General features: G+C 42.9%; 1 protein-coding gene across 1 annotated transcript; it reads right to left on the reverse strand.

Moving 5' to 3' along the window:
- Nucleotides 1–28,252: 28,252 nt before the first annotated feature.
- On the reverse strand, nt 28,253–114,951 carry LRRC8D (leucine rich repeat containing 8 VRAC subunit D). The gene is made up of 2 exons (XM_077277714.1): nt 114,641–114,951; nt 28,253–31,152 (listed from the first exon to the last, which is right to left on the reverse strand). Exon 2 carries the CDS (start codon nt 31,148–31,150, stop codon nt 28,583–28,585), a length of 2,568 nt encoding a protein of 855 aa, XP_077133829.1. The 5' UTR covers nt 31,151–31,152; nt 114,641–114,951; the 3' UTR covers nt 28,253–28,582.
- Nucleotides 114,952–144,179: the final 29,228 nt, after the last annotated feature.

The following is a 144,179-nucleotide window of genomic DNA, read 5'->3' on the forward strand; positions in this document are numbered from 1 at the left end:
AACAGAATTCATCATCTTTCCCCCATCTCACGCGACCCCCCCAATGAACCTAAACATTACAGTAAATGGCTGCCCACTCTCCCCAGTCCCACAAGCTCGCTGCCTCGGGGTAATCCTTGACGCTGATCTCTCCTTCAAACCACATATCCAAGCCCTTTCCACTTCCTGCCGACTTCAACTCAAAAATATTTCACAAATCCGTTCATTCCTCAACCAAGAATCTGCAAAAACCCTAGTCCATGCCCTCATCATCTCTCGCCTTGACTACTGCAACCTCCTGCTCTGTGGCCTCCCCTCTAACACTCTCGCACCCCTCCAATCTATTCTAAACTCTGCTGCCCGACTAATCCACCTGTCCCCCCCGCTATTCCCCTGCCTCTCCCCTCTGTCAATCCCTTCACTGGCTCCCCACTGCCCAGAGACTCCAGTACAAAACCCTAACCATGACATACAAAGCCATCCACAACCTGTCTCCTCCATTCATCTGTGACCTAGTCTCCCGGTACTTACCTACACGCAACCTCCGATCCTCACAAGATCTCCTTCTCTACTCCCCTCTTATTTCCTCTTCCCACAATCGCATACAAGATTTCTCTCGCGTATCACCCCTACTCTGGAACCCTCTACCACATCACATCAGACTCTCGCCTACCATCGAAATCTTCAAAAAGAACCTGAAGACCCACCTCTTCCGACAAGCCTACAACCTGCAGTAACCACCGATCAACCAAACCGCTGCATGACCAGCTCTATCCTCACCTACTGTATTCTCACCCATCCCTTGTAGATTGTGAGCCTTCGCGGCAGGGTCCTCACTGCTCCTGTACCAGTTATGACTTGTATTGTTTAAGATTATTGTACTTGTTTTTATTATGTATACCCCTCCTCACATGTAAAGCGCCATGGAATAAATGGCGCTATAACAATAAATAATAATAATAATAATAATACTGGGACAAGGGCAGACTGTATAAAGAGACTCTAACACCTAAAAGCGTAGTGCCTCACATACCATCACACAGTGATCCCTTCACTGCAAACATGAAACCAATGGAGGACTATGAAGGTACAGTATGTAAAAAGACGAAAATGTATTGAAATAACAAACAATTAACATATACTAAAAATATCAATATATAGAAGCTTATACAAAAATACGGCACCGCTAGCCATAGATGCTGTCGCCGGCACCTTCTCATTCATTCATCAGTGGTTTACAGCTGGGACGGTCGCATTAGCACCGCTCCTGGTTGTAAACTGTATATCCCCTAGATATGGATTACGGCGTGGGACTGAACGCCGGTCAGGTATGATATATTGATGTTTTTGTTTTTATTACAGGAGATTGATGGCATTTTATGGATTAGCTGAATAATAAAGATGGCAAACTGTATTTAGTGTTTTATTTCATTAAAAGACTTTATTCAGGCTGTGTCTTTATTTAACCCTTTCACAACTATAGGTTTAGTAATGGATAGGTGTCTTATTAACATCTCTCCATTACTAAGCCGGCTTGATGTCACCTTACAATACAAAGGTGACATCAACACCCCAACTATTACCCCATATGCCACTGCTACAGTGCAGTGGGAAGAGAGAGGCTAAGTGCCAGAATTAGTGCATCTTAGAGATGCGCCATTTCTGGGGCGGCTGTGAGCTTGTGTTTGCAGCTGAGGGGGAACCAATAACCATGGTCCCTTCCTAAGCTATTAATATCAGCCCGCAGCTGTCTGCATAGCCTTTTCTGGCTATTATAGGGGGACCCACATCATTTTTTTTGGGTGGCCCCCCTATTTTAATAGCTAGTAAATGCTAAATACACAGGTGCGGGCTGAGATTCATAGCCTGGGAAGATCCATGGGTATTAACCCCTTCTTAAGCTATAAACATCGGCCCCCAGTTGCTGGCTTTCCCTCTCTGGTGCAAAATTGCCCATGCCATTTTGTTCCCGAAAAGATTCTTGTATTAAATACATACAAGTTCCATAATTTGCACACACACTATACTAATTCTATTGGTCACTGACATCTATATATCAAACTATTCTGCAAGTATTTACTGTGTGTAAACCATGTCTCCTACCTGTCGGCTCCTGCAGTGATTTTACAGAAGCCAGCAAATGAATTAACGGCTATTCTTCTATTTATCTATGTGTGTCACTGACATATTACACCTATTCTATGTGTGTATTCTATCTATTCTATTCTAACCTGTCACTGTGATTTTACTGTACACCGCACATGCCGGCTTTTCAAAGAACACCGGTGTGTATTTCTCGCAAGTCACACTGATTGTCCGCGCGGTGTGCGATTTTTTATTTTTTTTTTCCTTCTAGTAACCATAGACTTGCATTGGTGATTTCACTCGCACGTATAATACAGTCGAGAAAAAAAAAACGGTGATGGGAGCTGCCCCATAGATTAACAGTGGTCCGACTGCTATGCTATTTTTTTTTTCTCGCATAGCACTTGTCCGTATTCATCTCTAGTGTGACTCCAGCCTAAGAAAGGCTGTATGACGCTTTATAAAAGTTTCCTGCCTAATTTGAAAATTAGGCTACTTTCACACTTCTGTCTTTTTGTGTCCGTTGTATTGCAGCAAAATGATGGATCGACGGACGTCATGAAAATAGTGAAAAATGTGTGCGAAACAAATTCCGGGAAAATAAATGAGACAGAGAGAGATTTTTTCCCAGACTTGAAAATCCTTCCGGTCATCCTCAGAGGGGAAAAACTGGATCCGTCGCTGGATTCCAGGGTGTGACGGTCAGCGACGGATCCTGCGTCCATAGGCTTCCAGTATGACGCAGGATCCGTCGCTACACGTTTTCCCGACGCAGACAAAAAACGTTACATTGAACTTTTTTCCAGATGATGATCCGCCAAAACAAGACGGATCCGACGCACGACGGATGCGACGTGTGGCCATCCGTCATGATCCGTTGCTAATACAAGTCTATGGGAAAATGCAGGATCCTGCAAATTTTTTTGCAGGATCCTGCATTCTCAAAAATCGACGTATTGTGACGGGAGATGAAAGAGGGAAGTGTGAAAGTAGCCTAACAGAGTGAAACCGACAGTCATCACAAAACAGTGAAACTGACGGAGTTATCATAAAAGAGTGAAACCGACAGTCATAAAAGAGCACAACTGACAGAGTCATAAGAGTGCAGCCGACAGTCATCATAAAAGAGTGAAACCGATGGAGTTATCATAAAAGAGAGCAACTGACAGTCATCAGAAAAGAGCGCGTGGAAACGCTGTGTCGAGCACGAAACGGCCGTCGTCAGTACCTGCACACTTCTTTGTCTTGCACAGCCTCGAGCCGTGTAAGGCTTTTTTATTATGATTGAATAAAGGAACCACACTACTTCAAGGATCGGTGAGTGCTGTGTTGTGAATTCCGTTCTCGGGCTCCCTCCTGTGGTCGTGAATGGTACTTTGGTGAGTTCTGTCCTTGGACACCCTCTGGTGGCTTTGAGTGGAACTGCTGATCTTTGAGGTTGGCTTTCTCAGCTGCCCTCGCTTATTGCTTCTGCTGGCTTCCCTATTTAACTCTGCTCAGGTCGTTAGTTCATGCCAGCTGTCAATGTCTCAGTACTGGTTCAGATCTCTCTTGGATTTCTCAGATGACCTGTCTACTCCAGCAGAAGCTAAGTCCCTGCTAGTTCATTTGCTGTTCATTGGTTTTTGAATATATTTCTCAGTACATGCTATGTTTCTAGTCCAGCTTGCTATTATGATATTTCCTTGCTAGCTGGAAGCTCTGGGGGTGCAGAGCTGCACCTCCACACCGTGAGTCGGTGTGGAGGTCTTTTTGCACACTCTGCGTGGTTTTTGTAGTTTTTAATACTGACCGCACAGTTCCCTTTCCTATCCTCTGTCTATCTAGAGAAGATTCGGCCTCCTTTGCTAAAATCTGTTTCATTCCTGTGTTTGTCACTTCCCTCTTAACTCACAGTCAATATTTGTGGAGGGCTACCTTTACTTTGGGGAATTTCTCTGAGGCAAGGTAGGCTGCTATTTCTATCTTTAGGAGTAGTTAGCTCTTAGGCTGTGAAGAGGCGTCTAGGGAGAGTTAGGCACGCTCCACGGCTATTTCTAGTGTGTGTGATAGGATTAGGGATTGCGGTCAGTTGAGTTACCACCTCCTCAGAGCTTGTCCCAGGTTTTCTGTTTTATCCATCAGGTCATTTCGGGTGCTCCTAACCACCAGGTCCATAACAGTACAGCTGGCCTACAAAGTGTGAATGCATCTCAAAAGAGGGATAAGAGAAGTTCTGAGTCAATTTTTTTTTCTTTGCAGCTTGTTTTGTCTTTCTTTTCCCCTTAACCTCTGGGTGGTTCAGGACTCAGGTGTAGATATGGATATTTAAGGTTTGTCCTCTTGTGTGGATCAACTCACTGCAAGGGTACAAAGTATTCAAGATTATGTAGTTCAGAATCTGATGTTAGAGCCTAGAATTCAAATTCCTGATTTGTTTTCTGGGGATAGATCTAAATTTTTGAATTTCAAAAATAATTGCAGACTGTTTCTTGCTCTGAAACCCCGCTCCTCTGGTGACCCCATTCAGCAAGTAAAGATTATTATTTCTTTGTTGCGTGGCGACCCGCAAGACTGGGCATTCTCCCTTGAGCCAGGAAATCCTGCATTGCTTAATGTAGATGCATTTTTTCTAGCACTTGGGTTGCTTTATGACGAACCAAATTCTGTGGATCAGGCAGAAAAGATCTTGCTGACTCTATGTCAGGGTCAGGATGAAGCAGAAGTATATTGCCAGAAGTTTAGAAAGTGGTCTGTGCTTACACAATGGAATGAGTGTGCCCTGGCAGCAATTTTGAGAAAGGGTCTTTCTGAAGCCCTTAAAGATGTTATGGTGGGGTTCCCCACGCCTGCTGTTCTGAATGAATCAATGTCTTTGGCCATTCAGATTGATCGGCGTTTGCGAGAGCGCAAAGTTGTGCACCATTTGGCGGTGTCCTCTGAGCGGAGGCCTGAGCCTATGCAATGTGATAGGACTTTGACCAGAGCTGAACGGCAAGAACACAGACGTCAGAATGGGCTGTGTTTTTACTGTGGTGACTCCTCTCATGCTATCTCTGATTGTCCTAAGCGCACTAAGAGGTTCGCTAGGTCTGTCACCATTAGTACTGTGCAGCCTAAATTTCTCTTAACTGTTACTCTGATTTGCTCATTGTCGTCCTACTCTGTTATGGCATTTGTGGATTCGGGCGCTGCCCTGAACTTGATGGACTTGGAGTTTGCCAGGCGCTCCAAGGTTTTTCCTTGGAGCCTTTGCAGAGTCCTATTCCCTTAAGGGGGATTGATGCTACGCCATTGGCCAAGAATAAACCTCAGTACTGGACTCAGCTGACCATGTACATGGCTCCCGCACATCAGGAAAATATTCGCTTTTTGGTGTTGCATAATTTGCATGATGTTGTCGTGTTGGGTTTGCCATGGTTACAGATTCATAATCCAGTACTGGATTGGAAATCAATGTCTGTGTCTAGTTGGGGTTGTCAAGGGATACATAGTGATGTTCCTTTGATGTCAATTTCTTCCACTCCTTCTGAAGTCCCTGAGTTTTTGTCGGATTACCAGGATGTATTTGATGAGCCCAAGTCCAGTGCCCTACCTCCTCATAGGGACTGTGATTGCACTATTAATTTGATTCCTGGTAGTAAGTTCCCTAAGGGCCGACTGTTCAATATTTCTGTGCCAGAACATGCCGCTATGCGGAGTTATGTAAAGGAGTCCTTGGAGAAAGGGTATATTCACCCGTCTTCGTCACCGTTGGGAGCAGGGTTCTTTTTTGTGGCCAAGAAGGATGGCTCTCTGAGACCCTGTATAGATTACCGCCTTCTCAATAAAATCACGGTCAAATTTCAGTACCCTTTGCCTCTGTTGTCTGATTTGTTTGCTCGGATTAAGGGGGCTAGTTGGTTTATCAAGATTGACCTTCGAGGGGCGTATAATCTTGTGCGTATTAAACAGGGCGATGAATGGAAAACAGCATTTAATACGCCCGAGGGCCATTTTGAGTACCTGGTGATGCCATTCGGGCTTTCTAATGCTCCATCTGTGTTTCAGTCCTTTATGCACGACATCTTCCGGAAGTATCTGGATAGGTTCATGATTGTATATTTGGATGATATTTTGGTCTTTTCGGATGATTGGGAGTCTCATGTGAGGCAGGTCAGGATGGTGTTCCAGGTCCTTCGTGCTAATGCGTTGTTTGTGAAGGGGTCTAAATGCCTCTTTGGAGTTCAGAAGGTTTCCTTTTTGGGCTTCATTTTTTCCCCTTCTACTATCGAGATGGACCCTGTTAAAGTTCAGGCCATTTATGATTGGACTCAACCTACATCTGTGAAGAGTCTTCAGAAGTTCCTGGGCTTTGCTAATTTTTACCGTCGCTTCATCGCTAATTTTTCTAGTGTGGTTAAGCCTTTGACTGATTTGACGAAGAAAGGCGCTGATGTGGTGAATTGGTCCCCTGCGGCCGTTGAGGCTTTTCAGGAGCTTAAACGTCGTTTTACTTCGGCCCCTGTGTTGTGTCAGCCAGATGTTTTGCTCCCTTTTCAGGTCGAGGTTGATGCTTCTGAGATTTGGGCAGGGGCTGTTTTGTCTCAGAGAAGTTCTGATGGCTCTTTGATGAAGCCATGTGCTTTCTTTTCTAGAAAGTTTTCGCCTGCTGAGCGTAATTATGATGTCGGCAATCGGGAGTTGTTGGCTATGAAGTGGGCATTCGAGGAGTGGCGACATTGGCTTGAGGGAGCCAAACATCGCGTGGTGGTCCTGACTGATCACAAGAATCTGACTTAACTCGAGTCCGCCAAGCGGTTGAATCCTAGACAGGCTCGATGGTCACTTTTTCTCCCGTTTCGATTTTGTGGTCTCATACCTTCCGGGATCTAAGAATGTGAAGGCTGATGCCCTTTCTAGGAGTTTTTTGCCTGATTCTCCGGGAGTCCCTGAGCCGGCTGGTATTCTCAAAGAGGGGGTGATTCTGTCTGCCATCTCCCCTAATTTGCGGCGGGTGCTGCAGGAGTTTCAGGCTGATAGACCTGACCGCTGTCCAGTGGAGAAACTGTTTGTCCCTGATAGATGGACTAGTAGGGTTATTTCTGAGGTTCATTGTTCAGTATTGGCTGGTCATCCTGGGATTTTTGGTACCAGAGATTTGGTTGCTAGGTCCTTTTGGTGGCCTTCCTTGTCACGGGATGTGCGTTCTTTTGTGCAGTCCTGTGGGACTTGTGCTCAGGCCAAACCTTGCTGTTCTCGTGCCAGTGGGTTGCTTTTGCCTTTACCTGTCCCGAAGAGGCCCTGGACGCATATTTCCATGGATTTTATTTCGGATCTTCCTGTCTCTCAAAGGATGTCTGTCATCTGGGTGGTTTGTGATTGGTTTTCTAAGATGGTCCATTTGGTACCCTTGCCTAAATTGCCTTCCTCCTCTGATTTGGTTCCATTATTTTTTCAGCATGTGGTTCGTTTGCATGGCATTCTGGAGAACATTGTGTCGGACAGAGGTTCCCAGTTTGTTTCTAGGTTTTGGCGGTCCTTTTGTGCTAAGATGGGCATTGATTTGTCTTTTTCTTCAGCGTTCCATCCTCAGACAAATGGCCAAACCGAACGAACCAATCAGACCTTGGAAACCTATCTGAGATGCTTTGTTTCTGCTGATCAGGATGATTGGGTGACCTTCTTGCCATTGGCCGGGTTCACCCTTAATAATCGGGCTAGTTCTGCTACTTTGGTTTCGCCTTTTTTTTGTAATTCTGGTTTTCATCCTCGTTTTTCTTCAGGGCAGGTTGAGCCTTCTGACTGTCCTGGTGTGGATTCTGTGGTGGACAGGTTGCAGCAAATTTGGACTCACGTGGTGGACAATTTGACGTTGTCTCAGGAGAAGGCGCAACGTTTTGCTAACCGCCATCGCTGTGTTGGTCCCCGACTTCGTGTTGGGGATTTGGTTTGGTTGTCTTCTCGTTATGTTCCTATGAAGGTTTCTTCTCCTAAGTTCAAGCCTCGTTTCATTGGTCCTTATAAGATTTCTGAAATTATCAATCCTGTGTCGTTTCGTTTGGCCCTTCCAGCTTCTTTTGCCATCCATAATGTGTTCCATAGGTCGTTGTTGCGGAGATATGTGGCGCCTATGGTTCCTTCCGTTGATCCTCCTGCTCCGGTGTTGGTTGAGGGGGAGTTGGAGTATGTGGTGGAGAAGATTTTGGATTCTCGTATTTCGAGACGGAAGCTTCAGTACCTGGTTAAATGGAAGGGCTATGGTCAGGAGGATAATTCCTGGGTTGTTGCCTCCGATGTCCATGCTGCCGATTTGGTTCGTGCCTTTCATTTGGCTCGTCCTGATCGGCCTGGGGGCTCTGGTGAGGGTTCGGTGACCCCTCCTCAAGGGGGGGTACTGTTGTGAATTCCGTTCTCGGGCTCCCTCCTGTGGTCGTGAATGGTAGTTTGGTGAGTTCTGTCCTTGGACACCCTCTGGTGGCTTTGAGTGGAACTGCTAATCTTTGAGGTTGGCTTTCTCAGCTGCCCTCGCTTATTGCTTCTGCTGGCTTCCCTATTTAACTCTGCCCAGGTCATTAGTTCATGCCAGCTGTCAATGTCTCAGTACTGGTTCAGATCTCTCTTGGATTTCTCAGATGACCTGTCTACTCCAGCAGAAGCTAAGTCCCTGCTAGTTCATTTGCTGTTCATTGGTTTTTGAATATATTTCTCAGTACATGCTATGTTTCTAGTCCAGCTTGCTATTATGATATTTCCTTGCTAGCTGGAAGCTCTGGGGGTGCAGAGCTGCACCTCCACACCGTGAGTCGGTGTGGAGGTCTTTTTGCACACTCTGCGTGGTTTTTGTAGTTTTTAATACTGACCGCACAGTTCCCTTTCCTATCCTCTGTCTATCTAGAGAAGATTCGGCCTCATTTGCTAAAATCTGTTTCATTCCTGTGTTTGTTACTTCCCTCTTAACTCACAGTCAATATTTGTGGAGGGCTACCTTTACTTTGGGGAATTTTTCTGAGGCAAGGTAGGCTGCTATTTCTATCTTTAGGAGTAGTTAGCTCTTAGGCTGTGAAGAGGCGTCTAGGGAGAGTTAGGCACGCTCCACGGCTATTTCTAGTGTGTGTGATAGGATTAGGGATTGCGGTCAGTAGAGTTACCACCTCCTCAGAGCTTGTCCCAGGTTTTCTGTTTTAACCATCAGGTCATTTCGGGTGCTCCTAACCACCAGGTCCATAACAGTGCTGCTGCATCTTTTCTTATTCGTGGATGGTTATACTGCTTTTTCTATGCAAGCACCCGACATCCGAAGGCGAGTTTCTGGCATACACCAAGCATGACTGATGCCCGATTTCTGGTTACACTGGTGGTGCTACCTGCTTTTTTTCTTTTTTTGATTGACAAATACATTTCTTTATCTAAATTTAAAAAAAAAACAATAAAAGTACACATATTTAGTATCGCCGCGTCCGTAACGACCCGACCTATAAAACTGGCCCACTAGTTAACCCCTTCAGTAAACAATGTAAAAAAAATAAAAAAAACGAGGCAAAAAACGCTTTATTATCATACCGCCGAACAAAATGTGGAATAACACGCAATCGAAATGAGGGATATAAAAAAACATGGTACCGCTGAAAACGTCATCTTGTCCCTCAAAAAACAAGCCACCATACAGCATCATCAGCGAAAAAATAAAAAAGTTATATTCCTCAGAATAAAGCGATGCCAAAATAATTATTTTTTATATAAAAGTTTTTATCGTATAAAAGCGCCAAAACATAAAAAAATTATATAAATGAGGTATCGCTGTAATCATACTGACCCAAAGAATAAAACTGCTTTATCAATTTTACCAAATGTGGAATGGTAGTATAAGCGCCCCCCCCCCCAAAGAAATTCATGAATTGCTGCATTTTGGTCATTCTGCCTCACAAAAATCGGAAAATAAAAAGCGATCAAAAAATGTTACGTGCCCGAAAATGATACCACAAACGTCAACTCGTTCCGCAAAAAAACAAGACCCAAGACCTCACATGACTCTGTGGACCAAAATATAGAAAAATTACAGCTCTCAAAATGTGGAGACGCAAAAACACTTTTTTGCAATAGAAAGCATCTTTTAGTGTGTGACAGCTGCCAATCATAAAAATCCGCTAAAAATCCCGCTATAAATAGTAAATCAAAACCCCTTTATCATCCCCTTAGTTAGGGAAAAATAATAAAATTTAAAAAAATGTATTTATTTCCATTTTCCCATTAGGGTTAGGGTTGGGGCTAAAGTTAGGGATGGGGCTAAAGTTAGGGATGGGGCTAAAGTTAGGGATAGGGTTTGGATTACATTTACGGTTGGGATTAGGGTTAGGGGTGTGTCAGGGTTAGGGGTGTGGTTAGGGGAGTAGTTGGGCTTAGGGTTAGGGGTGTGGTTAGGGTTGGGATTAGGGTTAGGGGTGTGTTTGGGTTAGAGTTTCAGTTAGATTTGGGGGGTTTCCACTGTTTAGGCACATCAGGGGCGTCCGATCTCAATTCCAGCCAATTTTTCATTGAAAAGTCAAACCATGCTCCTTCCCTTCTGAGCTCTGCCATGCGCCCACAGTGGTTTACCCCCACATATGGGGTATCGGCGTACTCAGGACAAATTGCACAACAACTTTTGGGGTCCAATATCTTCTGTTACCCTTGGGAAAATAAAAAATTTGGGGGCGAAAAGATCATTTTTGTGAAAAAATATGATTTATTATTTTTACGGCTCTACATTATAAACTTCTGTGAAGCACTTGGTGGGTCAAAATGCTCACCACCATCTATATAAGTTTCTTAGAGGGTCTACTTTCCAAAATGGTGTCACTTGTGGGGGGTTTCAATGTTTAGGCACATCAGTGGCTCTCCAAACGCGACATGGCGTCCCATCTCAATTCCAGTAAATTTTGCATTGAAAAGTCAAATGGCGCTCCTTCCCTTCCGAGCTCTGCCATTGGCCCAAACAGTGGTTTACCCCCACATATGGGGTATCAGCGTACTCAGGACAAATTGCACAACAACTATTGCTGTCCAATTTTTCCTGTTACCCTTGGTAAAAAAAACAAATTGGAGCTGAAGTAAATTTTTTGTGAAGAAAAGTTAAATGTTCATTTTTTGTTAAACATTCCAAAAATTCCTGTGAAGCACCTGAAGGGTTAATAAACTTCTTGAATGTGGTTTTGAGCACCTCAGGATGTGCAGTTTTTAGAATGGTGTCACACTTGGGTATTTTTCTATCACATAGACCCCTCAAAGTGACATGGTCCCTAAAAAAAAAAAAAAAAAAAAAAATGTTGTAAAAATGAGAAATTGCTGGTCGACTTTTAACCCTTATAACTCCCTAACAATAAAAATTTTTGGTTCCAAAATTGTGCTGATATCAAGTAGACATGTGGGGAATGTTACTTATTAAGTATTTTGTGTGACATATCTCTGTGATTTAAGGGCATAAAAATTCAAATTTGTAAAATTGCGAAATTTTCTAAATTTTCGCCAAATTTACAATTTTTTCACAAATAAACGCAGGTAATATCAAAGAAATTTTACCACTATCATGAAGTACAATATGTCACGAGAAAACAGTGTCAGAATCATCAGGATCCGTTGATGCGTTCCAGAGTTATAACCTCATAAAGGGACAGTGTTTAGAATTGTATAAATTGGCCCGGTCATTAACGTGCAAACCACCCTTGGGGTAAGGGGGTTAAAGCATTTGTGTGCTGATTCCGAATCTGCAATCAGAATTTTCCTATTGGGCACCAATTTTCCATAACTTTGTTATTTTTCCAATAAATGTAGCCTACATTGCCCCTTCATGAATTCCTTTTGCTTTTTAGGCGCTGGGATTGTTATAACTTTGCCCTGTTTTTGTGAAGTCAATTTGTTTTCATACTTTAGTGACAAACACAGCTGCGGGTTTTTTCCAAGGTTGACTAATCTTAGAGATTTGCGCTCTTTGAGGTTTCACAGGTTACATACCATAAAGCTTCATTATCTCACTGTCGTTTGTGAATATCAGTTGGATTTTTAGCACTAAGTTTTCTTTTACTTTAAACTGTTATTATAATAAATTTACTTGTAATTCTGTTGTTGTTTTTGTGCCGTAGGACGTTCTGTTAAACATGTCGCGCAGTTGTGTAAACCCAACAATAACGGCCTATTTGCGCTAAACCATCTATCTGGAGAGCCGTCGGCCTGTGTAAACAGGCTATGAAATGACTGCCGATCAGCAAACAAGTACTTGATAGGTGCTCACTTAGTCCTCCAGGTCGGCCCGTGTAAACAGACCTCTACGTTTTTGTTTGTTAGAATTTTTCATCACGTTTTGAAAAGGTATCGAGCACTGAGGATTTTAAGCTTTACTATCTCCCGGCTAATGAAATACGAAGATACTTTAGCAGTTGTTCCAAGAACCACAAGGTGGCAGCGCAGGCATAATAAATGACTGGAAAGTTTTGGAAAAGTTATCAGGGAAACAATTATTCTCAGTTTTCTACATTTCTTCTGACCCTTTCAAATATAGACTATATATTAGAAAATCTTATTGCTTCTGGTCTTTAAAGGGGTCTCTTCATGAATGTAATTCCTGCCCATAAGCACTATTAGGTATATTGATGCCCCACGGTGGTCTATTCCTACCTTGCATGGACGGTCATTTATTTGAATTGCTGCTACATTTTCCTATGAAGTGGCCTTACTTCCCTTTAATGATATCGGATTATTGGGGGGTTAGTGAAGCTGGACCCATGGTGATCAGCTGATCGACGCCTCAAGGATTGTATTCTATGAGAACAAAATTTATGACTTTTTTTGGTACAGAGCAAAAGCCATAGACACGATTCCCACAGTAATAGCGGCTCATATCCAGAGGCGACACATTAACCATGTCGGACTGAAGGTACAATGTTCTGAAATAAAGTACCTGCTTTATTTACAAATAGTGAGATTAATGTTGGCAAAATGTTTCCACATTAGATATTCTCCATAGAACATTATTTCACACAGTTTGGGGATCATCAAGACGCCAGAAGATCCATAGATGATCTCCTAGGATGTTCTCTGATTTACAGGTTGGCAGACAAGCATCTCCTGGGAAGCCTCAATACTCTTCCAAATCCTTCTTCCATCTCCCCTGACGCCCCCATACACATCAGACTGTTGGCCAAGCCCAACGATATTCACAGGTTTGGCCAAAATTAGTCTAATGTGTATGAGAGCCTTAACAGATATTGTTATCTGTGTGCTACAATCCGCATTATGACTGGCACTAGTATGTACAGTATGTACTGTTTGCCTGTATGTGTTGGAACACTAGTGGAATAAGCGTGACGCAACTATATTGATGTTACTGTTGTTATTATCATAAAAGATATGTTTTTGTTCAAGTGATAAAAAAAATTCTGCAGATATCTTCAGTCATTTTAAAATAATGTGGCCACCTATGGACAAGAAAATGAGCCTTTAAGCTAGCTAATAAAAATGCAGCCTCCGTTCACAGGTTAGATAATTGAATGGTCCCACCACCGGTCATTAGGCGAATGGATGTTGTGGCACTTTCCAAACATGAAGGAGTTACTAAACAAGCTGCAACTATCAATTCAGACAATACTTAAAGAGGGACTGCAAGCTCTGCCGACATGTCTGTGCTCCTCATAAAGAAGACTTTCCTGGAGTATAGTTTACTATATGTCATGCTTCCACCCCTCAGTGTGTCTTCAATGCAGTGATTGACAGCTCAGTCATCCAGTCTGGTGCAGGGGCGTGCAGAGTTTTCTGTTTTGATTGACAGCTTGGCCATCCAATCTGAGACTGGGAGGTGCTGAGATCTTGTCAGGTGTTTCCTGTTTCTAATGATTACTGAGCTCCTTGGCTGGCAGTCCAAGATAGCTGTCAGTTGTAGCTTCAGATCAGTGTGGTTTGTTTTTCCGTGCTTTGTCCTTTCCTTGTAGATCTATTGCTGCCTGACCTTGGACCTCGTTTTGACCATCCATTTGCTAGCCCCTTTGCTCTGATCTGCTATCTTCCTGGTATATATCCTTGGACCTTTACCTTACTATGCCTTTGTCTTTTCCCTCTGTTTGTGATGTAGCCTCCTGGATCTTGACCTCGGACTTCTTGACTTCTCCGACTCCCGGCTTGTCCGTGAGAAGTGACTCAGCGTCACCTATAGTTCAGTGTTGTTCCGCTCCTGTTCTCTGAGAAATTTATGAATGAAGGGGTGTGTCCCTTACAGTTTGATATTGTCAGTTCTGATTACCTGGTGTCATACTGAGTAGTGACGCATCCTCAACTGGTAACTCCCAGTTGTCATTTTCTATGTAGATTTCAAGAATTTCTACATTATGGAGGATGCAAATATTGCCTAAAATAAACATCACAAGATCAGATGAACTGATAAATCCGCTCCACAATATAAAAGCACTTTGCATTCTATCCTGGATGTGTGGAAAATCAGTTCTGTGATGAATTGTGTGATGTGAAGATTTGTAGTAAATGACTATGAATTTGTGTTTTGTCACATATTACTCAAAAAAATATCCATTCTGCTGTGGAATACATTTACTAATCCCTTGGACTATTCACCTTTGGGTGTGTTCGGCGAATATTGCAAATACAATATTCGCCGCCGATCGTAATCGGAACCGAATTTTGAAAACGCTAGTCGCCACCCATATTAGTAAGCATCAAAGTTAAGCATTAATAGTGTTGTCAGGTCTCTGAATCAAGTGTTTCCTCTTAAGGTTTACCAGTATTTGCTATGCTTACAATTTGGCGAAAGAAAAGGAATGCTCATGAGTCAGTTTATTGATTAAGTCTTGCAGTTATTGTATTAGAGCGTTTCAGCTGCAATAACAGTGAACAGAGCCAAGAGCTACATTACTTGTTATCAGCCGAGTTGCGGAGACAGCCTCTGCATAGCAGCATAATGCAGCACAGAGCGGGAGAGGATCCACTTCTAGCAGGCAGCTAAAACTCCCCATGCGTTTCAAGATGATAGGTCACCCCCAAAATATCCATGACGCCTACATGTTTAATATACCCTGTCCAACTTCCTATCATCTTTTTTTTTTAATTGAAACTACATGTACTGCAGTATATTTACTCTCTATCCTAATTACACAATGGATGACACCATAATGATATCCTCAGACTAACAGAAAGTGTGGTGGAAAAGTCATGTATAGACTTTATAGGCTAAACAAGATAACGTACCTGGCACTCTACTGCCACTTTCTGGATGTAGCACTCCTAAAAGTCAATAACGAGCCTTGCCACATGACTTTGGCTACGAAGCCAAATCGGAAACTCCATTTGCACATACATGTTTCAGGGTGTTTGCCCTTTATCAGTGCAAAGTTCCCTCTCACCCAGTCAAATCAGACCTCTTGCTTTGCAATGATGAGGGGCAAACACCCTGGAACACAGTGTCTGCAAATGGAGTGTCTGGATTGGCCTTTTATACTAAGTAATGTGGCAAGGCTTATTAAAGGGTCGATGTTGACTTTTGGGATTGCTATCTCCAATAGATGGTGATAGAGGTCCTGTCCTCTTCCTCTCTGAAGAGGATAGTTGCATATTTAAATTCCCAGAGGAGCATTGCATGGCCTATAAGCCTTATGCTGACATGGCGCTCTCTCCAAGGAGACACATTAACCCCTTACATTAGGACATGGAAATACACTATACATGTGATACATATATATAAAATAAATATATCGGATTATAATCACATTATACAAAATATTTCTGAGTGTTTTTAAAAATGTTTTTTTCTCAGTTCTCTAAGAGTGAGTGGCATAGGCAGCTGAGACACAGCCATATGCAAACACATATATTTATTTTTACAGAAGAGCTTCACTCTGTAATTCTTCTCTAGGGAAAATATGTCTGATATATGGCAGCTATATATTGCACCACATGGTAGCCCAGAGTTCCTATAGCTCTATACTATATTGATCCAGGTGACTTCACATGCCACAGCAAAGCATCCAGCACATAGCTCTCCTGTGTGCATAAGACCATTTGCATTTAGGCAACTATAATACGGATCAATGTAGCAGCCCTATATTTAGAATCCAAAATGAGATTGATCCTGGAATGTGCAATCAGGAAAGGTTTTCCCAAAGGCTTTCCTGATTAGACACTGCTTCAAATACAGTCATGCAAGAGAGTGTGGATCCTTCACTAGGCATTTCCACCAGCAGCCTTAATGACTCCCACTGAGATCAATGATCCTAAACTGCAAATACCGTGTTAGGCCCTCTTCATGTGTCCATTCCTGATATTACCGGAACTGGAAAAAACAGTACTGGTGCTGTCAGTGTGCAACATCCGTGTGCCGTCTGTGTGCATCATCAGTGTGGCGCATACAGGTGTCTGGGAAAGCAGTACATTTAGCGCTGTTCCTGTTGTGAGATTGGATTTTGGGCTCCCCCGGTGGCCACTGGTGGAATTGAACTGGTGTGCATCATCCCCTCTGTTCACCTGTTTCCATCAGGATGTGGGAGTCGCTATTTAACCTTGCTCCTCTGTCACTTCCATGCCGGTCAACATTGTAATCAGAAGCCTTTCTGTGCATGTTCCTGCTGCTAGACAACTCCCAGCTAAGTTGGACTTTAGTCCTCGTTTGTTTTTGCATTTTGTTCCAGTTCACTGCTGTAGTTTCGTTTCTGTGTCTGGAAAGCTCTTGTGATCTGAAATTGCCACTCTGATGTTATGAGTTAATACTAGAGTCTTAAAGTAATTTCAGGATGGTATTTTGATAGGGTTTTCAGCTGACCATGAAAGTGCCCTTTCTGTCTTCCTGCTATCTAGTAAGCGGACCTCAATTTTGCTAAACCTATTTCCATACTACGTTTGTCATTTCATCTAAAATCACCGCCAATATATGTGAGGGCCTCTGTCTGCCTATCGGGGAAACTTCACTAGAGGTGAGCCAGGACTATATTTTCCTCTGCCAGGATTAGTTAGTCCTCCGGCCGGCGCTGGGCGTCTAGGGATAAAAAACGTAGGCAACGCTACCCGGCTACTGTTAGTTGTGCGGCAGGTTTAGTTCATGGTCAGTTTAGTTTCCATCCTTCCAAGAGCTAGTACTTATGTTTGCTGGGCTATGTTCTCTTGCCATTGAGAACCATAACAGTTTGACCGGCCAAAAAAAAGGGTTAAATTAATTGACAGAGAAAGGAGAGAAAAGAGAAGTCTGCTGAAGATTTTTTTTTTTTCCCCCTTCCCTTCAGTTCTGAGTGTGCTTGTAATTGAATCTCTTGCAAGTCTGCCTATATTGCAGCCTTTCTCTCTCTCTCTCTCCTTCTAATCCTGGAATGGCTCTGTTTTCACCTGTTTAAAATGGATATTCAGAGTTTAGCTGCAGGTTTGAATAATCTCACCACGAAAGTTCAAAATTTACAAGATTTTGTTGTTCATGTTCCTATATCTGAACCTAGAATTCCTTTGCCTGAATTTTTCTCGGGGAATAGATCTTGCTTTCAAAATTTCAAAAATAATTGCAAGTTGTTTTTGTCCCTGAAATCTCGCTCTGCTGGAGATCCTGCTCAGCAGGTCAGGATTGTGATTTCCTTGCTCCGGGGTGACCCTCAGGATTGGGCTTTTGCATTGGCTCCAGGGGATCCTGCGTTGCTCAATGTGGATGCGTTTTTTCTGGCCTTGGGGTTGCTTTATGAGGAACCTCAGTTAGAGCTTCAGGCGGAAAAGGCCTTGATGTCCCTATCTCAGGGGCAAGACGAAGCTGAAATATACTGCCAGAAATTCCGTAAATGGGCTGTGCTTACTCAGTGGAATGAGTGCGCCCTGGCGGCGAATTTCAGAGAGGGTCTCTCTGATGCCATTAAGGATGTTATGGTGGGGTTCCCTGTGCCTGCGGGTCTGAATGAGTCCATGACAATGGCTATCCAGATCGATAGGCGTCTGCGGGAGCGCAAACCTGTGCACCATTTGGCGGTGTCTACTGAGAAGACGCCAGAGAATATGCAATGTGATAGAATTCTGTCCAGAAGTGAACGGCAGAATTTAAGACGAAAAAATGGGTTGTGCTTCTATTGCGGTGATTCAACTCATGTTATATCAGCATGCTCTAAGCGTACTAAGAAGCTTGATAAGTCTGTTTCAATTGGCACTTTACAGTCTAAGTTTATTCTATCTGTGACCCTGATTTGTTCTTTATCATCTATTACCGCGGATGCCTATGTCGACTCTGGCGCCGCTTTGAGTCTTATGGATTGGTCCTTTGCCAAACGCTGTGGGTATGATTTGGAGCCTCTTGAAACTCCTATACCCCTGAAGGGGATTGACTCCACCCCATTGGCTAGTAATAAACCACAATACTGGACACAAGTAACTATGCGGATTAATCCGGATCATCAGGAGATTATTCGCTTTCTTGTGCTGTATAACCTACATGATGTGTTGGTGCTTGGATTGCCATGGCTGCAATCTCATAACCCAGTCCTTGACTGGAAAGCTATGTCTGTGTTAAGCTGGGGATGTAAGGGGAAGCATGGGGACGTACCTGTGGTTTCCATTTCATCATCTATTCCCTCTGAGATTCCTGAATTCTTGACTGAATATCGTGACGTTTTTGAAGAACCTAAGCTTGGTTCATTACCTCCGCACCGGGAGTGCGATTGTGCCATAGATTTGATTCCGGGTAGTAAATACCCTAAGGGTCGTTTATTTAATCTGTCTGTGCCTGAACATGCTGCTATGCGAGAATATATAAAGGAGTCCTTGGAAAAGGGACATATTCGTCCTTCGTCATCTCCCTTAGGAGCCGGTTTTTTCTTTGTGGCTAAGAAAGATGGCTCTTTGAGACCGTGTATTGATTATCGGCTTTTGAATAAAATCACGGTCAAATATCAATATCCGTTGCCACTGCTGACTGATTTGTTTGCTCGCATAAAGGGGGCCAAGTGGTTCTCTAAGATAGATCTCCGTGGGGCGTATAATTTGGTGCGAATTAAGCAGGGGGATGAGTGGAAGACCGCATTTAATACGCCCGAGGGCCACTTTGAGTATTTGGTGATGCCTTTTGGTCTTTCAAATGCCCCTTCAGTCTTTCAGTCCTTTATGCATGACATTTTCCGTGATTATTTGGATAAATTTATGATTGTGTATCTGGATGATATTTTGATTTTTTCGGATGACTGGGACTCTCATGTCCAGCAGGTCAGGAGGGTTTTTCAGGTTTTGCGGTCTAATTCCTTGTGTGTGAAGGGTTCTAAGTGCGTTTTTGGGGTTCAAAAGATTTCCTTTTTGGGATATATTTTTTCCCCCTCTTCCATCGAGATGGATCCTGTCAAGGTTCAGGCTATTTGTGATTGGACGCAACCCTCTTCTCTTAAGAGTCTTCAGAAATTTTTGGGCTTTGCTAACTTTTATCGTCGATTTATTGCTGGTTTTTCTGATGTTGTTAAACCATTGACTGATTTGACTAAGAAGGGTGCTGATGTTGCTGATTGGTCCCCTGCTGCTGTGGAGGCCTTTCGGGAGCTTAAGCGCCGCTTTTCTTCCGCCCCTGTGTTGCGTCAGCCTGATGTTGCTCTTCCTTTTCAGGTTGAGGTCGACGCTTCTGAAATCGGAGCTGGGGCAGTTTTGTCGCAGAGAAGTTCCGATTGTTCCGTGATGAGACCTTGTGCCTTTTTCTCGCGTAAATTTTCGCCCGCCGAGCGGAATTATGATGTTGGGAATCGGGAGCTTTTGGCCATGAAGTGGGCTTTTGAGGAGTGGCGTCATTGGCTTGAGGGGGCTAGACATCAGGTGGTGGTATTGACTGACCACAAAAATCGAATTTATCTTGAGTCCGCCAGACGCCTGAATCCTAGACAGGCGCGCTGGTCGTTGTTTTTCTCTCGGTTTAATTTTGTGGTGTCCTACCTGCCGGGTTCTAAGAATGTTAAGGCAGATGCCCTTTCTAGGAGTTTTGAGCCTGACTCCCCTGGTAACTCTGAACCTACAGGTATCCTTAAGGATGGAGTGATATTGTCTGCCGTTTCTCCAGACCTGCGGCGGGCCTTGCAGGAGTTTCAGGCGGATAGACCTGATCGTTGCCCACCTGGTAGACTGTTTGTTCCTGATGATTGGACCAGTAAAGTCATTTCTGAGGTTCATTCTTCTGCGTTGACAGGTCATCCTGGAATCTTTGGTACCAGGGATTTGGTGGCAAGGTCCTTCTGGTGGCCTTCCCTGTCTCGAGATGTGCGAGGCTTTGTGCAGTCTTGTGACGTTTGTGCTCGGGCCAAGCCTTGTTGTTCTCGGGCTATTGGATTGTTGTTGCCCTTGCCTATCCCGAAGAGGCCCTGGACGCACATCTCGATGGATTTTATTTCGGATCTTCCTGTTTCTCAGAAGATGTCTGTCATCTGGGTGGTGTGTGACCGTTTCTCTAAGATGGTCCATTTGGTTCCCCTGCCTAAGTTGCCTTCTTCTTCCGAGTTGGTTCCTCTGTTTTTTCAAAATGTGGTCCGTTTGCATGGTATTCCGGAGAATATCGTTTCTGACAGAGGAACCCAATTCGTGTCTAGATTTTGGCGAGCATTCTGTGCTAGGATGGGCATAGATTTGTCTTTCTCGTCTGCTTTCCATCCTCAGACTAATGGCCAGACCGAGCGGACGAATCAGACCTTGGAGACATATTTGAGGTGTTTTGTGTCTGCAGATCAGGATGATTGGGTTGCTTTTTTGCCTTTAGCGGAGTTTGCCCTCAATAATCGGGCCAGCTCTGCCACCTTGGTGTCTCCTTTTTTCTGTAATTCGGGGTTTCATCCTCGATTTTCTTCTGGTCAGGTGGAATCTTCGGATTGTCCTGGAGTGGATGCTGTGGTGGAGAGGTTGCATCAGATTTGGGGGCAGGTAGTGGACAATTTGAAGTTGTCCCAGGAGAAGACTCAGCTTTTTGCCAACCGCCGGCGTCGGGTTGGTCCTCGGCTTTGTGTTGGGGACTTGGTGTGGTTGTCTTCTCGTTTTGTCCCTATGAGGGTTTCTTCTCCTAAGTTTAAGCCTCGGTTCATCGGCCCGTACAAGATATTGGAGATTCTTAACCCTGTGTCCTTCCGTTTGGACCTCCCTGCATCTTTTTCTATTCATAATGTTTTTCATCGGTCATTGTTGCGCAGGTATGAGGTACCGGTTGTGCCTTCCGTTGAGCCTCCTGCTCCGGTGTTGGTTGAGGGCGAGTTGGAGTACGTTGTGGAAAAAATCTTGGACTCCCGTGTTTCCAGACGGAAACTCCAGTATCTGGTCAAATGGAAGGGATACGGTCAGGAGGATAATTCTTGGGTGACTGCCTCTGATGTTCATGCCTCCGATCTGGTCCGTGCCTTTCATAGGGCTCATCCTGATCGCCCTGGTGGTTCTGGTGAGGGTTCGGTGCCCCCTCCTTGAGGGGGGGGTACTGTTGTGAGATTGGATTTTGGGCTCCCCCGGTGGCCACTGGTGGAATTGAACTGGTGTGCATCATCCCCTCTGTTCACCTGTTTCCATCAGGATGTGGGAGTCGCTATTTAACCTTGCTCCTCTGTCACTTCCATGCCGGTCAACATTGTAATCAGAAGCCTTTCTGTGCATGTTCCTGCTGCTAGACAACTCCCAGCTAAGTTGGACTTTAGTCCTCGTTTGTTTTTGCATTTTGTTCCAGTTCACTGCTGTAGTTTCGTTTCTGTGTCTGGAAAGCTCTTGTGATCTGAAATTGCCACTCTGATGTTATGAGTTAATACTAGAGTCTTAAAGTAATTTCAGGATGGTATTTTGATAGGGTTTTCAGCTGACCATGAAAGTGCCCTTTCTGTCTTCCTGCTATCTAGTAAGCGGACCTCAATTTTGCTAAACCTATTTTCATACTACGTTTGTCATTTCATCTAAAATCACCGCCAATATATGTGGGGGCCTCTGTCTGCCTATCGGGGAAACTTCTCTAGAGGTGAGCCAGGACTATATTTTCCTCTGCCAGGATTAGTTAGTCCTCCGGCTGGCGCTGGGCGTCTAGGGATAAAAAACGTAGGCAACGCTACCCGGCTACTGTTAGTTGTGCGGCAGGTTTAGTTCATGGTCAGTTTAGTTTCCATCCTTCCAAGAGCTAGTACTTATGTTTGCTGGGCTATGTTCTCTTGCCATTGAGAACCATAACATGTTCCCAGGCGCTGGATGCTGAATGCAACTCTCATCATCGTCGCCTGGTGTGACTGCGATCAGCAAGACTAGGTGACGCTGATGACCATTGTAATCAGCACCTTCCATCTGTGTATACTGCTTATTAAATAAACAATTAAAAAAATAAAAGCATGGGGTCCCCCTCAGCTGGAGTCTGTTGTTATTATTCTGGGAAAAAGCAACATCCATAAAGGTTCCCAGCCTATTAATAACAACTCATAGCTGTCTGCTTAGCTTTTACTGGTTAGTAAAAAGGGGGACCCAAAAAAAATGATGCTGGGTCCCCCCTATTTTTACTAACCAGCAAAGGATAAACAGACAGCTGTGGGCTGATATCAATAGGCTGGGAAGTGGCCATGGATATTGACCCCCTCCCAGACTAAGAACACCAGCCCTCAGCCACCCCAGAAATGGCACATCCATTAGATGCACCAATTCTGGCTCTTTGCCTCAGCTCTTCCCACTTGCCCTGGTGCTTTGGAAAGTGAGGTGATGGTTTTGAACTCGATGTCAGCTGTTTTATGTCCACTGACATCAATCTCAGGGGTTAGTAATGGAGAGGTGTCGATCAGAAAGCCCCATGACTAACCCCATAGTCAAAATAAATAAAGACACAGAAAAAAGTCCTTTAATTGTAAAAATCACTCCCCTACAATTGCCCTTTTACCTAGTTACTAACCTAAAAATAAAAAATCAAAGTATTCCTCGCCTGTCCACCATTAATCCATAATGATGAGGTCCCATGATGATCCCCCACTCTGGTTGGTGAGGATTACTTTGATTTTTTATTTTTAGGTAAGTAAATGGGTAAAAGATGTTGTGGAGTGAAATGCACAATTAAATGACTTTTCTGTGTGTCTTTAATAATTTTGACTACGGGGTAAGTAATGGGGGTGTCTGATAGACGCCTCTCAATTACTAACCCCTGGGCTTGGTGTCAGAAAACATAAAACAGCTCACATCAGCCCCCAAATTATTACCCCACTTGTCAATGCAGCAGTGCAAGTGGGAAGAGCCGAGGCTAAAAGCCAGAATTGATTCATCTAACGGATGCGCAATTTCTGGGGCGGATGAAAGCGCTAACTGTAAAGCTTTTCCCAGATGCCGGTACATGTCACACTGATGACACATGGATGTCAACCACAGAAGTGGTTGCAGCCAGAGTCCTCCACCCCAGCCCATATTGTGGAGCGAGTTGTTATGGACAGATTCATCCACTCCCTTTCTAGGCCGGTGCAGACCTGGGTTGCCCAAGGAGACCACTGGAATGCGGATGACCTGGTTGGCCTAGTGGAAAGGTACCAGGTGATCAGAAGTCCCTAAGGAAACTGCGCAGTGTTGCATCCACGTACTGGGGTAACCAAAAGGAGCTTGGCTTTAAAGAGAAGTGTAGTAGAGCCACAACTGGGGGTAGTCCGAGGTCCCAAGGGGTTGCTGAGGGGTTGCCAAAGGCTGCTGGAAAGGACTTTGCTTGTTGAAATGTCACCGTCCTTGGCATATAGCTGCCCGTTGTCCTATGTCCACTGAATATATGGACTGCAGCATAGACAGGCGCTGATCGTATTATACCTATCCAGCCTGTAGTGTGGACTATCAGCCAGGTGAGTCATCACAGGCATCTCCAGTGACAATAAATGGGTACTAGTGTCTGGACTCTTGGACTCCAGGAGTTTGGTGACCCTGGTAAGGGCCAAACTTCCCCTCCAGTTGATCCCTGGAAAACTCGTGGGCATCTGCTGTATTCATGGGGATGCCAAGGACTACCCTGTTGCTATAGTGGCTAATAGTGGCTATAAAAAGCAACTGTGGCACTGAGTTCCATGAGGTCGAAGGAGTCAAAGACCTGCTACACCCAGTAATAATAGGATGGGGCTTTAACTTATTCTGGGACTTATGCCTAAAGGCGAGGGCGCCAAGTTAGGTGCCGGTTCAACTATGAAGAATCCCCATTGCAGTCGGACGCTGGTGAGTTCCCCCTGGGTGTCCTTGATGGTGACGAGGATGAGACGGTGATCCATTAGGCCTAAATTCTTGAGTTAGGGGTTTCTGGGGGGAATTTTAGGACTGCTCAAATGGAGGACCTTTACGTTAAAAGCGACATGAGATAATGTTACTATGATAAATGGGGTTGACCAAGAGTCAGGGGCCAACATCAGGTTTCCATATTTTGCAATAAATGAGGATTTCTATGCACATCATAAGAATGGTTGGTAGTGTTGAGCATTCCGATACCGAGTTCCGATATTTTTGCGATATCGGAAATCGGAATCGGAAGTGTGCGGTGCGTATGGTTCCCAGGGTCTGGAGGAGAGGAGACTCTCCTTCAGGCCCTGGGATCCATATTCATGTAAAAAATAAATAATAAAAATAAAAAAATATGGATATACTCACCTGTCCGGCGGACCCTGGACCTTAGCGGTGTAACCGGCAGCCTCCGTTCCTAAGAATGCAGGGAGTGAAGGACCTTCGATGACGTCGCGGATTTTGATTGGTCGAGTGAGCGGTCACATGAGCGGTCACGCGACCAATCACAAGCCGCGACGTCATCGAAGGTCCTAAACCCCCTCATTCTTAGGAACGGAGGCAGACGCTTGGACCGGTGAGAGCCGGGGCCGCCGGAGGGGTGAGTATATCAATATTTTTTATTTTTATTCTTTATTTTATACATGAATATGGATCCCAGGGCCTGAAGGAGAGTTTCCTCTCCTTCAGACCCTGGGAACCATTCCGATATTTTGTGTCCCATTGATATGCATTGGTATCGGGTATCGGTATCGGCGATATCCGATATTTTTGGGATATCGGCCGATCCAATCCGATACCGATACCTTTGCATATCGGAAGGTATCGCTCAACACTAGTGGTTGGCTTCCCTAGACAGGTCATTAAAGGACCCAAAATTGGCAAAGATGTAGCCTATAGTTGAAGGTTTAATGGTACAGAACATCCCATGTATACGAGACCATATTACAAAAGAAAATCCAACACAAGGCATGGACTCGTAAAGGCTTAAAGTTTTATTTCCAGACATCTGGTAAAATATGATATTGGAGATAATTTTAAGCCCAGATTCCATAAGTTGAAGGAGATGGCTTTCTCAGTTGTGGTCTGGATATAAAACAGCAAGTTTTTACCGGGGCTTGATGAGTGCTGGTTATTTTTTTTCTTCCCTTGGATATGGTTGGGTTCCCATATTTCAATGGTCCGGTTAGCTTTTTTTTATGCCTTAGCTGGACACAACTGATGCAAAGTTGTGCAGTTTGTGAGCTGATAATGTCCATAGGGTGTAACATTTTCTAATCCGGCTCCAAGAACAATCCAGTGCAATAAGTGATGCTATGGATGGCTGGAAACGATCTCATAGAAATCTATGGGGTCACTTCTAGTATAATTTTAGAGTCTGAGACCTGGTTTCCATGTATATAGCCATCCATTTTTTTTTTCATCACTGCTTTGGACGCCGGACTGGTTCACCGCTTTGTCTGAGTTGTGTAAGGCTCAGGCATAAAACAACTTGCCGGTCACTACTCATATATGGGATCCATCATTACAAAGAAGATGCTTATTCCACCACCTGTTGTTTCTTTCATATTTCTTAAAAAATACCTTCTCAGGCAATGGTTCCTGTTTGTGTAGAGAGAGGGACAGAAGTATCTAGCAGCAGCTTATCTCTTCCGAGGCCAAGGATTACGGGAGGCCTTTCTGAAATGAAACATGACCAATACTTCTTTTCCACACGGGAGTATTACTATTTGTATAGCCTTTGAGTTGTACGAAGTTGTAATACTGCACTCATAGCAGGGTAAGGAGCCATATTGTACCACAATGTGCCTCAGGTTTCATTTAAAGTCATCTTATCATTTCAAGTAACTTTTCAGAATAAGCTGTCAAATGTATGTATATCAGGAATAACAATACTTCTGACCATTATATCACTTGTATACTGATTTTTTTCATCAATTTTACCTGAGGACTCCATCTGTAATTTTCATTTCTCTCTGAACTTCTGAGTGGAGACTAGCTGCTATAATGTCTACCACATACAGAACACAAATACATAATGAATTCCGTCTTCTGTTTAGAATATGTTTACAAGTAGCAGCAGCATGGAGAACATTATACAGCAGTACTGAGCTGTGTTGCTGTGGATCCATGTCTGAAACAAGTTGAATCACTCACTAATTTAAGCACAATCTGCCTTTCTTATCTGCCTGTTTGTTTTCTCACACTGCTCCTCACTCATCCTCTTTCCATTGAGTATAATAGGAGGTGTAACTTGATACTTTAGTGAGTTGCCAGTAAAGGTACCTTCACACTAAGCGACTTTACAACGATAACGATAGCGATCCGTGACGTTGCAGCGTCCTGGATAGCGATATCGTTGTGTTTGACACGCAGCAGCGATCTGGATCCTGCTGTGATATCGTTGGTCGTTGCTGAAAGTCCAGAACTTTATTTGGTCGTCAGATCGGCGTGTATCGTCGTGTTTGACAGCAAAAGCAACGATGCCAGCGATGTTTTACAATGGTAACCAGGGTAAATATCGGGTTACTAAGCGCAGGGCCGCGCTTAGAAACCCGATATTTACCCTGGTTACCATTGTAAAAAAAAAACAGTACATACTCACCTTCTGATGTCTGTCACGTCCCCCGGCGTCCGCGCTGCTGCTCAGAGCTTCCTGCACTGAATGTGTCAGTGCCGGCCGTAAGGCAAAGCACAGCGGTGACTTCACCGCTGTGCTTAGGGCGGGCGCTTACACAGTGCAGGGAAGCGGACGCCGGGGGACACGAATGTAAGTATGTAGTGTTTGTTTTTTTACATTTACACTGGTAACCAGGGTAAACATCGGGTTACTAAGCACGGCCCTGCGCTTAGTAACCCGATGTTTACCCTGGTTACCCGGGGACTTCGGCATCGTTGGTCGCTGGAGAGCTGTCTGTGTGACAGCTCTCCAGCGACCAAACAGCGACGCTGCAGCGATCGGCATCGTTGTCGATATCGCTGCAGCGTCGCTTAGTGTGAAGGTACCTTTAGTTTTGCTTCAACCAAGATGGATCTGAGCTGTTTTTCTTCCACGTCAATGGAGAATTAATATGTGAGGGCAAGAAGTAGCTCATAAGTGGATAAAAAAGCAGAATTCTCTGATGAGAAATAGTACAATAAACCTTATATTTGCTTGTACTATTAATTTATGCAAAAGATGCTAAGATGACAGTCATCACTGAAGAAAATAATGCATAATTCGATGCTATACTGAGGTGCAAAACTGCAAACATGAAGAACAAAAACATCTCCGCAATGTGGCATTCAATGGAGCATTTAATTTTTTGTTTCAGAAATTGGGTCCATACAAATGTACAACATATGTGTGTTGCATTATGGCTTTGTATGGATGCCGTTGCATGAAGCCGTAAAATATTAAAGGGGTTTTCTGGGCACAACCTATTGATAACCTCTTTATAGGACAGGTGATCAATATAAGATACTGTAGGTGAGCAGTCGACACTCAGCACCCAGACCGAGTCACTTTTTTTATCCAGCGGCCCGCTGTATGTAAACACATAGAACTGAGCTGCAAAGCACAACTCTATTCAATGTGCAATGGCCGCTGCCAGGTACTGCCCAACAGCTATAACAATCTCTTTAACAGGAATCTGTCAGTAGGTTTTTGCTATGTAATCTGAGGGCAACATGAGGGGCTGAGACACTGATTTCAGCGATGTGTCACTTTATTAGGCTGTGTGCTGTTGTTTAAATGTAATGACTGTTTTATCAGCAGGAGATGATCACTGCCAGGATTGTGACACGACTGGTGCACCCAATAAACTAAAACATCCCCGGAATCAGGGTCTCTTTTCCTACATTATGCTGCTCTCAGATGAGATAGCGAAAAATGACAGATTTCCTTTAACAAAAATACACAAGTCTGGTGTTTGTGCTCTGCAAGGGCTCCATGCACGCCATGCACACCAAGGCTCCTGAATGTCATGTATTTATGTATGTATGTCTAAACTATACATGTTTTATGTACCTTTTTTAACAAAAGAAATGAAAACAATTATAACCAAAATTTAATAGGCATCTGATCTATAAACATGTGGGCATACCATTCATTTGTAAACAGCCATATAGGAATATCTTCAAATCACATAAGAAAACAACATTTGTATTTTCTAATATCTGCAAAATGTATAAATTGATAGAATTATGTGAATATACCTGCATTAATTAAGACAGTTAATTGCTTGCCTACTGAACAATGAAATCTCTGTAAGTAAACAGACTCTGTCCAAAAAAACCATTTCTTTTTATCAACAAAATACTCCACGAGTTTTGTACGCTGACAAAAACAAAATACCTGTCTTTGTTCTGTAAATAGCCTACATGTCTAGATCCCGTTAGCAAAAGGTGCATTTGTATCCAGGTTTAATGCTTCCTTCACCTCTGATGGTAAAGCATCGAAAAGATGGTCTTCAACCACCAGGCCACTTTTCTTGAGAAGGCGGCATTGAATGATTTGAGAAGGCAAGCGATCGAGGCAATTTCCCTTTAACTCTAGATGCGTGAGTTGTACTAGATGTCCTATCTTCTCTGGTAATGATGAGATGCAGTTCTGACCCAAGCATAAAGTTCTTAGTTTGATGCATTTGAACAGTGTCTTTGGCAAGATGTCCACTTTGTTCCCTGTAGCGTACAAGTACTGAAGATTCTGCAGTAAGCCTATCTCTAACGGAATTACGGAAATACAATTGTAGCTCACATCCAGGTGCCGTAGTTTTTGCAAGTGGAAGAGAGCTACGGGGAGCGTCTCGAGTTTGTTGTTCGATAAATAGAGAGATTCCAGATTTTTGACTTGTGATATAGACTGAGGAATGCTGACTATTTTATTGTGCCACAGCTTTAAGCAAGTCAGTCTTTTTAAGTGCTGAAAACTTATCACCTCTTCTATGGTACGGATGCTGTTGAGCTTAAGATCCAGCTCTTGCAGGTTGCTCAGACTGAATATAGCATGTGGAATTCTCTCTAATTCACAATTGTGGAGTTCCAACTCTGCTACGTTCATCATCTTCTTAAGGCTATTTAGGACAACCAGCTTGGTGCCATCATTGTGAATGACAAGCTTGGTTAGATGAGGAGCCACATCTGTGATATTCGATGGTATTTTGGTCAAATTGCTCTTCACGTAAAGAACCTTTAGATGTCGTAACTCTCTCAAAGACTCCAGTCCAATCATTTTATTGTTCTCTGAGTTTAAATTACCCATCAAATATAACTCCCGTAGAGTTTTCAGCAAATAGACCCAGGCAGGTATTTCAGCCACGTCAGTAAATTTCACATGCAGGCACTTTAAGTTGTCTCTTAGAAAGCTAAAAGCAGTCTGTTCGACCTTGGCAGGACAGTGGTAAAGATGCAGTTCTTGAAGAGCAGTCATTTGAGAAATTTTGGCAGGGATTTTAGCCTCTGGAATAAGTTCAAGTCTTAGAACCTCAAGATCAGTAAGCTCAAATACAGCATCGGGGACTCCGGAAAGCATGAAGAGGTGTAGCTCAAGTTTGTCTTGCGCGTTTCGAGAAATGTGCTGCCTAAGTTTTTCAAAAGTCCATTCATGGTTCAGACTGATCTCCCGTAGTTTATTTTCACTGACCTCAGATAAGAAGACACCAAAGCGCTTGGAGTATAACTGGTCATATTGGTCTACCATATGTAAAAGAAATGCAAAATCATTTTTAACATCAGGAATGTCGCTAAAACTACTCTCCTCTCTCACCTTTTCGAAGGAATATTCTTTCAGAGGTCGTCTAAAAAGCCAAAACAAAGTGTAAATACAAACAAGGCCATAAACACAAATCAGGGCTATGTAGCTGATGAGGAGCTTCTTTAGCATAAAAGCCATGTTATGAGTGCACTCGAATGCTGTATATCCTGTAAGGTGCTCTACATTGGGGAAACAGACATGCTTGAAAGTAATTGAAGCTACAAAAGTCAAAGTGTAACAAAGAATGAAAATAAATTTTACCGTCTTGACCACTGTTTGAACAGCATAAAGCTTGTAAATTAAATCACTGTCTTCGACGTGAGCACGAAATTTACGAACTTTTTCAAAAAGGGCTTTTGCTTGCTCCCCATCCTTTTTGTCCAAGATGGTCATTCCGGGCACCTCTCCTACCGGTTTGTCTGCTGAAAACTTCAAGCCCGATTTACTGATCATTGGAGTACTGGGGCTTGGACTTCCCTCTTCGCTGCTATTTGAGAAATGCTTTCGCAGAGATTGAGCACCGGTTAGTCTCTGTTTATTTTCTTCCGAGTCTTCACATGCCGTCTCGGACAGAGCTTTTGTTGTCCAAGGAGATTCGAAGCACTTGCCAAGGATGGAAACAAAATGTTCGATTTTTGAGCAGGTCTTTGGATATTTAAACCAGAAGTTGCTACTTACCATTAATATAATTGTATGTATAAGTGCAAGGTATGGGAAATATTTGGAGTACCATGGAAGTGCCACATGATAGCACATTTGGTTGATGAATATATACTGTTGGTAGTCTAGGTTGGTTTTTCTTCCTCCTGGGCTGCTTGCTTCTTTATTAAGACTCTGGATAGAAGGAGCTGGATTAATTAAAATATCTTTCTGTGTTTCCAAATGCGTCTCAAGTTTAACTTCAGGAGAGGAAGTCAGCCATTCTTTACTAGTCTCTGTAGTTGTAGTCTCTTCAATTTGAGAAGACCCTCGCGGGTTGCTCTGTCCATCTTTGCTTGCTGGAGTTGTTAAACAGACAGCGGATTCTAACTTTGGTAAGCAAACAACCTGATCTTTGGTTAGCTGCATGGTGCCGGCAAAGATGGCAACCATGAGCATAACCACTGCCAGATAATCCATGAACACGTCCCACCATGGCTTCAGAATTCGGTAAGTGGGCTGAATGTCATTAAGGGATGCAACTTCCGAAAGGGTGAACATTCCTAAAAAGAAAAAAAACATGCAAAGTTAATAAATTATTTTTGTTTTATTTTATTTACTTTTACCTTCCCACAATGGAGACATTAAATTTTAAATATGAGCAAATAAATACCACAGAAAATACAGAGTTTTATAGGACCAGCAAAGTGAATGAGATTTCTGAAATTTCAAGCACGTGATTCTTATTTTTTCCTTGCAGATTTGAACCTTCATATATTTTTCAAACCTGCACAGTATGTCAATTCTTATAGTGTTTTTCCCCAAAATGAATGGGAAAAAAATACAAGCGAAGACATATCAAAAATGTTACAAAAATGCACCTATTTTACACATTTTTCCTGACATCACTAAATCTGCTGCAAATACTAAATATGTGCACATACTTATAGAGAAAAATGCCCCATTCCCCACTTATCAATCACTGCTTCTGCCCCCACTGATCATTCACTCTCAAAGACTGCTCAAATCTGTCTACAGATCTGTCTTCAGTGAGGAATCAAATTACATCTGCTGTCTATAGAAGTTTATGGAGGCAAGGGTGAAACTGGAAAAAGAGAGTGAGCAAACAGTAAAAGAGGTCAATACAGCCTCTAGTTACTGGAGACTACAGATGGGAAAACTGCTATGCAAAGCAAGATACAAGTCATATAATGACCAGAAATAGTGTTATTCCTCATATACACACAGGATAGCTTATTCTGAGCAATCTTCAGAAAATGCAGTCACACTTTAACGTTTCACTTATATGTAATATTTTTCATCTTCAGTAAGTCATGTTCCAGATCATTTTTATGTCATGCAATACCATATCCATCTATTCTGTTTGCATAACACACAGGCGACAGCAGTGCTGTGCTTGTATACAAACCTTGGGTCACTAGTCATGGGCCTGCCATAAAAGAGCATAATACTAGCATAATAAATACTAAAAATAAAAATATAAAAATAATAAACACACTAATAGAGAATTCATAACTCAGGACTACTTATGTTCTAGGTCTTAAATCCCAGGGACCTTCACTATCGGGTGATATTGTTTGCTATGGATTATCTACACCTTATGTGCGGTCCCACGTTCATGAATATGGAAACAAAGGAAAAAATATCGCTGTTCCAAGGTCAGAGCTTAGAGATCACAGTTTAGTAGTGATTACTGTTACATGTTCGGCATATAATCCCAGTCTAGCTTCCCACTTTTGAGGTTTGTTTGTCCTTCATTTTCACTAAAGGTACCTTCACACGAAACGACTTTGTAACGATATCGCTAGCGATCCGTGACGTTGCAGCGTCCTCGCTAGCGATATCGTTTAGTTTGACACGCAGCAGCGATCAGGATCCTGCTGTGATGTCGCTGGTCGTTGAATAAAGTCCAGAACTTTATTTGGTCGTCCGATCGCCGTGTATCGTTGTGTTTGAAAGCAAAAGCAACGATACCAGCGATGTTTTACACTGGTAACCAGGGTAAACATCGGGTTACCAAGCGCAGGGCCACGCTTAGTAACCCGATGTTTACCCTGGTTACCAGCGTAAAAGTAAAAAAAAAAAAACAGCACATACTCACCTGCGCGTCCCCAGCGTCTGCTTCCTGACACTTACTGAGCGCCGGCCCTAAAGTGAAAGTAAAAGCACAGCGGTGACGTCACCGCTGTGCTGTTAGGGCCAGAGCTCAGTCAGTGTCAGGAAGCAGACGCCGGGGGACGCGCAGGTGAGTATGTACTGTTTGTTTTTTTTACTTTTACGCTGGTAACCAGGGTAAACATCGGGTTACTAAGCGCGGCCCTGCGCTTAGCAACCCGATGTTTACCCTGGTTACCCGGGGACCTCGGCATCGTTGGTCGCTGGAGAGCGGTCTGTGTGACAGCTCCCCAGCGTTCAAACAGCGACGCTGCAGCGATCGGCATCGTTGTCGCTATCGCTGCAGCGTCGCTTCGTGTGAAGGTACCTTTAGGCCTTATTTAGATGTCAGGGGTTTATTATGTACAAGAAAAATGGACCGAGTATCATCAGAGGTTCATCAGAGTTTGGTTAGAGTTTCATCGTTTTTTTTTTCACTGATGAGGTAGAAAACGTTTCTCACACTTCTCCTATCCATCAGTCAGTGGAAAACGTATGTGAAAAACTGACATGTGAATGAGGCCTAAGTCTAACATCTCTTTGACCTTGGCAGCATTTGCTAATTTTTGAAACTTTTATTTAAAATTTAGAGCCATTGGTGAGGGCTATGATAGAGCTTGTTCAGATGTCCGCATTTTTCATCAGTGCACTGTCCGTGTGCTCTACGAACTTCACAGTGATCCAGTAAAAACCTATGTGTCCGTGCACACTCGCAAATTTTCCCAAGGTACCGATGGTCCATATAACAATCGCAGAATTGACTAATCTGCCTATTTTGCAGACCAGACAAGTGAATGTCAATAGCAGCAGCTCCCGTGTTCATTCATTATGCAGATGAGAACACGGAGCCAATTTGTGTACAGGACTGGTCTGAGTTTTGGTATGGCGGCCTCGCGCAAAGTTTAGGGTTCAGTCACGCTTCATTTTTCTCGTACGAGTGCTAACCATGATTTTTCACAGATAGCACACATCGCTATGAAAGTCTATGGGACCGTTCACATGTCTATGATTTATTGCAGACTGAGTGGTTAGCGCAAAATCGCGGAGACATGTCCAATCTTGATTCGAGTGTTGGATCAAAATTGGCACTCGGACACCACTTATGTGCTGTCCTTTTTTCACAGACTGCTAAATTTGAAAAGATAAACTTTTTTCTTGTTTTTCGTCAGAGAAAGACTGATGACGTGCCGAACAAACTCACAGGCTTCATTCTCACAATGAGCTTTTGGTGCATTTTTGATGCTGCAGAATTTCGGCACCATTTCTGCACCTTTTATTTGAATTAGGTTACTTGCGTTTTTATCGCGTTTTTGACACTGCGATTTTTGTGTGTGTCATGCTTTTAATAAAGCTGCTTTGTTTTTGATACTTCCTATTTTTTTGTTTTAACAAAACGTTACTACTATACTTAGGAGTGGACTACAGGTGTTTCTGCAGCAGACACGCACTAAAACCGCATGTGCATTGTTTTGCAGCGGATTTTCCACATCCAATGTAATTCTATGGGGTAAATTTGTACAAACAACTCAGCGTACCCGCATGAGAAAGTGACATGTTGCAGATTTGAAAAATGTACCATAGGTCAGTTTACGCAGCATTAAAATGAGGCACAGTGGGCATGAGAGTTCGATAAATCCCATCCACTTACTTTGCTGGAACTGTGAGACTCTGTGTTTTAGACTCAGCAAAACTCACAGCGTCAAAAACGCACCAAAAGCTCATTGTAGGAACGTAGCCTTAAGGTTTTGCCAGTCTTTACTATCCGAGTTTGGTCGGAATTTCATCAGTTTTTCTTAGATAAAAAAAAACATAATATTGATGTAGGTTTCTAAAGCTTTTCATAATAAACAGTCCGTGAAAAACAGACAGCACATGGATGGCATCTGAGTGCTGTCTGACTTTTTTTCTTGGACCCATAGATTTGCATTGTTAAGATTGATCCATAACTTGGATCAAAATTGGAAATGCAAATATGCCGAGTCTGCAAAAAAATGCAACCAAGTGACCAGCACCAGTGGGCCAAATTGTGCGCTCTTCCAAGCTACTAGCAGAAGCAGCTTTATCTCGCCAGCATGGGACTGGAGTTGCTCAATCCGTTGCCCTGGTCAGGTTCCGAGTGGTACTAGCAGGCTGTATAGCATAGTGCCTGCTCGAAAAGGTCCCTCCTTGCCTATGTAACTGGCCTGACTGGGACTGCAAAGTGATCAGTTACGAGCAAAGAGCTGTACATCATAACATTTTAAATTAATCAGTTCTTGAGAATGGAGAGGATTAAGTTGCTTATTTTTACAAGTACTTTGCAATTTTTGCCCATTTAGAAACTCGAGACAAACCCTTTAAAGTTAATCTGAAATGAAACTTCATTTCTAAAGTCCTAGAATTGGTAAATACTTACCATTTACTATTTCTTCCTTCCCCATCCATCATGCTGACAGACACTTTTGGTGTAAATTTGCTATTTTCCACTATCTCTTACTTCTCAATTATATGAAGTAGGCATCAATTTCTTTTTTATTTACTGAGATAAAGGTAAATTCCGCACTAAAGTTTTTCTTTTTTTAATACTGTATCAGTTGAATGCATTCCTCCATAGATACTATTTAATGTGTTCGCAATTTCTATACATGTGCCTTAAAGAGGTAGTCCCATAAACATTTATCACACATTCAGAGAATAGGTAATTACCGTATATACTCGAGTATAAGCCGAGATTTTCAGCCCAAATTTTTGGGCTGAAAGTGCCCCTCTCGGCTTATACTCGAGTCATGATCGGTGGTGGGGTCGGCGGGTGAGGACTGTCATATACTCACCTAGTTCCGGCGTTCCTGGCGCTCCCCCTGCCCGTCCCACGGTCTCCGGGTGCCGCAGCCTCTTCCCCTGAGCGGTCACGTGGGACCGCTGATTAGAGAAATGAATAGGCGGCTCCACCTCCCATAGGGGCGGAGCCGCATAATTCATTTCTCTAATCAGCGGTGCCGGTGACCGCTGATAGAGGAAGAGGCTGCGGCACCGAAGACCAGCTGTCCGGGGGAAGGAGCGGGACGCCGGGAGCAGGTAAGTATGTCATATTTACCTTCCCTCGTTCCACACGCCGGGCGCCGCTCAGTCTTCCCGGCGTCTCTCCGCACTGACTGTGCAGGTCAGAGGGCGCGATGATGCATATAGTGTGCGCGCCGCCCTCTGCCTGATCAGTCAGTGCGGAGAGACGCCGGGAAGATGGCGCCGAGGAGCTGCAAGCAAGACAGGTGAGTATGTGTTTTTTTTTTTTTTTATTGCAGCAGCAATGGGGCAATAATGGACGGTGCAGAGCACTATATGGCACAGCTATGGGGCAACGGTGCAGAGCACTATATGGCACAGCTATGGGGCAACGGTGCAGAGCACTATATGGCACAGCTATGGGGCAACGGTGCAGAGCACTATATGGCACAGCTATGGGGCAACGGTGCAGAGCACTATATGGCACAGCTATGGGGCAACGGTGCAGAGCACTATATGGCACAGCTATAGGGCAACGGTGCAGAGCACTATATGGCACAGCTATGGGGCAACGGTGCAGAGCATTATATATATGGCACAGGTATGGGGCAACGGTGCAGAGCACTATATGGCACAGCTATGGGGCAACGGTGCAGAGCATATATGGCACAGCTATGGGGCAATGGTGCAGAGCACTATATATATGGCACAAGTATGGGGCAACGGTGCAGAGCACTATATGGCACAGCTATGGGGCAACGGTGCAGAGCATTATATATATGGCACAGCTATGGGGCAACGGTGCAGAGCATATATGGCACAGCTATGGGGCAACGGTGCAGAGCACTATATATATGGCACAGCTATGGGGCAATGGTGCAGAGCCAGGGGCGGACCTACCGCCGGTTCAACCGGTGCAGCCGCACCGGGGCCCGGAGGTGGAGGGGGGCCCTTGCAGGCAGGGACATACAGGGGCCCGGCTTTGTGCTGCTGCAGTAGATCGGTGCACGGGTGCAGGCCCCGCACTGTATTAGCAGTGTACAAGTGCCGGCCGGCATTCTCCTATTGCAGACACAGCAGGAGCCTGTGTGTCTGCTGATCTGACGTCACCTGCGCGCCGGAGAGGAGAGATGAAGTTAGTAGAAAGCCATGGGGTCCCGGCAGGAGGTATGTGACGGGCTTCATCTCACTCCTGCTTTCTTATCTGCTTCCTGTAGAGGATCTCTCTCTACTGTGAGATTTATTGCACCACCTTAAGTTTACATACAGATAAGGTCCCGGCTCCAGCGTCACCCGATCTGCATGTAAGCTGAAGCTGCAGCAATAAGTCACAGTGATCCTCACCCTGCACTGTGTGACCCTGAGCCCGGCTCCAGGACATCCCACATTATATATCAGATATATATTTGTACTATGTGCACATATATAGTGTTATGTGCACTGAGCACTGACCAGGCTGCAGGAACTCACATTATAATATACAGTAGTATATTATAATGTGACTTCCTGCAGCCTGGTCAGTGCTCAGTGCACATAACACTATATATGTGCACATAGTACAGTGCACAGTATATACAGTATGGAGCATCATGTGCGGTCAATATACAGTATGGACCATCATGTGCGGTCAATATACAGCATGGAGCATCATGTGCGGTCAATATACAGTATGGAGCATTATCTGCGGTCATTATACAGTATGGAGCATCATGTGCGGCCATTATACAGTATGGAGCATTATCTGCGGTCATTATACAGTATGGAGCATTATCTGCGGTCATTATACAGTATGGAGCATCATGTGCGGTCAATATACAGCATGGAGCATCATGTGGGGTCATTATACAGTATGGAGCATTATCTGCGGTCATTATACAGTATGGAGCATCATGTGGGGTCATTATACAGTATGGAGCATCATGTGCGGGCAATATACAGTATGGAGCATCATGTGCGGTCAATATACAGTATGGAGCATCATGTGCGGTCATTATACAGTATGGAGCATTATCTGCGGTCATTATACAGTATGGAGCATCATGTGCGGTCATTATACAGTATGGAGCATCATGTGCGGTCATTATACAGTATGGAGCATCATGTGCGGTCAATATATAGTATGGAGCATCATGTGTGGTCATTATACAGTATGGAGCATCATGTGCGGTCAATATACAGCATGGAGCATCATGTGCGGTCATTATACAGTATGGAACATTATCTGCGGTCATTATACAGTATGGAGCATCATCTGCGGTCATTATACAGTATGGAGCGTCATGTGCGGTCATTATACAGTATGGAGCATCATGTGGGGTCATTATACAGTATGGAGCATCATGTGCGGTCAATACAGTATGGAGCATCACGTGTGGTCATTATACAGTATGGAGCATCATGTGCGGTCAATATACAGCATGGAGCATCATGTGCGGTCATTATACAGTATGGAGCATTATCTGCGGTCATTATTCAGTATGGAGCATCATGTGCGGTCATTATACAGTATGGAGCGTCATGTGCGGTCAATATACAGCATGGAGCATCATGTGGGGTCATTATACAGTATGGAGCATTATCTGCGGTCATTATACAGTATGGAGCATCATGTGCAGTCATTATACAGTATGGAGCATCATGTGGGGTCATTATACAGTATGGAGCGTCATGTGCGGTCATTATACAGTATGGAGCATCATGTGGGGTCATTATACAGAATGGAGCATCATGTGCGGTCAATATACAGTATGGAGCATCACGTGTGGTCATTATACAGTATGGAGCATCATGTGCGGTCAATATACAGCATGGAGCATCATGTGCGGTCATTATACAGTATGGAGCATTATCTGCGGTCATACAGTATGGAGCATCATGTGGGGTCATTATACAGTATGGAGCATCATGTGCGGTCAATATACAGTATGGAGCATCACGTGTGGTCATTATACAGTATGAAGCATCATGTGCAGTCAATATACATTATGGAGCATCATGTGCGGTCATTATACAGTATGGAGCATTATCTGCGGTCATTATACAGTATGGAGCATCATGTGCGGTCATTATACAGTATGGAGCATCATGTGGGGTCATTATACAGTATGGAGCATCATGTGCGGTCAATATACAGTATGGAGCATCACATGCGGTCATTATACAGTATGGAGCATCATGTGCGGTCAATATACAGCATGGAGCATCATATGCGGTCATTATACAGTATGGAGCATTATCTGCGGTCATTATACAGTATGGAGCATCATCTGCGGTCATTATACAGTATGGAGCGTCATGTGCGGTCAATATACAGCATGGAGCATCATGTGGGATCATTATACAGTATGGAGCATTATCTGCGGTCATTATACAGTATGGAGCATCATCTGCGGTCATTATACAGTATGGAGCGTCATGTGCGGTCATTATACAGTATTGACCATCATATGGGGCCATTATACAGTATGGAGCACTGTGTGGCCATATTTTTTTGTATATAATTATTCTTTATGAAAGTGTGATCAGCAGTGCTACATGGGTGTGGTTGGGACGTGCATATGGGTGTGACTAGTTATGAATGGGTGTGGCCAGAGGCGTGGCCTAAAATTTGCCGCGGCGCGCGTTGCGCGCCGCAAGCTTTACCCCTTTTTCCCATCTTCAAAATTTGGGATGTATGATGCTGGGCAGGGAGGGGGGCCCAGACACATTTCTTGCACAGGGGCCCAAAGCTGTCAGTGTCCGCCACTGTGCAGAGCATTATATATATGGCACAGCTATCTATGGGGCAACGGTATGGAGCATTATATATGGCACAGCTTTATGTGGAGCATCTATGGGGCCATAATGAACGGTATGGAGTATCTATTTTGAATTTTTAAATTCACCGGTACCTGCTGCATTTTCCACCCTAGGCTTATACTCGAGTCAATAAGTTTTCCCAGTTTTTGTGGCAAAATTAGGGGGGTCGGCTTATACTCGGGTCGGCTTATACTCGAGTATATATGGTACTTTATGACCGCTGGGGTGTTCTGACTTCCTAAAATAAAGCAAGCTATTCTCTAAAATAATAAAAATTGAAAACACAGTATTTGCACTGGTAAAATTTGCATTTCTTGTTTATTTCGGGAAGTTGCAAGACAAATACATTGCAGAGCTTTACTAGACACATGAGAGCAAATCTGTTTAATTCGAGGAAAAAAATATGGAAGCGTTGAACGTATCACTACCGAGATATTGTCTGACAGGAGGACCAGGGAATAGCGCTGTCTTTGTCACCAAGAGAAATCAAGGTGCAGAAATTTCTGGTTGCTTGTAGGTAAAAGAATGTTTATTCAAACTGATAAAAAGTATATACACAACGCGTTTCAGATGTTTGCAGCCTTCTTCATGTGTATTGTCTGTTACATGTAGTTTAAGGGAAACTGGGGGACAATATTTGTGGGATCTGTATAATCAGATATTAAAATATTGTAATTTTTTTTCTCTGTTTGAAATAAATGTAATTAAGAAGTTACTCTTTATTCTTACTTACTTGGGATTTGCTTTACTGTAGAGTTTAATTACACTGTTCAATATATTTTCAACAGTTGTCAGGTGCAGTTATGAAGCAAGCCTTTTCTTGATGATTTTGACCTCCTGAATTCAAATCTGACAAAAGGAGTTTTCCTTCTACTGCTACATATAATTAATGCATAAAAGTTTCAGTACTTTGAAACATTATTATATTTGCAAATGTAAAGATGCAGAATATTTTCTTATGTCAGTTTTCTGATATTTACTTAGAGGAAACTTAGCAACAATAACTAAAGCATGTCTAAACACTATTGCGAATTATAAACAGTTACAGAAAATTCACTACAAAATTTGGCCCTCATTCAGTGACAACTCCTTTTGCTTGTCTCTTGTACTTCTGGATCAGATCATTTCTTACAATGGTACAACTGTAAACTGCAAGCATTTTCCTTGGTATATTTTTTCCATAGGAGCAATATCTTGGTGAGCTCTTCCACTAACTCTTCATAGTTATCTGCTCTTGACTTTCCCAAAAAATTAGTTACCACTAATGTGAATGCTACCTATGCAGCCTTTTCCTTGCCCTGCAATAAAGGGAGAAACTTCTCATCTTGAAGAAGCTTACGAATCTGAGGTCCAATAAAGAATTTGAAGACAAACACAGATTCCTTCCTTTATCTTTTGCTTCACTCAACCTTGGACATTTATCAATGAGATACTTGAATGTTTTTGCATTTTTATTCATTGTCTTTTCAAAGATCTTCATTACGTCCAAACTTGATATGCAATGGTGGTAACAAAACCTTATGTGGGCCAACAAGTGGTGGATGCAGGACAGTTTTACTCCCTGGCTGAAATGAATGATGGGGCCAGTCTCTTTTATTGTAGTGATATTCTCTTGCACGACTATCCCACTCACACAGAAAGTAGCAGTACTTTGTGTATCCACCCTGGAGACCAAGTAAGAGGGCAACCTCCTGTAAGTCATCACAGAAGAGCCAGAAATGTTGGTCATAGTTCAGGCACCTCAACAGCTGTTTCATGTTGTCATAAGTTTCTTTCATGTGGACTGCATAACCAACTGGAATTGAAGGTAGCACATTTCCATTATGTAGCTAGATGAATTTTAGGCTTGTTTTGGACAAATCGATGAAGAGCCTTCATTACTCTGGATTATGACTCATCCTCAAAGCTTCCATTAAACTGTTGATGTTGCTGCATGCCACAAGATCGCCCTCCATAAAGAATTATTAGACAAGATCTTTATCATGATTGTGGGACAAAGAAATCCAAACATCGCTCACTAGAAGATTCCACTGCTGTAGCCTGGAACTGAAGAGCTTAACCTTCCTCTTGGGCAAATGCAAAGTTCTAACAAAATCGTTCAGTTCACTTTATGTTACAAGGTGTGGTTCAGTTGAGGTTGATGACAGTCACTTGCCTCGACTGAAAAAGTTTCTGGTGCTTTTGAAACCGGCAGTTGTTCTTCTGTATGTGGTAATGGGCATAATGCAGATGAGATGTTTGGATACTGTAAAGTCCACTTCCTTGAAACTCCTTTCCTAAAGGGAGGCATCATTCAGAAATAGCAATTGGTAGTTTGATGGGTTGGCTCTCTCCAGATCATTGGGACTGCAAAAAGCATAGATTTACTCCTCCCAAGCAATCACTGGGTAAGATGTGATGCACATCTATTGCAGCATATGTGTGGAGTCCAACTCTTGTCCTGATCTCATATTGTGCAGCCAAAATAGGTTTTCCTCATCATGGTTGCCAAGTTTTGCCTTTGTGACCCAAAAGTGACTTATCTGCATATGTACCAAAAACTATCCGCTTTGTTATCTGAAAAAACATATACAAACATCTCAATATGCTAAGAAACTAAGCCAAGAAATCCTAAAACTGTATACTTTACAAAGAGAGCATTTCTAAAAGTAGGTTATGAAGCTGTAACAAGGATTTCATCATCGGAGCTGAGCTAGCTTTATTTGATTGCTCACCCTAAAATAATAGAATACGGAAGGCTCAATAGACAATAGATGATGTAACTGACAAGCTACTATCAATGCAATAATGATAATCTACTATATAATTGTCTAAGGGTCACTTCCGTCTGTCCTTCTGTCTGTCTGTCATGGATATTCATTGGTCGCAGCCTCTGTCTGTCATAGAAATCCAAGTCGCTGATTGGTCGCGGCAAAACAGCCACGACCAATCAGCGACGGGCACAGTCCGGCGGCAAAATGGCAGCTCCTTCCTCCCCGCAGTCAGTGCCACTGCCCGCTCCATAATCCCCTCCAGTCAGCGCTCATACAGGGTTAATAGCAGCGCTAATGGGCCGCGTTATGCCGCGGTGTAACGCACTCCGTTATCGCTGCTAATAACCCTGTGTGACCAACTTTTTACTATTGATGCTGCCTATGCGGCATCAATAGTAAAAAGATCTAATGTTAAAAATAATAAAAAAAAATTGAGTTATATACTCACTGTCCGTCGGCCCCCGCATCCAAAACAGGCCTTTCCCGTTCCTCGCGACGCTCCGGTGACCGCTCCATGCATTGCGATCTCGCGATATGATGACGTAGCGGTCTCGCGAGACCGCTACGTCATCATCTCGCGAGACCGCAATGCACTCTTGAGACCGGAGCGCGCGAGGAGCGTCGGTAACCGCTTCACCTGGATCCGGGGGCCAACGGAAGGTGAGTATATAACAATTTTTTATTTTAATTTTTTTAACAGGGATATGATGCCCACATTGCTATATACTACGTGGGCTGGGCGATATACTGCGTGGGCTGTGCGATATACTGTGTGGGCTTAGGGGTCTAGCTAGCGACCTACTCATCAGGCCATGGGTCTGGACAAAATGAGCATCCACCAAATTGACTCCTGCTCCACTGTCCACAAGCACCGGAACATTCTCAGTTACCCCACCAACAACCACCTCAGCAGGTAAGGTACACTGAGACGAGAAAATGGAGGAAATATACACTCCCTGGTCGCTTCCTTCCACACAACCAGGGGGACGCGGCTTTTTAGATGGAACAGGAATTTTAGCGCAAGCTGCGCAGACATTGATAAAATGACCAGTCTGCCCACAGTAAAAACATGCCCCCACACCACGGCGAACCCCAGACAACCCAGTTTGGGAACCAACTCCTCCCACCTGCATGGGTTCATCCGCCTGGTCAGGTGTGTCCTCCTCCCTAGCAAGGACTACCGGGGGCACATTTGGTGTATGCCTCTCCCTCAAGCGTCTACCCACCCGGATGGAAAGGGACATGGCGGCCTCCAACGACTTGGGGGCGGCGTACTGTACCAGAGTATCTTGCAACCTAGGGGACAGACCCTGCACAAAATGGCTCCTAAGGGCCGGGTCATTCCACTGTGTGTCAGTGGCCCACCTCCTGAACTCTGAACAGTAGTCCTCCGCCAGCTGGCCCCCTGCTTGATCTTACGGAGTCGGGATTCCGCCAAGGAGACGCCGTCCGGGTCACCATATACCAGCGCCAGAGCTGCAAAAAAACTCGTCCACTGACCGTAGAGATGGTGAAGCGGTCGGCAGGGAGAAGGCCCAGGATTGGGGATCACCTTTAAGAAGGGAAACGATGATTCCCACCCGTTGTTCCTCACTCCCTGATGAACGAGGGCGGAGCCTGAAGTATAACTTGCAGGCCTCCTTAAAAACCAAAAATGTATCTCTCCCTCCAGAAAACCTGTGAGGGAGAGATATCTTGGGTTCTGGTAGAGCCTGTACCTGAGCCGAGGCCCAGAACCCCAACAACTGCTGCAGCTGCTGCACCACCTCACCACGCAGATCCTTGAGGTCAGTGGTGAGAGTATGGAGCAGTTGGGCAAAGGCCTGTATTTGAGCCATGGCTCACCAGAAAAAATGTGACGGTCGGTGTTAATGTCACGGAGTGACTGACCCAGTATAAAACGACCCAACCGTAGGTCTGTCACGAACAACACAACACACAAGGGAACACGGGGACACAATTACAACGGTGGGCCCTGTCGATAGGGACTGGGGGAATGGGCACCTCCTGCACTGGCCTGGAGATGTGCCCTGATCTTGCTACCGTCCCTATACGGGTTCTTTCAACCCGTCGCCGACCAGCATACCTAGTCCCTCACTTGCCCTGCACCTATCCCTAACTAGGGAACTGGCAGGTGAGAGCACTGGTCCCACTGCTGCACTAATACAACACGGGGTAAGGAAATACAGACAAGGTAAAGGAAAACAACACTTAGCTTAATGCTGCAAGGCACAGCACAGCAAGAAGAAACACCAGATTCACTGGACACAGCAGTAGAACAACAGTTCCCAGCAAGCCCCTACTCCCAGCTTGGTCGCTGAAGAATGAACACCGACAGTCAGCTGATGAACCAGGTGACCTCTTAAAGGATGGAGGGAGTGGTCACCACAAACATCAGCTGACCCAGCAGCAATGCAATAACTCCAGCGACCACCGGGGGGGGGGGGGGAAACTGCATTAACCCCCAATGACCAGAAAGGAAAAAAGGTCTTAAACTGAGGCAAACCAGATCTGCCACAAATCCAAAATTGGATCGTGACATATGTGGCCTGTGCAATATACTACGTGGCCTGTGCAATATGCTATGTGGGCTGTGCAATATACTACTACGTGGCTGTGCTATATACTATGTGGCTGTGCAATATACTACGTGGCTGTGCAATATACTACGTGGCTGCTATTTACTACGTAGGCTGTGCTATATACTACGTGGCTGTGCTATATACTACGCGGCTGTGCTATATACTACGTGGCTGTGCAATATACTATGTGGGCTGTGCAATATACTACATGGCTGTGCTATATACTACGTGGCCTGTGTTATACACTACGTGGCCTGTGCTATATACTGCGTGCGTGGGCTGTTATATACTACGTGGCTGTGTTATATGCTATGTGTAACAACTCTGCTGGCATCACGGCATGGCCTCTCATCTCTCACACTATTTTACCCACTGCTCTAGGCCATGATGTGGTTTCTGTTTCATGCCAGCTGCATATTCTGTGTCTCTGCTCTCTGCATGCTTCCTGGCTGTTGTGTATAGGGGGGCGGCACCTAAACTCTCTGGTTCTTATAGAAATCAGGTGCATCTGTCTAATCTGTTCCTCACCAATTGCCAGGAGGCCTCCAGTATTTAGTGCAGCTCCACCCAGTGGACTGGGCCTGTGCAATGGGTTAGCTCAGTTTGTGTTTAGCTTCTGAGTTTGCCAGGCCTTGCTCTGTGTTACTCCCTCTCTGGAGGCTTTACTCTGTATTCTTGCCTTGATCTTGTAGTCCACCCTCCAGGAGGCAGAATATCCTGGCCCCTGTGTCTTTGTCCTTGTTTCTTGTCTTGTTCCATTTCCTTGTCTGAACTTAGTCTTATCTCGGTCTCCTTGTCTGTGGCTTCCTTCCCTGTTGTGTCTTTCCTCGTGTTCTCAGTCTGCTTACACTCCGCACTCTTGCGGCTCTGCCTGCTGTGTACCTTTGTGGCTTTACCTCTGCTCCGCACTCCTGCGGTTCTGCTCCTTTCTACTCTGCTTATCTTCTGCTGCTGCAGAAACCTCTTGCTGCAGAAACCTCTTGCTGCAGCTCCTCTCCACATTCCTTATGGCTCCGCTCTGCTTAGCTTCTGCAGCTGCAGTAATCTCTTGCTGCAGCTCCTCTCTACATTCCTTGTGGCTCCGCTCTGCTTAGCTTCTGCTGCTGCAGTAATCTCTTGCTGCAGCTCTTCTCCATATTCCTTGTGGTTCTGCTCTGCTTAGCTTTTATTGCTGTGCTATCTCTTGCTGCTCTACCGCTCCTATCCGCAACCTTGCGGTTCTCTTCTTGTCTGAACAGGTCCCAACCTGTTCCTTTTTTCTCCTTTCCTTCTGGCTTGTTTCCGTACCTGCATCTCCTGTGTGAACAGGTCCCAGCCTGTTCCTTCATACCTCATTCCTTTCTGCTTGTTTCCTTTCCTGCACCTCCTGTGTGAACAGGTCTCTACCTGTTCCTCCATACTTCATATCCGTTCCTGCACCTCCAGTATGAACAGGTCCCTACCTGTTCCTCCATACTACATATCCGTTCCTGCACCTCCTGTGTGAACAGGTCCCTGCCTTTTCCTCCATACTACATATCCGTACCTGCGCCTCCAGTGTGAACAGGTCCCTACCTGTTCCTTCATACACATCAACCAGCCTTGTGTTCTCTGCCGTGTCTCTGCCAGCCCTGTGTCTCAGCCGTGCCAGCCTACTCATCTGAGTTTCAGCCGTGCTCTTCTGCCAGTCCTGCCTGATGCCCGCACCAATCCTGGTGTTCCTGTCTCCCAAGTGGGATCAGCAGCCACAGCCAGACATTACCCTGGAATAGCACCTGGCAGCTGCCTGCTGCACAAGCCTGACCTCACCATCAGAGGCTCCAGTGAAAACCCAGGCAGCTGTCATAGTAACGCCCCTTCCAGGGTAGTCTGGTTTGTGGCACAGTGGGGCCACAAACCCCCCGAGCTCACGCCCACCAGTCAGGGCGGGAGCGTGACACTATGTGGGCTGTTATACACTCCGTGGGCTGTGCTATATACTATGTGGCTGTGCTATATACTCCGTGGGCTGTGCTATATGCTACGTGGCTGTGCTATATACTACGTGGCTGTGCTATTTACTACGTGGGCTGTTATATACTACGTGGCTCTGCTATATACTATGTGGCCGGCTGCGAACAATCAGCGACACGCGCAGTCCGGCCGCGAATTGGCGCGGGATTTGAACCACGCTTTGCTAATTGGTCGCAGCCAGCTGAATCCTGTGTATTCAATGTATTATTCTAAAATCTTCATAAATAAACTAGATACATATTCTAGAATACCCGATGCGTTAGAATCGGGCTACCAACTAGTGAAATAATAAAGATGCAATTTTTCGATAAGCCTGCATCAAAAGTGTCATAAGTAATTAGAACCTCCTCTGGATCTTGAACATTAGAGCCAGTCAGCAAATTTAAGCATCTTATTTGTTTTCAGCACCACAAAATTAGTCATGTTGAATTGTTTTAATCTCTGAACCAATTTGGCTGTAGAACAGTGTATCCATTGCTTTGTTATTCCCTTAGTATGGTTTAGGCACATCATAATAGGCAGTGCCACATTTGGGATCCGTAAGCCTACCTCTACATAAGCTCATGTTATAGCGCTATACTTTTTTTTACATGGTGGCCATTCATCTGAATGGCTCTAATGTAATATTACATTTTGTCCGGTGGCTACCAAAAAAAGACAAAGTGTATGCTGACAAATTTGGGATCACCACACTGAATCCAAGTTCAAACAAATAACATCTTTATTTAGGAAAACATCACACAAAGACATAAAAACATGCTTAAAAACACCCCCTAAAAAATGTGACCTGGGGTAACGGGTCCATACAAGTAGTAAATGAATGTTATAACATAACACATAGCCTTAAACAACCAATATATAGATCATAAAAACCATAGTGACCAGCATGTGGGCGTTATATGGTGCTATATAATACCACAAACCAAATGGTACACCCTCAATGTTCTGTGCCCCACAGCAAGAAATCAAAAAATAGGGTGGCACATAATGCACCTAAAGGCATACTGAACACAGCATGGATAACCAAACCCTAAAGTTCAGGTCCCCTGTATGCTCTATCAACTCACCCTGCCTAGCACCCGGGTGGTAAAAGGGCTCCTAGCAGCGCTGGTTATGTAGATTTATGACAGGCTATGTCATAGTTGTGACCCACGCGTATCGACGCCCGCAGCGTCTTCCTCAAGGTCAGTATCAGTTTTTTGGTTGCTACTATATGTGGTATGCAGGTGGTGATCCCCCCAGTGCTTATTTGATATGCAGATGGTGCCCGCTCACCAAGTGTTATTTTGTCCGGTGGCTGCTGCAGAGGAAATGCCAGGCTGGTGAGCTGAGTTTCCACTGTTGACCTTGTGGCTGCACCTTAAAAGGTGAAACATCTTTCCATAGAAGTTTGAAACCAAATGTGACAGATTTATTGCAGAATTTTCCAATACTGTTTCATTAGCATGGGGCAAATTACCTTGTATAAATCAATTTTTAGTTACTATACAACTTCGATTTGTCTTTTCCTCATCTAATGCAGTCTACTTTACATACAATTTATGACAATTAAATTGTGCCCAAACCCTGAGCAGCTTCTCAATGTACAAAAGTCCCAGTTCATAGCAATGTGCAGTGTCGCTGTGCCGCTGTAATTTCTTATAACAAGTATTAATCCCTGCTTGTAATGGACTTAAATTAGCAGACCACCACAGGTCAAATATAAAATGCACGAGATCTTGAAATAAGCAGACGCTCTAATCTACTTCTGCTAAGCTGAGATTAGCGTGAGGCATTAAAACTGGAGAATATAAAAAGAAACCATTAATAGTTTTCAACGTTCCTACAGGCAAAATAACATATGGATTCCAACCAATTACCGTATTTTTCGCATTGTAAGACGTACTTTTTTCCCAAAATTTTTTTGGGGGAAATGGGGGTGCATCTTACAATGCGGATATACCGCTTACCGGTACCATTGCAGGCTGGGATGAGGGGGTGTCCGCCGCTGCCCAGGGTGATGCTGACATCTCCGATGCTGTGGGGGGCTCTGCCGACATTTTGTGAAAGGCCAGAGCCCCCCGGCAGTTCGTCCGTGCTTTCCTGTGTGGTGGACTTCGGGAAAATGGCAGCCGGGAGGTGGCGCATGCGCAGATGGAGATCTCGGGAGATGAGATTTCAGCGCTGAGATCTCATCTCTCGAGATCTCCATCTGCGCATGCGCTGCCTCCCGGCGACCATTTTCCAGAAGTCCACCGCATAGGAAAGCATGGACGAACTGCCGGCGGGCTCTGGCCTTTCACAAAATGTTGGCAGAGCCCCCCCAGGACCGGAGATGCCAGCATCACCGGAGACACCCCCACAAAACACAGGAGCCCCCTCGCATCACAAAAGCCATCCCGCAGCACAGGAACCGCCCACACCACAGGACACCTGCACACCCCCTCATAGCAGCCTGCAGCGATGCTCCACTCCTGCCTCCTCCAGCAGCGACCCTGGGACAAGCTTCACCGCAGCCACCACTCACGGTAAGCAATAAAATAAAACTCATGGATTATAAGAAGCACCACCATTTTATTAAAAAAAAAAGTTTTTTTCCTATTTTTCTCTTCAAAATTCGGGGTGCGTCTTATGATCTGGAGCGTCTTACAAAGCGAAAAATACGGTACTCAAAGGTTGATGAAAAGACACTATTGAACATTAACATTTCTGTTCAATTTGTACAAAAACTCATGAGAAAGACCAAGAAAAGTTGTAGGTCAAGCCCCTGCGCCCCAGGATTCTCATTCTACTGAACCAAACTATCTCTTTATCATTTTATTGTGATGTAAGATTCTGGTGAATTGCACGGGTCTTGGTTTTGCAGCCTAAATATGGATATTAAAATTTGGCTGCATTACAGCCGAATTAAATCTGCCCAATTAGGGATTTTCATTTTTCAGGCCTGTCACCCGGCTTTCCCAGAAGTAGAGCTAATTAGGAACGACTGAACAGAATCTTTCATCTCAGGACAACCCAGCAGATGCTGCGTCTAGGAGGACAATAAATCACGATAAGCATGGACTCCAAGAATCAGACATTTGTGCCACATCATGCAAATTTGCCTATTTGTCTGTGGTGAGATATAATGGGGCAGAGTTGATAATTTTGTCTGACATTTAGACAGTGAAAACTTAAACAGCATTTACATTACCCGATTGCAGTCATTAAACGACTGCGGATCGGCTACATTTAATTAAGCTGATTGGTAGTCGTTTATTAGCCTGTTGCACGATGGCACTTCTCAGTAATATGACTGTTCTGTGTGTATAGACTATCATTGTCCTTGGCAGCATATGTCCTGTTTCCACAAGATGTGCTGCCAAGAAAGATAATCTATAAGCAATCTCATAAATCATTTCACCAGATTCTCGTTTATTGGGTGATTGGTAGCATGCTTACACTGCCTGATTATTGGGAAATGAACTAGGAATATTTGTTCCCATAAATCGGCAATGGTACTATTGTAATTGCACCCTAGGATTAGAAAGTCATAAATGTGCCAAACTGATCACAGTAGCTCCTGCTGGTTGAAAACTATGGCACAAATTTTGGCAAACTTTTCACCGCCTATTGGTTGGTTTAGTTTACTCCAGTATTATGCATTGTCAAATTTTAAGCAGCTGTTCTGTCATGGCACAGATGTCGGGTGACCCGGGACCAGGGGCTCTTTCCCTAACCCTAACACTAGGAGACGCCCTAGCTCACCCTGCTCCCCGGGATACTTTAGATGGCGAAGATGCTGGGGCCTCCACCCTTGCCTTATCTCCTGAGTTACTGTGCACGCAGTACACCAAACTGACGAACAAGGCAACGCAAACAAGGGTTAACAGAAAACTCCAGGCATATAAAATATTCACTCACATATAACAGATGAATGATCCGGGGCGTGGAGGAAGTTGAATAAAACAAAATATAGAAGGATAGGGAATTACCACACATACAAACCAAACAACAGTCACAGATAACTCCTCCAACTCTCCTGCTCATATGAACTCCTCTCCCTCAGATAGCCATGCAGCAAATGCTAGCTCTGACAAGGATTTGTAACAGAGCCCAGATTATAAATGGGAAGGGAGTGGCTATCCGAGCTCAGCTGTGAGCACAAGGATTTCCAACATCGCCGATTAACCCCTGTTCTGCCAGGTATCCACAGCATATCCCCTTTCATTTGAACGCAACTGTGCTGCAATCCTTTGCACAGTTAGTGGCCAAGGTCGTCACACTGAAGAGTTTTCACGGCTATACTAGCTTTTTGGGCCCTCTAATTCAAGGAATTGTGGGGATCCAAAGATTGCACCCCAATTATGACAAAGTGGTGGCATATCCCTGCATTATACTACAAGGATATGACATGAGATTGTCTATTTGTAAAGAGTCAATCAATCTAAAAGGACTACTAAGGACAGTATTGGAGTCATAGGCTCTTTTTGTTCCTAACAGCTCCCTGGTGTTCACCACTTTAGCCATATGTTGGGCCCCTGGGTTGTGTCCACAAAGTAGTACTTGGACAATGGAGCACGTTGAAGGAAAAAGTATTGACGAGTTGGTTCTGATCAGAGAGATGGTGCCAATGACAAAATTGTATCCAAAAGTGTAGACAGAGAAAAGTCATGTTCCAGTCCAGGAATCAGGCAGAGAAGTGAGGCAGAAAGAGTACCGTAATCAGACGGCCAAAAGGGATTAGTTTGCTAACCAGAGCCCTACAATTGGCTGGTTACTAGGACCGAAACCTGTAATTCACTTTTTAATTAATGTCCTGCAGAAACATACAATGTCCTTCTGGAGATAGGTAAGGGAGCAAGTACAGATGAGTCCAGGCTAACATTTTTTTCAACAAATGTAGGGGGCTTAATGGGGTAGTTGGCAAAGAAAACAAGCAACATTCACATACAAACATCTGGATGTGGTTATAAAATTGCCAAATTGCCAAATACTCTTTGGACCTAACGGAAATCAAGGGTTGTCGAGTTGATGTACTGGATGCAGAGGTCAGTATAAAGAGTACAAGCTGATCTATACACCCCGCCGCGTTTGCATGATTACCATAGGGAGAATCAGTACCCTTTGATGTGGAGTACACAGAGATGGCATCTCACAAAGCTGAGGGGGGACTCCTCTAAGGACTTTATGCTAGAAGGATCTCTGCAAGACGAATCAATAGCAGTTTAGAAGTTGTATAAATGTGTACACTACTTGTATATATACAAATACAGCAGACACATAAGAAGATAAATAATCTTGCAACTAGAGACAAGGCACTGCTGGCCAATTTAGCGTTATTTATCTCATACGTAAACCGTAGCTAAAAATGTATCGCCATCGGCAATTCTCTCCAAGATGATTTCTCAAGGTGATCCTGTTTAGATTTACAGTACTGTTGGATGATAAAACCTTGAAAATGGAACCATTACCACCAATAAACAACATAAATAATCAAACCATACAATGACTGTTTTCAATAATTCTCCATGCACAGCCCACACAGAACGTATAAGCACATCAACAATCAACAGGAAAACATTAGCGGTGCAGATGACATGGGAAAAAATAATCATAGGGCTGACAAGTCTAAGTAGGTCACTCACAGCCACTATCTCTCCTGTGACTCTGACGTGGCCCTTACCCTACTGTGATGAGGTTGTTCCTCTTATTCTTAAGGCACAGCAGATGCGACACTTCTGCTTTTCATGTTTATGCATTGCATGGTTTGCAAAATTCTGTGAAATTTACATAAGAAGTCATCCAGTTTGGCAAAATCGAACATTAAGAAAGATCTGACCATTAAACTTCTATTCTTTTCGTAACATTCAACAAGAGCATTTATACAATATAGAATGATGATAAATCTATTATTGCTGGGGATCTGACTGTTGGGAAGTGCAAGGAAATAAAGAAGGTGCTCGAAGACTGGGGACGGGTAAGGTACCAGCTATATGTAAGCAATAGTGACCATAAGAGAGCTACCACAGAGGTATCGCTACGACATGGCATCAGGATATCTCAGTCATGATGACCACTGTACAGTCATGGACAAAAATTTTGAGAATGAGACAAATATTAATTTTTCCAAAGTCTACTGCTTAATTTTTTCTAATGGCAATTTGCATATACTCCTGAATGTCAGAGTGATCAGCTTAACAGCAATTACTGTATTTGCAAAGTCAATATTTGCCCAGAAAATGAACTTTAACCCCCCAAACACATTTCAACATCATTGCAGTCCTGCCTTAAAAGGAGCAGCTAACATCGTTTTAGTGATTGATCCATTAACACAGGTGTGGGTGTTGATGAGGACAGGGCTGGCGATCAATCAGTCATGATTAAGTAAGAATGACATCACTGGACACTTTAAAAGGAGGCTGGTGCTTGGTATCATTGTTTCTCTTCAGTTAACCATGGTTATCTCTAAAGAAACACGTGCAGCCATCATTGCACTGCACAAAAATGGCCTAACAGGGAAGAGTATCGCAGCTACAAAGATTGCACCTCAGTCAACAATCTATCGCATCATCAAGAACTTCAAGGAGAGAGCTTCCATTGTTGTCAAAAAGGCTCCAGGGCGCCCAAGAAAGACCAGCAAGCGCCAGGACCGTATCTTAAAACTGTTTCAGCTGCGGGATCGGACTACCAGCAGTGCCGAGCTTGCTCAGGAATGGCAGCAGGCTGGTGTGAGTGCTTCTGCACGCACTGTGAGGCGGAGACTCTTTGAGCAAGGCCTGGTTTCAAGGAGGGCAGCAAAGAAGCCACTTCTCTCCAGAAAAAACATCAGGGACCGACTGATATTCTGCAAAAGGTACAGGGAGTGGACTGCTGAGGACTGGGGCAAAGTCATTTTCTCTGATGAATCCCCTTTTCGATTGTTTGGGACATCTGGAAAACAGCTTATTCGGAGAAGAGGTGAGCGCTACCACCAGTCTTGTCTCATGCCAACTGTAAAGCATCCTGAAACCATTCATGTGTGGGGTTGCTTCTCAGCCAAGGGAATCGGCTCACTCACAGTCTTGCCTAAAAACACAGCCATGAATAAAGAATGGTACCAGAATGTCCTCCAAGAGCAACTTCTCCCAACCGTCCAAGAGCAGTTTGGCGCCCAACAATGCCTTTTCCAGCATGATGGAGCACCTTGCCATAAAGCAAAGGTGATAACTAAATGGCTCATGGAACAAAACATAGAGATTTTGGGTCCATGGTCTGGAAACTCCCCAGATCTTAATCCCATTGAGAACTTGTGGTCAATCATCAAGAGACGGGTGGACAAACAAAAAACAACAAATTCTGGCAAAATGCAAGCATTGATTATGCAAGAATGGACTGCTATCAGTCAGGATATGGTCCAGAAGTTGATTGAGATCATGCCAGGGAGAATTGCAGAGGTCTTGAAGAAGAAGGGTCAACACTGCAAATATTGACTTGCTGTACTAACTCATTCTGTCAATATAACCTATTGCAATTGCAATTATATTTCTGTATGTGATATAAACATCAGACAAACACTAATAAAAACCAGAGGGCAGCAGATCATGTGAAAATATAATTTTGGTGTAATTCTCAAAACTTTTGGCCATGACTGTAGTAATGCATGACCCATTCTAGAAGTAGGATCACACTAATAATATCAGCTAACATAGTAATAAAACATGGGGGTATCATGGATAGTGGCTGCTAGTTGAATGGCACCAGTGGTCTATCAAGGCAATCTCCTACAAAAGGCTTTTATTCATATGGATTATGTAAAGCTTGTGCTAATTGTATTAAATTCAAAATTTTCCGCAATTATGATCGCTCAAAAACTTTTGACATCCGAAAACATTTTTAGGTGTTATTGATCATGCCGAATGTCCATGTGGCAATATTTATGTGGGACTTGTCACATTTTCTGAATTTTAGCCATATTTTATCGTTATTTATTATTCAATAAAATAGATATATTGTATCCTCCTGTTGTTCTCACTTCTTTAGTCCTGGGAGCCAACATTTCTTGTGCTGGTTTTAGATACAATCATTTTGAAGTGTTACCCTCTTTGGGTCCCCTTTTCCATGACACCGACTCCACAAAAATGGGTTCCAACTCCACGACTTCGACTCCACAGTCCTGACAGGACTGTGGAGTCGGTAAGCCAAACCTCCGACTCCTCAATTTCTATGACACCGACTCCAACTCCACCAAAATGGGCTCCGACTCCACAGCCCTGCCCTTTACACCTTTTTTGGGCATTTATGTAACTAGAGCTTTAGATATGCATCTGTATAATGCTGAATACTTTCTAGCTTTGGGTCTGTAGGTCTCACTTGTTGGCCATGCAACTATGTAGAGACATCCCCCAATGCAGAGGATGAATCTCCAGGTGACCATGCATATGATTGTGATCTCTGTGATGGCACTGTTCTTGTTCCTGGTCACTTGCTCTCTCTACTCTCTCTCAACTCCTCCAAACACTTTGTATTTTTAAAATAATCTGATTCCTTCCATAATATTTCTAAAATAAGAAGAGGTCTTTAGTTTGGTTGTAAATTGTTATTTAGTGGAGGAACAGTCTTTATAAGGTTAGGATTTACTTTTTTTAGACTGCCATGCCGTCCACGGTTTCTACAAACATTTCCCCTGGTGCATTTTCCTTGAATCACAACTCCTCAGTTCAGCGCCTATTCTGTAACTGAGGTTACTTGCGTTTTTATCGTTTCAGTTTTGAGTGCGTTCTTTACATCCATTTTTATTGTGTTTTGACACTGCAGATTTTCTCTCTTTTTGGTGGCACGTTTAAATAAACCCACTTAATTTTTTTTATACTTTCTAGTATTTGGCTATGAAAAAACCTTACTTAGGCTGGGTTCACATTGCGTCCTGGCAGTCCGTCTAACGGACTACGTTACACCGCGGCATAAACGCGGTGTAACGTAGTCCGTTACGGCCGCCATTGACTGTAATGTCGGACGCATCGCTAGCGCACGCCCACAATGGGCGTGCGCTAGGGATGTGCCGTCACTGAGTGACAGACCCTGAGACGCGGGCTGCAGCATTTCCGGGTCCATCACTGCTAGCGCAGATAGAGCTAGCAGATGCTCTATCTGCGCTAGCGGGATGTAAACGTCGGCACTTGAGTTAACAGCAGCCCGTTAGCGTATGTGCTGAACGGGCTGCTGCTAACGCAGTGTGAACGTAGCTTAATACAGTCATGTGTGGATTACATGCTTTTTAACCTGCAGATTTTCGGCATTTAATGCAATATTATGGGGAAAACCTGCACATAAAATTCGGTGAACTCGCAACAAAAATTGACAAATTGCAGATTTGAAACACGCACCACAGGACAGTTGATGCCGAGTAACAAAAAAGTACAAATCTCATCAACTTTGATTGAAATTGTAAGACGCTGCATTTTGAAGCTCCTGCACCAGTGATCTGGAAGTTATACCTTCGAAACGTAGTAAACTCTTTTAAACGAATCTATCAGCAGGATTTTGCTAACTAAACTACATACAGTACAGACCAAAAGTTTGGACACACCTTGTCATTTAAAGGTTTTTCTGTATTTTCATGACTATGAAAATTGTACATTCACACTGAAAGCATCAAAACTATGAACTAACACATGTGGAGTTATATACTTAAGAAAAAAGTGTGACACAACTGAAAATATGTCTTGTATTCTAGGTTCTTCAAAGTAGCAACCTTTTGCTTTGACTGCTTTGCACACTCTTGGCATTCTCTTGATGAGCTTCAAGAGATAGTCATCGGGAATGGTTTTCACTTCACAGGTGTGCCCTGTCAGGTTTAATAAGTGGGATTTCTTGCCTTATAAATGGTGTCGGGACCATCAGTTATGTTGTGCAGAAGTCTGGTGGATACACAGCTGATAGTCCTACTGAATAGACTGTTAGAATTTGTATTATGGCAAGAAAAAAGCAGCTAAGTAAAGAAAAACGAGTGGCCATCATTAGTTTAAGGAGTGAAGGTCAGTCAGTCCGAAAAATTGGGAAAACTTTGAAAGTGTCCCCAAGTGCAGTGGCAAAAACCATCAAGCGCTACAAAGAAACTGGCTCACATGAGGACCGCCCAAGGAAAGGAAGGCCAAGAGTCACCTCTAACTTCTGAGGATAAGATTATCCAAGTCACCAGCCTCAGAAATCGCAGGTTAACAGCAGCTCAGATTAGAGACCAGGTCAAAGCCACACAGAGTTCTAGCAGCAGACACATCTCTACAACAACTGTTAAGAGGAGACTTTGTGCAGCAGGCCTTCATGGTAAAATAGCTGCTAGGAAACCACTGCTAAGGACAGACAACAAGCAGAAGAGACTTGTTTGGGCTAAAGAACACAAGGAATGGACAATAGACCAGTGGAAATCTGTGCTTTGCTTTGATGAGTCCAAATTTGAGATCTTTGGTTCCAACCACCGTGTCTTTGTGCGACGCAGAAAAGGTGAACGGATGGACTTTACAATGCCTGGTTCCCACCGTGAAGCATGGAGGAGGAGGTGTGATGGTGCTTAGCTGGTGACACTGTTGGAGATTTATTCAAAATTGAAGGCATGCTGAACCAGCATGGCTACCACATCATCTTGCAGCGGCATGCTATTCCATCCGGTTTGCGTTTAGTTGGACCATCATTTATTTTTCAACAGGACAATGACCCCAAACATACCTCCAGGCTGTGTAAGGGCTATTTGACCAAGGAGAGTGATGTGGTGCTACGCCAGATGACCTGGCCTCCACAGTCACCAGACCTGAACCTAATCGAGATGGTTTGGGGTGAGCTGGACCGCAGAATGAAGGTATGCTAAGCATATCTGTGAACTCCTTCAAGATTTCTTGGAAGACCATTTCCGGTGACTACCTCTTGAAGCTCATCCAGAGAATGCCAAAAGTGTGCAAAGCAGTCATCAAAGCAAAAGGTGGCTACTTTGAAGAACCTAGAATATAAGACATAATTTCAGTTGTTTCACACTTTTTTGTTAAGTATATAATTCCACATGTGTTAATTCATAGTTTTGATGCCTTCAGTGTGAATTTACAATTTTCATAGTCATGAAAATACAGAAAAATCTTTAAATGAGAAGGTGAGTCCAAACTTTTGGTCTGTACTGTACACTGTCAGGTTAGCAGTGTTAAACTGATTAAAATGATACCTGGCATAAAGAAATCTGTCTTGTGGTTCTTGTGTAGCCAGTGTTAGCAGTTTTCAGTTAATGAGGTGCCTGTGCTCTGGGGTGGGACTGTAGACAGAGTGCTTTCTTCCGGCTCTAAGCCAGAGAAACCAAGAAGAGACCAGCTCACAGGCCGCCCCGAAGCACAGTCTGTCTCTCTCTCTGTCTCTATGATGAGGAACATGTTTGTGCTTTGGGCGGCCTGTGGATAGGTATTTTCTTGGTTGCTCTGGCTTAGAGCAGGAAGATAAGACTCTGCTTACAGTCCCACCCCTGAGCACAGGCATATCATTAGCTGAAAACTTCTAACACTGACGACACAACAACCACAAGACGGATTTCTTCACCTGAGGTATCATTTTAATCAGTATAACAGTGCCTGTAGTTTACTTAGCAAAATCCTACTGACAGGATCACTTTAAGTAGTGTTCATCCTACTTGTTAAAATAAAAAAAACACTTTCAAATACAGACTCTTGGTCGGTCCTTTATCCTGGAGTGATGTTATGGAGTGATTCCATATTACATAATAATGCATTAATTATAACATGAATTAAATGCTTCTTTAAAGGGAACCTGTCACCCCCAAATTGAAGGTGAGCTAAACCCACCGGCATCAGGGGCTTATCTACAGCATTCTGTAATGCTGCTGATAAGCCCCCGATGTATCCTGAAAGATAAGAAAAAGAGGTTAGATTATACTCACCCAGGGGCGGTCCGGCTGCTGTCCGGTCCGATGGGTGTCGCGTTCCGGTCCCGCGCCTCCCATCTTCTTACGATGACGTACTCTTCTTGTCTTCACGCTGCGGCTCCGATGCAGGCGTACCTTGTCTTCCCTGTTGAGGGCAGAGCAAAGTACTGCAGGCGCCGGGAAAGGTCAGAGAGGCCCGGCGCCTGCGCACTGCAGTACTTTGCTCTGCCCTCAACAGCGCAGACAAAGTACTCCTGCGCCGGAGCCGCAGCGTTAAGACAAGAAGAGGACGTCATCTTAAAAAGATGGGAGGCCCCGGACCGCGATGCCTATCGGATCGGACCGCCCGCCTAGGTGAGTATAATCTAACCTCTTTTTCTCATCTTTCAGGTTACATCGGGGGCTTATCTACAGCATTACAGAATGATTTTGGGGGTGACAGGATCCCTTTAAATTGATGTGTCATACATGCCACATGACTCCGGCATACTGACTAGAGAGGACTATTGGTGGGCAGTCACATATCGAGCAATTGGTATTACACATAGTTTTAATTTTTTACTATAGCCTTAAATTCAAGAGTATGATATCATAACTTTAAGTTTATCCCTTTCTTACATAAAAATGTTAAACAAAACTTATATCTTGGTACCGTGTTAGCCAGTAGATAGAAAAATATTTAGAATTGAGAGTCCTCAGTGGTTGATACCTTTTAATGGCTAACTGAAAAGATGGTAACAAATTGCAAGCTTTCGAGACTACATACGTCTCTTCATCAGGTAAAGACTAAAACAAATTCTGAAGAATCACATGTTTATGCACAACATAGTATAGGGAAAAAAAAAAAAAAAAGGGGTGAGGGGAAAAAAAACCATGGATAAGCCAGGTGACATGAAGCAGAATTACCATGGGTGATAAACAGTTACGTCCATAAATATTGGGCCAATTCTTAGATAAGGAATGTTTTATTGTCCTGTGATTAGGGTCTGTTGTGATGACCCCCACATGGTCTGATGGGCAAGTTCCTTAGTTGTAGTTAGTTGATGTAAAAAGACATAAATCCGTGTGACACATTCATTCCTGCATTTAGAGTGTCAAAGGTCGTCATCAGTTTATATTCCCAGACTCTCCTGTCTTTCTGCGAATTGAAGTTACTTTTTAGTACAAGTAATTTCATGTCCATAATGCTATGATTTGGGAGACAGAAATGTATTGCCACAGGTAGATCCATTCTTTTTTCTCTTATTGTATGGCGGTGAGCGTTCATTCTTGTTCTCAGTTTCTGCCCTGTCTCCCCCACATACAGACCCCCAGTTGGACATTTAGTACAAATAATTAGGTACACCACATTAGAAGTGACGCAGCTGAAGGTACCTGGGATCTTGTAGTCCTGATGTGAATTGGGGATCTTTATCTTGTCCGTGGTCATTATAAGTGGACAGGTTTTGCATTTTTTCTGTTTGCAAGGAAAGGTACCTGCAGCTGTTGGAGAGGACAGGGAGCTCTTGACAATGATGCTTCTTAGATTTAGAAGCATCATTGTCAGAAGCTCCCTGTCCTCTCTTACAAACTTACAAACTTTATACTTGATCAATACCATTTAGGTTTTTCTGCCTCTGCATATTGTAACATCAAAAGAAAGGCATCAATAAAATGAGAACTTCATTATTACATGTAGTCCTGCAGAAAATTTTGTAAAATTGATGCTTTACAGAAGAGAATAAAACCTCAAGAAATATCAAAGGGAAATATGAAATGAAGTGCATTATATTATGGAGTCTTGCTTTCAAAAGAGGAGTAGGAGGAGGAAAAACTAAAGTAAATCCAAGCCTTGTGTTAAAGACAATAGAATGACTTCTGCCGAGACAGTCTGACTGACAAATCCCCTGTGGGATACATGGGGAAAGGGAACGCTACAACTTTTTGGAACCTCTTGCTAGTGATAATTATTCTTGGATGAAGCCCAAATCAGAATACAGAACTGTAACAGAACAAAAACTAAATGCAGTTACCAAAATTAGGGAAAAAAAGAATATGAAAACTAGATTATGAAAACCCTCATGAAACACACAGTATGGTTTTCTGAATAAATAATATGCTTATGTAAAGGAGTTGATCCCTTTCTTTATTTACTTTTAGAACACATGAACATCAAATACAACTACTTAAGTTGACTTTATGGGGTCATTTACTTTTGCACATAGCGATATCGCTGCTGGAAATCTGTGTTAAGTTACATTTATATTAGCAGATTTTGCAGCATTAAATAACAGCCGAACGGTAAATATTTATTGATTGGTGGTTGTATATTATAATATAATGTAGTATATAATGTCCAGTGCGCATCTGCTGATTTTGTTCTTGTAACTAAGAAATAGAATATGTCATAAATAAGAGAAACCCACTATTCATTTACAGTAGAATCAGCAAGAGTACGTTTAAAATATAACTTTTAATTCACTTAATAAAATCACCCTAGTTAAGGATACAAGAACACCATATATAAACACAGATATATAGTAGGTGTGCTAATATATATATAAGAATAATCTAACCAATGTAAGAAGAAGGTTATTCACCAGGGGACCCTCATGTAGAGAAGGGGAAGATAAGATCCCCAAAATAAATTCCCAAAACCAAAGGATCTGTTTACAGTCTCCAGATGCGTTTCCTCATTCCAAGATTCCTCAGGGGAGAAAAGGAGTAAAGGCACATGATAGCCTAGTCCTCGACTCTTATAGTTCCAGACACTCACAGTGGTGAGCAGCCTTCAGGTAGGACACCACTGTGAGGGTTTAGCACTGTAAAAGCAGAAGACTAGACTATTAAGTGCCCTTAGCCCTTTATCCCCTGAGGAATCAAGAAATGAGGAAACCCGTCGGGAGATTGTAACCGGATCCTCTGATGTTGGGATTTTATTTTGGGGCTCCTATCTTCCCCTTCTGAACATAAGGATTCCCTCGTTAATAACCTTCTTCTTACATTTGTCAGATTGTTCCTATATATATATTATTAACACACCTACTATGTCTCTTTGTGTTTATACTGTATACGGTGTCCCTGTGTCCCTAAGTAGGGTGATTTTATTAAGTGAATTAAAAGTTATATTTTAAACCTATTCTATTACTAACATTACTGACATTGTTACAGGTCCTGTTTACACAGGACAATGTGCTGCAGAGAACAATGACCTTTGTGCAAACCAAATGATCATTTCACACGACAGACCAGCATATTGTGAAACAAACGTTTTTAGGGACTCTTGTTCACAATAATAATACAGAATAAATGGACATTTACTTTAAATAAGTGCCGTAATAGATCACGTGTGTTGTACGGTCTGTCTTGTTTTACACTACTTTTTACCAAGGGATGAGTGTTATAACTGCAAGCACGCTAAGGATGTGTGCACAAGGAGCAACTCCCACTTGGTAAACATCGAAAAAAATAGCACTACATAAATAAGTCCTCATTTCTAAGACTATACGGTGGATTTTATAATGAAGCTTAAATAATCAAGAGAGCAGCGGGATAAGATAAAGAGCAAAAACTATCAGAGGAAAGTGGTAGGAATTTGCCACATCCAAACGGGAAATGTAAAAGAATCAGACTTTATTAGAAATCCATTGAAACACAAACTAGTTCTGGTGAGAAACTATGACTCAGGGCAGTCGCCAGAAACGCGTCAGATTTTAATGTCTCACCAGATCTTTTTTGGGTTTTAATGGATCTCTAATGAAGACTGATTCTTTAACATTTCCCTTTTACCACTTTCCCCCGATATTGTTGACCTGCACCAGCGGCATTCCAGGCACCAACGGTTACTTATCATTCATCCTCAATCCAGTCATTGCATCAGTGGAGATGCTGAACTCTTATTTTTTTCTTTTTGTACAAAAACTGGACACTTGACTTGATGACAGGTCCTATTAAGGCTATGTGCCCACGTTGCAGAAATTCTGCTGAAATGTCCGCAGCATTTCCGCAACTCACTGCTGCGGGTAAAACGCATGCAGAATTCGTATGCATCTTGCAAGCATTTTTAGTTTGCAGAATGCTTGCGCTTTTACAAGCGATTTGAAGCATCGCTGGGAAAAGTGATTGACAGGTTGGTCACACTTGTCAAGCATAGTGCTTGACAAGTGTGACCAACTTTTAACTAGCGTTTCAATGCAATCCTATGGCTGCGGAATCGCCGCGATTCCGCAGAAATATTGAACATGCTGCGGATTTTACCACTATGCGATTCCGCAGCGGGAAAATCCACAGCATGGGCACAACAACTGCGGAATCCCATAGGATTGCGTGGGAATGCGGTTTTTAACCCCTTTCTGGCAGCTGATGGGATAGTACGTCAGCTGGCAGATCCCCTGCTTTGAGGTCGGCTCCGGCGGTGAGCCCACCTCAAAGCCGTGACATGTCAGCTGTTTTGTACAGCTGACATGTGCGCGCAATGAGCGCTAGCGGAATCGCGATCAGCCCGCACCCATTAACTAGTTAAATGCCACCGTCAAGCGCTGACAGCGGCATTTAACTAGCGCTCCCGACCGCGTGGCCGGAGGTACTCGCACCGCTGACCCCCGTCACATGATCGGGGGTCAGCGGTGCATTGCCATAACAACCACAGGTCTCCTTGAGACCTCTAAGGTTGTTGATGGCCGATTGCTTTGAGCGCCACCCTGTGGTCGGCGTTCAAAGCAACCCAGCATTTCTGCTACATAGAGGTGATCTGTGCTTCACCTCTATGTAGCAGAGGCGATTGAGTTGTGCATGCTTCTAGCCTCCTATGGAAGCTATTGAAGCATGCCAAAATTTAAAAAAAAAGTGTTTAAAAATATAAAAAAAATAAAAAATATATAAAAGTTAAAATCACCCCCCTTTCGCCCCAATCAAAATAAAACAATTTAAAAAAAATCAAACATACACATATTTGGTATCGCCGGGTTCAGAATCGCCCGATCTATAAATAAAAACAAAGGATTAACCTGATTGCTAAATGGCGTAGCGAGAAAAAAAATCTAAACGCCAAAATTACGTTTTTTTGGTCGCCACGACATTGCATTAAAATGCAATAACGGGCGATCAAAAGAACATATCTATACCAAAATGGTATCATTAAAAACACCAGCTCAGCACGCAAAAAATAAGCTCTCACCTGACCCCAGATCACGAAAATTGGAGACGCTACGGGTATCGGAAAATAGCGCAATTTGTTTGTTTGTTTTTTTTAGCAAACTTTGGATTTTTTTTTCACCACTTAGATAAAAAATAACCTAGACATGTTAGGTGTCTATGAACTCGTAATTACCTGGAGAATCATAATGGCAGGTTAGTTTTAGCATTTGGTGAACCTAGCAAAAAAGCCAAACAAAAAACAAGTGTGAGATTGCACTTTTTTTGCAATTCCATCAGACTTGGAATTTTTTTCCCGTTTTCTGTTACACGTCATGGTAAAACCAATGGTATAGTTCAAAAGTACATCTCGTCCCGCAAAAAATAAGCCCTCACATGGCCATATTGACGGAAAAATAAAAAAGTTATGGCTCTGGGAAGGAGGGGAGCGAAAAACGTCTCAACGTCACCACCAGGTAGGCCTATTGTCTCAGGGATGAATAATATTTGTGATCCCTTATGCAAATGGATTGACCATCATTTGAGACCTTTGGTAGACACACTGCCATCACATCTCCAAGACACTTCTGATGTGTTGAGAAGATTGGATGGGATTCAACTTGAATCTGACATGTACCTGGTGACTTGTGACGTTGAGTCCTTGTATACGTCAATCCGACATGAGGATGGTCTGGACGCTGTTAAATTCTTTTTGGATATGAGTTGTTTGGATGTTGATCTATGTCAGTTTATCCTTAAGGCATTACGATTTATGCTTACCCATAATTTTTTTATGTTTGGTGATGCCCTCTACCTACAGCTCCAGGGGACTGCTATGGGGGCGTCTTGTGCGCCCTCGTATGCTAATCTCTTCCTGGGGCTGTGGGAGAGGGCTATCTTTCAAACTAATCCAGTGGCTTCATGCGAAAAGGCCATTTTTTGGGGCCGGTACATAGATGATGTACTGATGATCTTGCATGGATCCAAATTTGAACTGGAAGGTTTCCTTGTTGAGTTAAATCAAAACAACATCAATGTTAGACTGACGCATAAATCAAGCCAGACTCAGATTGACTTTTTGGATATTCTCATCCAGGTGGATCATGAGGGATATCTACAGACAGACCTATTTAGGAATAGAACAAAACAAAATACCCTCATATCTAATGATAAGATCCCTTCACGGATACATATTGCACACCAATAGAGAACTATGAAGACTCAGGATCATAAAGTAAATATAAAATCCCAATTTTATTACAAAACTTGTCTAAAATCACATACAGATAAAAAACACACGTACTGGTGAGACGTTATAATAAACAGATGCAGAGTCAGGAAACAAAAGCTACAGACTAATAGGACCCCTGTACACAATCATCAGCGAGGTGTCAGCTCGCCATAAAATCTAGATGGACATACCGTGTAACCGGCTTGCTATCACATGTATATTAAGTCTACACAAGGTAATATGCCTATAGTAATACTACAGCATCCCTGAATATACATAGTGGTAAACAGGTGAAAAGTACTAAGTCCCAGCTAGCAGCAGTAATTACCTGTAGTCATATTGAGTCAGGGGAAAAGGGGTCGTGTAGCCTGTGCGCACCTCGACGCGCGTTTCACTGCGACAGCAGCTTCGACCTATTTAGGAAACCTACTTCTACAAACACCCTTCTACATGCATCATCTCAGCATCCTAGACATCTTATACGTAATATTCCAACGGGACAGTTTCTAAGAGCTAGAAGAATCTGCTCCAACGAATCAAATTTTGCCAGACAAGCTAGTGATCTACACCAACGGTTCCTGGATCGTGGGTATAAACATCAGTATATTCGTGAGGCCCACATACGGGCACTTAGGAGTAATAGATCTGAATAGTCCTGAATGCTGCTGCCAGGATCATATTCCTCACCAACCGTTACACCGATGCCTCTACCTTGTGCCAGTCATTACACTGGCTACCCATCCACTCCAGAATCCAGTACAAAACTACTACCTTCATCCACAAAGCACTCCATGGCTCAGCACCACCCTACATCTCCTCTCTGGTCTCAGTCTACCACCCTACCCGTGCCCTCCGCTCCGCTAATGACCTCAGGTTAGCATCCTCAATAATCAGAACCTCCCACTCCCGTCTCCAAGACTTTACACGTGCTGCGCCGATTCTTTGGAATGCACTACCTAGGTTAATACGATTAATCCCCAATCCCCACAGTTTTAAGCGTGCCCTAAAAACGCATTTGTTCAGACTGGCCTACCGCCTCAACGCATTAACCTAACTATCCCTGTGTGGCCTATTAAAAATAGAAAAAAAAACTAAACACATAATCAGGTTCCTTGCATCGTGTTCTCATACACTTTATGCAGTTAATAGCACTCTGTGTCTGTACTGCTACATACTTAGGCTGTTAACTGGTTCATGCAGCTTTACATGAACACCCGAGCCTTACACTATGGCTGGTCCAAATAACTAAAGCAATTGTTACCATCCACCTCTCGTGCCTCCCCTTTTCCTCATAGTTTGTAAGCTTGCGAGCAGGGCCCTCATTCCTCCTGGTATCTGTTTTGAACTGTGATTTCTGTTATGCTGTAATGTCTATTGTCTGTACAAGTCCCCTCTATAAGTTGTAAAGCGCTGCGGAATATGTTGGCGCTATATAAATAAAAATTATTATTATTATTATTATTACTGAAGAAACGCTCTGACAGGTCAAGGATTGATTCGAAGGTAAGATGTATTTTGGACTTTCACTCCAGAAGTGATGAGGTGTATTCTGTTTTGGCCAAACATTGGGATGTTCTACGATTGGACAATACTATCGCCAAGATCACTGATACTGTTCCATCCGTGACATTCAGAAGGGCAAACAATCTTCGTGATAAACTAGTTCATAGCCATCATAAAAAAGTCAAAGACAAATATGTGTTTAATTCTAAAGGCCCAAGCTGGGGCTGTTCTACGTGTGGTAAATGCGTTGCTTGTAAAAACATCATGACAACCAAGAATTTTTTTGATTCTTCTAATACCAAAAAGTATGTCATTACTCATTGCATTAACTGCACCACTAAGGGCGTTGTTTACTATGGGACATGCCCATGTAATCTCATTTATATCGGCATGACATCTAGAGAATTACGTCGGCGGGTCCGAGAACACATCTTGGACATTGAGGCTGCCAAGGAGGTTGAAGATGTCACTAGCTTGAAAACCATCCCACGTCACTTTTATAAGTTTCATGGTTGTGACTCATCGAAATTTCAAGTGAGAGGAATTGACAGGGTATTTCCTGGCACACGGGGTGGAAATTGGAAGAGGATTTTGGCGCAAAGGGAGTCTCAGTGGATTTTTAAGTTAAACACCATTGCCCCATATGGCCTAAATGATCACAATAGCTTTGTCCCATTTCTTCCCATATAAAAGAGTCTTGGACCCCTGGTATTTACCTGATTTTATGAGTTGGTTTTATTCTGCCATCTTGTGTTTTATTACCACCATTTTGCGAGTAGAGGCTGTAGTTATATTTGCTTTTAAATATTTTTTAATTTTATATATATATATATATATATATATATATATATATATATATATATATATATATATATATACACTCACCGGCCACTTTATTAGGTACACCATGCTAGTAACGGGTTGGACCCCCTTTTGCCTTCAGAACTGCCTCAATTCTTCGTGGCATAGATTCAACAAGGTGCTGGAAGCATTCCTCAGAGATTTTGGTCCATATTGACATGATGGCATCACACAGTTGCCGCAGATTTGTCGGCTGCACATCCCAAAGATGCTCCATACAAGGCAGGATGGATCCATGCTTTCATGTTGTTTACGCCAAATTCTGACCCTACCATCCGAATGTCGCAGCAGAAATCGAGACTCATCAGACCAAGCAACGTTTTTCCAATCTTCTACTGTCCAATTTCGATGAGCTTGTACAAATTGTAGCCTCAGTTTCCTGTTCTTAGCTGAAAGGAGTGGTACCCGGTGTGGTCTTCTGCTGCTGTAGCCCATCTGCCTCAAAGTTCGACGCTCTGTGCGTTCAGAGATGCTCTTAGGCCTACCTTGGTTGTAACGGGTGGCGATTTGAGTCACTGTTGCCTTTCTATCAGCTCGAACCAGTCTGCCCATTCTCCTCTGACCTCTGGCATCAACAAGGCATTTCCGCCCACAGAACTGCCGCTCACTGGATTTTTTTTCTTTTTCGGACCATTCTCTGTAAACCCTAGAGATGGTTGTGCGTGAAAATCCCAGTAGATCAGCAGTTTCTGAAATACTCAGACCAGCCCTTCTGGCACCAACAACCATGCCACGTTCAAAGGCACTCAAATCACCTTTCTTCCCCATACTGATGCTCGGTTTGAACTGCAGGAGATTGTCTTGACCATGTCTACATGCCTAAATGCACTGAGTTGCCGCCATGTGATTGGCTGATTAGAAATTAAGTGTTAACAAGAAGTTGGACAGGTGTACCTAATAAAGTGGCCGGTGAGTGTATATATATATATATATATATATATATATAATATATATATATATATATATATATATATATATATATATATATATATATATATATATATATAGTATATGTTTTTCTTCCATATATTTTTAATTGTCTGTCTTTTGTGTTATGGGTAGCTTGTTATTGTGTTTTCTATGTCTTATACTTTTTTATTTTTGTTTTTTCAGAGGCTTATTCCATGCCATTTTTTCCCCCATTCACCTTTCTCTGCTACAGGATGACTGCTATGGATGGAATCAATACTGGCCGGATACTCCATGCCATATTTATCAATATTATTTACGTCGTGTATATTTATACACTTATGCACGTTATGTGTTCATTATACTTGGTAATTGTTTTATTTTGATAACAAAATATTATCTTTTTTTCTCACGTGCACGTTATATGTTTATTTTATTCGTTAATTGTTTTATTTTGATAACAATAATTTATTCATATATTTTTTCTCACTTTTTCACAAATTATACATATTACTTTTTTATTTTTACCTTTTTCTTTCTTATTTTTATGGTTTTGCTTATTTAGCATGTTGTGTCATATATGGCTTAGATGTTCTTGAACCTGCAGTCTTCCCGGGATTCCTTTCTGTTGCGTACCTGTTTTATCCCTTGCACTACGGCCATAGGTTGGACTGATATACCTACTCATTTTTGTACTGAGAAGACACTTCATTACCATGGATACGCTTTTGTGTGGTCGAGCCGTAACCAGAGAAGCTGTTATGTTGCCGGATATCTGTTGCACACGTGTCCGGACTATGACACCTTGTGTATGGCAGGTTATTATCGTTACTTTGCAGTATCAATCATTCCAGGACCGGAGATGACATCACTGGGCCGGATCTCTGTTGGTCATGTGACCGGACTATGATACCATGGTTACGGAGTTCTGGTTGCATGTACAAATTGTAAAGTTCCTGCATTTATTTTGGACATTTACTAGTTATATGAATGTATTATTGTACTATGATCATCCGGTCATGTTATGTTCTGTTCTTGTAGGTATCCTTATTCGTGACCTGGAAGTTTAACTTAGACATTCAGGAAGTGATTCTGCCAGTGGTCACAGAAAAGTGTTTATATGGGTTTATATAATGTTTTTCTATATGATATTTGTACTTACCGCTAGTTTATAATATTTGATGGTTATTATGTGATGATCATTAAACTTTTTTGTGTTTTGTAAGGGGAGGCAATCTGCCTTCCTGTCATTGGCCAATGACTGACATAAATAAGCCTCTTTCCCAGCTACCCACCACCCCTGGACGAAGCTTTCCTAGCGAAACGCGCGTTGGGTGTGGTCGGGTCCCTGGCTGGTGGCATCTATTAGGTAAATAAGTTCCTCCTGGTATGTACTAATGTATGTATGATATGCTTTCCGATATGCTGACTGATGCTTTTTACATACTTCTTATAATATATAGTATACCACTTGGTATTACCTCACATTTGTGAATATTTATTAATTTATTGTCTGATTGATTGCACTGTTGCACTTTTTCAGTCACCATATCGGTAGTTATATTTTGGAACCGGTTGAGTGCTATTACTATCTGCTTTGATATCGTATTGGGAGGTAGTTGTTCTATGTTAGCCACTTATTTTACAGCCATCCCTTCCAGTTGTGTCTGTTCTCTGTGGTGTCTCATTTTTTATGTATTCGGTTTTACCTGTTCTTTAATAAAGTTGACATTACATTATTAGTACAGTCTAGCATCCCTTTTTGGTGTGTATGATTAATATTGCTTAGACGTAATTAAATTCGCTATTTATAGGTGTTTATTTTGTCATGGTAAAACCAATGGTATCGTTCAAAAGTACATCTCGTCCCGCAAAAAATAAACCTTAACATGACCATATTGACGGAAAAATAAAAAAGTTATGGCTCTGGGAAGGAGGGGAGCGAAAAACGAAAACGAAAAAAGGAAAAAAGCTCTGGGGGTGAAGGGGTTAAGCGTTTCCGCTGCAGCAAAAAACACGGCAGAAACGCATAAAAAGAGCGACGTGGGCACACAGCCTAAAGGTGACATACAAGCTGCAGAGAAAGGTGTCAATCGCAATCGCCGCTCACAGTATAGTATGTAGTGACTGTAACTGCATGCCCCTATGATTGAAAGCGAGAATATAAGTTAATTTCCTCCTGGGAGCAGTGCTTTCTGCAAAACTGCCAGGAAGTATTTTAAACCTATTTACCGGCAGATTAACCCCATATATGCAGGTAAATAGCATTTTTCACATGACAGGTTCCCTTTAAGGAAAGGTCATCAATATCCTAATATTGAAAATCTCTTTAACTAGGCTTAATACATTTTATTATTTTCTTAGACCATAGCTTTAAAAAATGATACCGACTACAGTTGTAGCCAAAGGTTCTGAGACTGACACAAATTTTGTTTTTCATAAAGTTGCTGCTTCACTATTTTTGGAAACATCTGACTAAAAGATCTAACATTAATGAAGCATAATTGAGCATCTCATAAGTTTTAAACTTTTCTTGACAAATCATGTTTATGCAAACACTCATTTACAGAGTTGACCCTTATTTCTTAAGACTTCTGCCCTTTGCCATGGCAGCTACAGATCAAAATCCTGACTGATAACCTATTCTTGCCTAATCAGTGGTTGGAGTTTATCACCAGTTCTGAGGTTTTGTTTGTCACCCCCTTTTTGAGGATTGACCCCAATGTGCTCAATGGGATTGAAATCTGGGGAGTTTCCTGGCCATGGACCCAAAATGTCAAAGTTTTGTTTACCGAGCCACTAAGTTATAAATTTTGCCTTGTGACATGATGTTCCATCATGCAGGAAAAATGCATTGTTCATTACCAAATTGCTCTAGCATCGTTGGGAAAAGTTGCTCTTGGAGGATGTTTAGATTCCATTCTTTATTAATGGCAGTGTTCTTAGGCAAAATTGTGAGTGAGCCAACACACTTGGATAAAAAGCGACCAGACACATGAATGGTCTCAGGATGCCTTACTGTTGGCATGGCATAGGACTCATGGTAGTGCTCACCTTTTCCTCTCCAGACCATCATTCTTCCAGATGTCTCAAAGAATCTGAAGGGGGCTTCATCAGAGAAAATAATTTTGCAGGAAGTGTTTTGATTGGACGGAAGAGAACTTGGGTAAGGTTATTTTTTCTGATGATCTAAAAACACTGAAGCAGCAAAACCAAAATTAGTGTCAGTCTCAAAACTTTTGGACACGACTGTACACACTTTATTCAAAGCGTTTGGCTTGGTTTTCAAAATTTTTTTTTTAAAAAAGCAGACCAATTGAATTCTTGTGGCATAGTCAAGCAAAAAAAAAAAAATGGCAAAGCCCATGGACAAGACAGACATTGTTTCTAGAAGAAAGAAGCCATACTTTTCTAATCCCAAACAATGCTATTAACCCATCGGTACATATGTTCATTTAAAGTGCTGGAAGCCTAAAGTAAGGATCAGCATCATAAATGCACTGCTTAGTTATGAAACTAACAAAAGTTGTGCCTGTAAGAGAACGGCTGAAATTTGATTTACCAAATTCGGAAGTAATTCCCTGACAATAAATAATGCTTTGGAATCAGATGTATTATTTAAAAAACAACTTATATGCTACTCTATACAAACAACACAAATAAGGCAAAGATATTGACTACTGCCATGAACAACAAACGGGACACATTTGATATGGTCGGCGATGAACTGGAAGTTGTAAAGGCATCAAAATACTTGGATCGATGATAACTCAAGATGCAGAGACAACACCAGAAGTCAATAGAATAACTATGGGCAAATCAACCATAAAGTCACTGGACAAGATCTTCAAATCAAGGAACATTTCACTGGCAAAGAAGACAGGGCACGTACATAGTTTGGTCTTTTCTGTGGTAATATACGGATGCAAAACCTGGATGATAAAGAAACAAGACAGAAGGAGAATCAACACCTTCAAAATGTGGTGCTGGAGAAAGATGTTATCAATACCATGGATGGTAAGAACAAATAAATCAATTTTTAAACAAATCAAGCTAGACATATCACTCAAAGCAAGGATCACCAAGCTATGACTTGACTACTTTGGACACATCATACGAAGACAGCAATCACTGGAGAAGGACACCATGGTTGGAAGAATAGAAGGAACAAGGCAAATAGAAAGACCAGCAACCTGACTGATACAATCCAAATAATGTCAGAAAAGACCCTGGTGGACCTATCTAGGCTTACACAAGATCGATGTTCCTACAGATTGTTCATCCATCAAGCCCATCAAAAAGCCCCCTGGTGTAAAACAAAAAAATTAAAATGGCTGGTTGGAGTGAGATTATACAGCAGCCCTCAGTAATTATGTGGAAGGAGATATATGAGAACAACAACTTATAGGAAGCAGAGTAGAACGTGAAAACAAGTAGTGACTGCAGGGAAGGGTCAATCGTGAGAAGTTACTTATATTTGACCACTGACGTAATACCTAGAGTATTTAAACTGCAATTAGACAAGTAATTTAATTTAGTCCTTTTGCTAAATGATGTTTACGGGGCCCCATGGATCAAAGTAAAAAACATCTTTTGCTGAAGGGCAAAACATTTAATATTCCGAAGATGCTTCTCAAATCTTTACAAATACAACAAGTCTTTGAATAACTAATTGCATTATTATGTTGGCAGATTCTACAAATAGTTTGAGATGGGAAAGGGCTGATTTACGTATTCACACAGCTGCAAAACGAGAAAAAAACAGAACAGTTCAATCTATACCCTAAGCCTCCACCACTGTAGTTTTGAAATGAAATAAAGATTGGAATAGAATTGGAAGCAATCAGTCATGACAGAAATGATTCAATGATTGCTGAGCAATTTTGTATTAAACATGTAAAATCTATGGTATCCTCAGAAGACTGCAGTACTGAGCCATGGGCTGGTCTGAAGAAGGTACCACATATTTGGCACAGGGACTCTTTCTGCTTACCGTATGAATTATGTAAAGATACCTGCTACAGTAGGATTATGCACAGGTCAAAAAAATAATGGGAACACTAAAATGCCACACCCTAGATATCACAGTGAAATATTCCAGTTTCAAATCTTTATTCATTAGATAGTGGAATGCATTGAGAACAATAAAACATAAAAGAAAAGAAAGGTTATTATTGTAACCAAGTTCTAATACATCCAGGAATTCCGAATATCTTGTGTAAACCAGTTTGCACTTTGCTTAATGAGGCTAGCAAAATAATAGGCAGTTAAATTGGGGAGACCCAATCCTCCGTTTAATTTATTTTTATATAAGATATTGTTCGCTACTCTAGTCCTTTTAGAATATCAGTGTATATTTTGGCTACTATTTTGACGCTTGATCCCTAGTAACATACCATGCAAATTGCCTCTTCAGAGAGAAAGAGGACTTGAACTCTATAGCGCTATCTGTTGGAAGTAGCGATACAAGTCACAATCAACCCTTTAACGAGTTTTTCAATATGACTTACGATAAAAGCCAAGTCGGCATCTCAATTTGCAGACATGGTGTTTCACGCTAATATGCCCTCGTCAGTGCAAGGTATGAGAACTGATTTGGCTGGGTGAGAGGCTCTGGGCTGGGGTCTAAGGAGTAAGGTTTTTCCTTGTGGAAAAGGAAGACAAAATGTCCCATGATTTTATATATATCTATATATGCAATATATATACAGGTGCATCTCACAAAATAAGAATATCATCAAAAAGTTAATTTACTTCAGTTCTTCAATACAAAAAGTGGAACTCATATATTAAATAGAGTAATGACAAACAGAGTGATCTATTTCAAGTGTTTATTTCTGTTAATGTTGATGATTATGGCTTGCAGCCAATGAAATCCCAAAAGTCATTATCTCAGTAAATTAGAATACTTTATAACACCAGCTTGAAAAATGATTTTAAAATCTGAAATGTTGGCCTACTGTAATGCATGCTCAGTAAATGCACTCAATACTTGGTCGGGGCTCCTTTGGCATCAATTACTGCATCAATACGGCGTGACATGGAGATGTTCAGCCTGTGGCACTGCTGAGGTGTTATGGAAGCCCAGGTTGCTTTGATAGCAGCCTTCAGCTCATCTGCATTGTTGGGTCTGGTGTCTCTCATCTTCTTCTTGACAATACTCCATAGATTCTCTATGGGGTTAAGGTCAGGCAAGTTGGCTGCCAATGAAGCACAGGGATACTGTTGTTTTTAAACCAGGTATTCTTACTTTTGACAGTGTAGACAGGTGCCAAGTCCTGCTGGGGAATGAAATTTCCATCTCCAATAAGCCTGTCGACAGAGGGAATCTGTTGTGAAATTGGATTTTGGGCTCCCCCGGTGGCCACTGGTGGAATTGAACTGGTGTGCATCATCCCCTCTGTTCACCTGTTTCCATCAGGATGTGGGAGTCGCTATTTGGCCTTGCTCCTCTGTCACTTCCATGCCGGTCAACATTGTAATCAGAAGCCTTTCTGTGCATGTTCCTGCTGCTAGACAACTCCCAGCTAAGTTGGACTTTAGTCCTCGTTTGTTTTTGCATTTTGTTCCAGTTCACTGCTGTAGTTTCGTTTCTGTGTCTGGAAAGCTCTTGTGATCTGAAATTGCCACTCTGATGTTATGAGTTAATACTAGAGTCTTAAAGTAATTTCAGGATGGTATTTTGATAGGGTTTTCAGCTGACCATGAAAGTGCCCTTTCTGTCTTCCTGCTATCTAGTAAGCGGACCTCAATTTTGCTAAACCTATTTTCATACTACGTTTGTCATTTCATCTAAAATCACCGCCAATATATGTGGGGGCCTCTGTCTGCCTATCGGGGAAACTTCTCTAGAGGTGAGCCAGGACTATATTTTCCTCTGCCAGGATTAGTTATTCCTCCGGCCGGCGCTGGGCGTCTAGGGATAAAAAACGTAGGCAACGCTACCCGGCTACTGTTAGTTGTGCGGCAGGTTTAGTTCATGGTCAGTTTAGTTTCCATCCTTCCAAGAGCTAGTACTTATGTTTGCTAGGCTATGTTCTCTTGCCATTGAGAACCATAACAGTTTGACCGGCCAAAAAAGGGTTAAATTAATTGACAGAGAAAGGAGAGAAAAGAGAAGTCTGCTGAAGATTTTTTTTTTTTTTTTCCCCTTCCCTTCAGTTCTGAGTGTGCTTGTAATTGAATCTCTTGCAAGTCTGCCTATATTGCAGCCTTTCTCTCTCTCTCTCTCCTTCTAATCCTGTAATGGCTCTGTGTTCACCTGTTTAAAATGGATATTCAGAGTTTAGCTGCAGGTTTGAATAATCTCACCACGAAAGTTCAAAATTTACAAGATTTTGTTGTTCATGTTCCTATATCTGAACCTAGAATTCCTTTGCCTGAATTTTTCTCGGGGAATAGATCTTGCTTTCAAAATTTCAAAAATAATTGCAAGTTGTTTTTGTCCCTGAAATCTCGCTCTGCTGGAGATCCTGCTCAGCAGGTCAGGATTGTGATTTCCTTGCTCCGGGGCGACCCTCAGGATTGGGCTTTTGCATTGGCTCCAGGGGATCCTGCGTTGCTCAATGTGGATGCGTTTTTTCTGGCCTTGGGGTTGCTTTATGAGGAACCTCAGTTAGAGCTTCAGGCGGAAAAGGCCTTGATGTCCCTATCTCAGGGGCAAGACGAAGCTGAAATATACTGCCAGAAATTCCGTAAATGGGCTGTGCTTACTCAGTGGAATGAGTGCGCCCTGGCGGCGAATTTCAGAGAGGGTCTCTCTGATGCCATTAAGGATGTTATGGTGGGGTTCCCTGTGCCTGCGGGTCTGAATGAGTCCATGACAATGGCTATCCAGATCGATAGGCGTCTGCGGGAGCGCAAACCTGTGCACCATTTGGCGGTGTCTACTGAGAAGACGCCAGAGAATATGCAATGTGATAGAATTCTGTCCAGAAGTGAACGGCAGAATTTAAGACGAAAAAATGGGTTGTGCTTCTATTGCGGTGATTCAACTCATGTTATATCAGCATGCTCTAAGCGTACTAAGAAGCTTGATAAGTCTGTTTCAATTGGCACTTTACAGTCTAAGTTTATTCTATCTGTGACCCTGATTTGTTCTTTATCATCTATTCCCTCTGAGATTCCTGAATTCTTGACTGAATATCGTGACGTTTTTGAAGAACCTAAGCTTGGTTCATTACCTCCGCACCGGGAGTGCGATTGTGCCATAGATTTGATTCCGGGTAGTAAATACCCTAAGGGTCGTTTATTTAATCTATCTGTGCCTGAACATGCTGCTATGCGAGAATATATAAAGGAGTCCTTGGAAAAGGGACATATTCGTCCTTCGTCATCTCCCTTAGGAGCCGGTTTTTTCTTTGTGGCTAAGAAAGATGGCTCTTTGAGACCGTGTATTGATTATCGGCTTTTGAATAAAATCACGGTTAAATATCAATATCCGTTGCCACTGCTGACTGATTTGTTTGCTCGCATAAAGGGGGCCAAGTGGTTCTCTAAGATAGATCTCCGTGGGGCGTATAATTTGGTGCGAATTAAGCAGGGGGATGAGTGGAAGACCGCATTTAATACGCCCGAGGGCCACTTTGAGTATTTGGTGATGCCTTTTGGTCTTTCAAATGCCCCTTCAGTCTTTCAGTCCTTTATGCATGACATTTTCCGTGATTATTTGGGTAAATTTATGATTGTGTATCTGGATGATATTTTGATTTTTTCGGATGACTGGGACTCTCATGTCCAGCAGGTCAGGAGGGTTTTTCAGGTTTTGCGGTCTAATTCCTTGTGTGTGAAGGGTTCTAAGTGCGTTTTTGGGGTTCAAAAGATTTCCTTTTTGGGATATATTTTTTCCCCCTCTTCCATCGAGATGGATCCTGTCAAGGTTCAGGCTATTTGTGATTGGACGCAGCCCTCTTCTCTTAAGAGTCTTCAGAAATTTTTGGGCTTTGCTAACTTTTATCGTCGATTTATTGGTTTTTCTGATGTTGTTAAACCATTGACTGATTTGACTAAGAAGGGTGCTGATGTTGCTGATTGGTCCCCTGCTGCTGTGGAGGCCTTTCGGGAGCTTAAGCGCCGCTTTTCTTCCGCCCCTGTGTTGCGTCAGCCTGATGTTGCTCTTCCTTTTCAGGTTGAGGTCGACGCTTCTGAAATCGGAGCTGGGGCAGTTTTGTCGCAGAGAAGTTCCGATTGTTCCGTGATGAGACCTTGTGCCTTTTTCTCGCGTAAATTTTCGCCCGCCGAGCGGAATTATGATGTTGGGAATCGGGAGCTTTTGGCCATGAAGTGGGCTTTTGAGGAGTGGCGTCATTGGCTTGAGGGGGCTAGACATCAGGTGGTGGTATTGACTGACCACAAAAATCTAATTTATCTTGAGTCCGCCAGACGCCTGAATCCTAGACAGGCGCGCTGGTCGTTGTTTTTCTCTCGGTTTAATTTTGTGGTGTCCTACCTGCCGGGTTCTAAGAATGTTAAGGCGGATGCCCTTTCTAGGAGTTTTGAGCCTGACTCCCCTGGTAACTCTGAACCTACAGGTATCCTTAAGGATGGAGTGATATTGTCTGCCGTTTCTCCAGACCTGCGGCGGGCCTTGCAGGAGTTTCAGGCGGATAGACCTGATCGTTGCCCACCTGGTAGACTGTTTGTTCCTGATGATTGGACCAGTAAAGTCATTTCTGAGGTTCATTCTTCTGCGTTGACAGGTCATCCTGGAATCTTTGGTATTAGGGATTTGGTGGCAAGGTCCTTCTGGTGGCCTTCCCTGTCTCGAGATGTGCGAGGCTTTGTGCAGTCTTGTGACGTTTGTGCTCGGGCTAAGCCTTGTTGTTCTCGGGCTAGTGGATTGTTGTTGCCCTTGCCTATCCCGAAGAGGCCCTGGACGCACATCTCGATGGATTTTATTTCGGATCTTCCTGTTTCTCAGAAGATGTCTGTCATCTGGGTGGTGTGTGACCGTTTCTCTAAGATGGTCCATTTGGTTCCCCTGCCTAAGTTGCCTTCTTCTTCCGAGTTGGTTCCTCTGTTTTTTCAAAATGTGGTCCGTTTGCATGGTATTCCGGAGAATATCGTTTCTGACAGAGGAACCCAATTCGTGTCTAGATTTTGGCGAGCATTCTGTGCTAGGATGGGCATAGATTTGTCTTTCTCGTCTGCTTTCCATCCTTAGACTAATGGCCAGACCGAGCGGACGAATCAGACCTTGGAGACATATTTGAGGTGTTTTGTGTCTGCAGATCAGGATGATTGGGTTGCTTTTTTGCCTTTAGCGGAGTTTGCCCTCAATAATCGGGCCAGCTCTGCCACCTTGGTGTCTCCTTTTTTCTGTAATTCGGGGTTTCATCCTCGATTTTCTTCTGGTCAGGTGGAATCTTCGGATTGTCCTGGAGTGGATGCTGTGGTGGAGAGGTTGCATCAGATTTGGGGGCAGGTAGTGGACAATTTGAAGTTGTCCCAGGAGAAGACTCAGCTTTTTGCCAACCGCCAGCGTCGGGTTGGTCCTCGGCTTTGTGTTGGGGACTTGGTGTGGTTGTCTTCTCGTTTTGTCCCTATGAGGGTTTCTTCTCCTAAGTTTAAGCCTCGGTTCATCGGCCCGTACAAGATATTGGAGATTCTTAACCCTGTGTCCTTCCGTTTGGACCTCCCTGCATCTTTTTCTATTCATAATGTTTTTCATCGGTCATTGTTGCGCAGGTATGAGGTACCGGTTGTGCCTTCCGTTGAGCCTCCTGCTCCGGTGTTGGTTGAGGGCGAGTTGGAGTACGTTGTGGAAAAAATCTTGGACTCCCGTGTTTCCAGACGGAAACTCCAGTATCTGGTCAAATGGAAGGGATACGGTCAGGAGGATAATTCTTGGGTGACTGCCTCTGATGTTCATGCCTCCGATCTGGTCCGTGCCTTTCATAGGGCTCATCCTGATCGCCCTGGTGGTTCTGGTGAGGGTTCGGTGCCCCCTCCTTGAGGGGGGGGTACTGTTGTGAAATTGGATTTTGGGCTCCCCCGGTGGCCACTGGTGGAATTGAACTGGTGTGCATCATCCCCTCTGTTCACCTGTTTCCATCAGGATGTGGGAGTCGCTATTTGGCCTTGCTCCTCTGTCACTTCCATGCCGGTCAACATTGTAATCAGAAGCCTTTCTGTGCATGTTCCTGCTGCTAGACAACTCCCAGCTAAGTTGGACTTTAGTCCTCGTTTGTTTTTGCATTTTGTTCCAGTTCACTGCTGTAGTTTCGTTTCTGTGTCTGGAAAGCTCTTGTGATCTGAAATTGCCACTCTGATGTTATGAGTTAATACTAGAGTCTTAAAGTAATTTCAGGATGGTATTTTGATAGGGTTTTCAGCTGACCATGAAAGTGCCCTTTCTGTCTTCCTGCTATCTAGTAAGCGGACCTCAATTTTGCTAAACCTATTTTCATACTACGTTTGTCATTTCATCTAAAATCACCGCCAATATATGTGGGGGCCTCTGTCTGCCTATCGGGGAAACTTCTCTAGAGGTGAGCCAGGACTATATTTTCCTCTGCCAGGATTAGTTAGTCCTCCGGCCGGCGCTGGGCGTCTAGGGATAAAAAACGTAGGCAACGCTACCCGGCTACTGTTAGTTGTGCGGCAGGTTTAGTTCATGGTCAGTTTAGTTTCCATCCTTCCAAGAGCTAGTACTTATGTTTGCTAGGCTATGTTCTCTTGCCATTGAGAACCATAACAGGAATCATGAAGTGCTCTAAAATTTCCTGGTAGACGGCTGCGCTTACTTTGGTCTTGATAAAACACAGTGGACCTACACCAGCAAATGACATGGCTCCCCAAACCATCACTGATTGTGAAACTTCACACTAGACCTTGGAAATCAAGGTCCCAGAGTCTGGAGGAAGAGTGGACAGGCCACAATCAAAGCTGCTTAAGGTCTAGTGCTGAATGCTGCTATCAAAGCAACCTGGGCTTCCATAACCCCTCAGCAGTGCCACAAGCTGATGACCTCCATTCCACGCCGTATTGATGCAGTAATTGATGCAAAAGGAGCCCCGACCAAGTATTGAGTGCATTTTCTGAACATACATTTCAGTAGGCCAACATTTCAGATTTTAAAATCATTTGTTTCAAGCTGGTGTTATAAAGTATTCTAATTTACTGAGATAATGACTTTTGGGTTTTCATTGGCCATAATCATCAACATAACCAGAAATACATCACTCTGTTTGTAATGACTCTATGTAATATACGAGTTTCACTTTTTGTATTGAAGAACTGAAATAAATTAACTTTTTGATGATATTCCAATTTTGTGAGATGCACATGTATATATATATACTGTACACACACACACACACTGAGTCATCTTTAACATTTTGTCTTAATTTCTCATTTTGATACCATTAAACCGTTACGTCAATTTTCAAAGGCTTGCAATCTTGGGGGCAGTGTGTCATCTACATTCTACCAGGAATAGGGCTTTTCTTATTGAGTTTATCATGGATGTCTCTCAAGGGTATGAGTTTAAATGAAAGCAGTAAGCTTTTCTTTTGATTAAAAATGCATCAATCAGCCTTACACGAGCCAGCACTTCCTGCAGAAGTTAAAAATAATGTAAAGGAAATTGAAACCGCTTTGTACAGTTCATCTAAACTGTGGTTTTTGAGCAGTTCCAATAAATACCTCCCTTACACTGGTACAAAACTAGTTTTTTTGTGTTCTTGAATGTTTATTATCTTATGTAATATATTACAATAACAATGGGTTTCACCGCATCATCTCACACTACACGATCAGTACATGCCAGAATATACAAGTCATAGACATGACTTAGATCCTAGCTAGCTGTAGAAATGAGCAACCTATTGCACTATGTATATGTCGAGTCTCAATCACTGAGTTACAGATTTGATCGTTTTCTAGCAGAATCTAAAGTGATGGACTTGCTGCCTGGCATCTGATACCAGGGGTGCACAGTGGACCCCATTAACCCACAAATGAGTTGTGCAAAACTATTCTTCCCATCAAACCTGAACGGACTCCAAAATCAGTCTGGTCATAACCTAAACGAAAGACACCGTCACATAACTGTCCCGTGCATTCTTCGAGATTGGTTCTACACTATGACATACTTGGAGGGTCAAAGGGGCAAGACATTAGGCCACTTTTTCTAATGAGAAACATGAAGAAGCTGAAGATGCTCTGTGACTTCTTGAACTGACTAATTGTTTAGGTGAACCTTTATACTTTTACATCTCATCAGTTTTAGTGCATGATTCTGTCAAGATTTTTAAATTAAAGACATAAGGAATGAATGGAAATTACTGGCAGCCTTCCTACTGCACGGTTGTACCATTTGAAAATGAAAAGTCAATTTTGCACTATATTACAACATTTATTAGTGCTCCGAACAATTCATAGAATCCTAGAATGTTAGAGTAAGAAGGGACCTCCAGGGTCATCATGTCCAACCCCCTGCTCAATGCAGGATTCACTAAACCATCTCAGACAGATGTCTGTCCAGCCTCTGGTTGAAGACTTCCATTGAAGGAGAACTCACCACCTCTCGTGGCAGCCTGTTCTACTCATTGATCATCCTCACTGTCTAAAGCTTTTTTCTACTTTGTATCTTCTCCCTTTCAGTTTCATTCCATTGCTTCTCATATTTCCATGTGCAAATGAGAATAATGATGATCCCTCTACACTGTGACATTCCTTCAGATATTTGTAGACAGCTATTAAGTCTCCTCTTTGCTATGCTTTTTGCAAACTAAACATTCCCAGATCCTTCAACTGTTCCTCGTAGGACATATTTTGTCATACGCTCATCATCCTGGCAGCTATTTTCTGAACTTGCTCCAGTTTTTCAATGTCTTTATTTTAAATGTGGTGCAAAGAACTGGACACAGTATTCCAGATGAAACCTAACCAAGGAGGAGTAGAGGGGATAATTACTTCAAGTGATCTAGACTCTAAGCTTCTCTTAATACATCCTAGAACTGTTTGCCTTTTTTGCTGCTGCATCACACTGTTGACTCATGTGCAGTTTGTGATCTATTAGTATACCCAGGTCTTTTTCACACGTGCTGTTGCTTAGTTCCATTACTCCTATTCCTCCCAATTGTAAAATAAGACAATGGATAGTTCTTAAATTTGGCTTATGGTATGGAACACACGGAAATTATTGACAGAGACCTTTCTACTGATTGAATGTAGACCCTTTCCAGCATTTTCCTCTAACAATTGTAATATGAGATTTCCCCAATAGAGATGAACCGATCTTTTGAAACTGAAAATCACCAGCTACGATGATTTTTTTCTCAAAGAATTAATTTTCAGCAATCTCAATGCTTAGAAAGCCTTTAAATGATTGAAAAATACTTATGGGGCAGAGAAGTAAGAGAGAACCCTACTGACCATAAGATCTTACACTCTAGAAGAGACAGAGGACCCCACTGATCATAAGTGATTTCACACTATAGGAGACAGAGCACTTCTCTGATCATAAGAGCTTACAGCCTACAAGAGAGAGACTTACCCAGTCATTTTGGAGATGGAAAAGAACTCTACAGTACAAACTGTTCTCCACTGGGAACCACTGATCTGTGATGGCCCAGGTACTGACCACCACTGTACAAAGTATAATAATTCGTAAGAAGTCGTAGCTGCAGGGAATAGAAGGAAGCCCGTGTGGTCAAACACAAAGACAATAGCCCACTCTCAGATGCTTCAGCAGTGTGGGAAATGGTGCCCAGGAAAGTTTTTTTTTGCAAACCGCAAATCGAATATCAAAGTGTTCGAATTCGCATAAAACTGAAAGTTTCAGGAAATTCAAATTTCCGCGGATCAATCCACTCATCTCTTGTCCCTAATGGTAAAATATGATCAAATAGATAGAATATGTTCAAATGTTTCTGCCTTTGTTGGCGGAAATTAATTTGTCTCGCGTGGCACGTGTTATATATCTTTTTAAGACCAGTGTTTTTCTTATCCATTTAAAAAAACTGAAGGAGGTAAAATGCGTGAGCTTTTTTCACTGTTATTTAGAAAAGGATGGAAAACAGATCCCGTAAACTTGAACAGATGATTTTTATCCTCAAACATAGATCCGAATAGGGCATGCACTGAGCTTTCCGGAGAGGACACATGGATTGATTAAAAATGAGGACGTGTGAAGTGCTCGATTAAACCTTATGGATATGTGTGCTGTCCAAAGGGATGAAAAAAATGATGTGTAAATATGCTCTTAGTATGGCATGAAAAAAAGGTTCCAACACATCTAATCACATTAACGTTGGCTGCCATTGAATATCAATTATAGAAAAAGTGTTCGGAGCAGCTGATTTATACATATGTGCCAGAACTTGCAGAAAAGTCTTTAGATGGTCGCTGTACTTTTAGACAACTTGATCTCAATTAATAAATGTGACAAATAAACAATCTGCAAATCACTTTACTTAAAAATAGTTGTCTTGCTCCTGAAAAATTACTCCAAAATTCCAAACAATAGGTGCCTCTCTTCTAATTTATTGTTTACTGCCTGTTGTCAAGTGTAATCTGTCTCCAGCAGCAAACACTGATTTCAGGAAGTGAAGAGGATTATTGTCTCTTTGCTCCAGCTTATACTGTATACAGGCATGATACTGGAAAATGACAGGAGCAATGCTCTCCGCAACACGGTGGAGCTTCTTCCCATGTAATACTTCTAGATAGCTGATGAAGAGGAACCCCTCTCTGATAAAGCATGGGTAGAATGTTACAGAGAATGAAAATTGGGATAGTTCCGAGACATTTATGTGCACCAAAAGCCATTTACAATTTTGGTGAGGGATGAGAGATGCAAGACCATGCTTTTGTCCAGGTTTCGTGTAAAAAGACAGGTGTATTTTAAGTTGAGAGATAAGGGCAGTGTGGGACTGGAGTGCCAAGGGCCCACAAGAAATATCAACTCCAGGTCCCCACTTTTTAGCTACTTGGAAATATGACTTTTTCCTCACTCACAAATTTCTATAGCAATAAAAAGGGCTTATTGTTAAATAAATAAGATGTGGCCTTTGTCTGTACATAGTGAATCGAGTGTATTGTGCCAAGTACTGCTCATTTAAGAGGGTGATGGCCCACTTCTGTACAGGGGCCCACCAGAGGATTCTCCTGTTCTCCTGTGGGCCAGTCCGACCCTGGATAAGGTTGGCTGATATTTAATATCCTGAGGTCACAGGAGGTAAAATTGGAGCAACATTAAGAAAACAATAGAAACTCAACAGGTCTTTGTTGGTGAAGGGCCAAGAAAAGTTAGGAAATATCTATTAATATCGGTGTGCTACTATTACAAGAAGTAGATGAGTAAGTTTAGCACAGTTACATCAGCAGAAGATTTCAGATCGTAAGTGTGAAAATCTATTTGTGCCTCTGGTTGCGCTCAGTGCCTGCGAGACTCAGCTATAAGGCACAGACTGGATGTTCCACACTAGAAAGGTTACAAGAAACAGAGGAGAAGGAAAAGAGAAAACAGTCACTACATTTTAAAAAAGGTTCACTTTGAGTAAAAAGAAAGATATTTAGTTATGAAACAGTAAAATATTAACTTTTTTTTGCCATATGTAAAACAAACAAACAAAAAAAATCACAATTATTGTAATTAGAATACAGGAAAGATAAATATCTTGGTACCGTGTTAGTCAGTAGATAGAAAAATATTTAGAATATTTAGTCAGCCATTAAAAGGTATCAACCACTGAGGACTCTCAATTCTAAATATTTTTGTAATTAGAATAGAAATTTGACAGCACAGAGGTTAGTGCACAATATATACAACTGTACAAGATTTAAAGGGATTGCTTGGGACTAATACTGATGACCTGACCATAGAAAATCAGTGGTGGTCCGACACCTGGCACCCCCACTGTTCCTTTGAAATCTGCACCGGCATTGGCAAGACTTAGTAATAGTACTCTACTATAGTATAGGTGTTGTTTTGCTTGTATTTTTGTAATGTTTTCTTTTACAGTACAACTGATGTGAGTCTAAGAGTAAGCTTTGAATCAAAGGTTCTATAAATCACAAGATATGTAGTATGAAAAATGTATTAAAAAGGGCTAACAAACATGCAGGAATTAGTTAATAAAGAAAAAAAAAAGACACTGAAAAAATGTCACAAGAAAACACGTCTTGAAGAAAAAAAAACGGGGGGCAGGTATGTTATAAATGCTGCAAAAAATTCTACTCCCCAATAAGAATTTTAAGACATAAGACAATAATCTGACAATGAATGACAACAATCTAATCAAGGCCTATATAGATGATGAATGCCTTATAATAATAATGACATTGCAGTAAAAATTAAAGGGGTATTCAGACGTATCCACAAGTTATGCCATAAATGTTTGATAAATATGGGTCCCATTTCTGTGACTATCTCAATGGGCCCAGTCACAAGAGCATGGGCCCCCTGTTCCTAGACTCGTGTCTACTGCTAATAGATGGTTGCAGATGGGCGTGTTTCTCCATTGACTTCTATGAAATTTTCCAGTGTAACTACTTGCATGTTTCGGGCCAGTCTTTGTTACAGGTTTCTTTTTTCAAAAACTTTTAGTGAATTAAAATGGAATAGGAAATACAAGGGAAACTTCTGTCTTTGGCTCTAAAAACTGCATTTAAAACTGCAGGTGCATATACAGCCTTAATCTGGGCTTATATATTATTTACAGGAATAACCAAACATCTTTAGCCACATGGTGCAGCCAGACAATACCCCAATGGATAGGCCTCATTGAGATGTGAGCATATTCGTATTATGGCCACAAATCCTGGCCTGAACGTGGGTTTCATCATCTGAACTAACAGCATCATAGGTATCTATAAATGCTAAAAGGATGCTGTCTTAATGAAGCCTTAAAGGGAACCTGTCACCTGGTCAAAAGCATCCAGTTCTTGCTCTTATTTTATTCCCGATGGTTCCCTGATTATTCTTCTTGTCATTTTTCTAAAATCCGCCATACGGTTCCAGCGATATGGCCCTTTTTATTTTGCACAATTTTCTATGGTCTTTATCAAGAGGGCGTGGCTACCAGGGTAATAATGCAGAGGCATAAAGACACGCCCCCCAGAGAATCCAGTAAGTCACGCCCCCTTAGTAAAGAAAAAAATTAGTACTAAATAAAAAGGCTCATATCTCTGAAACTGTATGGCGAATTTTAGAAAAACAAAAAAAAACTAATGAGGGAAACAACGGAAATAGAATAAGAGAAAAAAACCGGCCACTTCTGACCTGGAGACAAATCCTCTAAATTTAAAGGGGACATGTCATCTGTTTTTACCTGGTGTAAATTCTGCAGTTCTTATTAATCCGGCATTGTTTTTCTTTTGTTCCTGTGCCTCTCCTCCGTTCCTGAGATTTCACCCCCTTTTCTCATGATAAATCTAGTCTTGTTAGGCAAGTGGGTGTGACCATTCAGAAGACATCCACGGGGAAGTTAATGACCACACCCACTTAGTTGAGAAAACTAGATTTGCATACATAGAATAGAGGGAATGAAGAGGGATGGGAACAAACAAACAACATTGTCAAATTAAGGAGAACAGCAGCATTTACGCCAGATAAAAAATTACGTATTTCTGGTGAGTGACGTCCTGTAAGAAATAAGGATCTGTAGAAATCCAGGATTTTGACTTATCTGCTACATTGGAAAGTTTCGACCCTGTCTGGAGAGACTGGAATCACTCGCCAGCTATGAAATATTGGTCCGCTTTACCCTTGGGTAAGAAAGCCAACAAGACAGCGCCCGCATGCATAAGTCAGATTACATCAACCTGCTAAAAAAAAGGACATGGCCAATGTAATCAGCTAAATATAAATTACGGTGCCCTGGAGGACGTTATTGCAGGAAAAGCTGCCGCGTGATACCGAGGCGGATTATTGCAGGAAACAGGATGCTGTACGTTCATTCTGCTTTCAACCAGTTTAAAATAAAGCAAAAAACGGCCCTTAAAATCCTTGTGTCCGTTCTGCGCTGCCAATGTGAGCGGCAGCCGTGCAGATCATGCCGACGTAACAGCACCTAAGGACGCCGGCGCCATCTGGGCTCAGAGGCAGCAGAAATCTACTCTGGTCACAGAAGATTTCACACAGAATTCTGTATGCATCTAGAAATAAGTGATCCACTGGCATGCTGGCGTTGTACAAAACCTATGTGCGATTACGGGAACCACCCACACAGCAGATGGAGCAGAGCAGGAACCATTCTCACATGTCAGCGTTTGCTTTTCCCTGTGTAATAGAATATTAATGCTTCGGTCTCTTTTCTTAAAGGGGTTTTCCAGTTACAGAAAACCCCTCTCCCCTGGCTGCAGATTGGTTTAAAAAAATAAATAAAATAAAAGTGCACTTTTCTCACCCTCCCCTGGTCTAATAGTGAGTTTACATCTTAGGAAAATCCTTCATCCTCGGCAGCAGTTTGCTTACAAAAAATTGCCCCTTCCTCACCCTCCTTGGGTCCATCTCTTTTGCTGCTCCCGATGTCTTTTATTGTCTGCAGCGCTGATGTCACATGCACAGCACTGCAGCCAATCAGTGAACTCAATAGCCCTGAGTGGCTCATGCCGTCAATTCAGGCAGAGCTAAGTTACTGGCTGCAGCGCCGTCAACATGACATCAGCACCACAACCTGCAAAAGGGACTCATAAAGACAATCACTGTCCACGCACCCTACTATGGCATAAGGAAATCATAGCGGAGGGTCCTATAGCATATGGACACCATAGAGCTCTGGTGGACGCCATGTCTTACTACACATCTTTCATATCTACATATCTCGCTCACACTGGCGTATAACATGGCCGAGTGCTATGTTTTATCGGATAGTACTCGGCCCAATGTTATACTATGGGGCAGTGCAGATCAGCAATCATCTTCTCATGCGGGTTCGACATGATAAAATAATCACCGCGAGTGGTTCCGATATGGAGAATGTTAAACACTGGACTGCACTCGGATGTCATTCGAGTGCAGTCCAATATATGCTCACAGAGAGAATGGAAACATTAAGCTCATGCGATAAAATCGGATCACAATCAGCTGACAAACGGATCAAACTCTGACAGATTTTGGGAAAAGTGTCATTAGTATAATCGGCCCCAATCTCTCGCATGAGAGAACAGACGCCAGTGTGAGCGAACTCTAACTCAAACTCGATCTGTCACTGTTTTTGTTGTAAAAAGTGAAAGGTTAAAAACATATATACCGTATATATCACACCAAGATGTAGAAAAACTGGAGCCTCAAGATTCCTAAATCTACTTCAGTTCTTAGAGATAGCAGAGCTGTGTGAATGCTCCAGCTCATAAAGCAACACAAGGTTTGGCATAAAGGACTACTGTACTCAGACCTCACTAGTTACAAGAAAAGGAGATAATGCACACAGTCTCCTGAAAAACCGCAATAATGAAAAGCAAAACCGTTGCTGCACTCCTCTTCTGTTGGTATATGTTATATACTTACTTGATAATCTGCATATCAGGTGGACTATCCTTCTGTAAGGTGAATATGATTGTAGCAATACATGTTCTGCATGGACAGAATACTTGTGCTCTATTCAGCCTGCGATTCACAGCTCGGCTATTTCCATCAATCCCACAGGCAATGAATGAATCTGTGGCACGCACATCGCAGCTTCATCCCATATGGGCATTTTACAGTCCTGTTCTCAGGATTGTCGGGGGTCCCAGTTTTCAAACTCAAAGTTATCATCTATTCTGTGGATAAGCGCTAGTTTGCCAAGTTCAGATAACCCCTTTAATCAATTTTGTTGCCTCTATGAACCGTCCATAGGCTATCACTGACATCATTTTTGGGTGTAAATTATGGAAATGTTGTCAGGCCGTGGGAGACCCCACCATTCCCATAAGCCAATCCACTTTTAAAAAAATTGTCAAGAGTGGCGTAAAATGGGAAATTGCACAAATATGGCTTAAGTCATCATTTATGTCTTTTTTTACCAGGGGGAATGAAAAATCAACAATTCTGCAATTTTTGGTGTTTTGTGTTTTAAAGTAGTCTTTTTTATATACAGCATTCACAGTGTGATATAAGTGTCATGTTAATGTTCTCAATGGATGAAATTATTCTATTTCCTTTTTCCCGGCTGTTTTGCAATAAAATTTAAAAAAAAAGCACATTTGTTTTCGAGTCGCCATATTCTGAACCATAACTGTTTTATGTCTCGGCATTTCAACATTTAATTAACATTTTGAATCCAAATTAATTTCATTGTTAATGAACATAAGGAAATTACCCCTTTGTTTTTGTACAGAAATAATATATACATCATGACTAATGGAGTTGTCCAGGCTTGGGGGTCAAGTCTGCAGTCACACTATGTGACTGCAGATTTGTGAATCCTCACAGCGTGCACAGCGCAAACTGTCAAGATTTTCCCGGCAACGGAAGCGGGCGGTCATGAGACCGCAAGTATGCCACTTGCATACCTTTGTCCACATATTAACGAGACGTGTCCGGCCTTGCTCAATTCACTTGGATTGAGAGATGCAGAGCATGTCTAGTTGACATGTGACAACATGTATGCAAATCACATACTTGCAGTCAAACGCGTGTTGGCTCCTGGTGCCGTCACCAGAGGATCCTGACAGTGCACACACTATGAGGATTCACAAGTGTGCACTCACATAGAGTGACTGCAGATTTGATCCCTAAACCTGGACAGCCCCTTTATGTTGGCTGGTGTAGAGGATGCGGGATAATTTACAGTATCAGGCTGCAGAAAAGCGCCACACTACAATAAAAAATCCTCCTCTACACATTCAGATGGGGAAGGCTGCTTTCACACTAGCGTTGGCACGGGGCCATCGCTATGCGTCGGCCCAACGTGCCGACACGCGTTGTGAAAATAATGCCCGACGTGGGCAGTGGAAGCAGTCTTACAACTCTTCCGCTGCCCCATTGTAATGTCCGGGGAGGAGGGGGCGGAGTTTCGGCCGCGCATGCGCGGTCAAAAATGGCGGAGACGACACACAAAAAAAAGTTGCATGTAACTTTTTTTGTGCCGACGGTCCGCCAAAACACGACACAACCGTCGCACGACAGTTACAACGTGTGGCCATACGTCGCAATGCATCGCTAATGTTAGTCTATGGGGAAAAAAAGCATCCTGCAGACAACTTTGCCGGATGCGTTTTTTCTCCTAAACAACGCATTGCGACGTATTCAAAACGACGCTAGTGTGAAAGTAGCCGAAGAGAAGCGAAAAAGCAACTGTGCACCGGGGCTCAGCACAGCAAACCGTGGAATCTGCTTACCAAGAACTGCGCTCAAGGTCCTTTGTGAAGAATAACAATGACTGAAGCCAATTATAAAAAAATACATCTCCTTTATCACAACAGTAGGATGACTTTGTACAATGTAATTAGGTCCCATAGACGTTTAAGAATCGGAGCAACTGAAACACAATGACTATGATGTATTTTAAGGCTACTTGACAAAGTGTAGATGGGTTTAAAAAAATGGCAAACTTCCTGTTTGGTTCTTAAAGAAGCACTCATCCTCCTCCTCTCATCACAGTTTTTATCCTCTTAATATATTGCAGTCATATTACATAGCACTGTGTACTTACAATTGCTCATTTTGCCTTTCTACCCAGTTAAGTCTTCTTTTTTCTGCTCTTTGTAGAAACAGGAAGTCTCTTTCCCCTGCATGAATCATCCCCCTTTTCAACTCCTGACTCAGCTGCTCCCCATCCTCTATGCTAGGGAATTTGCTGTAAGTAGCATTGTAGTTCTAATAATGACTCATGTAGAGGAATAGAAACTTCCTGTTTTTACATAGAGCTTAGAAGGATTTAGCTAGTCTTTTTTTAATCATCTGATGTCATAGACCTAATGGAAAAGAGGACATTCAACTGGGTAGAAAATGAGCAATTATAAGTACACAGTGCTATACGGTATGATGGCTTCAATATATTAAGAGGCTAAAAATGTTAATTGTAGCGCTACTTTAACCCCTTAACGACCAGAGGTATTTTTGGCTTTGCATTTTCATTTTTTGCTCCCCTGTTTAAAACAGCTGACATGTGGCGGGAGAAATGTGGGCTCACCGCCGGAGCCCACATCAAAGGGAGGGAGTATAACATTGCCGTACATTTACGCACAATGTCAGAAAGGGGTTAAGCTACCACTAAGGTTCCATTTACATAGACCGGCCGATGTCACGATACGCCCAGCAGCACGATAAGCCCGCCAATCGATAAACTTTTGCAGATCGGCCATCATTTAATGGCCTGTTTACACAGGCAGGCAAAGTAAACTGCACACTGAGGGATTTATACTAGATGGCTCAGTGCACATAGCCCACCATAGTTATCGGCAGTGCGACTCCTGTTTACAAAGGACGATGAACCGCCGAGAACAAAGATTATTTTTGTGCTGCACAAAAGATCATTTTAAAATGCAGCAGGCAGCCTGTTTACACAGCAAGATTATCGAGAAATCAGAGTTTTTAGGAAAGCTCACTCGTGATTATCTTGCAATGCAAATGCAGCTTAAAATACTAATCTAATCACCCTAAAAATATATCATATGCAAGTGTACACAAATCTTATGGGAAATATATATAAGAATGCATAACAAAGAAAAATATAAAATATTGCTTCGCTATAGAGATAGAAAATTTATTTTTACACCTCCACAAGGTCGTCGTGTGAAAGGAAAAGGCCAATAGTCATAGTAACATAGTTTAGCAAGGCCGAAAAAAGACATTTGTCCATCCATTCAGCCTATATTTCGTCAGAATAAATCCCCAGATCTACGTCCTTCTAAAGAACCTAATAACTGTATGATACAATATTGTTCTGCTCCAGGAAGACATCCAGGCCTCTCTTGAACCCCTCGACTGAGTTCGCCATCACCACCTCCTCAGGAAAGGAATTCCAGATTCTCACTGCCCTAACAGTAAAGAATCCTCTTCTATGTGGGTGGAAAAACCCTCTCTCCTCCAGACGCAAAGAATGCCCCCTTGTGCCCGTCACCTTCCTTGGTATAAACAGATCCTCAGAGAGATATTTGTATTGTCCTTTTACATACCGTATTTTTCAGATTATAAGATGCACTTTTTTTCCCAAAATTTGGGGGGGAAATGGGGGTGCATCTTATAATGGGGATATACCTTACCCAGTAGCGTTGCTGCATGCCGTAGGCTAGATGAGGGGGTTCCGGCGCTGCTGGCGGTTCCACTGGGGTGTAATCTCCCGAGATCACGGTGCTGAGATTTCCATCTGCGCATGCGTCGCTCTCAGCGGCCATTTTATCGGAGTCCACCACACAGGAGGAAACCCATGGAACTGCCGGGGGCTCGACCGGAGACCAACATGAGCACCATCGGGCAGCACCGCCCAACACCCCCACAGCGCCGGACACCCCCACAGCACTGGACACCCCCGTTGCACCGCCAGCAGCACCGGCCACCCCCATAGCACCGGAGACACCCGCAGCTAATGCCACAGCAGGTACCTGGAACAAAGTGCATCTTTCTATTTGGAGGACCCAGTAGGTGTTTTTTTTACTATTTGACATGGACAGGTTACCAATTTCAAGAATATAAATGGAAGGGGGGGGCGCACCAAAATCATATATAAATAATCATCAGTGGGTGCAATACCAGGTCTATATACAGCAACGTGTCAAATGGAAGAAGAAAAAAGATAGACCCATATGGTATGCACTACCACACAAATTGTAAATATATCAAAAAACAACTTTATTTAGCACCTTGGTAACACACATTAAAAACATTGAAAACATGAAACAAATCAGTATACACACCATACCCTGGGGCAAATCAGATAATTGTCATAATACCAACAACATCAAATGAATACAATACATATGGCCCCATGTATTATAAATAAATAAATCCTCCTCCATGGGGTGCCTGATAAGGCTAAACTACGTAACCCCTATGTAGCCCTATAAGCCTGACTCGAATCTCAAAGGTAAGTATCTACACCAGGTCTGATATCCTAAAGTGCATGCAGTCATAGTAGATACAACCTGTCAGTCGGTCAGATCAGGGCAACAAAATGCCACAAGAGTAGGTGTTGTAGGGCATCCGACGGGGAAAAAAGAGAACCACCATAAAGCTAAGGAGGAGATCTGGAACGATGGTCCCAAAGAGTAAAGGGGAGGTGTGGTGAGGGAAGGCCCCACGCGTATCGCTGCCGCAGCAGCTTCGTCAGGGGAAGTGCCCAAAGATGCCAGTAACGGATATAAATAGTAATCATAATGAGGATCATTACATACCGCTGTGTGCGGAGCGCCCATCGGAGTGAGGTAAGGCAGCAAGGAGCAGACAGGTGGGGCCACTCACATCATGTCTGGATAGCCGGCATACACCGGAAGTGAGTACACAGACATAGAATGGAATGCGCGTGCGCACCCCGCGATTCCGGATAGGATCGTGTTGCGCATGCGCAGAGCCGACCGGTAGAAAGATTGAGGTGAAGAAAAGTACGCTGCTTGCAGAGTAAAAAATGAATGAATGAAAAAGCGGCGTAAGGGCTGGTACCAGCAAAAACCGGATGGATAGGAGAGGAGGCATAAACATATACGAGAGTGGAAAAACTACAAATGACCCCAAGATTGTGCACAATGTGCACCGACAGCAATAGCAATTTTCCGTGGGTGCTATATAGCGCACAGATAGAAAAGTAGAGTCTGATGGAAAAAAGACCCACAGACCCTATAGGATCTGACTGGGGAGAAAGCAAAATTAGTAAACATGGGCATACACATAAAATATAATATATAATAATCATAATAGTAACAATGATGCCACATAAGGGCTATATAACAGTGTAACAACATAATTAATATGTATAAAACATAATCCCAGGGAAATATATATCAAAAATACAAAAGATATGTATAATAACCCATTTAAGTGCATATATATATACGCATCTAAACAAACATATTTAGTTATGCTTGACATCACAGTCCAAAAGGGCTCATCAGGCCAGAGAAGCCCGGACCCAGTTGCTGGAAGCCCCTGTTACGGAGCTCTTCCAGCTTATCAGACCGTCCAACAAAGGTCCATATTCATGGACCCAAAAGGTACTCTCAGTCCATTCCTTCAATTAAAGATGGATATGTCTGTAACGGCCGCATTGTGGTGATCTGGAACCTCCAGATTGTGTCAACGTTCATTATGGATCCACGTCACTCAATTCCATATACCATCAGCTTCCCTGAAGGGAATAAAGGAAAAATCAATATTTAACATAGACTATCATCCATCAGATGCAGTACTACCCAAGGTATAGCCGTCCATCTACCCTAGGAACCCCGTGAAGAGTAACTCCTCATTGAGTCCACTTGGTGTAACCGCCTGGAGGTCAAAGATCCATCTGGACTCAGCACGTAGGAGAAGTTTGCGTATATCCCCACCTCTTTCACCACAGAAGACTCTCTGTAACCCCACTATTTTAAGATTAGTGGGGGAGCCCCGATGCATCGTTAAAAAATGTGCCGCCACCGGGGTGAGGACATTACCAATCTGGAGGTTCCGGGTTCATCTTTGATACCAATATTGGTTTATATAACCCTGATACATCGGATGAGGGAGGAATCAATGGAAGGTGGATGTAGCAAGCTACCGAAGAGGATAATATGGATGAAGCCATTTCAGGCAATTGAAATCACCACAATGCGGCCGTTACAGACATATCCATCTTTAATTGAAGGAATGGACTGAGAGTACCTTTTGGGTCCATGAATATGGACCTTTGTTGGACGGTCTGATAAGCTGGAAGAGCTCCGTAACAGGGGCTTCCAGCAACTGGGTCCGGGCTTCTCTGGCCTGATGAGCCCTTTTGGACTGTGATGTCAAGCATAACTAAATATGTTTGTTTAGATGCGTATATATATATGCACTTAAATGGGTTATTATACATATCTTTTGTATTTTTGATATATATTTCCCTGGGATTATGTTTTATACATATTAATTATGTTGTTACACTGTTATATTACCAACAATCTAGCATTGGGCAGATAGCCCTTATGTGGCATCATTGTTACTATTATGATTATTATATATTATATTTTATGTGTATGCCCATGTTTACTAATTTTGCTTTCTCCCCAGTCAGATCCTATAGGGTCTGTGGGTCTTTTTTCCATCAGACTCTACTTTTCTATCTGTGCGCTATATAGCACCCACGGAAATTGCTATTGCTGTCGGTGCACATTGTGCACAATCTTGGGGTCATTTGTAGTTTTTCCACTCTCGTATATGTTTATGCCTCCTCTCCTATCCATCCGGTTTTTGCTGGTACCAGCCCTTACGCCGCTTTTTCATTCATTCATTTTTTACTCTGCAAGCAGCGTACTTTTCTTCACCTCAATCTTTCTACCGGTCGGCTCTGCGCATGCGCAACACGATCCTATCCGGAATCGCGGGGTGCGCACACGCATTCCATTCTATGTCTGTGTACTCACTTCCGGTGTATGCCGGCTATCCAGACATGATGTGAGTGGCCCCACCTGTCTGCTCCTTGCTGCCTTACCTCACTCCGATGGGCGCTCCGCACACAGCGGTATTTAATGATCCTCATTATGATTACTATTTATATCCGTTACTGGCATCTTTGGGCACTTCCCCTGACGAAGCTGCTGCGGCAGCGATACGCGTGGGGCCTTCCCTCACCACACCTCCCCTTTACTCTTTGGGACCATCGTTCCAGATCTCCTCCTTAGCTTTATGGTGGTTCTCTTTTTTCCCCGTCGGATGCCCTACAACACCTACTCTTGTGGCATTTTGTTGCCCTGATCTGACCGACTGACAGGTTGTATCTACTATGACTGCATGCACTTTAGGATATCAGACCTGGTGTAGATACTTACCTTTGAGATTCGAGTCAGGCTTATAGGGCTACATAGGGGTTACGTAGTTTAGCCTTATCAGGCACCCCATGGAGGAGGATTTATTTATTTATAATACATGGGGCCATATGTATTGTATTCATTTGATGTTGTTGGTATTATGACAATTATCTGATTTGCCCCAGGGTATGGTGTGTATACTGATTTGTTTCATGTTTTAAATGTTTTTAATGTGTGTTACCAAGGTGCTAAATAAAGTTGTTTTTTGATATATTTACAATTTGTGTGGTAGTGCATACCATATGGGTCTATCTTTTTTCTTCTTCCATTTGACAGGTTACCAATTTCAGTGAGAACCGTGGTGACTCTTTTGAGTAATAAACAGTTGCCTGAATTCCCTCACAGATTGCATCTGACAACAGGGGGCAGCTTTCGGGGCATATGTATCACTGTAAATAAGTTTTACGCAGGTGTTGAAAAAAGCGGTAACGTAACAGTGTTTGTTACTGGGAAGCCGCAGCGGCGTGCCACACATTGGAACACCCCTCAACCCATCCTGCCTTCTCCAGCAGCAACCCTGGGACCCTGCTTCACCGCAGCCACCACCCCAAGCAATAAGACGCATGGATTATAAGAAGCACCACCATTTTATAAAAAAAAAAAAAAGTCCTAATTTTTTCCTCAAAATTTGGGGTGCGTCTTATAATCCGGAACATCTTTATAATCCAAAAAATACAGTACTTATACATGGCTATTATATCGCCCCTCAGTCGTCTTTTTTCTAGACTAAATAATCCTAATTTTGCTAATCTCTCTGGGTATTGTAGTTCCCCCATCCCCTGTATTAATTTTGCTGCCCTCCTTTGTACTCGCTCTAGTTCCATTATATCCTTCCTGAGCACCGATGCCCAAAACTATACACAATACACCATGTGCAGTCTAACCAGGGATTTGTACAGAGGCAGTATAATGCTCTCATCATGTGTATCCAGACCTGTAAGTCATTCCCTTAAAAAATGGAAGCGCAATGGGAATATCTTTTACAGTAATCTCAATTAAATAATTAAAGGAACACTCCCAGAAATACTACATGGGATATCCCCCCAAAAAAACATAGACATCAGATAGCTGTCAATGGAATGACTGAAATCTATCACTCTGGACTGCCCCATATACAGGGAGGTACAGCTCGGCCGAGTGCTTGTATGTCCTCTATGAGAGCAGTGTCCAGACTCCTCTCTTATTCATTTATCTCTCCACCAAACAAAAAGATCATCTGTATCAACTTTACGTCTCTCCAACATCACCTTTTAGGGGGCAGTAGGAGACCCCATACACATTTGACTGTCAGCTGATTCCCCCCGATATGGGGAACTTTAGTCGAACCCTGATCTCCCCTTTTATGCTCTCACCTTTTCAGAATTTGATTTGTCAGGATTACATTTTGACCTGCAAAATATATTTATTTTTATAGCGACGATGGTTAGAGTAAGACCAGGCAGATATTCCACCAAGGACAACATCTGCAAAGAGTTTGTTCTCCACGTGATTGTGTGGGTTTCCTCCGGGTTCTCCGGTTTCCTCCCTCATTCCAAAGACATACTGATAGGGAATGTAGATTGTGAGCCCCAATGGGGACAGTGATGATAATGTCTCTATACAGACTGTGGAATATGATAAGCAATGCATGATAATAACGGGACTGTATTGTATGAATTTGTAATGGAGCACCAACAAAAATCTATGGACCCATGTTGTACCTTTACCTTTGGGACAAGCTATACTGTACCTCCTCCTTGGATCCCTAATTTCACCAAAGCTAGGCAGCAATGTGTAATTGGGTCAGGTTTAATAAATGGGTTGAAAAATATTATTTCAGACAAAACAATCTTTTCATACAGGCAGATACACCTAGCCCCACAAACCTCTTTGTGCCTTCATACGTAATTTGTACATATAATCCCTTAGCCAAAAACTGGGCAGCGGAGGTACAGGTTTTCACAATCCGCAGCTGAATCATCCTGGGCAGTTATTTTTCAGTCTTTCTTTATTTGTCAATTGCAAAAGAGATGGAAGTGTTCTAGCGGTTCACCAATACACAGATATGTAAGAAAAAAAACACCTGCTTTATCTTGCCACAAATACTGTAAACTATATATATTAAATTATAAGATAAGGCCAATATATGACATCCTAGTAATGAAATAGAGGGGTTCAAAAAGGAAAATAATGTACTTTTACAAGGTGTTTTTTTTCAATACATTTTTATTTCTTTTTACTTGTTTAAACTGTAGAAGATTTACAAAAATTACTTGGGTATCAAATGCTAAAAAAAAAAGTTGTTAAAAATAACTGCAGTTTGTCTAGCAAATAAAACTTATAGCTATTAATCCCTTTCATGCTAGAAAAAGCAAAACTGTGTGTGGTCACTAATCCCCAAAATACCACCAAGCCCTGCAAAACACGAGAGCAGAGCAACAATAAATGGGAGAACAGTAAGAAAGTAATAAAGCGAGGCAAGAAGCATGATTATTTCTGTGGTTTAAGGGCATAATAAGTTAATATAGTAATAAAGTAATGAAAGAGTTAATACAGAACTATGATCACTGCAGATTAATCTTTTGCAGGGTTGCCAACTTCACTTTTTATCTTTTTCTGGACAGCAGTAATCAAAAAAATCAGGGACAGACACATTGGGAAACCATAATAAATCATTATGATTATGTGTTACATGTCTGCAGCCCATAATTATCATATGAAAACCTCAGCTGCATTCATTGTAAACTGTAAAATGATGATTATTACAGTCCACATTATCTGCATAAGTTTCTTCATTGCCAAAAAATTGTGCCATATTTTTAGGGACTGTCCTGGAATTTCTGGACTGTCGGCAACCCTGATCTCGTCTGTCTGTCTGTCCCTATAGTGAATGCCCAAGATGGTCACTGCCTGATACATACCTGTTCCCATAAAAATGCTGCCTGACCTTCACAGATGTTAATCACTTGATGTTGGCGTGTAATCATTAATGTACATACGGTCAATGAAAGGGATTGTCCAGCCTGATCATACTGATTATCTATTGATTAGATAGGTCATCAATATCAGTTTGATGGGGTCGGACACTCGGCTGCCGCATTGATCAACTGTTTTCAGCCTTTTCAATTGATTAGAATCCCCAAGCTGCAGTTCTTGTGACGGCCATTATACATTGTGAAAGAGCAATGGCTTTCTGGCTCCATACACTATTTACACATGGCATGAATCGGAGTTCAAAATGGCCGCCGATGGGTGGATGTGCCAGGTACTGAACACACCTTGATATTGGTGATCTATTCATAGAACAATCCCCTCAACATTACAATGGGAGAAAGAAAATCATGTCTAACGGGGTTTTCTGAGCAATTTAATATTTTCATAAAAGGGCTCAATAGGCAAGAGTGTTAAAAATAATAAAAGAACAGATGTTCATCCTGAGCGATCTCCCATTGTAGCACTCACTCATAGTGGTAATTCACTATGTCATCTCCAAACACCTTCTGCATGAAAAGGACCAAGAAGCACAAATCAGTGAGAACCACATGAACAGGGAAAACGCACCAGAAATGTAATCCACACGAAAATCCCTATAGAGACAGAAGCACACATTCATGTTTTCTGGTCCGAGAATGGACACAACCCAAGTCTATGAGACTGCTGAGTTTGGAACAGGACATCCATGGCTGGTCCATGCGTTGCGGTCCGTACCAAAACTGCAAAACATGGATCAACTGAAAACCTAAACTGTCCACAGATATTAGATGATGATCAATCAAAATGAACCGTTCCCATTACATCGACATACAGTTGTCATATTGTCACAACCATTTATTCCTTATATTGACTGCCAACAATAATTAATGTTATTGCCCTTGTGTTTCTGTGGAATTATTATCACAAATTCTTTCAGTCTAATTCTGAGGACTTTGCATATAATATAAATGTGACATTACATGTACTCTGCTTTCTATGGACCTTGGAAAGATAAAATTAAGGAAATTCTGTTTCTAAAGGAAACTTGATATCTACTACATGTCCAGTAATATGAAAGAATGTAAATAGATGCATCAAAGATTAGAAAAAAATTCGGAATACAAAACATAATACATAGCAGATTATAAGACAAATACATTGAGAAGTTAGCCACGTAAAATGCATTATAATTTCTGAGTTCTCATTTAGCTTATTGACAAATCTGACGGTAACTACTCCTACAACTAATTGTATATTTCCTGAAAGGTCTAGCAGGTTTAAAGATCCCTGTACACATTAGATAAAGGCAAGGGCCACACGGCAACTTTGGCAACAATAAAAAGCTGCTGCAGCGCAATACAATAGAATGGGGTCGCACTGCAACCCCCCAGAGCTGAGGGTACTACAACTGTGACAAGCAATATGTCTAACCACTGTTGGCGACCTTCAGGGAAGATGCTGGACGGAGTGTATATCTCTCCCAGAAAGTTAAGCTGGACGATATATTAAAAGCTGGGTAGTACTGATTGGTGCAGCAGCTCAGGTGCTGAGCTGTTTAATTTATGATAGTTCCTGGCCGGGTTTTATTGGAGTGATGAGGAGGATTTAGTGGTGGCACTTATCACTCCTACTCCCGCTTCAGTATGGGTAGTAATGGTTGGTGCAGGGCCGTTTTATTTATGATAGTTCTATGCCGGGTTTTATTGGAGAGATGAGGATTTAGTGGTGGGACTCATCACTCCTACTCCCGCTTCAGTACGGGTAATGCTGGTTGGTGCAGCACCGTTTCATTTATGATAGTTCTGGGCCAGATTTTATTGGTGCGATGAGAAGGATTTAGTGGTGGGACTCATCACTTCCACTCTCGCTCCAGTATGAGTAGTACGTGTGGCTTAGCCAGCTCAGCTGAGAGAGGTCTCTCATTACAGACGCAGAAAAGGCTGAAGAAAAGCCCCAGAGGGGGACACAGCCTCTGAACTGATAAAATGTGTTCCCGTGGAGGATATTTACAGTGATTAAATGTGCTAAATGATGAGTGGCTGGAGAGTCAAGCCCTACATATATCCCTGGTAGCGTGAGTCAGACATATGGTGTGTTATTTAGCGCCTAGCCGGGCAAGTCTTTGTTGTTTTGGTTTCTTTATTGTTTGTTACATTTTGGGTGAAACATTCTCTGTGTATGGAGTGTGTCCGCCTATGTCACTGCCACGATGCCCTACAACGCTCTAGCGCGTTACACCATGTCGTCATTTCAAATTAAATCGGATGTTTTCGATTTTTTTCATCCAAAAGTCAGATGAAAGTTCTTTCATTCAAATAAACTTTATTTATCCATGAACCATTTTTCAATGCAATAATATTCCAGGAAATGTAGAAATGTATTTGTTGCCTTGTGTCACTTAATGTGTGTGACCAGGTGGAACGACTATAACTGGCAATATGGACTAAAATGAAATGTAAATGGCTGTGTTGGCATTGTGATTGTTCAATCAGCAAAATACTTGAATCTAATTTGTGTGTGGGGCCTTCAGTCTCTTTACATACACTACATTCATCAGATGTAGTTGTGCAGTTTCACTGCCATGGAATTACAGTCTGATGGGAAGATGGGTCAAATTATCATCTAGAAGCATTCACTACTCCTTAGACCACCATACACATTAGATATCTATTGACTGAATGATCGTTCAGCCGACGATTATCTCCCCAGACTCCTCCATACACGGGGCAATCGGATCAGCTTGTGTCCTCTAAGAGAGCCACTGCCAGACATCCACCTCCCATAGAACAAAAGGAGTGACTGACCATCGGACATCTAACAAGTCAGAACCTTGTACCCTCCCTGTCATCACATGTTGGAGAAGTGTCGAGAGACCCCATACACGTCACACTGTTGGCTGATGCCGCCGATATCCACAGGTTTGGGCATCTTTAATATTTAGGGAGCACCTACCTTACTTATACACCATCAGTAGCTGTTGGCTGAACGGGGAAAGTGGGTAGGCTCCATTACACATGGTTAACGTAATACATTTGTGAAACCACTTGCATTAAAGCTGAAGGTCTGCACTTCAATCACATCTTCATGGCAAAGTTTCAAATCCATTGTATAGTGTACAGAGACTTAAATTCTAAAAATTATTTCTCTATCCCAATTCTTCTGGACCCAACTGTATATTATATTATCACTGAATGGGGAAAGTCGGGACTGGTTAAACATTTCAGTTGTGAGAGCCAGAGTTGCCTCGTAGACCAGCAGCGCTGTCACTGTCTGTTACCAGTAAAAAGGCAAAGGAAAAAAAATCTAAGAACATAACAAGTAAAAGAAAAAAAATGGTAATGGTAGGGAATGGCATGAATTACAAAATGCACAAAAGTGTATAAGGCGGAGGATTCGGATAAGACTTTACCATCCACAGGCACGGTGCACCATGGCAGCCGTTACATAGCACATGCCGGCATGGAGCTGAAGTCGCTGTCCTGCCCTTGAACTCTATGTAGATCAACTATATAGCCCCAATATAACTCCAGACAGAAGGATAATTTTTAGGCAAATGATACATTCAATGAATACTCGTGTATATGCTACTATACAGCAAGTTGCCATCATATCACTCCACTTTTGGTGTATAACTCTTACCCTGAACACAGAAAAATATGCGAAATCAGATTAACATCTGCAGAATACCGATCATAATTTTCATTGACCAAAGTTATACTTTGAAGGGGTTATATGACGCTACAAGGGTCTGCTTTTCTTTTTACAGATCTGTCCAATTCATTGCCCAATGTCAAGACCTGCACAATGAAAACAATCAGATCCTTTCTTTCCTAAATCCCTTTGCTGGCACTAAATATTTCATTTTTGTATTCTCACCTCACTCTTATTTTTGCATTTCCAAAAATAAGAAGGAAAACCGATAAGTAAATGTACGCAGTGCGACTGGTAAACATCATTAAAACTTGGCAATGAATGCAGGTTACAAAAGAGTATACAGTTCATCCACTGTCGATGTCACAGGCTGGCAACACTGGCATTAGTAACTCACAATGACATTAACAGGTAGGACAGGTCTAAGTCAAAGCACCAGTCACACAACAGCTTCTACATCAGCCTGCGTACAAAAGCCAGGCATACAGAAATAGGAGAGAATCAATGAGAAACTGCAGCAGCTATTGCCTTCTTGAAGGGGTTATCCGGGACTCTGCTTATTTTTTTGCTAAGGGGCTAAGATCTTACATACAGATTCTGCAGGTATCGCCAAATCTGGGTAAATACTTGGCTATTTAGCTGGCTGGCTATTATGAGACCTTCCCAGTTGTAGCTGTAAGTTCAGTGGTGTGTTTGCTACGTGCTCTGTATTCTGATACTGTGATCTTTGTTGCTGGACCTTGGATTTGCCTTTTTGCCTACCAGTTTTTATAACCCCTTTTTGCCTTGACATATGCTAACATTGGTTTCCTGACCCCGGACTTTGCCTTTGGCTATATTTTCTCTTTGCCTATGACATACCCTCCTGGCATTTGACCTTGGACTCCTTGACTTCTCTGCCTCATGGCTTGTCCATGAGAAGTGACTCAGTGCCATATTAACCCTATATCTGAAGGTTAATTGCGTTATCTGATGTGACAGGTTCCCTTTAAGAGTGTACTGCTTCAGCTTCTAAAATCTAACTTTATTCACAGTACTCAAGTGTTCAATGGTGAAGGTAGCCTATGTACAGTGGTATTAATGCACACAATATTGAAGAGCACCTTGAAAGGAACGCCCCCCTCCCCCACAAACTGCATATATGGGCATGGAGGTCTGAAAAATGTAAATCCGTTGACACCTTTATATTTTCTATCTGTTGCTGCATTCCCCATGTAATTAGTGTTTTCATTCAAATGCGAATGAGGCATTCAGTGCCTTGAGCATGAGGGAGCACATGCCCAGCCGCTGCCTCTGGAAGTTCTTTTATAGCCCAGTACCAGCCTCTTTAGCTTGATTGATAACTATCTGTGTGACATCAGGACAGGAAATCCAACAGTGAGCTATCAATCAAACTAAAGAAGCTGGTGCTACACCCTCCGGAGGCAGAAGCTCCTTATGTGCTTACCTGGGTCCAGAGCACTTAACTCCTCATTTGCATATGAGTGAAAGCACCAATTACTCAGTAAAGCAGCAACACATAAAATATATAAAGGTGTAGATAGATTTACATTTTAAGGACCTACATGATCAAACATGCAGTTTGAAGGGGGGATTGATCTTAGTGACATATTTTCTTTTAAGTGGCAGATTTGTTTCAAATATTATCAGCGTGGGTAAAAGGGCCTTAAAGGGGTTGTTTAGTAATAATTTATGAGCTCTGTATAGAATAGGCCATTAATGTGGGATCGGTGGGGTCTGACAAGTGACCCTATCTGATTAGCTGATATCTGTTCCAATGTACAGGGCAGGACACTGTAGCCCACTGCAATGTCTACTGGTAGCCCTTGGGTATGGTACGTTATTTCATTCACCTGAAGTATGTGCATCTGAAAAAAAGCATGGTCAGACAAACACATTAAGCAGCACACCTATATGAAAAGTTAAACCAAAAAAGGTCATTTAAACATTAACTTCCTATTGCAAAAAAAAAAAAAAAGACTTAACCCGAGTACAGAATGTGCACATAATCATTAGCCCTCTGCAGAAGCCCACACTGTGGCGTAAAGAAAAAGCTATAAAAATGCTGAATACAACTTAATCGGTGAGCCGGTATATGGGAAAGGCGACTGCAGATAAAACATTTAGCTCTTAACCATGCGGAAAGGTCACATCTTTTAGTGGAACATAATTCAAGGTTTCATCCCAGATTTTTCGCTTTGGTGCTTTTAGAAATCGGCTGAACACAGACATTATAAACCATTTTGTCAGGCTGCTGTTCTTGTAGAGAATCACAGTTTTTTTGTGTTACAAGTATTATTTATATGTTCACTAAGTTATATTTTATATGATGCAGAAAGTGGAATAATGTGGCAGGTTTATTCATGCTGTTAAGGGAAAAGTTGCTGTTAAAGTTTAAATTTTATCTTTTTTTTAGGAAACTGACCTATTGTTTGGAACAGTTTTTGTGTTAAATGTTTTTTTTCTTTCACACATTGTTGGTAATATTTTATTTTCCATGTCACATTCGTTATAAAAAAAAAATAAAAAATAGAAACTTATTTTTTCAGGAAATGCACATGTACATTAGCCGCAATGAACACTCTGACTCTATCTTTTGTATTGAAGCATCTAATGAGCGTGTGCAAAGATCATTATGAAGTACGGGTGAACAGGGTCAGCTGTGACATTACATATTGTGATTGATGGATCCTGTGTTAACACAGTGTTGTCTGTCATTGTAAACCTGCCTCTGATAAGAAAACTGCTGTAAACTCTAAACAGGAAACTGTAAAAATTGCAAATTTAGTATTTCAAAATAAAGATAGTAATATGAAAAAAAAAATCTGAAAATGGTTAAAAATATATCTTTGTATCATGCTAGTCAATAGAAAGAAAAACAAGCTTGCTATTTGTTATCATCTTTTCAGCTAACCATTAAAAGGTATTAACCACGAAGGACTCTTTTGACCATCTTTCTAAAAATTCCTGTAACGTAAAAACCTGATTTAAACGATAGGTAATTTTCTGATCACACATTCCAGTAAAGTGTCTCATGGTTCATGGTAATTGTCTGTTATGCCTAAGAATTATAATGATGGACATTTGACACACAGCGGTAGCAATGCCGATTCCCTGTAGTAGCCATTTTAAAAGTCAAAACTTTCATTAATGGCCCCATAACATGACATAGATCTCCTGCACCTCTTTTAGGATCTTCATTAGTGGTGAGCAAACGTGCTCGGATAAGGTGTTATCTGAGCATGCTCAGGTGCTAGCCCAGTGTCTTCGACATGCTTGAAAAATATGTTGGAGTCCCTGCTGCTGGCTGTTTGACAGCTGTAACACATGCAGCCGCAGGGACTCGAACATAATATCCAAGCATGATCCAACAGCACCTTACCAGAGCACATTTGCTCATCGCTAATCTTCATATGCCATGTTTTTTACTTACGAAACAAAGATAAATTTGACCCATTGGTGCAGATTTATCCAACTGCATCATTTTAACGCTTAGAAAAACACAAAAAAATATTGATCCTGATTCATCAAGTAGTTTAAAACAATTTTATACAATAAAACTAGTGGAAAGGGTGCAAAAAAATTTTTGGGAACACCTCGTAATTGCACAGAAATGCACTACTTTTGCCATTTTTATGCCAGCCCTGCCATCTTTTTGAAAAGCAAGTGAAGCTTAGCCAGGAAGAGGCATGGTGGAGTACGGCCGACAAATTCACCATAATGTACACCAAGAAACTCTATCTAACTGGTGTACATTTCTTGAGGAGCGGAACTGAAAGGTGAGACAAATTCATTGCTCTTTCTGGGGTCTTTGGTCCAGTGGGCGGTCCTATCAGTGACTGTCAGCTTTCTATGTACAATACACAGCTTTCAGTCACTGATAGGACCGCCCACTGGACTGAATATCCCAGAATGAGCAGAGGATTAAATGAGTAAAACACAGAATATACTGAATCTTTTCTCACAAAGCTATATATCTATCTGCTCAGCTCCCCTGCTCTATAACATGGTGCCTGCAGAGTGGACGGCATTTTCCTGGTGACCGGTTCCCTTTAAAGTCCTTAAATCTCCTTTCTCTAGATATTGAAACGAACATAGATTTATGCAGCAAATTTATGGCTGTCAAACTGACCTTAGAAAACCCAATGCAGAGACAATTAAATGAAGATTAGTAAAGTATATTTTACGAGGCCGGGATATGAGCAAGTTTTATTCATTGGCCATATGACAATATAATTCCTACCATATGCCTACGCACATTTCAGATCTATGTTTAATCATTTAGTATAATTAATGAGCTACATCATCAAAAACAGAAAAATAATTGAGTAGAATTCTCACCACAAATACTGATTCACATTTATAATGGTGAAAGGATTAACACCGCCGGGATGTCCAGATATCCATGGTGGTCCCCGCAGCTCTACTTTCACCTTTCTCAACATTTTTCTGAGCTCCCATAAAAGTGAATGGAGGCAGTAGCGCATGTGCAGCCCCCTCCTCATTCATAGCGGCATAAGAAGGGGTCAAGATAGATGTGTGTCCTATGGTTCGCAAATATATTTTTGTAACATTCTAAGGCTATGCTATAAATGTCAGATATCGAAATATCTCTTTATTAAATTATACCGATTTGATGAATGTGGGACATTGAAGCCAATGATGAGGATGTACCAAATTCAGAGCAGTCTACTATAGCATCCTGCATGTAGAAACACCATCAATAAAAACTTCCCATAGTATTCAGTACAAGTTAATGCAACATACGGTATTAGCCAAAAAGGGCCTACTTGTCATCTGAGAGTTCTCCAAGCCTAATTTTAATGGGAACTTTCTCAGTCTCTCCATCTCTACTACTGTAAGGGTACTGTCACACTCTGCAACTTTCCAACGATCACGACCAGCGATACGACCTGGCCGTGATCGTTGGAAAGTCGTTGTGTGGTCGCTAGGGAGCTGTCACACAGACCGCTCTCCAGCGACCAACGATGCCGAGGGCCCTGGGTAACCAGGGTAAACATCGGGTTACTAAGCGCAGGGCCGCGCTTAGTAACCCGATGTTTACCCTGGTTACCATCGTAAAAGTAAAAAAAAAAAAACAGTACATACTCACATTCCGGTGTCCGTCAGGTCCCTCGCAGTCTGCTTCCCGCACTGACTGAGTGCCGCCGTAAAGTGAAAGCAGATCACAGCGGTGACGTCACCGCTGTGCTCTGCTTACTTTCCGGCCGGCAGTCAGTCAGAGCGGGAAGCAGACTGCGTGGGACCTGACGGACACCGGAATGTGAGTATGTACTGTTTGTTTTTTTTTACTTTTATGATGGTAACCAGGGTAAACATCGGGTTACTAAGCGCGGCCCTGCGCTTAGTAACCCGATGTTTACCCTGGTTACAAGCGAACGCATCGTTGGATCGGTGTCACACACACCGATCCAACGGTGACAGCGGGAGATCCAGCGACGAAAGAAAGTTCCAAACGATCTGCTACGACGTACAATTCTCAGCAGGGTCCCTGATCGCTGCTGCGTGTCAGACACAGCGATAGCGTATGGATATCGCTGGAACGTCACGGATCGTACCGTCGTAGCGACAAAAGTGCCACTGTGTGACAGTACCCTTAGTGAGACCCTGGAAGAGAATGATAGTTTCCAGTGTGATAGCAAACTTTACAATGGTTGTACACATGAACAGAACAATGCTGCATTGTCCTTTCCTTCACACCACTTAGGTCGCTTTCTGGCCTTTACTGGCCGGCTGATATTAGCTATGTGCCACTGTGTACCAACTTCACAATGGGTAAAGCATGGGCAGTAATTTCACATTCAATTTATATTTAAAAAAATGTGCAGGGAGTGGATTATATAAATAAACAATAGTTTAAACAATATTTTAATTTAAATGTTTAAAAAAAAAACACTTTTAGTTAAGGGAAATAACATAGGAAATAGTCTTAATCTGTCTTATTAGTAACATGCAAAAAGAAGACCTTTTAACTGTTCTAGAAAAATCCAGCTGCAGTTAATGCGGTTAGTGTGGACAGACATCGGCAGAAAAGGTCGCACAGCAGCTGCTTCCAGATGGAAGTGAAAACCTTACATCATCAGGTTATCGCTGTATAGAATGCTCTCGGTTCCTTTAATCAGATAGTTTTACCGAGTTTCCTTAACACAAAGTTCTTTGATTTTTGGAATCTGATAATCAAATATTGACTCCAAACAGGAGGTGATAAAATGTAACAAGTAAACATAATAATAATAATAATAATAATAATAATAACAACGGATGTAACAAAAAGCAACTATGTAATTGACTATTCCGCAAGGTGAAAAACCGAATATTATAATTATAGCATTTACCAACAATCCACAGGCATTTCCCATGTGGGGCAATCATTATTATGATACTATCCATAGGCATAACATGACCACGTGTATTGTGTTATCCTGCAAACATCTCACTACGTAAAGGTATCGGCTTTCACTTCAATGCCTTCTTTGCATCCTAATTAATTTATCCTATTAAGGCTAAGTTCACACTGGGCGTTTTTGCAGCGTTTTTTTTCATGCAAGTTTTCAGCTGCATTTTACAGTACCAGCAAAGTCTATGAGATTTCAGAAATCTCATGCACACACTGTCATGCCGCCACAATGCAGGTAAATGCAAGCTCCACTAGGTGGCAATAGAGTGGAGGAAGGACTGCACACAGCAAGACCAGACCTTCAATGCAGCGGCGAGGCCATCACCAGGTGGCAGCGGAATAGTCAAAACAAGCCGGGTCGATATAAGGCTGTAGTGCAGTACAAAAGGAATAAGCAAACACAGAGTCAACAACAAGCCAAATGGTCAGTACAGGTCAGGAGCAGATATGCCAAAGACAAGAGACAAAACCACAGGTCAGGGTCCAAGCCAAGTCCAAACCAGAGAGTCAATACACAGAAGGGGAACACTGAGTCAGGAAGGGAAGAGGGGAGAAACAGACACAGGTTCAGTAAGCAAGCAGCAGGACAAATCAGGGCAAACGGAGACAGCTACACATGCCATAGGCAGAAACATCACCCACCAGGCGGACGCGCTTCCACACAACTCCACCAAAACTGTGAGGTTTTGATAAAGACCCGCTGGGGTCGAAACGTTACCCGAATTGAATAGTCCGCCACCCATTTACCTCCTAAAAAAGCACCTGGTGATGTTTATTATATATGTTAATAAAGAAACTACACAGTTTGCTGAACTTTCAACCAATTGAGTGCGGCTGATTTTTCCTATACATAGGCAGAAACTATAACTGACATGGTCTGCAGGACACAGCGGAGATAAATAGCAAAGCCGAGACCAGACTGATGCCGGGAAAGTTAATCCCTGGCATGACCAGACCAGAAAGAGGGGAATACAGGACTCAAAACCCAGTCTGGATCATGACACACACATTGTTTTTTGCAATCAGGATTTTGTGCTTTACATGTTTTTTTGCACAATGGAGCATGTCACTTCCTTCAGTGTTTTTCACCCATTGAAATGAATGGGTGGTGAAAAAACACTGAAAAAATGCACCAAAAACGCAGGTATCAGGTTTTGCTGTGGTTTTTGTGCCAAAACCTAATTTTATAGAGTAGGACTTTATCATCATGCACAAAAGACAAATCTAGCATGCCAAAAACTCCACAAAAATGCAAAAAAAAACAAAAAAAATGCTTTTTTTCTGCAGCTTCTTTCCTGTCAAGAGATCAGGTTTAGCTGCAGAAAAAATGCCTAGTGTGACCTTACCCTAATGGAGTTTTCCAGACTCTGGACAAGCTTTTGCAGTCACTCTATGTGACTGCGATTACTGTATTGCGACAATATTCAATGCACACCCTCTATTTCCAGTGAGAGTCGGTGGCGACATGATGGCAAGTTTGCTATTTGCATACTTCAGGTCACGTGCTCAATAGAACAGTGAGGGAAGCAGATGAAAGTCTAATTGGCATGTGACCGAAACATGCAAATCGCATACCTGCGCCAACTTGCGCTTTGAATATAGAGCAATTGTGACAATATGCGCATTGAACCCTGTGACAACTTGACAATCTGCATGGCTGCAGAAATGTATCCTAGAAAATTCCTTTAAAGCTCATGAAAGTAACAGAAGGGGTCTCTCAGAGAGATCTTGTTTTAGAGGACTGCTGGTGTCGGTGCATTACAAGGATTAATATAAAAAAAATATATAAAAATGGATTTAAAATAAACTTCATTAACACACCTTGACCTTATAATCAAAGTAATAACAAAAAATAAATACCAAAATGAGCTGATTGTCTTCTATAACCAAAGCTGGCTGACTTCAGAGATGTTGATGGCCTTTATCTGAAGAAGTTACATCAATCACCTTGTTACAAAGAATTCTCACGTGTCAGATTTGTTGCAGAATTTTCTACAAAATCAATTCAACTCCATGAACTTAGATAAATAAGGTTGTTTCGGTGGCAAGCACTTCTATTTCTACAAGTTAGAAGATGGATTCGACTGTTGCAGAAATTTCTGTAAAATGCAAAATGTTTGCCTTTAGGCTAAGATCACACGTGTTTGGTAAAGATTTTATGTGCGGATTTCTAAACTGAAATGAGCAGTATTACTGCATGTGAAACCTACGCATATTTTACGCACTTATTTATGTGCTTTTGTGCACCTTTTACTGTTGTGGATTTTGGGTCCCCATTGAAATGAAAGAGTAAAATCTTCACCAAAAGGTGCGTTTCTGCAACAGAATTGACTATGGATTTCAAAAATGCAACGCAGGTAGAATTGGTGCAAAGTGATTGGCCGATGGACAAGAGCCCCGAGAGCCATCCCTTACTTGATAACATCTGCGGCTCATCTTTAGCCTGTGCATGCCCAATGATGACATCGCGCCAGGTTAGCTATTCTAAAGAAGAGCCACGGATGCTGGCCGGTAAGATGTGGTTCTCATGGCTTCCATCCTTGGCCAAGGTTTAGTGTCATGGCCGATGGACCGGGTCGGGCGAATCAATTCATACCAACTCTAAAAACAAGTCAGTTTAAGCTCAAATTCTGCACAAAAAAATGCAGCAAGTGGATGCGATTAAGTTAAAACTCAGTAAATGCTGTGGAAAATCTGCATCCAAATATGCAGCATGTGAACCGATAAGTGGATGTCCGGTCTGAGGATAGGTCAGCAATAGAAGATCAGTAGGGGTCCGACACCGTGCACTCCCACCAATCAGCTGGTTCCAGTAGCACAAAAAACAGGTTCACAGGCAGAACATTTTGGAGGCAGATTTTCCGCATATAAAGGATACGGCATCAATATTCTCTGAGTGGACAACCTCATTAAAAAAACATCCAAGTCTGACTGTATTCGAGTTACAATAGCACACAACCCGAACTTGGGTTCTCCTTGAGACCAAAAATCCAAATAGGTTGGATTTTGTGATAGTCACACGCAGTCGCCGCTGGTCGCAGGCTGCAATGCTGCCAAATTTGCAATTAGTGAAGTTTCAACGCCATACTACAATCCTCATGTAGCCCTCGCCTTACAGTTGGAGGTACAGAGTGGCATGAGGCGCTGGTAGTCTTTCATTTTTCAAGAACACGCAATTATGCACTGAAGGATTTTAACAGATCTCTCTGCACCTCCACAACGTTTAACCTCAAAAATGTCAGAGCTGCTAAAGAAAGAGGAAACGAGATTAACTTGCTCTATGCCAGATAAGACACTACAAATTCTGCAACTAAAAGTAATACATTAACTGTGTCACAGTGTAAAAAAAATGAGACCAGCGTGTGCTCTCTCAGTCCACTATAGTAAGTCTGGATAGCAACTATCCTCCAAAAGAATCTCAATGAAGGTCATTTTTAAAAGGGAAATTTCTGCTCCTGCAAAAAATTTCAAGGACCTGTATCCCCTTAGCAGCCCGCCCACATTTACATGCGCTCCTGTATGTGGGAGAGATGACCGAGACAGCTGCTGGACAAATGATTGACCGAACGATGGTCTATGGGGGGTTCTAGAGACATAGGCATAGTGTACCATATCTATGGTGGACCATGTATGCAGCTGGTGGCCAAAGCCTAGTGGCCACACAATTTCAACCAAAATTATGTAGCCCTTGCGGGTGAGCTGAATTTCAGCCGTATGTGGCCAGCCCCCCATTATGGTCTCAGTCTACAGCAGGGGTCCCCAACCTGTGGCTCCGGAGCCACATGTGACTCACTGGCCCCTTATGTGTGGCTCGCAGCCGTCTACTCAAGTGAGTGCCACTCTCAGCTGTATCGGCATACACTACTCCTTGTGAAGGGGGCACTGAAGGGACATTACACTTTAGAAGGGGCACTGAGTTCATTATTACTTTAAAAAGGGGCATTCAGGGCATTATCAATTTCAAAGAACGCACTAGCGACATGGAATTACTACTTTATAATGGGGTACTTGGGCGATTATTACTTTATATGGGGACACTTGGCACTACTTTATAAAAGGGCATAAATGGCACAAGTATATGGGGGCTTAGGCCATTATAACTTTATGAGACGGCACTGGGGCATTTTTACTTTATAAAGGGGCATTTGAAGTGTTATTACTTTATAGGGGGGAATTATATCTTTCAAGGAGGCTCCTACTATTGGGGATACGGACCATCTCTCAGAGCTGAATGTGACTCTCAAGGCGAGAAAGGTCGGGGACCCCCCGGCTCTAAGGGATGAAAGTGTAAAATTGGCAAGATCTTGTATTTCAGCATGGCTTTTATTAACCTCTTGTTCACACCCTTGCAGATAACCACATGCGTATACAGAGAATTAGCTGCCTGGCGTCATATACACGGTAATTAATAATTGCTATTAATTATCACATTACAGGCAGAAGCTTCCTATATACCTATGGGAGGAAGGGAGCCATGAGCCATATGTCTTCTCTCCCAGGAGACTAAACCAGTATACAGCAAATCACATCCGGTGATGGATTCCCGTTATCACCCGAGGGAAGGAACAACGGATGATAAGAACGTGCCGTAGCGGAGCACCTGATGGAGGAGGCTTCAGGGGATGACATGGGCCATATTAACCACTTTAACAAGACTTTTTACATATTGGCGAAGACCCTTGTGAAGATTCAGTGCTCGCGGCTGATGCAACATATCCATCAATGTCACAAGCTGCTGCTTAGTTTGGCCTGGAGCTTGTTCCACGGCGTGAGACATTAATCTTCAGGTCTGAGATATTTTACGATAATCTGGGGTCCCATGGTGGGCTGGCACCTCAAGTCATTATGAAGTGCCCCATGCAAGCTACCAGGGGAAATATGATGAATTTGGGTGCATTTCATGGTTCATCTATGGGTATGACGCCGACTGTGTATATAGGGACAGACATCACCATGGACCGAGGATTCTGACTTTTATGTGCCGAGGATTCTGACTTTTTAGGACCGAGGATTCTGACTTTTTAGGACCAGCTATGGGGTCCAGTGCGGCTCAGTAACATGCAGGTAGCACATGCCAGCCTTTTTTGCGCCATACACTCCTGCAGATGCCATCTCCAGTAAGATAAGTGCATACATAGCAATAGTCCTTATACTGTATGGAGTCCCAGTGGCACTGACAGAAAACCAGTCTGTACCGGCACTCGCCACCATTGCCTCTGCTCCACGCCTGCTGGGGTGAAGTCCAACCATAAATGTGCTATGTGGGATTATAGGCAGCCATGCTGTAGCTCCCACCACAGTGCCCAGGTGACAATGCGGCCCCCGAGGCCAGGAAGGGGTTAAGGCGACCGTGCGCAGCGCGTCCCTCTCACCTGAGCTGCGGGCGCTCCCCTTCCTCCTCCGCCGCCGCTGCCTCTGTCACAGCCACACGCTCCGGGCACAGGGCGGCATGAGGCGCAGACGCCAGCCGCCGACACATAGACACGGCCGGCCGTGTGCTCAGCTGCTTCCTGCTGGAGGTTGTGAGTGCGAGGAGCCCGGCCAGGCTGCACGGGAGGACGGGAGAGGAGGCGGGGAGACATTGCATAACAGCCTCCTCGCCATTTGTCATCAGCATCTTGGGGGCCATTCTCCTCGTGTCCCCCTCCAGCCCCGGCAGGTGGACGTCAGACAGCGGGCTGCACATTGCACGCCACCCCTGACGGGAGCAGTCACAGCAGGACAAAAATCTGAGCAATACAAAAAAAAAACAACAACCCAGGGACTTGTATAATGTGTCACTATATAGGTACAAAGCCAAAATGGTGCCCGGTAATGGCCAGCACTGGGGCACCAAGCAGGTCATAGGGGGCAAAGCTAGGGGAGAGTCACAGGTGCTCCATAATCCAAGGCAGAATTGTGGCATTTACGCCTTTTTTTGTCTAGTTTTGCGCCTCTGTTTTTTATTTGCGGTTATGTTTTCCTTGGTGGGGTGGAGTTTGGGGTTTCCAGATGTTTTATGCTGGGGTCACACAATCGTTTTCTCTCATCCAAGAAAATGGTTACAATTATGTGATCCGATGTTCTCAGATGTGGAGAATAAAAAAAAAAGTTTCTCCATTCTGTCCGTCATCTGAGTGAGGTCCCATTTTTTCAAGGGACCCATAGACTTGAATAGGTGACTGTCATCCGATTATTGGAGGCAATGTATGCTGCGATTTTTGTTCTTGGACCCCCTCGGTTTGAGGAAAAAATTCAGACATGTGCACAACCTCATTGAATAACCTGGAGACTGGTGCTTTCCGTCAAAATGACAGATAGAACTCATATGAATTATTCCAGTCCCTCTCTCACCATCAATCCTTCCCCCGCATTTGAATGTCCGCCTCCTGTAGGCGTACACTCCCGAAAAAAAGTGCACGGCAGAGCTCACGTTCGCTCTGCCGTCACCATTGCAGTCTATTGGCCCAGTCAGATTCCGTTTTGAGGGGGAATTTGGACATATGCCCTGACGGGGACACAGAACACAAAGTGAAAGCATCCTTACGCACACCGTTTGAGAGAGGAATCCACCTGGACACCACTTCAGTTAAACGGTCAATGGATAGGGCATGACTGCAGATGTAGTGCTGATTGACAGCTGGCTCCCTGCAGTTAGGCCGCTGGATGTTAATCAGCATGATGTCGACTGATGCTTCATCAACATAGCAGAGCGGAAAAGAAGCATCTAGTATGCCAACGTAACGTCAGTGGAAACCGCTGGGTCTCCAGAAGGTGCGGTCTATGACCACTCTGTACCTGCAGAGATGGGCACAGTGAAAAATATTGGCGATATAGTTTCATGTCAATCATTTGTATCCTATCTCGCATAGGATTATAAAAACCCCTTCAGAGTGCAGCTGTAAGAGAACACTTAGCGCTGGGGGGTGTCAAGCCTCAAAAGGCTGAGTGTGACAGATCTCCAACCTTGAGAAATTCAGCTCAGAGTGGGACAAAGACTTACTTGCAATATAGAGTCATGTTGAAGCTGCTAGAGAACATACTAGAAACATAATTCTATAAGGAGTTATGGAGATACTATATGTCCTAGCCATACATCGTGCACATTTTCAAAATCTCTGGAATGGACCAAACGCCTCCCAGGATCTTGATTCATTGTAACACCCCGGGGAGGGGAGAGAGATACATAGAATGGCTATTAGGAACCAGATAGAAAAATGTGTTCATTCTCAATGAGTAGCAGGGGCCCGGCCAGATCTGATGGCATCAAAACCGCCTCCCTCGGACTGTCCATTAAAGAGTTATGATGACTCATCTTAGGTTTTGGAGTTTTTAGCTGCTAAAAGCAAAGGGAAGGGATTTAGGATCATCCCAAAGGGCAGGAGAGTAGTGACCCAAAGGGGATAAAGGCTAGTGTAAGGTCATGTGGTCTCTCTCTCTGTTATGCATGCAGTACACTTCGAAAGGGGAATCACGTCAAGTAACGTGCTGTGAAGGACCTAGGAGCCAGCTGGCAGCCCATGCCCCCTGTGGCCCAGCACACAGATGGTCGAAGGCCGTTAATTAACATGATGATGATTCATCTTATATCTTTTGCTTATATATTTTGTCCTACCGCTATTGTATATGCATATCTGACAATTGTATATGTATAACCATCGTGTATATAGTGCATTGTCTAGTGTGACTTTAAGGCAATTAAATATATTATTTAACCATGGGCTGCTCTTTTATCTCGTTCAATGAATCCACATGTCCGTTTCATGGTTTAACTTTCCATGCTACCTGGACTAGTTTCTGGCCAGATATAATCCCGTTAATGGACCTGGCTTATATCTAATGAGGAACTGGTGGCAGTTCTACCAGGCTGGCATTTCTCTGTTTCATTGGTGCTAGTGAAAGGGGTCTCTCAGCCTGTCAGGGTTGTGAGCGAGTGTGGTGCCACGTCAGTGACTTTGTGGGCCACATCCTCTCACTCCCTATTGTCTCCCTGGGCTTGTAAGGAGAGGGGGTGTCTGTATAAAACTGCACCAAGCTCACCTTATATGTCCTCAGGGTGTATGGAAACGTACATTGGTGAAAGTGGGAAGACCACATTACGTGATCCTTGTGGCATAATAGTGACTTCAGGCTGAGTGACGAGGTATGGGTTCATCACAGGCACCAGGCTCAACAGACAGAAGAGTAGCAACTACTGGCCTGTTAGCTTTTAGGCAAAAAAATAGTCCTGGATAAACTCTTGTCACATCATATTGAAGCAGATTTGTTAGCAGCATTGAAACAAAATGTGATTGAACAACAACACTTTTTTGATTTTTTATTAAAAACAATGGAACAAGTTTTATATGCACTTTTTTACAGGTTCAATCACTGTTCAAATATTAGTGTCATACAGTGCCTAAAGAACTTGGCTATACAGTGAGTAAAAAACAGTACCATGCACTGTCCACATATTTGTGCCATAATGTAGAACCTTTCAGAAACAGCACTGACAAATAGTAATGCCATACAGTGTAGAAATGGCAGCACAATCCAGTCTCAAGAACTTGGCTATACGACTATGGAACCATCACTATCAAAAACTTTAAATAGTCTCAGACAGTGCAAAAATAACATGGCTGCATAGTGTGGAAATAAAACGAAATACCATCCTAATAACACATGGAAACAACATGACTATGCTAAGCAGAAATAATATTTTTTCTATTGTTTTATTTTGAATGGGGGGTGATTTGAACTTTCATATTTTTTTATATTTTTAAAAACATTTTTTTTTACTTTTGGCATGCTACAATAGTCTCCATGGGAGATCAGAAGCTGCAGGACTTTGATCAGCTCTGCTATACACAGGCGATGATCAGATTGCCTGTGTGTAGTAGAATTGCTCACTTGCTATGAGCTCCGACCATGGGGTGGCGCTCATAGCAGTCCAGCAATGACAACCATAGAGGTCTACGTCAGACCTCTGGTTGTCATGCCAACCCATCGGTGACCCGCGATCATGTGACGGGTCACCGATGGGCGGGATTAAAAGTTAAAAGCCACAGGTGGATTGCGATTCCACCCGCTGCTGTTACGGGCATATGTCAACTGTACAGATCAGTTGTCATGTGCCTGAAAAGGTGCGGGCTCCGGCGTTAAGGGGAGTCCTATGTGGGCGTACTATTACGCCCAACGTTGGAAAGGGGTTAAAAAGATTTGCTTGTGATCTCTTCTAATACTTTTCCTCCAGACAAAAGAACTCATAACCTACAGTAGTGGCCAAACATTTTGAAACCGACAGATTTTTTTAACAAAGTTTGCGGATTCAGTTTTTATAGTGTCTATTTGCATTATTTCTACATTATTATGAATAATCTATTCTTAAAGAGGAAAAGTAGAACTGGACCGGAGGAGCACCTGTGTCACACTTGCAGATGAATGATCCCTTGGTTTCTGAGATACAGCAGAATGGTCAACGGGTATGCGGTGCTCTACATGAATAAATCACATGTAGAATTAATATTCAAAGAAGAAAAGTCCTTTATTTCACCTTAAGTGTCATCGAAAAATTAAATGGACGTGCAGGTCAAGGAGGCATGCAGGGAGAGGAAAGATAAACTACGTCTGTTTCGTGTGTAAGACCCATTGAAGTGATTACATGCAAAAAGGCCATAGTTCATCTTGTGCCCAGTGTCACTAGTGTCAGAAAAGAGGGTTCGCGTCCTAGGTTATGGGTCTTCCAGCATGACATTCTTGAAGAAGCACCAAGAAATTGCTGAAAAAAAAAGCGCTGGAGAGTCCAGATCTAAACCCCATCGAACAGCTGTGGAAAGATCTTAAAATTGTAGTCGGAAGAAGGCACCCTTCACATATGAGAGACCTGGAGCAATTTGCAAAAGAAGAGTGGTCACAAATTCCAGTTGAGAGGTGTAAGAAGCTTGTTGATGGTCCTAGGAAATGATCGGTTGCAGTTATTTATTCCAAAGGGTGTGCAACCTAATATTAAGTTGAGGGTGCCAACTGTTTTGACTGGCCCATTTTAGAGGTTTTGTGTAAAATTATGTCCAAGTTGTCTTTTTTTTCTCTGTTTTGTTTTGTATTGTTCCAATACACAAAAAGGAAATAGACATATGTATAAGAAAACACTTGTAATTGCAATCATTTTCTGGGAGAAATATTTCATTTTCTGGAACAATTACAAGGTGTCAACACTTTCAACCATGACTGTATATAGTAGGTATGTCAACCAGATAAATATTGTTATTTGAGTATTGTATAGAGTGTTCAGATACACATTGTATACAGCACAACAATAAATACTGTTTATAGCAACCAGATAATTAATGTCAAAAATCATCCAAAATATAGGTAAACAGTTAATGCAACTTACAGAGAAATGTTACATGCATCAAGCAGCTAAATACTTTCCTGTAACAAGCTCAGTTAAATGGCTTCATACAACTTCCTGATGTTTGGGTATATAGTGGGTACATCGCTCATACCATGCATCTTGAATCAGGATTACTGATAAATAAGACAAATAGGCCTCTATTCATTAACCCCTTAGTGACAGAGCCAATTTGGTACTTAATGACCGAGCCAATTTTTACAATTCTGACCAGTGTCACTTTAAGAGGTTATAACTCTGGAACGCTTTATCGGATCCCACTGATTCTGAGATTGTTTTTTCGTGACATATTGTACTTCAAGTTAGTGGTAACATTTCTTCGATATTACTTGCGATTATTTATGAAAAAAATGGAAATATGGCGAAAATTTTTAAAATTTTGCAATTTTCAAACTTTGTATTTTTATGCCCTTAAATCAGAGAGATATGTCACAAAAAATAGTTAATAAATAACATTTCCCACATGTCTACTTTACATTAGCACAATTTTGGAAACAATTTTTTTTTTTGTTAGGGAGTTATAAGGGTTAAAAGTTGACCAGCAATTTCTCATTTTTACAACACCATTTTTTTTTAGGGACCACATCTCATTTGAAGTCATTTTGAGGGGTCTATATGATAGAAAATAACCAAGTGTGACACCATTCTAAAAACTGCACCCCTCAAGCTGCTCAAAACCACATTCAAGAAGTTTATTAACCCTTTACGTACTTCACAGGAACTGAAACAATGTGGAAGAAAAAAATGAACATTTAACTTTTTTTTGCAAACATTTTACTTCAGAACCATTTTTTTTAATTTTCACAAAAACAGAAATTTAACCACAAATTTTGTTGTGCAATTTTTCCTGAGTACGCCGATACCCCATATGTGGAGGTAAACCACTGTTTGGGCGCACCGCAGAGCTTGGAAGTGAAGGAGCACCGTTTGACTTTTTCAATGCAGAATTGGCTGGAATTGAGATTGGATGCCATGTTGCGTTTGGAGAGCCCCTGATGTGCCTAAACAGTGGAAACCCCCCACAAGTGATATCATTTTGGAAACTAGACCCCTTAAGGAACTTATCTAGATATTCGGTGAGCACTTTGAACCCCCAAGTGCTTCACAGAAGTTTATGACGTAAAGCCGTGAAAATAAAAAATCGCATTTTTTCTACAAAAATGATCTTTTTGCCCCCAAATTTTTATTTTCACAAGGGTAACAGGAGAAATTAGACAACAAAAAGTTGTTGTGCAATTTCTCCTGAATACGTCAATACCCCATATGTGGGGGTAAACCACTGTTTGGGCGCACCGCAGAGCTTGGAAGAGAAGGAGTGTCGTTTTACTTTTTCAATGTAGAATTGGCTGGAATTGAGATCGGACGCCATGTCACGTTTGGAGAGCCGCTGATGTGCCTAAACAGTGGAGACCCCCCACAAATGACACCATTTTGGAAACTAGACCCCTTAAGGAACTTATCTAGATGTGTGGTGAGCTGTTGTGAAATTGGATTTTGGGCTCCCCCGGTGGCCACTGGTGGAATTGAACTTGTGTGCATCATCCCCTCTGTTCACCTGTTCCCATCAGGATGTGGGAGTCGCTATTTAACCTTGCTCCTCTGTCACTTCCATGCCGGTCAACATTGTAATCAGAAGCCTTTCTGTGCATGTTCCTGCTACCAGACAACTTCCAGCTAAGTCGGACTTTTGTCCTTGTTTGTTTTTTGCATTTTGTTCCAGTTCACAGCTGCAGTTTCGTTTCTGTGTCTGGAAAGCTCTTGTGATCTGAAATTGCCACTCTGATGTTATGAGTTAATACTAGAGTCTTAAAGTAATTTCAGGATGGTGTATTGATAGGGTTTTCAGCTGACCATGAAAGTACCCTTTCTGTCTTCCTGCTATCTAGTAAGCGGACCTCGATTTTGCTAAACCTATTTTCATACTACGTTTGTCATTTTCATCTTAAATCACCGCCAATATATGTGGGGGCCTCTGTCTGCCTTTCGGGGAAATTTCTCTAGAGGTGAGCCAGGACTATATTTTCCTCTGCCAGGATTAGTTAGTCCTCCGGCCGGCGCTGGGCGTCTAGGGATAAAACGCAGGCTACGCTACCCGGCTACTGTTAGTTGTGCGGCAGGTTTAGTTCATGGTCAGTTTAAGTTTCCATCCTTCCAAGAGCTAGTTCCTATGTATGCTGGGCTATGTTCTCTTGCCATTGAGAACCATAACAGTGAGCACTTTAAACCCCCAGGTGCTTCACAGAAGTTTATAACGTAGAGCCGTGAAAATAAAAAAATCGCATTTTTTCTACAAAAATGATCTTTTTGCCTCCAAATTTTTATTTTACCAAGGGTAACAGGAGAAAATGGATACCAGAAGTTGTTGTACAATTTGTCTTGAGTACGCCGACACCCCGTATGTGGGGGTAAACCACTGTTTGGGTGCATGGCTGAGCTCGGAAGCAAAGGAGCGCCATTTGACTTTTCAATGCAAAATTGACTGGAATTGAGATCGGAAGCCATGTCGCGTTTGGAGAGCCCCTGATGTGCCTAAACAGTAGAAACCCCCCAAAAGTGACCCCATTTTGGAAACTAGACCCCCCATGGAACTTATCTAGATGTGTAGTGAGAACTTTGAATGCCCAAGTGCATCACAGAAGTTTATAATGCAGAGTCGTGAAAATAAAAAATATATTTTTTTTAACAATAAAGATATTTTAGCCCCCAAGTTTTTATTTTCACAAGGGTAACAAGAGAAATTGGACCCCAAAAGTTGTTGTCCAATTTGTCCTGAGTATGCTGGTACCCCATATGTGGGGTAAACCACTGCTTGGGCGCACGGCAGAGCTCGGAAGGGAAGGAGCGCCATTTTGGAATGCAGACTTTGATAGAATTGTCTGCGGGCGTTATGTTGCGTTTGCAGACCCCTAATGTACCTAAACAGTAGAAACTCCCAACAAGTGACCCCATTTTGGAAAATAGACCCCCCAAGGAACTTATCTAGATATGTGGTGAGAACTTTGAATGCCCAAGTGCTTCACAGAAGTTTATAATGCATAGTAGTGAAAATAAAAAATATTTTTTTTTCCCACAAAAAAGATTTTTTTAGCCCCCAAATTTTTATTTTCACAAGGGTAACAAGAGAAATTGGATCCCAAAAGTTGTTGTCCAATTTGTCCTGAGTATGCTGGTACCCAATATGTGGGGGTAAACCACTGTTTGGGCGCACGGCAGAGCTCGGAAGAGAAGGAGCGCCATTTTGGAATTCAGACTTTGATAGAATTGTCTGTGGGTGTTATGTTGCGTTTGCAGAGCCCCTGATGTACCTAAACAGTAGAAACCCCCCACAAGTGACCAAATTTTGGAAACTAGACCCCCTACGGAACTTATCTAGATATGTGGTGAGAACTTTGAATGCTCAAGTGCTTCACAGAAGTTTATAATGCAGAGTAGTGAAAATAAAAAAAATATTTTTTTTTCCCACAAAAAAGATTTTTAGCCCCCAAGTTTTTATTTTCACAAGGGTAACAGGAGAAATTGGACCCCAAAAGTTGTTGTCCAATTTATCCCGAGTACGCTGATGCCCCATATGTGGGGGTAAACCACTGTTTGGGCGCACAGCAGAGCTCAGAAGGGAGGGAGCACCATTTGACTTTTTTAGCGCAAAATTGGCTGTCGTGTTTGGAGACCCCCCTGATGTACCTAAACAGTGGAAACCCCCAAATTATAACTCCAACCCTAACTCCAACACACCCCTAACCCTAATCTCAACCCGATCCATAATCCTAATCACAACCCTAACGATAATCACAACCCTAACCCCAAAACAGCCCTAATCTCAACCCTAACCATAACCCTAATCAAAACCCTAAATCCAACACACCCCTAACCCTAATCCCAAACGTAACCCTAATCCCAACCCTAATCCAAACCCTAATCCCAACTCTAACCCTAACTTTAGCCCCAACCCTAACCCTAACTTTAGCCCCAACCCTAACCATAACTTTAGCCCCGTCGTCACAAAAAAAGTTCAATGTAACCTTTTTTTTGTACGTCGCGTCCGCCATTTCCGCGCATGCGTGGCCGTAACTCTGCCCCCTCCTCCCCAGGACATAGACTGGGCAGCGGATGCGTTGAAAAACTGCATCCGCTGCCCACGTTGTGCACAATTTTCACAACGTGCGTCGGTACGTCGGGCCGACGCATTGCGACCGCCCCGTACCGACGCAAGTGTGATAGAAGCCTAAGGCTACTTTCACACTAGCGTCGTACTCGGCCCATCGCAGTTTGCCGGGCCGACGTACCGACGCTAGCGTTGTAAGCGCCGCACAACGGGTGCAGCGGATGCTGTTTTTTCAACACATCCGCTGCCCCATTATGAGGGGAGGCGGGGGCGGAGTTCCGGCCGCGCATGCACGGTCGGAAATGGCGGACACGTCGCACAAAAAAGTTACATGTAGCTTTTTTTGTGCCGACGGTCCGCCAAAGCACGACGCATCCGTCGCACGACGGATGCAACATGTGGTAATCCGTCGCAATGCATCGCTAATGCAAGCCAATGGAGAAAAAACGCATCCCGCAAGCACTTTTGCAGGATGCGTTTTTTCTCCGACGCATTGCGACGGAAGCCAAAAAACGCTAGTGTGAAAGTAGCCTAACCCTAAACCTAGCCCTAACCCTAACTGTTGTGAAATTGGATTTTGGGCTCCCCCGGTGGCCACTGGTGGAATTGAACTTGTGTGCATCATCCCCTCTGTTCACCTGTTCCCATCAGGATGTGGGAGTCGCTATTTAACCTTGCTCCTCTGTCACTTCCATGCCAGTCAACATTGTAATCAGAAGCCTTTCTGTGCATGTTCCTGCTACCAGACAACTCCCAGCTAAGTCGGACTTTTGTCCTTGTTTGTTTTTTGCATTTTGTTCCAGTTCACAGCTGCAGTTTCGTTTCTGTGTCTGGAAAGCTCTTGTGATCTGAAATTGCCACTCTGATGTTATGAGTTAATACTAGAGTCTTAAAGTAATTTCAGGATGGTGTATTGATAGGGTTTTCAGCTGACCATGAAAGTACCCTTTCTGTCTTCCTGCTATCTAGTAAGCGGACCTCGATTTTGCTAAACCTATTTTCATACTACGTTTGTCATTTTCATCTTAAATCACCGCCAATATATGTGGGGGCCTCTGTCTGCCTTTCGGGAAAATTTCTCTAGAGGTGAGCCAGGACTATATTTTCCTCTGCCAGGATTAGTTAGTCCTCCGGCCGGCGCTGGGCGTCTAGGGATAAAACGCAGGCTACGCTACCCGGCTACTGTTAGTTGTGCGGCAGGTTTAGTTCATGGTCAGTTTAAGTTTCCATCCTTCCAAGAGCTAGTTCCTATGTATGCTGGGCTATGCTCTCTTGCCATTGAGAACCACAACAGTTTGACCGGCCCACAAAGGGTTAAATTAATTGGCAGAGAAAGGAGAGAAAAAAGAAGTCTGCTGAAAAATTTTTTTTTTTTTTTTTTTCCTTCAGTTCTGAGTGTGCTTTCAATTGAATCACTTGCAAGTCTGCCTATATTGCAGCCTTCCTCTCTCTCTCTCCTTCTAATCCTGGAATGGCTCTGTGTTCACCTGTTTAAAATGGATATTCAGAGTTTAGCTGCAGGTTTGAATAATCTCACCACGAAAGTTCAAAATTTACAAGATTTTGTTGTTCATGTTCCTATATCTGAACCTAGAATTCCTTTGCCTGAATTTTTCTCGGGGAATAGATCTTGCTTTCAAAATTTCAAAAATAATTGCAAGTTGTTTTTGTCCCTGAAATCTCGCTCTGCTGGAGATCCTGCTCAGCAGGTCAGGATTGTGATTTCCTTGCTCCGGGGCGACCCTCAAGATTGGGCTTTTGCATTGGCTCCAGGGGATCCTGCGTTGCTCAATGTGGATGCGTTTTTTCTGGCCTTGGGGTTGCTTTATGAGGAACCTCATTTAGAGCTTCAGGCGGAAAAAGCCTTGATGTCCCTATCTCAGGGGCAAGATGAAGTTGAAATATACTGCCAAAAATTCCGTAAATGGTCTGTGCTTACTCAGTGGAATGAGTGCGCCCTGGCGGCGAATTTCAGAGAGGGTCTCTCTGATGCCGTTAAGGATGTTATGGTGGGGTTCCCTGTGCCTGCGGGTCTGAATGAGTCCATGACAATGGCTATCCAGATCGATAGACGTCTGCGGGAGCGCAAACCTGTGCACCATTTGGCGGTGTCTACTGAGAAGACGCCAGAGAATATGCAATGTGATAGAATTCTGTCCAGAAGCGAACGGCAGAATTTTAGACGAAAAAATGGGTTGTGCTTTTATTGTGGTGATTCAACTCATGTTATATCAGCATGCTCTAAGCGTACTAAGAAGCTTGATAAGTCAGTTTCAATTGGCACTTTTCAGTCTAAGTTTATTCTATCTGTGACCCTGATTTGTTCTTTATCATCTATTACCACGGATGCCTATGTCGACTCTGGCGCCGCTTTGAGTCTTATGGATTGGTCCTTTGCCAAACGCTGTGGGTATGATTTAGAGCCTCTTGAAACTCCTATACCTCTGAAGGGGATTGACTCCACCCCATTGGCTAGTAATAAACCACAATACTGGACACAAGTAACTATGCGAATTAATCCGGATCATCAGGAGATTGTTCGCTTTCTTGTGCTGTATAATCTACATGATGTGTTGGTGCTTGGATTGCCATGGCTGCAATCTCATAACCCAGTCCTCGACTGGAACGCTATGTCTGTGTTAAGCTGGGGATGTAAGGGGATGCATGGGGACGTACCTTTGGTTTCCATTTCGTCATCTATTCCCTCTGAGATTCCTGAATTCTTGTCTGACTATCGTGACGTTTTTGAAGAACCTAAGCTTGGTTCATTACCTCCGCACCGGGAGTGCGATTGTGCCATAGATTTGATTCCGGGTAGTAAATACCCTAAGGGTCGTTTATTTAATCTGTCTGTGCCTGAACATGCTGCTATGCGAGAATATATAAAGGAGTCCTTGGAAAAGGGACATATTCGTCCTTCGTCATCTCCCTTAGGAGCCGGTTTTTTCTTTGTGTCTAAGAAAGATGGCTCTTTGAGGCCGTGTATTGATTATCGGCTTTTGAATAAGATCACGGTTAAATATCAATATCCGCTGCCACTGCTGACTGATTTGTTTGCTCGCATAAAGGGGGCCAAGTGGTTCTCTAAGATAGATCTCCGTGGGGCGTATAATTTGGTGCGAATTAAGCAGGGGGATGAGTGGAAAACCGCATTTAATACGCCCGAGGGCCACTTTGAGTATTTGGTGATGCCTTTTGGCCTTTCAAATGCCCCTTCAGTCTTTCAGTCCTTTATGCATGACATTTTCCGTGATTATTTGGATAAATTTATGATCGTGTATCTGGATGATATTCTGATTTTTTCGGATGACTGGGACTCTCATGTCCAGCAGGTCAGGAGGGTTTTTCAGGTTTTGCGGTCTAATTCCTTGTGTGTGAAGGGTTCTAAGTGCGTTTTTGGGGTTCAAAAGATTTCCTTCTTGGGATACATTTTTTCCCCCTCTTCCATCGAGATGGATCCTGTCAAGGTTCGGGCTATTTGTGATTGGACGCAACCCTCTTCTCTTAAGAGTCTTCAGAAATTTTTGGGCTTTGCTAACTTTTATCGTCGATTTATTGCTGTTTTTTCTGATGTTGTTAAACCATTGACTGATTTGACTAAGAAGGGTGCTGATGTGGCTGATTGGTCTCCTGCTGCTGTGGAGGCCTTTCGGGAGCTTAAGCGCCGCTTTTCTTCCGCCCCTGTGTTGCGTCAGCCTGATGTTGCTCTTCCTTTTCAGGTTGAGGTCGACGCTTCTGAAATCGGAGCTGGGGCGGTTTTGTCGCAAAGAAGTTCCGACTGCTCCGTGATGAAACCTTGTGCTTTTTTTTCTCGTAAATTTTAGCCCGCCGAGCGGAATTATGATATTGGGAATCGGGAGCTTTTGGCCATGAAGTGGGCTTTTGAGGAGTGGCGTCATTGGCTTGAGGGGGCTAGACATCAGGTGGTGGTATTGACCGACCACAAAAATTTAATTTATCTTGAGTCCGCCAGACGCCTGAATCCTAGACAGGCGCGCTGGTCGTTGTTTTTCTCTCGGTTTAATTTTGTGGTGTCATACCTACCGGGTTCTAAGAATGTTAAGGCGGATGCCCTTTCTAGGAGTTTTGAGCCTGACTCCCCTGGTAATTCTGAACCTACAGGTATCCTTAAGGATGGAGTGATATTGTCTGCCGTTTCTCCAGACCTGCGGCGGGCCTTGCAGGATTTTCAGGCGGATAGACCTGATCGTTGCCCACCTGGTAGACTGTTTGTTCCTGATGATTGGACCAGTAAAGTCATTTCTGAGGTTCATTCTTCTGCGTTGGCAGGTCATCCTGGAATCTTTGGTACCAGGGATTTGGTGGCAAGGTCCTTCTGGTGGCCTTCCCTGTCACGAGATGTACGAGGCTTTGTGCAGTCTTGTGACGTTTGTGCTCGGGCCAAGCCTTGTTGTTCTCGGGCTAGTGGATTGTTGTTGCCCTTGCCTATCCCGAAGAGGCCTTGGACGCACATCTCGATGGATTTTATTTCGGATCTTCCTGTTTCTCAGAAGATGTCTGTCATCTGGGTGGTGTGTGACCGTTTCTCGAAGATGGTCCATTTGGTTCCCCTGCCTAAGTTGCCTTCTTCTTCCGAGTTGGTTCCTCTGTTTTTTCAAAATGTGGTTCGTTTGCATGGTATTCCGGAGAATATCGTTTCTGACAGAGGAACCCAATTCGTGTCTAGATTTTGGCGGGCATTCTGTGCTAGGATGGGCATAGATTTGTCTTTCTCGTCTGCTTTCCATCCTCAGACTAATGGCCAGACCGAGCGGACGAATCAGACTTTGGAGACTTATTTGAGGTGTTTTGTGTCTGCAGATCAGGATGATTGGGTTGCTTTTTTGCCTTTAGCGGAGTTTGCCCTCAATAATCGGGCCAGCTCTGCCACCTTGGTGTCTCCTTTTTTCTGTAATTCGGGGTTTCATCCTCGATTTTCCTCCGGTCAGGTGGAATCTTCGGATTGTCCTGGAGTGGATGCTGTGGTGGAGAGGTTGCATCAGATTTGGGGGCAGGTGGTGGACAATTTGAAGTTGTCCCAGGAGAAGACTCAGCTTTTTGCCAACCGCCGGCGTCGGGTTGGTCCTCGGCTTTGTGTCGGGGACTTGGTGTGGTTGTCTTCTCGTTTTGTCCCTATGAGGGTTTCTTCTCCTAAGTTTAAGCCTCGGTTCATCGGCCCGTACAAGATATTGGAGATTCTTAACCCTGTGTCCTTCCGTTTGGACCTCCCTGCATCTTTTTCTATTCATAATGTTTTTCATCGGTCATTGTTGCGCAGGTATGAGGTACCGGTTGTGCCTTCCGTTGAGCCTCCTGCTCCGGTGTTGGTTGAGGGCGAGTTGGAGTACGTTGTGGAAAAAATCTTGGACTCCCGTGTTTCCAGACGGAAACTCCAGTATCTGGTCAAATGGAAGGGATACGGTCAGGAGGATAATTCTTGGGTGACTGCCTCTGATGTTCATGCCTCCGATCTGGTCCGTGCCTTTCATAGGGCTCATCCTGATCGCCCTGGTGGTTCTGGTGAGGGTTCGGTGCCCCCTCCTTGAGGGGGGGGGTACTGTTGTGAAATTGGATTTTGGGCTCCCCCGGTGGCCACTGGTGGAATTGAACTTGTGTGCATCATCCCCTCTGTTCACCTGTTCCCATCAGGATGTGGGAGTCGCTATTTAACCTTGCTCCTCTGTCACTTCCATGCCGGTCAACATTGTAATCAGAAGCCTTTCTGTGCATGTTCCTGCTACCAGACAACTTCCAGCTAAGTCGGACTTTTGTCCTTGTTTGTTTTTTGCATTTTGTTCCAGTTCACAGCTGCAGTTTCGTTTCTGTGTCTGGAAAGCTCTTGTGATCTGAAATTGCCACTCTGATGTTATGAGTTAATACTAGAGTCTTAAAGTAATTTCAGGATGGTGTATTGATAGGGTTTTCAGCTGACCATGAAAGTACCCTTTCTGTCTTCCTGCTATCTAGTAAGCGGACCTCGATTTTGCTAAACCTATTTTCATACTACGTTTGTCATTTTCATCTTAAATCACCGCCAATATATGTGGGGGCCTCTGTCTGCCTTTCGGGAAAATTTCTCTAGAGGTGAGCCAGGACTATATTTTCCTCTGCCAGGATTAGTTAGTCCTCCGGCCGGCGCTGGGCGTCTAGGGATAAAACGCAGGCTACGCTACCCGGCTACTGTTAGTTGTGCGGCAGGTTTAGTTCATGGTCAGTTTAAGTTTCCATCCTTCCAAGAGCTAGTTCCTATGTATGCTGGGCTATGTTCTCTTGCCATTGAGAACCATAACACCTAACCCTAAATTTAGCCCCAACCCTAACCCTAGCTCTAACCCTAACTCTAGCCCTAACCCTAGCCCTAACCCTAGCCCTAACCCTAACCCTAACTCTAACCCTAACCCTAACTCTAACCCTAATTTTAGCCCCAACTCGTCTTCTCCTGCCGGCCGGCAGATGGCAGCAGATGGCGGGCGCACTGCGCATGCGCCCGCCATAAGGAAAAAGCCGGCTGGCAGGAGAAGACAGAAGAGGACCCAGGGACACCGGGTGAGTATGTTAGGGTCCCCGAATCCCCCTATTTCTCTGTCCTCTGATGTGTGATCACATCAGAGGACAGAGAAATACAGATCGCTTTTTTTTTTTTTTTTGCGGTCGCCGGTAAACTGTTAATTACCGGCGATCGCAAAACAGGGGTTGGTGCAAACCGACCCCGATCATGTTCTTTGGGGTCTCGGCTACCCCCGGCAGCCGAGACCCCAAAGATCTGCCGGGCGGCGGGCGTACTGCGCGTGCGCCCGCCATTTTTTCCCGGAAAAAAGATGGCGGCGCCCATGGGGACCCACGAGGAGCACCGAGGGAGATAGGTGAGTATTGGGGGGCTACCGGAGGCCATCGGGGACCCTATTTCTCTGTCCTCCGATGTGCGATCACATCGGAGGACAGAGAAATTAAACGGCACATCACGTTTTTTTTTTTGTTGTTGCGACCGCCGGTAAACGGTTAATTACCGGCGATCGCAACTCGGGGGTCGGTAAAAAAACCCCGAATCATGTTCTCTGGGGTCTCGGCTACCCTCGGCAACCGAGACCCCAGAGAAAATCCGACTCTGGGGGGCGCTATTCACTTTTTCCACAGCGCCGTTAATTAACGGCGCTGTGGTTTAAGTACCCTTAGTGGCCGCCGTTAAAAGGCGTATCGGCGGTCGTTAAGGGGTTAAGGCAATTTTGCCAGAATTCTGGCATAAATCGCTTTCAAAAGTTGCAAAAGTTTTGTGAAGCTCAGAGTTGCTGAAAATTTGTTGCCATTTTCACATGGGTTTTTCCCAGCTCTGCCAAAATGGGCATGGCTGGGGCGTAACTCTACACATCATCCAATAAATAGCATGACAAGCTGTGGCATTCTTTACATCAGAATTCTCAGTCCGGTCAGGGACTGGAGAAAGATTTCTAGCAAAGAGGTACAAGACAATCGTCAGAGGCATGCGCCTCTTAATGCATCAGGAATAGTGTTGAGCGATACCGTCCGATACTTGAAAGTATCGGTATCGGAAAGTATCGGCCGATACCGGCAAAGTATCGGATCCAATCCGATACCCGATACCAATACAAGTCAATGGGACTCAAGTATCGGACGGTATCCCTGATGGCGACGCGACCAATCACAAGCCAGAACGTAATTTTAAAATCCTGAAGGACCTGAAATTACGTCACGGCTTGCTGTGATTGGTCGCGTCGCGGCCACATGGGAGGCACGCGACCAATCACAAGCCGGGACTTCACGGAAGGAAGTAAACGCGCAAATTTTAAGCAAAGAACGCTGCCGGTTCCCTCCGTGAGGTCCAGGCTGCGTCGGAGAGGTGAGTATAGCAATATTTTTTATTTTAATTCTTTCTTTTACACATTATTACATTAATGTTGTTTCGATACCGATACCCGATACCACAAAAGTATCGGATCTCGGTATCGGAATTCCGATACCCGCAAGTATCGGCCGATACCCGATACTTGCGGTATCGGAATGCTCAACACTAATCAGGAACCTTTCTATCCAACATGCCCAGTCATCAAAACTGTCAGGAAAATCACCGGTCTTGATAAATTGGGGACATAGTGACTACATCATGCCGGTCACTAGTATATACAGAGAGTTCATGATTTTATGAGCATTCAAATACTGTTACTGTATATAGTAAATGCATCACCTAGATAAGTAGTACAATCAGTACAAGGATGATAGTGCATACAGAGACCGGATAAATTATGCATGCAGCAACCCGATAGTGTCAAAATGCTCTAATAAATAGTTTATGTTGCCCCTGGATAAGGTCTCCAAAAATAGTGGTAGACTGAGTTGAGATAGAGATACAGCAGCCAGATACATAATGAATACAGAGATTAGGTAACCAGTGCATAGAGCACATCAGATGGAATACAATATATCACTAGCACTGAAGGTGGGATAACAATGAATGTCCCTCCAGTGTAGGTAAACTGACTGAACAAAGAACTAGTCTGAACTGGTGCATAACCAAAAACAACTTACATAGCAAATAGATCAATGGCTGCACTCAACTGTACTAAAGCAAGGGAATGTGTGATACATGAAATGTGAATAGCATAATGGCTTGTGAAATCTCTGAAAAAACACATGAGATGCTTAGCACAAAATTTGGCCAAAAAATGTGAGCCCATCCACCAACGTCAAGGTAATCTCATGGATCGGATGGGTCCCTGACCTGACTTCCTAGTGTGAACACTTACCCCTGGCTAATATCATGGTAAAGCCTGCATTTATAGGGAGGTCGGAACCAACTGTGTTTGGATGTAATTAAAATCACAGCATGGTAAAGGGCGAGGCGTTCAAGCCAGAAAAAAATAGTACATAGCAAGTAGGTAAACTGACTGAACAGAGAACTAGTCTGAACTGGTGCATAACCAAAAACAACTTACATAGCAAATAGAGAAATGGCTGCACTCAATTGTACTAAAGCAAGGGAATGTGTGATACTGTTCAGTCTCGACCGCTAAGTCATCTGGGTAATTTCGCAATGAATCTCTGGGAACGGAAGCTGGCGGCAGTCTCGCCGCTTGCACGCATCAGTGGACGCCGGAGGGTGAGTATATAACTAATTTTTATTTTAATTATTTTTTTTAACAGAGATATGGTGCCCACACTGCTGTATACTACGTGGGCAGTGTTATACACTGTGTGGGCTGTGTTATTTACTGCGTGGGCTGTGTTATATACTACGTGGCTGCTATATACCACGTGGCTGTGCTATGTACTATGTGGCTCTGCTATATACTACGTGGCTCTGCTATATGCTACGTGGCTGTCTATGTTATATAGTACGTGGGCTGTGTTATATACTACGTGGCTGTGCTATATACTACGTGGCTGTGTAATATACTACGTGGCTGTGCTCTATACTACGTGGCTGCTATATACTACGTGGCTGTGCTATATACTACGTGGCTGTGCTATATACTACGGGTTGGACAGTAAGGGGGGTGTTTATATTTGAGCAGGGTTTATATGTTTGAGAAGGGGTGGAGGCTAGCAATTGGCACGAAGCACCAAAAGCAAATGTCCCGTCTACCCGCCCCTTAATTTAGGGGTTCAAGTAAGATAAAATATTAAAATGTTGGATGATGATGTCAAAGGGTCATTTCGGCAAGCGGTTGTGAGGGGGTTCTTGGAGTAGGTGGCAAAATTGTGGTCGGGTTGTACATCAGATGGATAGTAACCTACCCTTTATGTTTGGATTTTGGTTAACTGCCTAGCAGATTTTGGGACTCTACAGGGTGGAGTCCCTGGGAGTCCGTGTTGTGAAAAAGGTTTTCCAACAACAGGTGCCCCCGAGCCTGTGATCGCGGCTGGGGATAATGCTTGGTGGTTAACACAGGTCTGCAAAAAAAAAATATTTCAAGAGCTGTTTTGGTTATTTCATGTAATCTTTATGTTTTTTGCTGCACTGAATCCGAAAATGACCTCCGTTTTGTCATAGGACATCACGTTTCCTGATAATTTAGTTAACTATGTTAACCCCTTCACCCCCAAGGGTGGTTTGCACGTTATGGACCGGGCCAATTTTTACAATTCTGACCACTGTCCCTTTATGAGGTTATAACTCTGGAACGCTTCAACGGATCCTGGTGATTCTGACATTGTTTTCTCGTGACATATTGTACTTCATGATAGTGGTAAAATTTCTTTGATATTACCTGCGTTTATTTGTGAAAAAAATGGAAATTTGGCGAAAATTTTGAAAATTTCGCAATTTTCCAAATTTGAATTTTTATGCAATTAAATCACAGTGATATGTCACACAAAATACTTAATAAGTAACATTTCCCACATGTCTACTTTACATCAGCACCATTTTGGAAGCAAAATTTTTTTTTGTTAGGGAGTTATAAGGGTTAAAAGTTGACCAGCAATTTCTCATTTTTACAACACCATTTTTTTTTAGGGACCACATCTCATTTGAAGTCATTTTGAGGGGTCTATATGATAGAAAATACCCAAGTGTGACACCATTCTAAAAACTGCACTCCTCAAGGTGCTCAAAACCACATTCAAAAAGTTTATTAACCCTTCAGGTGTTTCACAGGAATTTTTGGAATGTTTAAATAAAAATGAACATTTAACTTTTTTTCACACAAAATTTACTTCAGCTCCAATTAGTTTTATTTTACCAAGGGTAACAGGAAAAAATGGACCCCAAAAGATGTTATACAATATGTCCTGAGTACGCCGATACTCCATATGTAGGGGTAAACCACTGTTTGGGCGCATGACAGAGCTCGGAAGCGAAGGAGCGCCATTTGACTTTTCAATGCAAAATTGACTGGAATTGAGATGGGACGCCATGTTGCGTTTGGAGAGCCACTGATGTGCCTAAACATTGAAACCCCCCACAAGTGACACCATTTTGGAAAGTAGACCCCCTAAGGAACTTATCTAGATGTGTGGTGAGCACTTTGACCCACCAAGTGCTTCACAGAAGTTTATAATGCAGAACCGTAAAAATAAAAAATCATATTTTTTCACAAAAATGATCTTTTCGCCCCCAATTTTTTATTTTCCCAAGGGTAAGAGAAGAAATTGGACCCCAAAAGTTGTTGTACAATTTGTCCTGAGTACGCTGATACCCCATATGTGGGGGTAAACCACTGTTTGGGCGCATGGGAGAGCTCGGAAGGGAAGAAGCGCCGTTTGACTTTTCACTGCAAAATTGACAGGAATTGAGATGGGACGCCATGTTGCGTTTGGAGAGCCACTGATGTGCCTAAACATTGAAGCCCCCCCACAAGTGACACCATTTTGGAAAGTAGACCCCCTAAGGAACTTATCTAGAGCTGTGGTGAGCACTTTGACCCACCAAGTGCTTCACAGAAGTTTATAATGCAGAGCCGTAAAAATAAAACAAAATTTTTTTCCCACAAAAATTATTTTTTAGCCCCCAGTTTTGTATTTTTCCAAGGGTAACAGGAGAAATTGGACCCCAATAGTTGTTGTCCAATTTGTCCTGAGTACGCTGATACCCCATATGTGGGGGGGAACCACCGTTTGGGCGCATGGGAGGGCTCGGAAGGGATGGAGCGCCATTTGGAATGCAGACTTAGATGGAATGGTCTGCAGGCATCACATTGCGTTTGCAGAGCCCCTAATGTACCTAAACAGTAAAACCCCCCCACAAGTGACACCATTTTGGAAAGTAGACCCCCTAAGGAACTCATCTAGATGTGTTGTGAGAGCTTTGAACCCCCAAGTGTTTCACTACAGTTTATAACGCAGAGCCGTGCAAATAAAAAATATTTTTTTTCCACAAAAATTATTTTTTAACCCCCAGTTTTGTATTTTTCCAAGGGTAACAGGAGAAATTGGACCCTATATATTGTTGTCCAATTTGTCCTGAGTACGCTGATACCTGATATCTGGGGGTGAACCACCGTTTGAGCGCATGGCAGAGCTCGGAAGGGAAGGATCATCATTTGCAATGCAGACTTAGATGGATTGGTCTACAGGCGTCACATTGCGTTTGCAGAGCCCCTAATGTACCTAAACAGTATAAACCCCCCACAAGTGACCCAATATTGGAAACTAGACCCCCCAAGGAACTTATCTAGTTGTGTTGTGAGAACTTTGAACCCCCAAGCGTTTCACTACAGTTTAGAACGCAGAGCCGTGAAGATAAAAAAAATAAAAAATTTCCCCAAAAAATTATTTTTTAGCCCCCAGTTTTGTGTTTTCCCAATGGTAACAGGAGAAATTGGACCCCAAAAGTTGTTGTCCAATTTGTCTTGAGTACGCTGATACCCCATATGTGGGGGGGAACCACCGTTTGGGCGCATGGGAGGGCTCGGAAAGTAAGGAGCGCCATTTGGAATGCAGACTTAGATGGAATGGTCTGCAGGCGTCACATTGCGTTTGCAGAGCCCCTAATGTACCTAAACAGTAAAACTCCCCACAAGTGACACCATTTTGGAAAGTAGAACCCCTAAGGAACTCATCTAGATGTGTTGTGAGAGCTTTGAACCCCCAAGTGTTTCACTACAGTTTATAACGCAGATCCATGCAAATAAAAAAAAATTTTTTTTCCACAAAAATTATTTTTTAGCACCTAGTTTTGTATTTTCCCAAGGGTAACAGGAGAAATTGGACCCCAAAAGTTGTTCTCCAATGTGTTCCGAGTACGCTGATACCCCATATGTTGGGGTAAACCCCTGTTTGGGCGCACGGGAGAGCTTGGAAGGGAAGAAGCACTGTTTTACTTTTTCAACGCAGAATTGGCTGGAATTGAAATCGGACGCCATGTCACGTTTGGAGAGCCCCTGATGTGCCTAAACAGTGGAAACCCCCCAATTATAACTGAAACCCTAATCCAAACACACCCCTAACCCTAATCCCAACGGTAACCCTAACCACACCTCTAACCCAGACACACCCCTAACCCTAATCCCAACCCTAATCCCAACCGTAAATGTAATCCAAACCCTAACCCTAACTTTAGCCCCAACTCTAGCCCTAACCCTAACCCTAATGGGAAAATGGAAATAAATACATTTTTTACATTTTTTTAATTTTTCCCTAACTAAGCGGGTGATGAAGGGGGGTTTGATTTACTTTTATAGCGGGTTATTTAGCGGATTTTTATGATTGGCAGCCATCACACATGAAAGACGCTTTTTATTGCAAAAAATATTTTTTGCGTTACCACATTTTGAGAGCTATAATTTTTCCATATTTGAGTCCACAGAGTCATGTGAGGTCTTGTTTTTTGTGGGACGAGTTGACGTTTTTATTGGTAACATGTTCGGGCACGGGAAATTTTTTGATCGCTTTTTATTCCGATTTTTGTGAGGCAGAATGACCAAAAACCAGCTATTCATGAATTTCTTTTGGGGGAGGCGTTTATACCGTTCCGCGTTTGGTAAAATTGATAAAGCAGTTTTATTCTTCGGGTCAGTACGATTACAGCGATACCTCATTTATATCATTTTTTTTTGTTTTGGCGCTTTTATACGATAAAAGCTATTTTATAGAAAAAATAATTATTTTGGCATCGCTTTATTCTGAGGACTATAACTTTTTTATTTTTTCGCACATGATGGTGTATGGCGGCTCGTTTTTTGCGGGACAAGATGACGTTTCCAGCGGTACCATGGTTATTTATATCCGTCTTTTTGATCGCGTGTTATTCCACTTTTTGTTTGGCGGTATGAGAATAAAGCGTTGTTTTTTGCCTCGTTTTTTTTTTTTTTTTTTTACGGTGTTCACTGAAGGGGTTAACTAGTGATATAGTTTTATAGGTGGGGTCGTTACGGACGTGGCGATACTAAATATGTGTACTTTTATTGTTTGATTTTTTTTATTTAGATAAAGAAATGTATTTATGGGAATAATATTTTTTTTTAATTTATTTATTTAGGAATTTTTTTTTTATTTTTTTTTTACACATGTGGACATTTTTTTTTTACTTTTTTACTTTGTCCCAGGGGGGGACATTACAGATCATTGATCTGGCAGTGTGCACAGCACTCTGTCAGATCGACGATCTGCTGTGCAGGGCTGCAGGCTTACCAAGTGTCTGCTCTGAGCAGACACTCGGTAAGCCACCTCCCTCCCTGCAGGACCCGGATGCCGCGGCCATCTTGGATCCGGGACCTGCGGCGAGGAGGGAGGTAGGAGACCCTCAGAGCAACGCGATCACATCGCGTTGCTCCGGGGGTCTCAGGGAAGCCCGCGGGGAGCCCCCTCCCTGCGCGATGCTTCCCTATACCGCCGGCACACCGCGATCATGTTTGATCGCGGTGTGCCGGGGGTTAATGTGCCGGGGGCGGTCCGTGACCGCTCCTGGCACATAGTGCAGGATGTCAGCTGCGATAGTCAGCTGACACCCGGCCGCGATCGGCCGCGCTCCCCCCGTGAGCGCGGCCGATCGCGTATGACGTACTATTCCGTCCTTGGGAAGTAGGGCCCACCCCACATGGACGGAATAGTACGTCTAATGACAGAAAGGGGTTAAATATGGCAATACCTCAAAATAAGTGAAAATAGACTTGGAAAATTATTTTTTTATTACAAATTTTTGATGCAAATCATTTTTTAACTGAAATGAGCTCACTAGCACTCATTAAAATTGATTTTTTTTCCCTGTGATGCTCCTCTTGGTACATTTACGCTTGTTGTGAGTAGCATCTGGAATGTCACTCTGAAGCATCCAACAGTAGTCTGCCATCATTGTAATGCTCCATTTTCCCTGGTATCTTCTTCCCATTTCTTTAATGTCTTGGTGGAATATTTCACCTTACTCTTCACTCACAGCTCCCAAATTTTCAGGAAAATAGTCAAGGTGGGAATGGAGGAAATGCACTTTCAAACTCATCGGGCAACCTAAAGTTTGAAATGCTTTCAGCATTCGTCCAACATTCTTTTTGTAGTCAGGATCTTTTTTATTGCCTAAAAATTTCTCTACAACCTCATTAAATGCAATCCACCCTTCCTTTTGAGGATTCGTATTGACAAACTCTTTATCAGCTATATGCTTCCTAATGTCTGGTCTGACGAACACACCTTCCTTCAATTTTGCCTCCGAGAGGCTTGGAAACTTGGTGACCAAGTATGTGAAGCATTCCCCATCTCTTGGAAGTGATTGTACGAATTGCTTAATCAAGCCCAATTTGTTGTGGAAAGGTAGTAGAAGAACTTTAAAGGGAGGTACAAAAACTTCTTAGAGGACATTTTTTTCACCGACTGTGAGCACTCCCGGCTGCCAACTTTTCTTGGTCCAATGATTTTGTCAGTCTCGACTGTTCCACAGACACAGAAAACAAGGGTATTTGGTATACCCAGCTTGTTGCCCGAGCAGCATGCATAAGACCTTCAAATCCCCACATACTTGCCAACCGTGGTCTTCATATTTAGGTTTTCGAAGAACCAATTACAAGTTCTCTTAGGTTTCCTTCAAGTGTACGGAATGACCTACAGGGATGAAAGCTTAAAAACTGCTGTTGTGGAGAAAAAACTGCTTTGAGACATCTTTTTGAAGAATGGATAAAAAGACGCCATTGCGCTGAATCATATTGGATTTTGAATTGACCCATCAAACCTTCGGCATCGATGCAATAAACCAACTTGTCTTCCTGGGCAAAGTAAGTAAAATAACTTGTAGGAAAAAAGAAGCGCAGATAGTGTCTTATCTTACAAATTATAGATGATTTACCTGTAAAATTAGCTGCTCACCTTGTGCAGAATATTCACAAGCATATATTGCCGGCTGCCGCAGATCCACCAGTCTGCATGCGGCCGTAGCTAAATCGCTGAATAGGAGGATTTGTGGGTTATGATCCGTGCTGCCAGCTACTCGAAAAACAGACCAATTGTATAGTTGAACAGTGGTTTATTCTACGCGTTTCGGAGTACACATGACTCCTTCCTGAGGAAATACCACAAATGCTGGGTATTAACATGTGAGACTCGGCCGTATTTCTCGCATGTGTGATCCCGGCCTTAGGCGAATTTGCATGCCGCAGATTTTGTTGCGGAAAATTCTGCAATTGTCTTATTCATCTGAAACAATAGATGAATGGAACCAATTTTCAGAAATTTCTGCAAACAGGTCTACAGCGTGGGAATTGATCCATATATTGCAAATGCTTAAATCGACTGTAAAAATCTATTATATAAATTGAACCACTGGTGATTTAAAATTTGCACAGGTTAATTTTCTTCTGCCCCTTGTGGATGAAATTCGGTAAAGTCCCATCCACATTTCTGCTTATCCAGCACTTACCATGCTTTTCGGGTTTTTTTTTTCAAATTATGTATTTTTAATTACAGTATGTATTACATCTAAAACAAATAGACTGCAAAGTCAGCAGAAAAAACATCACTTATTGGTGCAAAATGCATTCATATTGTCAAATTAGGTGGTCAACAATCTACTATAAACAGGGGTTGGTTTTAGTGATTAAAGTCAATAGACAGCAGTAGGATTGTGCTTCATAAGCAAAAAGAAATTGATGCACAGATGTTTGACAAGATTTGCATGTATTAAAGATGCAGAAGATCGTATTTTGTGAATAGAAATGAATAAATAAAAATTATATTGACATACAGAAAACAGCTGACCACTAGGTTTTTTTTAACTCCCTCCACCCCCACCCCAAAGCTCTTTCATTATATAATTTATTGATATTTCCTTGTTTTTCTTGTGCTGCAGCTGCACAGGCAGCAGAGAAATGGAGGAGACATAATACCTGCCATTTCTCTAAGGCCTCCATAATCAGTACTATTCAATAATGCTACTATGCATTGTAATAGAAGCTGAATTACATAACCACGTCTATTCAGTGTGCTTACATACTACTATCTCTGATGGTTCAAGTTCTACACTTAAATGCATGGATATTTCCCATCAACTGAACAGAATGCTATAATATCTAATTAATACTCTACATACTATCAATTTTACATTTGCTCAAGGATCAAATCAGTGTAAAATCGCCATACCATGAAAGGTATCAATATCGTAAAGTGGAAAACATTGACTTAACGCTCTTGTTTCATTTCGTCCCTTATTATATCCTGGAGGAATGAAGCTGCCTCTGTGTCCAAAGATCAAAGTAAAAACATCATAAACTAATTAGTATATTGTAAATCCATAGTGTATTCAAATGTTTCCTGACCAAAGTGCTCAAGATAAATCCAGATTAAGAATATCCCACAATAAGGATATCCTATTAGTAAACATTGAAAAGCTTTACGGAATCCATTACCAAATATTTAAAGGGAAATTCTTCACATGTACATTTTATTTACTAATTAAAACCAGAAGCTGATATTTTTTTTCTCACCTGATGGTTGACCTTTTTGATTGTCTGTACATGATTATAGGGTCTGCTATTGCTTTACCAAGAAAATCGGTTCGATTATGCAAATAAAACTCTGATCAAACTCTGATCAAAGTGTGATCACAGTGTGATCCGATTTTCTCAGATGGGGAAAAGAGGGGAAATAAATTTCTCCATTCTGTCAGTCCATGAAAATGTAATCCGAGTGCAGACCAGACAGAAAAAAATTGGACATGTGCACAGTCCCGTAGAATAACATTGGTCCGAGTGTGATCCAATGTTTTGTCAGATCGCACTCGGACAGAAAATCTGCACTAGCCCTTAAAGATATGTTTTACAGTAGTCATACTGTATGGAGACGTTTATTGACTTTTATGAGAGAATTTTGCAGGTGTAAGCTGTGTCTTGTGTAAAGGTTAGGGTAATGAGAAAACTTCTGAAAAGTGTTCTCTACTAGTGATGGGTGAACTCGAACAGTAAAGTTCAGGGTCCGTACCGACCACCCAGTGTCCATACACGGACCCCGAACATGGATGCCTCCAGGAAGTCCATGTTACTGTTCGGGTCCGAACATCATGTGTTTCCCACGCTGTCATCGGTGAGATCTCTGATCAGTGGTAAGTTCGTTACTGCCGGTCAGAGCGCTGCGGTTCCGACACTGTCAGATGACAGCGTGTGGGTCAGCAGCTCTTAATGGCGGTAAAAGGTTTACCGCCGGTCACAGACATTGGCTGATGAGAGTACTACTCTCATCATTCTACACCTGCTCTTGCTGATAGCAGAGAGAGCAGGCGAGGCTGATGAAAATATTCATCAGTCAGCATCTGTGCAATAAATAAATAAATGCATTTGAAAAATGACATAGGTTCCCCTCTATTTTTGATAGTCAGCCAAGCTAAAGCAGATAGATGGAGGCTGGCATTCACAGACTGGAAGGGACCATCAATGGTGGCCCTCCCCAGCCTAAAAATAGCAGCCCCAGAAAAGGTGCATCTATTAAATGCGCCAATTCTAGTGCTTTGCCCGGCTCTCCCCATTTGCCCTGGTATGGCGGCAAGTGGGGTAATAGTTGTGGGGTTGATGTCATCTTTTTTATGGCCTCTGTCATCAATCCCACAGATTAGTAATGGAGCAGCGTCTATAAGACGCCCTCATTACTAACCCCATAGTCTTATTGTAACAAAGACAAAGCAAAAATAAAGTCTTTTATTTGAAATAAAACTCCCCACCCTCTTTTACCCATTTATTTAAAAAACAAACAAACACCATATTCCACACCTGTCTGACGAGAAGATAATTCACATCTCTCACGTCAATCCGGATGATCCGGAGCACACTGAGCAGAGCATGAGAAACTCTGCCTGTGACCGGCGGTAACCTCAAAGAAGTCGCCACCGGTCACAGGCAGGCAGCAGCGCTTCTCACGCTCTTTTCAGTGTATTATGGCTTTCTTGGAGAGCGGTTGCATCACTGACGTGACTGCTCTCCAAATCATCCAGACCGTCGTGGGACGGATATGGATTATTTTATCAACAGACAGGTGAGTATAACTTTGTTTTTTATTTTTTAAAATAAATGGATAATAGAGGATGGGGAGTTTTACTTCAAATAACGGACTTTATTCTTGCTGTGTCTTTATTACAATAACAGTGTGAGGTTATTAATGGGCATGTCTTATGGACTCCTCTGTGGGCTTGATGTCAGAGGCCATAAAACATTTGACATTAACCCCACAACTATTAGCCCACTTGCCACCACACCAGTGCAAGTGGGAAAAGTCAAGAAAAGCACCATAATTGGCGCATCTAATAGATAACCAGCCTAGTTTTTGATTACCAGCCAATATAAAGCTGACAACTGGGGGATGCAGCCTGAAGCTGTCAGCTTTAGCTGTGTTGGTTCTCAAAAATAGGGACGGACCATGCCATTTTTTTAAATTAATTAATTTATTTATTGCACAGGTGCCAGCTGATTAATATTGTCATCAACCTAGCCTGCTCTCGCTTCTATCAACGAGAGCAGGTGTAAGATTCTGAAAGTAGAACGCTCATCAGTCAATGCTTATGACCGGCTGTAACCTTTTTATCGCCTGTCAGAGTTGCTGGCTCACACGCTGTCATCTGACAGCGTGGAAACCGCAGTGCTCTGACCGGTGGTGCCGATCAGAGCTGGTGTTTCCTGTGGTAACGGAGGTTCATCTGAATGGGATTCGGGTTTGAGTTCTTTGAGTACTCTGAACATCCACAGGTTCGCCTATCTCCAATCTCTGCAGAAGTGTTAGGGTCTGTTCATATCATGCGATTGCGCTGCATAATTTTTTTTGCCATTCACATGAACAACAAAGAAAAAATTAAATATATTCATATGTCCAGGTCACCTTTCACAATAAACATGATGAGCTGTGGTGTCACTGACTGGAGTAAGATTTCTGGCTAGGATTCTGGAGGCCCATGCAATTTTTAAGGTTTGCCTGATTCATTAAGAGGCGTGCGCCTCTTAATTAGGTGCTTCTGACTCCAACACGCAACCTCACCAAGACTAACATGAACAATGTCAGTCTTGATGACTCAGAGCCATGGCGTCTGGCAGGGAGAGACAGATCACTGATGAGCAGCATTAAGGTAGCACTTAAGAGGATTGGCACTCCCACGTTCTTCAGATTATAAAGCTGCGGTCAGTCAGCCGTATGTTCTCTCGTGTTAAGGTACCGTCACACTAAGCGACGCTGCAGCGATAGCGACAGCGATGCCGATCGCTGCAGCGTCGCTGTTTGGTCGCTGGAGAGCTGTCACACAGACCGCTCTCCAGCGACCAACGATGCCGAGGCCCCCGGGTAACCAGGGTAAACATCGGGTTGCTAAGCGCAGGGCCGCGCTTAGTAACCCGATGTTTACCCTGGTTACCAGCGTAAAAGTTAAAAAAACAAACACTACATACTCACCAGCGCGTCCCCCAGCCTCTGCTTCCTGACGCTGACTGAGCTCCGGCCCTAACAGCACAGCGGTGACGTCACCGCTCTGCTTTCACTTTCAGTTTAGGGCCGGCGATCAGTAAGAGTCAGGAAGCAGAGGCTGGGGGACGCG

The sequence above is a fragment of the Ranitomeya variabilis genome, chromosome 8 (assembly GCF_051348905.1).
Source record: "Ranitomeya variabilis isolate aRanVar5 chromosome 8, aRanVar5.hap1, whole genome shotgun sequence".
Taxonomy (NCBI): Eukaryota; Metazoa; Chordata; class Amphibia; order Anura; family Dendrobatidae; genus Ranitomeya; species Ranitomeya variabilis.

Bases quoted from the DNA above. Each gene is read 5' to 3' on its own strand.
- LRRC8D (XM_077277714.1), bottom strand. From the start codon at position 31,150: ATGTTCACCCTTTCGGAAGTTGCATCCCTTAATGACATTCAGCCCACT.